General features: G+C 40.8%; 6 protein-coding genes across 12 annotated transcripts; 4 read left to right on the top strand and 2 right to left on the bottom strand.

The window, feature by feature from the left end:
- The first annotated feature begins 15,064 nt into the window (after positions 1-15,064).
- On the top strand, positions 15,065-29,302 carry LOC103713562 (uncharacterized). 4 transcript variants are annotated; one of them, XR_003386871.4, is made up of 7 exons: positions 15,106-15,757; positions 21,613-21,724; positions 21,846-22,017; positions 22,100-22,290; positions 26,423-26,547; positions 27,438-27,534; positions 28,836-29,302. XR_003386871.4 is itself a non-coding variant. In XM_008800538.6 (6 exons), the coding sequence occupies exons 1-5, from the start codon at positions 15,333-15,335 to the stop codon at positions 26,540-26,542; spliced, it is 1,020 nt and encodes a 339-aa protein (XP_008798760.1). In that variant the 5' UTR covers positions 15,065-15,332; the 3' UTR covers positions 26,543-26,547; positions 28,836-29,302. The 4 variants fall into 4 exon arrangements, 3 of the variants coding, with proteins under 3 accessions (XP_008798760.1, XP_008798761.1, XP_088572477.1); XM_008800538.6 differs by lacking the exon at positions 27,438-27,534 and having other exon boundaries at positions 15,065-15,757; XM_008800539.6 differs by lacking the exon at positions 27,438-27,534 and having other exon boundaries at positions 29,028-29,302.
- Positions 29,303-35,625: 6,323 nt separating this feature from the next.
- Positions 35,626-77,287, top strand: LOC103713563 (glycerophosphodiester phosphodiesterase GDPDL4-like). 3 transcript variants are annotated; one of them, XM_008800541.6, is made up of 9 exons: positions 35,626-36,055; positions 37,300-37,593; positions 38,686-38,798; positions 38,910-39,411; positions 53,571-53,609; positions 53,717-54,004; positions 59,962-60,101; positions 75,369-75,852; positions 76,749-77,287. In XM_008800541.6, exons 1-9 carry the CDS (start codon positions 35,911-35,913, stop codon positions 77,033-77,035), a joined length of 2,292 nt encoding a protein of 763 aa, XP_008798763.2. In that variant the 5' UTR covers positions 35,626-35,910; the 3' UTR covers positions 77,036-77,287. The 3 variants fall into 3 exon arrangements, with proteins under 3 accessions (XP_008798763.2, XP_088572474.2, XP_088572475.2); XM_088716349.2 differs by lacking the exon at positions 35,626-36,055 and adding an exon at positions 36,132-36,478; XM_088716348.2 differs by lacking the exon at positions 37,300-37,593 and having other exon boundaries at positions 35,637-36,055.
- LOC149768314 (uncharacterized) lies at positions 65,782-66,908 on the top strand. Its single transcript, XM_089929311.1, has 2 exons — positions 65,782-65,963; positions 66,045-66,908. Exons 1-2 carry the CDS (start codon positions 65,784-65,786, stop codon positions 66,906-66,908), a joined length of 1,044 nt encoding a protein of 347 aa, XP_089785437.1. The 5' UTR covers positions 65,782-65,783.
- Positions 77,288-78,146: 859 nt separating the features above from the next.
- Positions 78,147-114,031, bottom strand: LOC103713564 (E3 ubiquitin-protein ligase UPL5-like). The gene is made up of 4 exons (XM_008800543.6): positions 113,977-114,031; positions 91,785-93,877; positions 83,332-83,921; positions 78,147-78,810 (listed from the first exon to the last, which is right to left on the bottom strand). The coding sequence occupies exons 2-4, from the start codon at positions 93,562-93,564 to the stop codon at positions 78,547-78,549; spliced, it is 2,634 nt and encodes an 877-aa protein (XP_008798765.1). The 5' UTR covers positions 93,565-93,877; positions 113,977-114,031; the 3' UTR covers positions 78,147-78,546.
- A 12,826-nt stretch (positions 114,032-126,857) lies between these two features.
- Positions 126,858-130,671, top strand: LOC103713565 (exopolygalacturonase-like). The gene is made up of 4 exons (XM_008800544.3): positions 126,858-127,067; positions 127,646-127,963; positions 129,428-129,943; positions 130,435-130,671. The coding sequence occupies exons 1-4, from the start codon at positions 126,858-126,860 to the stop codon at positions 130,669-130,671; spliced, it is 1,281 nt and encodes a 426-aa protein (XP_008798766.1).
- Positions 130,672-136,540: 5,869 nt separating this feature from the next.
- On the bottom strand, positions 136,541-141,767 carry LOC120111064 (ADP/ATP translocase 1, mitochondrial-like). 2 transcript variants are annotated; one of them, XM_088716347.2, is made up of 5 exons: positions 141,576-141,719; positions 140,895-140,930; positions 138,889-139,415; positions 137,476-137,847; positions 136,541-137,132 (listed from the first exon to the last, which is right to left on the bottom strand). In XM_088716347.2, exons 3-5 carry the CDS (start codon positions 139,393-139,395, stop codon positions 136,836-136,838), a joined length of 1,176 nt encoding a protein of 391 aa, XP_088572473.1. In that variant the 5' UTR covers positions 139,396-139,415; positions 140,895-140,930; positions 141,576-141,719; the 3' UTR covers positions 136,541-136,835. The 2 variants fall into 2 exon arrangements, with proteins under 2 accessions (XP_088572473.1, XP_038983353.2); XM_039127425.3 differs by lacking the exon at positions 140,895-140,930 and having other exon boundaries at positions 141,574-141,767.
- Positions 141,768-144,179: the final 2,412 nt, after the last annotated feature.

Raw genomic sequence — 144,179 nt, 5'->3', positions numbered from 1 at the left:
TCAGCAAAGATCGGTTCCAAGGCTCTTAGGTTGCATCTTAATATTATTTGCTAGAGAGCAAAGAGTTTCTATTATTATCCTTACTGATAGCCATCTAAATATGTTAGTTATCTAATTTTATACTTCCTAACTAAGGAGTCACTCATAAAACACCTCATGCTCTTTTAACTTCTCTTTTCTTGGATTTGGGTGTTTTGTGGGGATGGATGGCATTGGCGAAGGGTAATTAAGCTTTAAATAGCTAGGTTCGAAAAGCCAGTGGACCTACCATGACCCCCAAGGCTTTGCATTCTTCAATTAGCTTCATAAACTTTCATTTCTCGAACAATCAAACCAACAGGAGCTTTGATGATGCCCACCATAGCTCAGCTAAGGCCATTTGTTTTTTTAGCACAGTCATCTCCTTATAATCAAGTCTCCTCTCAGTAGGCTACTAGATGAAATGTAGGAGTTTTCTTTCTTGACCCTCCCTCTTATTTGTAGATCTCCCTCCATTTATTAGTGATGAACCCATTATTGGGCATGTTGTTCACTAGATTATGTATTTCTCGTATCATTTGACTCTTCAGAGTCATCTTGAAGAAAATGAGAGAATATCTACGAACATTGGAGGATATCTACTACATAATGCACAGTTCCTATGGGTGTATAGATGGAGTTAAAAAAAAATTAAAAAAAAAAAAACTTGATCTTTTTTAGGAAGAAGAAAACTTCATCTTTGTGCAGCCCTTTACTTGACTCTCTCACTTTAAAATTTAAATATAAAAAAACTAAGAAGCCTTTTTTTTTCTGGGTGAAAAGAAGCAGATGGCTATTGACCTATGAATGTATAGTTAGTCCTTTGAAGCTAAACAAAGTATCATAGTGGCCAATGTAGATCCAACATTAATAATAGTCATAACCATCAAGTCTTAACCATATTCCTACAAGCAGCCACATTAGCTATCCTTCCAAGATCCAACCTTCATTTTTACTTAATGTCAAGAAGAACTGGCTTTAGCATATTCAATTGATTTCTTACATACCTTTGCAAATTTCGCTTCAGAGTATTACTGTCTGCAAATCTTTGGTTTTGGATCAAAAGGTCAAGCCTCGCTATAGAGTAATCCAGTTTTCCTTGCTGGGTTCATTTTAATTGCGGACACTAGATTATTATTAGTTTGATTCAAATTGATCTAACTGACAACCATTCTAGTGCCCATAAGCAAACTAATCCCCATAAAAAAATAAAAAAAAAATAAAAATGTTATGATACTAGAGCTGCATTAGATGACTAGAGGATTGCCTAGAAAAACATGGAGCTATAAGTTATGAGAATTTGATAAGAGGAAGCACAAAAATGGTTGTCATATGGCCTTGCATGGGTATAGATGGTCATGGTGCAACAAATTCTATATCCAATATCAAAGAGATTTAACAAGGTTCTCTATGTTAATGGATGTTGCTTTCCTAGAATGTTTCAAACAATATGGAGACCTCCCTTAACAACAATATTCAGAATTCCTCATGAATGTCTGACAACTGAACTATGTAACCATATGATAGCTTCTATTGACTTGAACTGATTTCTAATGGCTTTCTGAAGCTCTCCCGTAAATCAAAACCAACTTATACTTGCAAGAAAATATTTAACCAGTCAACTTAATATCCAAAAATGAAGAAATACATGAGGACAAACAAATATCTACACAAAATTTCAACACTCTTTATACCTTCCTGAAATATGTAAAAATCTATAAATAAAATAGTACAAAAAAGCATTGGAATGACCGGACCAAAGTCTATCAAACGTTCGGTTCTACATCCTTGGTAAAATAGACTCTTTGCACCCAAAAGGACTTGGCCGGGATGAAATTGGCCCCGTATTCTAGTTCCTAGCCCTGACAAGCACCTGCCTACAGGCCATCCAAAGCCAAAGTCCACCAAAAGAGAAGACATAGTTAAAAAACTTAAAATCGAGATTAGGGTTTTCTTTTGACAGTTTTTTGGGGGTTTGGGGCCGGATTGATGAAAAGAGGAGAAATTTGGAGAGCCAACTAGACCAAGAAAGTAACTTCACCATAGAGAAAAAAGGGAAAGAGAATATGAAAGAGGTCCAATTGGGGAAAATGCATTCATTAGGGTTAGGATAGGAACAAAACCTCCCTTGAGATCGGGGGCTGGAAGGTGCCCGTGAGCTTGGTGACAAACTAGCAGAGGACATCTATGAGGGCCTCAGCTAGATCTTCCGTCATAAGAGACCGCCTCAAGCTCAAGCTGGAGATAGGGGGCGTCTCGGTGCACTTCGAGACTTGTTATCTTTTGATTTTTTTTTGGATGTATTTCTATCCGATATATATAATACATTCGCTTTAGCAAAAAAAAAATAAAATAAAACATACATAGAAAATTACACAAACACCCCCATCAACTTAAAAGTAAATTTTACTCTTTACTCCTTGATTTTAAAATGTATCAAACTGGTGGCTAAAGTTTGGTAAGTGGTTCAAAATGGTTCATAGGATTCTATCATGCAATGGTCACATTGGTTTTGTGTCCATGAAATTCCAAATGGGGTTAGAGTTTGGCTTGGGTGGACTTACCTCATCTCCATGGAATCAGACCATTCAAGCTTGGTGCCTAACTCCTTTTCGAGCCACATCTCATGCACCTCTTTTTTTTTGATCTGATTCTGCCATTATGGAAGAATAGCCTCTCACAGGATGTCATGGACGATGGCAAACCTTCTCTCTCAACCGCACCTCTAATCGTCGATCTTCCTCCTTCAGCGCCCTCTTAATCTCTTTCTAAACACCTAAACACCTACCTCGCCACCCCATCACACTCACGTAATCGTCGCCTCCAAGTCCCAACGGTTCCTCCTCCATTCCATTAGAGCTAACCACACCAGTTGCGTGGCTGCCGGTCTTGCAAAAGATATACATAGTCATCCAGGAGGCACGAGTCTAGAAGGACATTTGGTCATGCAAGCGGTAAACAGACCGTCCATAAAGTTGCTGCACTTGCAGGGTCGGCTCGACCCTTAGGTGGTCGCCTAAGGGCCCGACCCAAAGGAAGGCCCACCCTAGGGCATAGGCTCAAAGAAGAGCTACAGTAAAATCTTAAATTCTCTTTGTTGCTACAGTGCTACAGCTACTTCCCATCGTAATCGCACTACAAGAGGCTACTTCCCGTCAAGGGAGACTTCCCATCGTACCAAAGGCACCAGAGGCTGCAAAGACGTGGAAAACAGTCTAAAAAGCGTGGGAAATTGTCTGAAAAGTAGAGGTTCCGTCGCACTATTGCAACCAAGAAAGAGAAACTCCATCGACTCTCTAGTCTTCTTCCTTGAGTTCCTTCGTTTATCCTTCAACGTATAAATCTTCTTCCTTCTCAGAGACTCAAAGCACCACTACTGCACTGCACCAGAAGCCAGGCGAAGAGGCAAAGAGCCTTTTCTGCTCGACTGCTTCTGTGCTTCAAATTGAGCGCGGAGCGAGCCGTCGAGGCTGAGCGGCGAGCTGCGGAGAGTGGCAACCCAAATGGGCCACTCGCCGGTGTGACCGTGCCGGCGAACTCCCTGGCCATGACGTCGAGGATCGAGCACTGCAGCACGAGCCACGGCGGTATCGCCCTCAGGCTCGAGCGGGTTGAAATCGGGTGGATTCGCAAACCTCCGCAACAAATGCGGGTATAAATTTTTCTCTTTTTCTCTTCTCTCTTTTTTGAATTTTAATCTATGATCTATATGCTTTGTTTGATCTTTTTTAATCCTGAGAATCTTGAAGTGTCTAGCTTTTCCTTTAAGTAGTATTTGGAGGTGGTTTTTGTTTCTTTGTTGGATTTGATGGGGGGGGCTTATTCTCTTGTAGCGTTTATTGGCTATAAGATTATGTGGAGATACTGATAATGTTATTGGTTTCTTGATGTACTGGATTGTCTGAATTTATGTTTTTTGTAGCTGTCCATGCTTTGTTGTATTATGAATTTCTAATCTGTTTTTCTCTTGTTACTCTTTTTTCAATATGTTTAAAGCTCTTATGTGGGCTTATATGATTAATTTTTACCTCTTCGAAATTTTGAATGCACAAGCATTTTTTGAAATTATCGCCACATATTTTTCAAGGTTCTCTTTCCATATGTGCTTCATGTTTGGTTATTTTTTGAGCCGAGCATTCTGTTCTTGCTTAGATAGGTTTATCGTTCCAAACTCATACATACATATACATACATACATACATACATACATACATATATATATATATATATATATATATATATATATATATATATATATATATATATATATATATATATATATCTCATTTGTTTTGTGCCAATGATACTAATGCTCTTCCTATTAAAGCAGGTCAATTAATACTTTATCAAATTTACTTTATGACATGTAACATTCTTACGTTGTTGTCATGTCTGTCCTTGGCTCTAGTGTGGCATATGAGCAGTTAATTTTCTGTGACATATTTCACCAGAAACAATCAAGATGGAGGGTGTAATGTCCAGGCCCAATACAGACCGGGCCCAATACTGTAGGGCCCAGTTTGAGGGTATTGGGCCAGGGTGAAGGGTTAGCAGGCCCAGAAAGAATAGGAATGCCATCTTCCCCGATGGCTGAAAAGACAGGACCACCAGATGGCCAAAGAAGAGACCCCCACAAGCATGCACAACCAGAGCCCGCCACCTCCTTCTCCTCCTCGGCAGCTGAACCCTGAGCTGGCCTGAAGGGAGGGGCAGGTGGTGGCTCCCGAAGCCCTGAGCAAGGAGAGGATGCCACCTCTCCTGGTGGGGTCAAATCACAAGCTTAGTTTTTATAGACCTAAGCCCTGCTAACCCTAATCTTGGATATACCCTCCTAAGCCTCTAACCCTCTGATATTCTGAACCAGAGAGCTAGATCCCGGAGCTGGAGGTGGAAGGTGCCCCGCAGCCCCAGGAGAGGAAGGAGGGACTGTGAACCGAGGTGATACCCCACCACTTCAACCGACCACAAAAGGTAAGGCTCTGTAAATAGGTCTTTGGGCAAGGACAGGGTGGAGGTACCCCTCTGTGGGGTATTCTCCCCTCTGTTTCACTGATGGAACAGAGGGGAGGAGACCGGCACAGTGAGGAGGAGACCGGCACGGGAGAGAGAGACAGATGGAGGACTGCAGGCCGGACCTACAGGCCGCGGGCCGGCCTGAGAACGGCCCGAACCCGAGCCCAACGCCACCCGGGCCGAGCCCAACCGGACTCGGCCTGCGGGTGACCGACCCCGGCTAGGGCCACCCTCGGGCAGAGGGGCAGCCAAGGGGGTCGCCGGGTCTGGCCGTACCGGCGACCGGCGCGGCCCCGAGGCCGCCAGCCTCCGCCCCCGCCCCTCCGCCGGCGAAGGGGTGGCGGTGCAACACCCAAGAAGGAACCCACAAAAAAAAAAAAAGGGGAAAAAGGGAGGGGATGAATACTCACCGCGGACCACGGCCTTGCCTCGCCGTGGTCGGAGCCGGTGAGGACCCCCGGAGGAGATCTGGCCTCGATCCCCCTCTCGGCTTTTCCCCTCTTCTCCGGCGTCACCTCAGAAAAGGGGAAAAAGGGGACCGGCCTTCCGCCGCCGCTGCCTCGAGAAGGGAGCACCGCTCCGGCCGGCGGATCGGAGGGCACTTCATCTCCCCAGCCGCCTGCGAAAGAGAGGGAGGAGCCGGGAGGCGGAAGGGAACCGGAGGAAGGGGGAGAGGGAGAGGCACGAGCGAAGAGGCCGAAGCCTCTGGAAGCCCCCAGAAGGAGCCCTTACGGGCTGCCTAACGGGTCGGATCCAAGTTCGGGTCCGAAACCCGTTAGGCCCAAATAGCCTGAATTGGTTTGGGTAAATCCAATAAAGGGTTGATCCAAGCCCAATCGAATGAAATGGGTCAAATTAAGCCTAAATAGCGTTGGGCCTGAACCTGACCGGGCCTGAACGAACCCAATTAAGCAAATTGGGCTAAATCTGGACCCAATTAAGCTCAATTGAGCTAGGGTCTGAACCCTATTCATGTCATGTTGATCCCAGCAGGCCCAATTAATCATAAATCAGGCCCAAACCCTCTTATTAAAAGCCCAAATTAAACCATGTGGACCCAAATCGACTTTAATTGAACCCTAAAGGCTTCAAATTAGGTGAATTAAGTTAGGCTAAAATCCTTGGTTAAGATCAAAGCAAGTTCATGGTAAAATAAAAGAAATTCTATAATAGATAGAGGTTAACGTGATTCTCATAATGTGGTTTAGGAATCAAAGATCTGTCATCGGGCTGACTTAAGGAATTGGATAACAAATTATTGTAAGTAACCTGTTCTAATCCTACGTTGGATCATGTCATTAATATTTTGTCTAAGTGTTATTCAAGTACATACTTCATGAATGTTATGTTATGAAAAGTAAGTAATCTGTCTTAATCCTATCGTAGATCTTGTTTTACGTTTTATAAGATGAACCAGTGTTTTTTTTATACAATTTGAATTGTATGCATGATTAGTGAAGAATGTAAGTAACCTGTCCTAATCCTGTTATGGATCATGTCATGTTATTAATGTTTTTCTAAGCATTTATTTTAAGTATATATGTTTCATGCATGATATGTTACAATGCATAAGTAACTTGCATGATCTCAGAAGCTATGGCTATGTATGCAACATGATGATACTGATAGTTTAATCATGCATGTAAGTTTATAAAGTCTTAGCTAGCCCAGAGGCACTATAATGGGCTCAAAGATGCTACTGAGAATGACTGAGCCGCCAGTGGCTGAATAGTAACTGAGCTGCCCCGCCAGTGGCTGAATAGTAACTGAGCTGCCCCACCAGTGGCTGAATAGTAACTGAGCTGCCCCGCCAGTGGCTGAATTGGAATTGGGCCTGCCCCGCCAGTGGCTGAATAGTAACTGAGCTTGCCCCGCCAGTGGCTGAATAGTAACTGAGCCTGCCCCGCCAGTGGCTGAATAGTAACTGTGCTGGCCCCGCCAGTGGTCGAGTCTGACTTCGCAGTAGCATCCGAGAGAAAAAGGACCACGGCATGCCGGGGGCATGGTTTTATATGCATATATTATGAAAATTTTGTGATTTGCACTACTACCTTGTTTAAATTGCATACTTATTATGCCAGGATGATTATTAGATAAACATGCATGTCAGCTTCTCAAAACCCTGATTTACATGTTTAGTCTACTGGTTGATCCGGTAGGATTATGCAGGATTACTTACTGAGCCGTGTAGCTCACATCTGTTTATGTTTCGTTTTCTTTCAGATCCTCACCAGTGATCGCCATCAGATATGTTTTTTTTTATTTTGTTACAGAGCTTCGTATTTTTGGAGAAGCTTATATACTTTTGTATATTTGAATAGCATAGAAGTTCTGTATTTTTGGGTTTCAAACTTGAAGGTTGTACTGCAAACTTTTAATATATATATAAGGATGAATCCTTTTTGGCTACCTGTTACCCCTGTATGAGGCTGCGTGCTACTGTGGGCGATAGTCGGCAATAGCACGGCCGTGTCACGGACTTGGATCCGGGGCGTGACATCTAGTGGTATCAGAGCCTTAGGTTAAACAATAGGATAACCATAAAATGCCTAAGGAAAGGGGTAGTTAAGAATGCCACCGTCATAGAAAATGTTATAATATGCTAGTTTATCATAACCTCACTTTAAAAAATTTTGACTGCTAGGCGATCATTAGGAAGACATGGACGACGACCGGAGACCACCCTCCCCGGAGCCTAGTGAGCAGTCGGTTCCCCCAGATACTCCACGATCTGCAGCAGGTCAGGCAGGCCTAGCCGGAGTGTACCAGCTTATGGCACAAGTGCTGCAACAGCAGCAGATGATGCAGCTGGCCGCTATGCCACCGGCAGGCACCTGCTATGAGAGGTTTCGCCGACTAAACCCTCCGACCTTTGAGGGTGGGCCTGACCCTATGGCAGCAGAAGCATGGATCCGGGAAATAGAGAAGATGTTCCGAGCCCTTCTTTTCCCCGATGAGGTGAAGGTCCAGATGGCGACCTCTATGCTGACAGGAAACGCCGAGTTCTGGTGGACGGCCATGGAGACAGCCTATGCCGTCGACGGACTTACATGGAGGGACTTCAAGAGGTTGTTTTACAACCAATATTTTCCGGATTCAGTCAACCAGTCTAAGCAGAATGAATTCTTGGCGCTGACCCAGACCGACCGGATGTCTGTTCTGGAGTATGCCAATAAATTCAACGAGCTGGGACGATTTTGCCCCCAGTTCATGGAGGAGGAGAGAAGTAAGGTAAACCGGTTTGAACAGGGATTGAGGTACGGGATTCGATCCCGAATATCCTCCCATCTGTTCTCAAGCTACAAGGATGTACTGGACCGAGCCTTGAAGGTTGAGGCTGACCTAATACGGTCCGGGAGGGAGAGAGAAGACATGAAGAGGACCCGATCGTCGGGAGCTCAGAGTAGTGGATCCGGGGGCAGCAAGGGGTCGGAGCCCAAGAAGAAACAGAACAGAAGCTGCCCCACCTGCGGTAGGAACCATGGCGGACCCTGCTTAATGAAGACCGGAGCTTGTTTCTCTTGCGGGCAGATAGGACACATCGCCCGCAACTGCCCGAGTCGAAAGAAGGACGAGCCCAGACACACTGCACCAGAGGACCAGAGATCAAGGGGTAACCCTCGAGTTTTCGCACTGACTCGACAGGAAGCCAGTGCTAGCGATCAGGTGGTGACAGGTACACTTCTGGTCAACTCGGTTCCTGCCCTCATTCTATTTGATTCTGGTTCTACGCATTCTTTCGTGTCAGTTAGCTTTTCCAGACAATTACATAGCACATCTGAGAAATTAGTGGAACCATGGCATGTTGCTACACCCCTTCAGAAAATCGCAATTGTTGACACTAAACATAGAGATTGCATAATTCAGATAGAGAAAAAAAAAAAAAAAAAAGAAGAGAGAATTAGAGACAAATCTTTTACAGCTTGACATGCAAGACTTTAATATTATCTTGGGCATGGACTAGGGTGGTATTTCGGATACCTGGGGAGCAAGAATTTTTCTTTCAGGGCGACATACCCCTTCAGGGTGCTCCCACATTGCACTTCATTTCCGCTTTGAAAGCTGGAAAGGCTCTGAAAAAGGGGTGTATGGCCTATCTGGCCTGTGTAAAGAATGCTCAGAAAGAGATCAAACTGGAAGATATTCCAGTAGTTAGAGAATATCCGGATGTTTTTCCGGAGGAATTACCGGGATTACCCCCAGACCGAGAGATCGAATTTGATATCGACCTCGCACCAGGAGAGGGGCCAGTCTCCAAGGCTCCTGATTAAGCAAAGGCTTCAGGCTGCCCAGAATAGACAGAAAAGATGGACTGACAGAGGAAGAAGGGCCTTGGAATTTTTGGAGGGGAACTTTGTCTTCCTGAAAATTTCTCCATCGAAGGGCATTACCCGATTCGGAAGACACGGCAAGCTAAGTCCTCGCTACATCGGCCCATTCGAGGTTCTTGCCAGGATAGGCAAGGTTGCCTACAAATTGGCCCTACCCCCGGAGCTATCAGGTGTACACAACGTCTTCCACATCTCCTTGTTACGGAGGTAGGTTTCGGATCCCAGCCATGTGGTGCCACATGAGCCTCTGCAATTAAATGAAGATTTAACCTATGAGGAGGCTCCCCTGCGCATCATAGACAGAAAAGAGCAAATCCTCCGAAGGCGCACCATTCCCTATGTTAAAGTCCAGTGGACCAACCACACTGAAAGGGAAGCTACCTGGGAATTGGAGGAGGAGATGCGACAACGCTACCCTCAGCTCTTCGAGGACCGAGGTATGTTCAATTTCGAGGACGAAATTTATTTAAGGGGGGAAGGATGTAATGTCCAGGCCCAATACAGACCGGGCCCAATACTGTAGGGCCCAGTTTGAGGGTATTGGGCCAGGGTGAAGGGTTAGCAGGCCCAGAAAGAATAGGAATGCCATCTTCCCCGATGGCTGAAAAGACAGGACCACCAGATGGCCAAAGAAGAGACCCCCACAAGCATGCACAACCAGAGCCCGCCACCTCCTTCTCCTCCTCGGCAGCTGAACCCTGAGCTGGCCTGAAGGGAGGGGCAGGTGGTGGCTCCCGAAGCCCTGAGCAAGGAGAGGATGCCACCTCTCCTGGTGGGGTCAAATCACAAGCTTAGTTTTTATAGACCTAAGCCCTGCTAACCCTAATCTTGGATATACCCTCCTAAGCCTCTAACCCTCTGATATTCTGAACCAGAGAGCTAGATCCCGGAGCTGGAGGTGGAAGGTGCCCCGCAGCCCCAGGAGAGGAAGGAGGGACTGTGAACCGAGGTGATACCCCACCACTTCAACCGACCACAAAAGGTAAGGCTCTGTAAATAGGTCTTTGGGCAAGGACAGGGTGGAGGTACCCCTCTGTGGGGTATTCTCCCCTCTGTTTCACTGATGGAACAGAGGGGAGGAGACCGGCACAGTGAGGAGGAGACCGGCACGGGAGAGAGAGACAGATGGAGGACTGCAGGCCGGACCTACAGGCCGCGGGCCGGCCTGAGAACGGCCCGAACCCGAGCCCAACGCCACCCGGGCCGAGCCCAACCGGACTCGGCCTGCGGGTGACCGACCCCGGCTAGGGCCACCCTCGGGCAGAGGGGCAGCCAAGGGGGTCGCCGGGTCTGGCCGTACCGGCGACCGGCGCGGCCCCGAGGCCGCCAGCCTCCGCCCCCGCCCCTCCGCCGGCGAAGGGGTGGCGGTGCAACACCCAAGAAGGAACCCACAAAAAAAAAAAAAAGGGGAAAAAGGGAGGGGATGAATACTCACCGCGGACCACGGCCTTGCCTCGCCGTGGTCGGAGCCGGTGAGGACCCCCGGAGGAGATCTGGCCTCGATCCCCCTCTCGGCTTTTCCCCTCTTCTCCGGCGTCACCTCAGAAAAGGGGGAAAAGGGGACCGGCCTTCCGCCGCCGCTGCCTCGAGAAGGGAGCACCGCTCCGGCCGGCGGATCGGAGGGCACTTCATCTCCCCAGCCGCCTGCGAAAGAGAGGGAGGAGCCGGGAGGCGGAAGGGAACCGGAGGAAGGGGGAGAGGGAGAGGCACGAGCGAAGAGGCCGAAGCCTCTGGAAGCCCCCAGAAGGAGCCCTTACGGGCTGCCTAACGGGTCGGATCCAAGTTCGGGTCCGAAACCCGTTAGGCCCAAATAGCCTGAATTGGTTTGGGTAAATCCAATAAAGGGTTGATCCAAGCCCAATCGAATGAAATGGGTCAAATTAAGCCTAAATAGCGTTGGGCCTGAACCTGACCGGGCCTGAACGAACCCAATTAAGCAAATTGGGCTAAATCTGGACCCAATTAAGCTCAATTGAGCTAGGGTCTGAACCCTATTCATGTCATGTTGATCCCAGCAGGCCCAATTAATCATAAATCAGGCCCAAACCCTCTTATTAAAAGCCCAAATTAAACCATGTGGACCCAAATCGACTTTAATTGAACCCTAAAGGCTTCAAATTAGGTGAATTAAGTTAGGCTAAAATCCTTGGTTAAGATCAAAGCAAGTTCATGGTAAAATAAACGAAATTCTATAATAGATAGAGGTTAACGTGATTCTCATAATGTGGTTTAGGAATCAAAGATCTGTCATCGGGCTGACTTAAGGAATTGGATAACAAATTATTGTAAGTAACCTGTTCTAATCCTACGTTGGATCATGTCATTAATATTTTGTCTAAGTGTTATTCAAGTACATACTTCATGAATGTTATGTTATGAAAAGTAAGTAATCTGTCTTAATCCTATCGTAGATCTTGTTTTACGTTTTATAAGATGAACCAGTGTTTTTTTTATACAATTTGAATTGTATGCATGATTAGTGAAGAATGTAAGTAACCTGTCCTAATCCTGTTATGGATCATGTCATGTTATTAATGTTTTTCTAAGCATTTATTTTAAGTATATATGTTTCATGCATGATATGTTACAATGCATAAGTAACTTGCATGATCTCAGAAGCTATGGCTATGTATGCAACATGATGATACTGATAGTTTAATCATGCATGTAAGTTTATAAAGTCTTAGCTAGCCCAGAGGCACTATAATGGGCTCAAAGATGCTACTGAGAATGACTGAGCCGCCAGTGGCTGAATAGTAACTGAGCTGCCCCGCCAGTGGCTGAATAGTAACTGAGCTGCCCCACCAGTGGCTGAATAGTAACTGAGCTGCCCCGCCAGTGGCTGAATTGGAATTGGGCCTGCCCCGCCAGTGGCTGAATAGTAACTGAGCTTGCCCCGCCAGTGGCTGAATAGTAACTGAGCCTGCCCCGCCAGTGGCTGAATAGTAACTGTGCTGGCCCCGCCAGTGGTCGAGTCTGACTTCGCAGTAGCATCCGAGAGAAAAAGGACCACGGCATGCCGGGGGCATGGTTTTATATGCATATATTATGAAAATTTTGTGATTTGCACTACTACCTTGTTTAAATTGCATACTTATTATGCCAGGATGATTATTAGATAAACATGCATGTCAGCTTCTCAAAACCCTGATTTACATGTTTAGTCTACTGGTTGATCCGGTAGGATTATGCAGGATTACTTACTGAGCCGTGTAGCTCACATCTGTTTATGTTTCGTTTTCTTTCAGATCCTCACCAGTGATCGCCATCAGATATGTTTTTTTTTATTTTGTTACAGAGCTTCGTATTTTTGGAGAAGCTTATATACTTTTGTATATTTGAATAGCATAGAAGTTCTGTATTTTTGGGTTTCAAACTTGAAGGTTGTACTGCAAACTTTTAATATATATATATAAGGATGAATCCTTTTTGGCTACCTGTTACCCCTGTATGAGGCTGCGTGCTACTGTGGGCGATAGTCGGCAATAGCACGGCCGTGTCACGGACTTGGATCCGGGGCGTGACAGAGGGAGTGTTTTTTCTGTGGCAAAGTAAGTCGATTTTTTGAAGACATTTGATATTTTTAATTTCCATCTGTTCTTGCTATGAACTTTTTTTAATGGTGTATCATATTCAATGTGCTATTTGCAGTGGCTTCATTGTGGATGCATCACTTCAAAGTTCTCATTTGATTTGCTTGACAATGGTGGAGTTCAGTGTATTGGCTGCCTGAAGAATTCAAAAGTTTCCTTCGTAAGATTTTATACAATATATGTAGTTTCATCTATATGCTTACATAATGTGTGCATACATACATTCGTATTCACTTAAGCGCTCAAAAAGTTTGATTAGCAATTTTACATTCCAAAAAGCTCGACGAATTATTTTTAAATAAATTTTTTAAAAAATTTATACTTAGTTAATTTTGGAAGCGGCATGGCCGTGAGAGAGGAGGTGGGCGTCATCTTCTCGGCTTGCCTCTTTTTTTTTTGGCTATTTTTCTTGATGGGAAAGAGGAGTCCATTTCCATATGTTACTTGGTGCCTCAGGGATCGATGGGGCAAAATTGTCCCCCAATTTAAAAATGATAATTAATTTATATCATATTTATTTAAATATTAATCAAAAAATAATTTTTAATTATTAGTATCCCTTCAATAAATCTTAGCAAAAATGGAAGTCTAGTCGATTGGCAAACATCCTTATTTTTTGAAAAAATAAATATGGTGATGTATTAACTCTCTCACTTTTACTCCAGTTTCATCTTTTATTCACTTTATTTATATTTTTCTCAAATCACAAATCGATCAAACTGTTTCAGATTCATCTGTATTTAAAGTTTAAATTTTAAATCACATTTATATCAAATATTTTCTATTTTGCATGGCATTTTTTTTTCTCATAGGTCTCCGCGACACACTTTATGTAATACTATTTTTTGTTAAAAATATTTATGTAGTTTGTCAAGGATGTAATTTAAAAAATTATTTTTATTTATCAAAAAAAGAAAAATGCTCCATCTGTCCAAAAATCTATCCAAAATTTTGTTCAACCCATGATTTTTTCTAAACCATCAGGGGCAAAGTGGGTATATTGGCTCCTAATAAACCACCTATCCATCATGTTGGGCACTAAAAAAAAAAATAGATTAACACTATTGTCAAAAATATTATTAGGTAAACATAGTAGTGTTTTTTTGAATAGCTACTCTTTGTTTTTTGGACTACTAGACGTATTAGGTAATTAGGGATTGGTGATGATACCACATGCGCTCTAGTTGTGCAACCAGCATTAGAACTACTACATTAGCAAAGTCGGTGATGTCTAACCTTTTAATTATTTATTTTAAAAGTAAAAACTAGGGTGGGCTGCAAAAGAGTTGGGCTGACTCGTGATCGACCCATCCTTGACTTAAGCTGATGCCCTGTAGATTGTAGTAAGTTCAAAAGTTGGACTCACTTAAAATCTTGTTCAAGTCGGTTATATTTTTCTACCTTATTTGACCTAACCAAACTCATATATCATCTAGTTCTCATTTAGATTAAAAAAAATAGGCCTGATCCAACCCAAACCTAATTCGACACGGTACAAAATCCTAAATCATATAGACCTCCTTCTCTCCCACTTTAAATATATTTTCTAATTTATTTAATGAACTTTCATTTAAACTAATTTCTCTTCTTTCATCCCAACAACCACATCTCATTTATCCATTCTCATTTAATTATATTTTTTCATTATTTATTTTGGTGGATTACTATTTATAATGCCTTTATATCAATATATATTTTAAACTTATAGATTGTAAACTTAATAATAATCAAACATTAGGATGAAATTAAAAGTTTTTGAATGAAAATTTAAATTTAAGTGGGTTCTCTTTAGTTTTATTATTTTACTAATTTTATATTAATTATCTATTATTATATTTCAACTACAAAAGAGATGCTACAATGTTTTTGATTGGGTCCAAGTTATACCTGTCCTCGACCACACTAGAATGACCCGCCGGCTCTAAAATCCTTTCCGTGGATCTAACCTAATTTGATTCAGCCAGCTAATAGATTGGGGCTAAATCTAAAATTATGATCCAGATTGTGTCAGGTTCAAGCATGCCTGTTTGGATTGGTTCTGTTTGCAGCTTTAAGCAAAATGGGATAGGTTAGGACAATATTGCAAATATGGGGAAACCTGGACCTTCCATGGAAAACATTAGAACCCCCTACCAAACCGATGATTTCTTGGCATCTCCAAGGGCATTTTCATTAATTTATTTACCCTGTTTATATAAAAGATCCAAGAGAGAGAAAGGAACGGAACGAGAGAGACAGAAAGGGGCTCGGGGCCGAAGGCGGGGAGGGAGACGGATTTGAGTTTGAGAGAGAGGGTCCGGAGGGAGAGGGATTTAAGATTCGTTTATACTCCTCCGTCCCCCGCTGTTAAATCGCCGCCGCATGCTGGCCGGTCGCCATGGTTTCCGACCAGGAGATCGCTAGCTGCGTCGAGTCCCTCCTCCGTCAGTCCGACCCCGCCACTGCCGTCGGCGCCAATCTTAGCTCCGTCGTCCGCCAGGTCGAGGCTAAGCTAGGGCTCGACCTCTCCCACAAGGCTGGCTTCATCCGCGACCAGATCGAGCTCCTCCTCGGCCCCCCTCGCCCCCCGCCCCCACCGCCGCCCAACCAACAACGCCACCTCCTCTACCCTCTCCAGCAGGGCCACACGCCCCCTGTCTCCTCCCCTTTCCCCCACCAGCCCGGGCTCGACTTCCAATACCCGCCTCCCCTCCCTGCCGCCGCGGTCGTTGCCGCCTACCATCTCCAGCAGCAGCTCCAGCAGCCGCCCCGGGCGGCCCCCACCACAGTCCGGCCTGCGGCTATGCCGGCCCCAAAGGAAAGGTGCCTCCTTTTTGCTCCTAATCCCTCCTTTTCCATTAGCTTGCTTTATCTTGCAGTAATCCTCTTTTCTGTGGATGGAAGTAGGTTTACTGTTTGAGTCTCTGATGGAAAGGTGTCTCCTTTACGCTTCTAACCGTGTAACTATTTGATGTGTTTTGCCTTGTTTTCTTTTCCGAAATCTTCTTTTCCAGGATGAAAATAGTTGGGTTTGTTCGTTGGGTCTACTGAGGTCTTGGTTTTCTTTTAATACGAGAATCATAATCTTCTGACTATATTCAACGTGATTTTGAGTTAATAAGCTCTTTTATTTATTTATTTATCTATCTATCTATGTTTGCGTGTCGCGGCTGTTTTGTGGGGCCTTTAATTCTTGCTTAGCTACTGAATAATATAGAAAGAACGAAATGAGATGAATAGGTTACTTTTGTAGTTTGTGATCAAGAAATTTTCTCCCAGTTTAGGATAGTGGAATTTTCTCTTAGTTATCCCATGAGGATCTGATTAATTAATGTTTTTTGGATTAAGTATTTTCATATAGAATGTTGGGTGAAGAGTTCAACTTGGTTGTGATGGAGGAAGGGTAGGAGGGAAGGAGAAATTCTTTAAGTACAGCTAGCAAGTTAATTTTTATGTCCAGGTGCACCACAAAGAGTAAAGTTTTGTCTGTTTTCTATGATCTATAGTTGCATCCTACCTTGCTATGATCATTATGTTTCGACCAATATTGCTTGTGAGGTGATACAAGTTACTCAACATCTACACAGAAGCTGATTGATGTCTATCAAGACTCAAAAACTGTCTTAGTTGGCTTGACATTTTTGATGTTTCATTCAATAAGATTAGGAAAAAAGGTAAAACATAGGAAGAAAGGAGAAAAAAGGGATTCTTATACTTTATTGTTTTAAATCTTTGGATATATGGTTTTTAATTTTTTAAGTTGTAACCCTGAAACTATCAAGACTTAAAAAAACAAGCTGTAACTATAAAAATAACTGTACATATGTAAAGCTGAATATAGATGTGAACCTAATAGAGAGGTTACTGTTGTACCAAGTGTGAAGTACCTTCATATGTTTATAATCTAGGAAGTGCGAAAATAAGATTGTTTTGGCATGTACTTTATTTAATTTTTCTAATCCATGTTAAAAGATTACGATACACCATTTGAAGGGGCTTGATCTCTTGATCTAATTTGCAGTCAATAAAACTTTCGATTTGATCGAGGAGAAGGAAGAATTTTCTTAATCTGCTCAACTCGAATCTCTCAAAAAAAATTTGAAAAAAAAAGATAAAAAAATTGATGAAAGTAGGGTTAAGATCCCCTTTTCTTCATTGATTATTCTAAAAATTAAGATACTTAACCTCTATTTATAATAGCAAAGTTCGTTCTGGCACAATTCATATCAAATTCCTCTTCTAGTTTGAATAGGACTAGCTTTTCAAAAATAGACATAACTAGTAGAAATAAACATGACAAAGCTAAAATTCTACCGAAAGTATATCTCAACTCTTACATCGACTTTGCTTTTTATTGCTCCACCTAATTATTCCTGGATTGGAAGATATGTTTGGTCAAAATATTTTCTAAAAAGAAAATTTTTGGTTTGATCGGCCAATTTAGAAGCCCAAATGATAGAATTTTGTCATAATTGCTAGCTATGCTTCCCCTTTAGAAGGTGGTACTATATCATAAATCTTGAAAGGTTATCCGATTTGAAAAAAAAAAAGATTATCTCAATTGGGCGTTATATGGTCAAGTTATGACCTTTAGAAATTTGGCACGTGATCCAATTGCCTAATATGGCTTGTCTCGCTCTTGGACCGTGTCCAACCCTACCCATTGTGGCCTTCTGAACTTACGATAGCACATGGTATGATGACAGGTAAGAAGAGTTCTAGGCCTCTAAGGCTCTCTCTTAAGTTCTTAATATAATGGTTACCATCATCCCAGATGCTAAGTATTACAAAGTATATTATAAATTACAAAGTACAAAAATAAGATCACAACGACATATGCCTCATCTAAATGCCTAGAAGATTTAAGCTCATATGTTGCAGATTCAAGCTCAAATATTTTGAATCCACCATTCTGGAGGGGCTTGATCTAATATGTCCATAGACCCGTTTTAACCTTCTCTATAAAATGTCTTTTGAAAAACATCCTGGCCTCTTGCATGACTAAAAATCCCCAAAAACTCTTGTATGCCTAAAAGGAAACTTTCTTTCTCTTGAAATTCTTTAGGCTATATTGTCCAATGCTTATAATTCTATAAAGAATTGCAAAATTTAGGTTTCATGTTAACAAATTGCTTATCAAATTTTGGACTGATCATCCATATATGCTGAATCTATTGGCTATATTTACTTTTGGAGATGGATTGAGCACGTTAGTACTTAAAGTTTCAGTAATCAAGATGCTGTTAGTTAGTTACAGGGCCTAGGAAGCATGTTTAGGTCATGGCTGCATTGCACTTAGGACCTTGATGGTTAGCCTTGCCATAGTTGTCTTGTTGGTGGTTATTTGTTTTCAAGGTTGATAAGAATATCCTAATTAATCTGCCCAATTGCATTCATGAGTTCCAATTTTAAGTTTTCTATGAGGACATGTGCGAGTGTGTTTAGTCTGGCATTGGTTGTGTGCTTGGTAGATTGTGGATACTTCTATGGGGACATGAAATCCAAAGAATACCTTCTAACTAGTCTTTTTGAGTGAGGTCCTGGACGTTACAAATGGTATTAGTTCAGACTCAATTTATGACCCATGTGTGATTAGGAGACACTAGCCTCATGAGGACACCAAGCTTAAGTGTCTGTGTGAGGACCGATGTAAGTGTATGTTTAGTCTCATATTGGTTATACACTAGGTAGATCTTGGGTACTTATACAAGTCAAAAAACCCAAACAATTCTGTTCGGCTCTTTTTTGGGTGAGGTCATGGTCATTACATTTCCTTTTATAAAATGACTATTATACAAGCATGTGCAATTGCACATTTAGAAACAAAAAGTTTTGGAGCTTATTAGCTATTTGAATGGTTTGGTAGTATGTAATTTGGAAAGAGACAAGATTAAAGAATGGGGCATTGTTTTTCTAGTTGCTCTAGTACGCCATTAAAGTTATACTTAGAGAAAAGCAATGACAATTTTGGTAGGCCATAGATAGAGCCATGATCCCAACTCTTTATAATATGATACATTGTTTTGTAGGAAGCGACCAACATTTGGGTCTCTACTCCCTCTCTCTCTTAGTCTCTATCTCTCCCCAAGTCGCCCCTCCCCTCTCTCTATCTCTCCCCCCGCTCCCTTTTCCAATATATGAGCTGATCATGGCCTCCTATTCAAAATATTTCAAGGTAGGTGTTCGTGTTTGTCCTAGGCTATGCTTATCTATCTCATTTAAGGAGAATGTTTTAAGTTTTAAAAAAAAATTCTTATAGATTCCATCTATTAACTTTGTGGTGAAAATATCTTTTACTTATTAATTGTGCAACTAACAAATCTCATTTGTAATTCCAGAAGCTCAAGTAAGAAACCTAATTAAATATCTCTCTCTCTCTCTCTCTCTCTCTCAAACACGCAAACACTTGCACACACTCATTGACGCACCTCAGTTGGTTTCAGTTACTATCTTGCTACCAATGAATTAATCATTGCTATCCATATATGAGAAAGAAAATCAGATTTTTATCCCCTTTCCTTTTCCATGACTGCACCTTTTTTTTTTAAAAAAAAATACTGTCTGTTAAGGAAATTAACTGAACAAGAGCCACTATCTTCATCTTTTCAAGATGACCTGTGATCGGAGCCCATATTTTAATTTCCAAATCTTTGCTCTGTCTTGCATCCTTTCCTTTAAATGTGAAGGGGGTGATATGTTTAGAAAACAAATATCCGTCGACTATTTAATGAAGATATATTAGAACAAAGAAATTTTTTATTTAGCAAATCAAATTCTTGTATTTCAATCATAATTTTTAATATTTAATTTTTTAGGCATACATACATGTGCTTGGGTGCTATTGGTTTGCTTATGATACCCATAATGTTTCAATGTAGGTAAATTGCTTGAGGATTTACTTTGTGTACTTGTATAAATTAATTTCTTAGTGACTTATAGAGGAAATGCTACAATGTTGTCACTATTGGGGATAAAACTGGCATCTCATTAATTGTATTTTTCAAGGAAGAAGGGGAGGAAAAAACAAAAATCTTGTTGTTTTCTGCATATGCTGATCACAAGTAGATAAGAAAATATTCACTAGCTCTTTATCAAAGTCAAGTTCTTTCTATTGCAAAAGCAAAAGATAACCAAAAGTTGCTAAATTTTTTGTTGGATTTCAAGGGAAGCTCATATAAAAAAGACACAAAATTTGCTTAATGCCAACCTATATTACAGGATGGGTTACCCAAATCAGGACGTAAAATCAACATCGAAATTACTAGGATATAAATTAAGAGCTCACATGCTTTGAGTTTGCTTAAACTAACATAATCCTTCAATTACTTAAAACTCACCTAAGGTATCCTAATCACATAGAAATTGTATTTAATGTAGAGTTTTATTTTGAGAAAGAATTCTACCTTTAGTGGATTAAAAAATATAAGCTACTTGTGGACTACAAATGCAACTCAGAAGTGTTGGACAGTCCATAGACCATAAGTAACTCAAAACACATTACTTGTGTATCAGAATTCAGTCCCCTTCTAATTTATCTTTACACCACGATTTTTGACTGAGTCTCTTATATGACACACATTCTCTATTAAGTTGCAAGAAATGATGATTAATAAATTAGTAATGTCATACTTGCTCGGGTTAACCATTATCAGGATTTTATTTTTATTACTTCCTTTTCTTTTAACTTATGGATGGTTAAATAAAATTAGTGACTAGGATCATGAAGAGAAGACTGACATCCATTGTTACTGTCTCATACCATTTGGCTAATGATATGCTGCTGATTTCTGCAATCTAAATCATGGCAGTTAAACTGGGTGTTTTTTTGATGGTAATTGTGCTTGAAAATAATAAACCATCCATATGACTGTGGCTGGATCTTTTTCTCTTGTTCATATACATGCATTTGTTTAGTCATGTGAAAAATAACTATATGGCAGTGTTTAAAGTATCAGTATGGCAATATCAATACATGTAGTGGTATCTTACCGCTATGGTACGCTGCCATACTGATACACAGTACACCTACTGGGGCAACTACAGTAGAATTGAGATACTATACTTGCATTGATATGGTATTATACCAAGGGGTCTATTGGCATCAGTGTCTCATTGATGCCTTCAATCCATAGTATCTAATATCTACCATTTCTTGCCCTCAGTTTGGTGAGTGAACCTCCATTAATTTCTATGGTAAAACCCCTCCATAGAGTGAGAGAAAGTAGTCGAGAATGAGGAAAGATAACCTGGAATCTCTAAGAAAAGGAACTGGTTCATATGTTATCCACCCTGAATTTATAGTTACGTCTATTCTTACGTACAAAGCAAGATAGAAGGTTTTGAATATACCTTCATTGCTTAGAAGAAATTCGAGTGTTATATTCCATATAGTAATTTCAAATTAGAATCAAATCTTAGAATGTAGGTCGCATATGATTTTCTACAGCAAATGAATTAAGGGAAGACCTGAATCTCTATTTCCTTGGTATCAATTTTACATTTTGATCTTTTGCAAATCAGCTTTACATTTTGATATTCTGCAAATGCAGGGGATAAGTCATATTGACTTGACACATTTTACCGACTTGCATTGGACTCCATGCTTTCTACACATTTTGATGTCTTCTTTATTTTATTGTATTTGAGCTGATTTTTGGCACTTAGTTGATTTATTGCAGCGCTTCTACTGGAGTTAAAAGAAGGGGGGGCCCAGGGGGTCTAAATAAACTGTGTGGTGTTTCACCTGAACTTCAGGCCATTGTTGGTGAGGCAACCATGCCAAGAACTGAGGTTCCATTTTCAACCATTTTTGCCTTGCGGCATTAAGTGCTTCTTTATCTCCTAGTTGCTATCCATAGGAACTTATTGTTTTTGTATATTTGGAAATACTGATCATGCTTATTTCACTCAGATTGTGAGGCAGCTATGGGCATATATCAGGAAAAACAATCTGCAAGATCCTAATAACAGGAGGAAGATCATCTGCAATGACGAACTTCGTCTAGTGTTTGAGACAGACTGTACCGACATGTTTAAGATGAACAAGCTGCTGGCTAAGCACATCATTCCACTTGAAACCACGAGTATGTTATCAGTTTTAAATGTACACTATATTTAAAGGCATGGTAGCAGGGTTGAAATTGGATCTACTTCTTATTCTTGCAGAGGCTGCAGAACCAGACTCTAAAAAATTAAAGACTGAAGATGTGGTTGCCGCAACTGAACCTGATGCTGGTCAATATCCTGTGGTTATTTCTGATGCATTGTTTAAATTTTTTGGTTCTGAAGAAAAAGAAATGCCTGAAATTGAAGCTTTTAGGCGTGTATGGGACTACATAAAGTCTAACCAGCTGGAGGTATCAATTATATGCAATGGCTATGCATTTTTTGGATATCATTTTAAATAACCGATATCATATTGATGTAGTCTCAGGGCTTCATCTTGGACGTAGTTTATGTTTTTTGTTGTTTCTGTGTTTTCCATCCAAATCCATATTTAGGCTGGAATTTTCAGTCGAGATATGTACTAGAACTGCCAAGCAAAAAAGGTTCGTCTAAGTGTGATAGGAAGCCTAACCCAACCCCAAACTAGCACATTTAATTGCTTGAGCCTTGGCCTTTTTTCAATGCCCACGACCATCACTCATTTCTAGGAACAAAGGAGGATGGATGATAGTCTTGGAAGTAGAATTGTGCATGTTGAATGTATGGAAGCAGGGGGGAGGATGTTAGAAAAGAAAAAAAAATATACAGCATAAATATGCAGAAATATGTAGAAACCGCACAAAAAAAATACTGTTTACATGAACAGTAACCCGACCTGGTTATTGTTTAGGGAACAGTAACTCGGCCTATAAAAAGAGAGGACAACAACTAAAAAAGAAGAAGCAAAAAATTCTAGAAAGGTGAGTGCCACTATGGGCGAAGCTTTGAGAGACCCTTTTTCTTCCACTTTCATCCTGCTTCTTACCTATTTGTTCTTGGAGCCACTTTCTTGGCCCCATCATCTTTTATCTTGATACCTTGGTGGAGCGCGGCCTGAAGATTTTCATTGAATTGGAGGGACCAAACTCGCAGAGGTAATTATCCGACTAGTTCTATCACCATGTTTTGCCTATCCCTCGTTTCTTCGTCCATCAATCATTAACTCCACCCATCATCATTACCATCGTTGCCATCTATCACATCCTTGGAACCCGAGTTTACTGGCAGTATTTTTTTTATTATTCTGTTGTGGTTATTTTCAGTTTGCTGCACTAGTTATATTTCATTGATTAGGCTTCATTAATAAAATATTCATTATGTTCTGTTTTGCGTTCACATACCTCTATGATGTTCTTTTGGGATGATGAGTATTTGCTGAAGTGTCTAATCAATCGCACCATAATTAATTATTATGAAATCAATTTACATCTGTAGTAATCGATTATAGGTTGCACCACATATGTTCTTCTCCAAAGAATGGTGACACACAAGGGTTTGCAATTATTTTTTTCAAACTGTGGTTAGCAGGCTTTGTTCCAAAGTAGGGACCTACTTTACTTTAACTACTTTAGAAGGTCTTTGCCTTCTTTCCTTTTTCAGTGCAGCTCCATATTAGTAAATAGTTGTAATCAGACTTATCTCCCTTATAAAAATGTTTGTTTTTTGATTCATGACCTTTCCTATTTTGTGTTCTCCATAAATTTTCATATGAAAACTTCTGCTTGCACTTGTGTGATTTTAGTTAGCCTCAATATGAGACAGTGAGTCCACCATCATAAAAATGAAAGAGAAGGAACAAGAGAGTTTGCAAAAATATTTTATAGGGAAGATTTGTTTCCTCAGATAAATATGCTGGAACTTTTGACCAGCCTCTTACTTGCCCTCCCCTCCCCCTCCCTTTTTTTCTCATTGGGTATTCTGATTGCATAGAATTTAAGTCATTTTTTAAGACCAAGAAAATTTGTTACAATCAGGACCACTTTTGGTAGCTGGTGAGTTTTAATTTATTTTTTTTGTTTTTTTCTTCTTTGGTTAAGAGGTGGGCCCCACATCAATGATTAGTGTAACTAAATTTAGGTACTGTTTGGCATCATTGATTTTTTCTGTTTTCAGGAATAGGAAAATGGAACTTCTGCTTCTGTTTTTTCAACTTTTTAAAAACATAAGCATGTTTAGTATAGTTATTTTTTAAAGAGAAAGCATAAATATGGCCGTGGTGGTGACAATGATGATAGTGGTAGTGGTGGCAGTAGTTTTATGGTTTGTGGGTTGGGGGGGGGGAGTGTGGCAAAGTAGCAGCGGTGATGGTAGCAGAGGTGGTGGAGGTGGCGACTATGGCATAGTGGAGGCAGCGTTAGCGATGTGGCAGAGGTGTGGTTGTGATGGCGACGAATGGTGGTAGAGGCGATGGTGATAGCGGTGATGGTTGCGATGGTGGTAGTGAAAAATATTGGTTCTTTTTGTTGAAAATATTGAAAGTAAGAAATTTCTTATTTTCATTTTTCTAGGAATAATGTAAATGACTTTTGATAAACTAAAAAATCAAACAATAACACCAAACATGTTTTTCGCCTCAAGTTTTTGTGTTCTTATTTTTAAAGTAGAAAATAATAAATAAAAGTGATCCCTTAAAAAAAGCCCTCAGTTTCTAATTTTTTACTAAGAACTGATTTGGCACTCATAGCTTTTTGAAACTAAGGACAGCTGTAAATCATTTCTTAATTTTAAACAAATATTTCTAGAATTGGATAAAATTTCTAATGTGTTCTTTTTCCTTCTTCTTTTGTGCTGGGTAGATTCCATGTATTTGATCAAACTTTTTTTGGATGTATGATTCACTCATTTGATGTTCCAGTCTAATAAGAAATCCACTCGTTTTGGATTTACATCAAGATTGGGATTATGTAATTTTGTTGTCATCCAGCTTAATGCCCTCTATTTTGCCACCAGCCTACTTGCAAGCTGTGGTCCTCTGTTCTGTAATGCCAATGTCACCATTTCATGTGTTTCTTAAATATATCTGCTGTTGTTTGAGGATTCTTATAGAGGCTGGACCATTTCTTTGATATTTTTATCTAGTCCTTTAAAGACTCGATCATGCCTTCAGCATTTACCATGTCATGTTCTTTGGCATATTCAGTCTGTACTCTTTAAGGCTACAAATTACACTATTGAAAACTTCCCTTTAGACATTCTTGGAGCAGACCTACTTTGCCATCGCTGTGTATCATGGAATATGTTCGATCATCTTCATTGGGGTTGTGCATTTTTAAGCATCTCTTATCATTTTCTGGACTCCATCCCTTCCCTGTGTTCAATTTGTACCGATGTTCCTTCTGTTCTTTCCTCCCTGTAAGCAAATGTATGTATATCTTTTGGTTGGTTCTCCTTGTTGCAAGTGCACTCCCTACTGCAAGTTTGATGGGCGATATTATGGAGTCCTTAGCTTTTACTTCTGCATGTGCTTCAGTGCCTCACGATTTTTATATAGTTTTGTTAACAAGGTTTCAAGTACTGATGCCTGTGGTGGGTGCTGGCCACTGTCCAGTATGGCACATGGCTTGCTGTTTTGGTACACATGCTCTGCTCTGCAGAGGTTAAAAAGGAAAAGATCTGATACCTTCTTGTCTAAAGTGAAAATATCTACATTACTTTATGTAGGCTGTTGCCTTGTATCTGAAAGTAGTTTAGACTTGATATTTTACTTTTTTTGACGTAATCTTCATGTTAACACTGTGACTTGGAATGTCTAGAACATTGCACCTTCCACTGGTTATCTTCCTCCTTCTGCTACAGACACCTTCTTGACAAAGACAACTACTATTTATAGATGGGAATCTACTTCCATTGTGCTTACAAAGTTGGACGAAAGCTTCGTGCTCAACACATTCATCTATAAATTCATCTGTTTTATTGGTACCAGTTGATGGCAATGCAATGATCACGTGTTTCAATTTCTTTTCCTATTGCTCTTATTGGTTTCATGAACGGTAAAATTGCAGTTCTGCAACTTGAATCACATCCTATTTTTGTCCATCTTTGATATGCAATTAGGGGAGGGGGGTGGAGATGGTAATCAGGCATCAATTTACAACTGCTGATCTTATATCATGATCTCGCATTTATAGTACTTGCAAGAGCTATCACGTATTCATGCAAAATGTGTTATTTTAAACCTGGGACCTCTCCCATATGGAGTGGGGTGCCCGGTAAGCTAAGTCTGGGTGGCACAGGGCTGATATATATTTCTAATGATGTATGTTTTTTTAGACACTATCTGCAAATGCAAATGTTCACATACAGAAATGCACATATATCAAATTCTGCAAGATATCTCCAGATATTATTCTATAAATTCTGGCTATAACGAGTCATCAAGATTTTTCTAATCCGAGTTTCTGTTTCCTTATTTATATTATTATTATTCAGAGTAATTTCAATCCTGCCCCTCTTGGAGTTGGTTTCTATCTTAACTTGGAGTGTGTTTGCTTTAACTTCTTGTAGGACTCAGAGAACACATTGATAGTGTGTGACCCTAAGCTTCAAGAACTTTTTGGATGTGAAAGCCTTCCGACATCTGGATTATCTGAGATGTTGGCCAGCCATGTAGTCAAACGGTCATGACACAGGTGAGATTAACTGGTTAGGCCATCTGTGCCTCCATGCATTATTTTTCTATTGCATCTTAATATGGCACTTCTTTCTCTAGATACATCATCATGTTCCTTGTGCTGCATTTGGGATAATCTTTGATGTGTTATGCAATTGCTATCTATTTTTGTCTTTTGGATTAATCAGTTGGAGGGCTGTTATGCTTCTAGGACAGTTTACTGTTATAATTTATTTAACTGCTCAAGCTTTCCATGGATCAGTGGTCCTTCGCAGGACCCCGGATTACCGGGAACATGACTGGGTAATGTGGTTTAAGCTTTCCATGGATCATTCTTGACATGTAGGAAAAGGCTTGGAGCCTCAGGCTGATTTTATGATGAAGGTTATGACAGTGAGATGATATGTGTACCATGTGAAAAGTTAACACAGATAATTCTGTGATTCTGCTTCATTGCTGAAGGAGTGTTTTTTTTAATATATATATATATATATATATATATGGGATGCCATGATATGCACGAGTCATTATCTTCTGCATATGATCGACTAGGACACTTGTTCTGGCACAAATTCAGTGTCTACATTCTTTAATTTGGCTACCTGATATCTTGAGATGTCATTATGGATATGCATATGTACATATGTACATACACAGATACTTTGTCGAGTATCCGCCTGAGATGATGTCTTTTTAGGTCAATTCTGGATGTACAATTCAATTTTGGTAGTCATTTTCCATTTCAGTTGGAAAATGCAGTAGGATGTTTGGGTTGAGACTAGAAAGCATACATCAAAATTCAGTGTGCAATTTGCATGAGAATAGATAGATTGTTTAATATTGTTTAAATGCAGGTGAAAATTGAATTCCTCTATGTGCTTAACAGAAACTGGTGTTACCTTGTTGCAGGATAAGGTGTCAAAAATGTTGAAGACCAGGATAATACAAATTATGCATTCATTTTCCAACTTAAAGAACTCCTGTTTGTGAACTGATGGCTGACCTGGTAGGCTGTCTTTTAATCCAGTTAGGCAGGATCGTAGTTCAAGTCATGCGCAGAACCATGTAGCTGATCCTAAATTTATTGTGTTTATCTAGAGATACCTGTTTTGGTTCTGAATAAAGAGAGTACATGAAAACAAGTCGACTACAGTAGAAATGAGAAATGCTAAGATGGATGTGGTAAAAATAGAAAGAATAATAAAAACTGAATATATTAGAGGGGCTGTAGGAGTTATATGAAAAGAATAAAGTGATGGGAAATCAATTGAGGTTGTATGGCTATGTACAGCAATCTGAGGAGGCTATACTAAGAAGAGATACTTTAGTTTGTATTGAATGTTGTAAGAAATGGAGGGGAGTATTTAAAGTAACATGGATGGAAATTGAGGACATATATGAAGAACTTGGAATAACATCAGAGATTTTTCTAAATAATATTACCTGGTGAATGAGAATTTATAAAGTTGACCCCAAGTAGTTGGGAAAAGGTTAGATTGTTATGGTTGTGGATCCGAGAGGTATCTGATTTGATGGTTTACTCGCTACAGGTTTAGTTCAGAATTCAAAACCTGTTTTTTCTAATTAATTAAATATGCTTGGAATAATATGAGAATGTTCCTTTTTATTGATCCACACATTTCGATATCACATTTTGATAAAATGTTATAGCAATAACAAGGTTCGCATCAATTGCTAAAGAGATAAACAATAACATGACAAGTAATATTTTAAATGAGATCTCGAAAGAGAAGACAGAGGTAATGACCTCATGGAATTTATGGAATAGAAGCTTCTGTTAGAACTTCTTAATTTGCTCCTTTTTCTTTTTCAAATTATACCGACAATAATCCATCTGGTTTGTTTTGTACCAGTTCACAATACGCTCTTGATTTATTGAAGTTGGTAAATGTGGTTATGCAATTGACTTCTGTAGTGCAACTCTTGTGTCTTCCCTCAGACAATATCAGTTTTTTGGTCATATGGCTTGCTTGTGCCAGTTTAAGATGTTTCCATATGCAATACTCTGCAGGACCGTCGACTAGATTCAGGCGATTTAACTTTCAGAAAATCGCTTTAAGTCGGTTAGTTTGTAAGAATAGAACAGATGACTATTTTTGTAATTTAATTCTCAAGCTTCTTTTGCCGTTGCTACATGAGGGCGATGATTGGCACGATCTGTATATTCATTGTGAAATGGATTCTATAGCCTATGATTTATTCTTTTTTACCCAAACTGATCATTTTTCTGTTAAAATGACCAAGACCAGAAGAAATCATTGGCTGCCTTTTCTCCTTTGCTTGCAGATGTGCAGCTTCGGTAGCGTCAAGTTCCTCTAACAGTACAGTATAGAAAACTTGATGAAGAAAAAACCGTTTTGTTCTGTGCTTGATTGCTTGTATGTTTTATGTTAGAAACAGTAGACTATACTGGGGGCAATCTGTAATTACTTTTAGGTCAGTGGTGTTGAAAATGATGATAGTTGGTGTATTGTTCAGGGATTCTATCAATGTCAGTCTTCAGGTTCCCGTACTTTCACAAACTCTGTAAAGGAAAAGATTTGAAGCAAAGTTGATCCCGGATAGCGACTTGAGTGTCTTTGCCCTCTTGATGTCAACTTTTGTTGCAACTGATTGATGCACAACCACTGTGTATATCTGTGTGTAACGTGGACGACTCAGAAATATTCCCATTACAGCCAAGTATAAATCTGTCATCTGGCTGTTTTGTAAAGCATACATCGCTTTTTCTTTGATAGCATGTAACTTCGTTATATCTACGTTTCCCACCTTCCTGACAGAATAAAAGAAAACTTAAAATCTCATATAATATCATGTCCGTGGCATGCACAGTGTGGTATGATACATGAAGAGTTCAGGAAGCCCAAGGTAATGGATATTATTTCCACACTTCAATATTTGATTCTTTTTTTTTATTAAACAAAACTATTTTCTTTTTGACCAGTTGAAATAAATGCCACAAATTCTTTAGCATCTACAATTACTTGGAATTCTAGTAAAGATAAAACGTCAAAAGCATTCTGAATTGGAAGCAACCAAATGTATCTTGATTGTAAGTTACGACTCCATTCCAGTGGCAAAGAAAAAACATCTAAAACACTGAAATTTAAGCACTCTTGCTTAAAGAGAGTCTCTCTCTAAAAGATTAAGCAAGAGTCTCTCTCTAAAAGAAATAAGATGGTTAATTCCATGAATTTTTTTTTATGAGGTATAACTTGCAAGTTTTATAATCAATTATGGATTTATTTTTCTTTTTCGTTTGCAAGTATTGAATGTAAGAGCTCTCATGTCAAGAACGTGGGCTTTTCTTGGCAACACCGTGGGGACCTCTTTCTTCCTGTCGGGCCGCCTCCACAGCACCCCTCACCATTTTCTCGTGTGATCCATCCATCACCTTTGTAAATTTATTGCAGTAGTTATGACGGGTGAAATGATTGCACTCAGTGGTGGATCAAAATAAACTAAGGCTTGTTTGGTTTGCGGAAAGCATTTTTTTTTAGGAATATGATTTCTGAAAAGCAAATTTTTTTGAAAGAGTATGCCTGAAAAAGTACTTTTGGCATATTTGGTTGACAATAGAAAAGTAATATATTTCCGGAGTGCTTATGTTTAGTCGACCATCCATTTTTCTGGAAAGGTTATGTGTAATTTCTATTATATCCTTAATAAAAATTAGTTCTTTAATGCCTCTTTAATGCTGAAGGGCTTTTTTGAAAAAAAAATAAAAATGGAGTGATTTACGTCTCAGGGAAAAGTAACTTTTCCATATTTCTCATGGAAAAGACTTTTCCATGAAACGAGAAAATCATATTCCTATGAAAATACAATTTTTTCTTCTTTTTTCCTTTGAAAACTCAAACCAAACAAAAGGCATCTCATTACTTTTTCGTTGACCACATTTTTCCCTCTTTTTTTTCTGCAAACCAAACGAGCCCTAACGGAGGTGTCGTTTGGGAGAGCTGTTGGCAGTAGAGCTTTTAAAAGTAGAACTTTTAGAAATTGAACTTTTATAAAAAGTTATTTGTTATTTGGTAATTATATTTTTAAAATGTTGTGTAGCTTTAACATGTGTTTGATAAACAAAATAGAAAATTATATTAGTATGACAAAATCGTCATAAAAAACATTATATAGTATTATACAACAGTGCATAATAAAATATAATATGTATTAATATGTAAATATATGATATAGTATAATATTAATGTATTGTAATATAATATTATTATAATACAGTAATATAATATCATATACTATAGCATAATAATTTAATATAATATTAAATTATTTAACATAACATATCAATGTATTATGATATAATGTAATATAATATTATATTTATAGAATGATACAATAATAAAGATATAAAATATTATAATTATTAGCATAAATTAATTTTCCATCCTTTCTATGATTGTTGGATAATATAACATAATATTAAATTATTTAACATAACATATTAATGTATTATGATATAATATAATATAATATTTATAGTATAATACAATAATAAAGGAATAAAATATTATAATTATATCATATAATATATTTTGTGTAATTATTCTATTTTATTATGGATATTTTGGTCCAAAAAGAAAAAAAATATTATGATTCAAAAACAGATGTCGGATAATTTCTAAAAGTGCTTTTTCAGAGAAGCTCCAAAATGGAGCTTCTGAAAAGCTAAAACAACTTTCTAAAAATTTTATCAAATATCTCTATTTTATCTAAAAGTATTTTTGAAGGACGAGAAAGTGTTTTTTGTCCCTCCAAAACTCCCACAAATGGGGTCGTAAGTCGTGTGTCTTCGTTTGGAGTGGTTTCCGTATAAACAATCTATTTAATTAGTAATCTTGCCATAAAAAGAAAGAACAATTTTTATTTATTATGTGGAGTACGGATCCTGTATGGTTTATGGGCCGCGCTATGCAGTCTTTGATGGCTGCCATTAGAAAATAAATATCAAATAAGACGGTCCACGAACACATATCATGTATGAACATGGTGCGTGCTATTTGATAGTCGTCAATCTTTCGATGACTGCTATCAAGGGCCGCACATCTGTGGTTGTATTTTGTAACATCCTATACGGTTAGTTACCAACAAAAATCCTATAGTCAAGGGTCACAACAATTTTGTCTCTAATCCTTGGCAGTCATCCAAGGATTAGATACTTGGTAGATGCATATAACCCAAGGATAAAATTGTCCAGATGTTGACGCGATGGTGGTGGTACACACCGATTGTGGTGACAGGAGAGAAGGTGGCGGTAGATATCGATGTTAGTGACAGGAATGATGGTGGCGGCAATGGCGATGGTGGTGATATATATATCTTTTAAAATATACAAAATTATATAAATATTTTCAAAAATTTGCTATTTACATGTATACCTAATAAAATACTTATTTTTTACACATATCCTTTTTTTTCTTTCTTTTATATATATACACCCATATCATACCGTTAAAAAATAAATGATTTAAATTTGAAATGATTGAAACACCTTTATATGTAGATGCATAAAAAGAAAACTTTATAAAGATATACATGCAAATACCAACTTTGTAAGGATATTCATGCAATTATACATATTTAGGAGGGTATACACTTTAAAAAATCTAATAAAAAATGATCAAAATTCAGTAAAAATAATTCAGTGGTCCTTAATAAAATAAAGAAGGCAAAAAAATATTAATATTATCACGTTACATTATTTCATATTAATATCAACTCTAATAGAATGAATCATGTTGCTTTTAAATTTAATGAATTTTTTGAATATATGCTTTTCTAAATATCAGAAATTGCATGTATACCTCCGTAAAGTTGTTATTTGCATGTATACTCTTATAACTTTCTTTTGTATACCTATTCATAAGGGTATTTCAGTTATTTTTATTTTTAGGCCGTTTAAAAAGAATATACATATAAATAGTAATTTTATAAAAATATTTATATAATTTATACATGCAAAAAAATTTAAAAAAAATGGTGAGATCCATTCGCGGCTCTAGCAGCTTAGCTATGAATTGGAAACAACTAGGTTCAGATTTTTTTCCTGAACCGCCTGCACCCCATAGCCCAGCTAGAACTATTTGAGAAGGGGCCCACCACCTTATCATTTAAGATAATATTTTTCTTCTTTAGAAACTTTCCAACAGAGTCATGGAGGAAACAAGAAAGTCACATGCATGAGACCCGTTACACTTTTAAGTCCTTTACCAATAATTTACCAAAAAAAAAAAAAAACTTTGCTGATAGAATCCAACAGCAACGCAACACAGGCCCCAATCGACCCCAGAAATGAACCCCACCTCATTGGGCGACTGATCCTCTATAAAGTTGCGATTGGGCTTCTTTTTGGGTTGTTTTTCGTGTCTGGAAAAGTATTTTTTTGTTGCAAGGACCTGCCAAAGTTCTTCACTCTGCTTTTTACTTTTTTTTTACCCTTCTTTTTATCTATCGCTTCCACGCCACCTTTGAATGACGTCGCTTCGCTTGTCGGACGCCGGCAATGTACTCAGCCGCGTGTGCCCACGATCATCTCGCCAACGGCGTTGGAGAGCGACGTGAACCACAAAAAAAAATACATAAAAAGGGTGACGTGGGACAACGGAGAAGGACCCACAAGGGAGGGAAGTGAGCTGCCGATACGTGGGAACCTTCGCCGGACTGGGGCCCACTCTAATGTGACGCCGGCGAGTCTTCCGCCGCATGGCACGTTCCGAGGCTTCCATTCTTGGTCATCTCAAGAGACTCCAAATGAAGCTCCAAACGTCCCCCTACATAGGTGGGATGTATATAATATATGCCCAAGCTTTTTGAGAGGGTGAATTGCATTCCTGCTTCATTTTAAAAGGGAAACGAACGAACTCGAACTAATCTATCGTGGTCCAGGATGGCCGCTCGTTTAGGCCACGGGTTGCATCAATAATCACTTTAAAATCTATGCGGATAAATACAAGAATTTAAAGTGCTTCAAGAGCTCAGCAACACGCAATGAACAACGTCATGAAATCAATCATTTCTTTTCTCTCTCTCAAGATTTTGACGTAAAATTTATTCTGCAAGCTTTTTCTAGCCGAACAAATAGATAATTTAATCTTCGTTTTAAAGTAGGGATGGATATACTAAAATCTTCGATCTTTGCCGAGGAGAAGGAAAAGGAAAGATTAGGTGAGTTTTCATTACTCGGTCAATTGATGAACATCATGTCCATGTCACCCATCTTTCCCACCTACTCCAAGTGAAAAATAGGAAGTGCTTGGCGTTATTGTAAAGTCCAGCATCGGGAGGGATACGGGTCAAGAAACCTGCATTAAGCGACTGAAAATGTAGTTTGATTGAGTAGGCATCCGTTCTAACCCTAATAACACTCTTATTGGTTTAAATTCTTTAATGCCTCATTTTAGTCAAGGATCAAAAATTATAGAAAGCTACACTTAAATGTATACAATACTATACTGATGTAACTAGCATTGCAAATTGTCACTATCAAAAACATATATTCTTTGATCAAATTTGTTTATCTATATTTATATTTATGTGAGTGTGCGAAAGTCATTAAATTTTTCTATTGCCTATATTTCAACAACGACATTTAAAATAAACCAATGTCTTATATTCTACGATGTTCAACATTTTCTTTTCAGCTTCTATCACATTTTAAAGAGATAGAAACAATAATGAATTATCTACCAAAAAAACGAGTTTGCATTTTTAAGACATATAACTGAAAAAAGAATCATAACAAATGAAGGCAAACCAAAACGCATTGCTGATTGGACAATGTTATACATATCAATCCATCTGAAACCGATATGCTACCAAAAAGAAAGGAAAGAAACTGAATCCTATACCCTGATTTTCCAAATGTCCAATCGTACATGCCGATGCAAAATGGCTAATAAGTATCAAGCAACTAAATACATATGTAGAAATTTTAAGCTCAACCTTGTACAAGATTTATTTAACATATCTACAATCATCACTTATCGAGTCATCAATACCATCCAAAGCTGTTCCAACTTTCTATGATTAGCTTAGATTGACAAACTTCATAGTTCTTGCTTGCAGTTGATCTAATGTTAACATCTTTATTATTTTGCTTTCTTTTTATTTTTTTAAAAAAAATAGACCCAAGGCTCATATTAAAGATACTTGTCATTGATGAATCCAACACCTAGAAATCAGACATGTATACCATCGACCGCTCTCATTAATGATGTTGGATTGTTGGCTAACAAGTAAATTATAAAATAGCAGAAAATCTAAAAATATCTAATTCTTTTAAGTAAGTAAAGTAGAAAATAAATATTTAATATATAAAAATTAAAGATCAAAATAACAAGTAAAGGAACAATATTAAATTATATGGAATAATGCAATGCAAGAACTAGTCCAGACTGGATCTAAATAAATAAGATTTTTACTACTAACAGAGTTCATCAATCTTGTAATTTTAAAAAAAATAAATGCAAGATGATTAATTATTTAATGTGCATCATCTGGCTATGTAGTGTGTACTAAATGCTAGATGTGTATCGAATAAATTTACAGTATATATCAGAAAGTCGACGAGTACGTATCACCGATCATGTAGCATATATTAGTGAATATGATATTCTGAAAACTGTATATTAATTTACTTAAAAATTATATATTGAGTTGTTAGATGACTAATTTGCTAAGTGTACATTATTTGACCGTGTATCATATAATGATGAACACCATATTCTAAAAATTGCGCATCGATTTACTTAAATATGTATACTGGTTTGCTAAATAACTAATTTATCTGATATGTATTACTTGACCATATAATATATGCTAGATTTTTTTTTATTTTTTTAATTATAGAATTGGCTACTCTATTAGTAGAAAAAACTTATGAATTTTGGGTTTCGATGGGCACAATATTCTTTTCCCTTATGGCCGCCCAATATGATTTTTGTTGAGAGATTATGACCCCAATCCGCTGTTTATTACATCCCTCGTCCCCCGGTTATCGTCAACTCCCTCTTTTATTTCCTCCAATAAACAAATCACCCAGTAATCTAGAAGGCGGTAATAATAAATAAGCAAACGCCAGTTTCAGCGCAGCATCTCCGCTGGAACCCAACCCTACCACCTTCTCCCCTCTCTCCCTCTCTCTGCTCCCCCACCCCACCCTCTGTTTTTTTTTTGCATTCTTATAAGCTCGCCTCAAAAGATCTTTCTTTGCCCCTCGTTTCAGTGATCGCACCTCAAAAATCCGTCTTTCTTTCCTGCCTCTCTTCTTGCGAACCGAGCTCAAAGATCCTTCTTTTGGCATCTGATTCGGTAGAGGTGGGATCTTGGCGCTTGAAGAGCTGAGGCAATGTGGGGAAGGAGATTCGTGGGGCAGCTCTCCTCCTCCTCCTCCTCCTCTTGCCTTGCTGCTTTCCTCGTGTTACTGCTTGCACTGGATCATCCAGGTCTGGTCACCACCCAGACCCCCAAGAGCGCTTGGCAAACCTTGACTGGTGCTCGTCTCTCCCCTCCCCCTCTCTCTTCTTTTATTTTTTCTTCTTCTTTTGTTTCTTGGGTGGGACTTTTAGTTTGATTTGGACAAGTGGACGCACAGAAAAAAAAAAGTTTTTTCTACCAAAACACACAGAGGGAGCGAGCGAGCGAGCGAGCGAGAGAGAGAGAGAGATTTTTTCGAAACTTTTTTCTTTTAACCTGCTTAGATTACTATATGTTCATAGGTTACGAGAGATCATGGAGTTTATATATGTATGTGATGTGGGTTTTCGCAGAAAAGATTGAGCAAGAAATGAAGAAATGAGCTGTAGGGTTTGCGAGCAAAGATGTGGAGTGGGCATGTGTAAAGTGAAAGTTGTTGGCATGCATTGTCTATGAGAGATTGATTTCCTTGAAGCTGATGGGAGGTTTCGGCTACATATGTGAGAACCGCTGGTTTTGAAGAGTTTTTCTCATTTGGATTTTAGAGATAGCATGTTTTTCTTCCGCCTATTATTTTGTATTTTTCTTTTCTAATTATTTTGCCCGCGGAAGCACCAAGTAATGATATAGAAATTTGAGGACTGGTCAAAAGATTAATGTTTATAAGTTCCATCTTTTTCCAATTATGAAAAATCACAGGGATGACCTGTTATGTAGATGTCCTTGATAAGCCCGCTGTTTGCAAGATCATGGTGAGGAATCGAGGAAAAAAAGCTTTAAATGGTTTAGTAATTTTTGAGAAAACTAATGGTTTAATAACTAAACGTAACTTTTAGTAATTCAATGATCACATTTGAATAAAACTATTTTTGGTAATTGTGCACCTCCAGAGTTTTATTTGATAAGATGCTTATCTTAAGATATACAATGCAAATTAAGATTAAATGGATTAATTTGCTAGCCCAATATGATTTTACTAGTATTTTTATAGCTTTGAGAACGGCTAAAATATACTGTTAGAAAGAAAACAATAGTGAATAACTGTTATGGCATTTTTTATGCATCCTTGAGTTGTAGCGCAGCTAAAATTTTCCTATCCAATCAGCGACCAGGTTTTTCTGTTCCATAACTTAAGTTCTGCTCTCCTAATCTGATGGCATTATTTATACCGGCTTTGCCCTTACTCTGCAGGCTTTGATGAAATTTCACTTACCTGCATTGATTTTTTAATAAATTGAATTTTGTTATCTCTTTAGTGGTTGAACTATAATTGTTTTTTTGTTTTATGGAAGTCTAATGTATCCACTTTTCCATTATGCAGGAAATGCCCCGGTAGTAATAGCCAAAGGTGGTTTTTCGGGGATATTTCCTGACTCTAGTGACCTTGCCTACAAACTTACATATCTTGTCGGTTCTTCTGATACAATCTCATGGTGTGATGTGCGGTTGACAAAAGATGGTGTTGGCATCTGTCTACCAGAACTTACAATTAATAATGGTACAAACATTCAGATGGTTTATCCGCAGGGGAAAAAGAATTACGTTGTTAATGGAGTTCCTACATCAGGGTGGTTTTCCGTGGACTATAGTATTAATGACTTATCACAAGTTTTATGTAAGTTAAAACTGCTGAAAAGCTATTCGTTTGCTCCTATACCATTTAAAAATTGAAAAAGGATGGGAAAGCTCATGTATTATTATGGATGCTACCCGCTGCCCACAGAATCAAAAATAAAAGGGAAAAAAAATCACTTGGTAGCTTTTTTCCCTGATTCAGAATGCCAACATATCTATCTATTTGCAGGAACAACTTCTCAGAGTTATAGATGCACACGTCCATCAGTTTACCCTAGACATGGTGGTTTGACAGTGCTTTCTGTCAATGCACAATGCCTTACTCTCGATGCTAACTCATGCAAATCAATAAGTTAATTAGTTGGAAATAACTTAATGGTATGTAACATTGCCAAAGCCAATTGTGCTGCACTAGAAAAATAGCTTGGTGTTGAAATGTTCAAACCCATGTTAAGGCATTTTAGGCTGAAGTAAGGTATTTATCATATGATATTCTTTTTCCCTTAAACACCTTAGGCTATAAGGTATTCCCTAATGGTAAGTACTGTTTGTATCTGATTTATCCAGTCCTTTGTGGGCCTGCATGAATCCTCATAAACCATGAACTGGCAGCTTCTGTACAATGGTTTGCACTGCTGCATCATGCCTGTAAGTTGCCAGCATGGCTTGTCCTCTTTTCTGTTGCAATATGACAGTATGTCCTTTGGGGATGGGCACATATATAGGCAGTTGTCGTGCAGAGCAGATGCATAGCCTTTAATTATAGCAAGACACAAGCCTACTTGTACTGGGCTGTCTTGGATCCTGCATTGGGTTGGTGGGTGTAGGTTTGTGCATCAAAGCGAATTATGTGCATAGACTCATGTGAAGAAGTTTGAAACTGCAAATTTGGTAAATTTGATTTATCTCATCCTTTCTGTGTATCTTAGTGCTACACTTCATATGAACTTCCTATTTGGTATATAAGAGAAATTTGGAAATGTGAATTTATTAGCTATTACCTGTGTTAGATTTGTCTTGCTTTAAAGTCCAGCAAACTGAGCAGCTAAATCTTTTGGAAGTTACCAGAATTTTTGTCTGCATGTTTGAACTTGTTTGGCTAATATTCTGACAGTTTTTACAACCTAAGCAGTAACACAAGAAGTTCTTTCTCGAACTGATAAATTCGATGCTAGCTCGTTTATCCTTACTGTTGAAGATGTCCAGAAACAAGCTAAGCCACCAGCCCTTTGGTTGAATATACAGGTATCCTGTGGGTAATGTTGTTTGCATTATGTTCTGTAGCCCTCTTTCTTAATGTGATCGCTTAAAGTTTCTTGCTAATTAAAAATATATTTGTTGCCTCTTATTTTGCAGCATGATATGTTCTACACGCAGCATAATTTGAGTATGAGAAGCTATCTTCTTTCTCTAGCAAAACGTGTTATTCTGAACTATGTCTCGTCGGCAGAAGTGGTTTTTCTTAGCAGCGTAGCACGAACATTCAAAGGAACCAAAACAAAGTTCATTTTCCGTTTTATTGATGAAGCTGCCATTGAACCTTCTACAAACCAGACATATGGTTCACTACTAAAAAATCTCACCTTTATCAAGACATTTGCCTCCGGAATTCTCGTTCCCAAGCAATATATTTACCCTGTAACATCTGATTTCTATCTACAGCCTCACACCTCTTTTGTCCTGGATGCCCATAAAGAAGGACTGGAAGTATTTGCATCGAGCTTTGCAAATGATGCAATAATTAGCTATAATTACAGTTATGATCCATTAGCTGAATATCTTTCTTTCGTTGACAATGGGATCTTCTCTGTTGATGGTGTGCTGACAGACTTCCCGAAAACTGCATCGGAGGCCATTGGTGATGTTTCTCTTTACATGCATAAGATTCATAGTCTTGCTCCAATCAGCATTCTTTTATCTAAATGGTTTTAATGGAAAATTAGATTCCTGACCCTCTAAATGCTTTTTTACATAGCAAGATAATAGAAAAAAGGACATTGTGATTACACCTTTTAGTGGCTAATGCTATCTTTAGGACTGCCTACAAATGACTCTCGATTTCTCACATTTTTTGCTCTGTGATATTATTGGATGTTTCTCATGTCTACCAAATGTTACCTTAGTTATGATGTGTTTTTTATTTTAGCAGAGTATGGAAATAGTTTCATTCAAAGGTATGTAGTTTATTTTAAACTATCATGGTATCTTAATTTATTTTACTTGTTATGATCTAAACATAGTTACCAAGATGTTCCTCCTAAAGTCAGAAACATGCGCTGAAGAACTATTTTATCCTGTTATAAACTTTATTTCTCATGTAAGAAAAGTCATATTAATTTCATAAAACAATACGACATTAGCCAAATATCAATTTTCACGGGAAACAAGCTTCTGTGACCATTGATTTCCTTTTGATTGAAAAAATAATAGTTTTTCATACTTTTCCTAGCATAAGAGAATTTACACTCTAAGCAAATTTGAGAAATAGATTCTTGTAAGTTTGAAAATTTATCTATTGATTATAATAATGTGTTACTAGCACATTCAAGCAACAGACCTCCTGCACAAAAGACACTTGGCAGTTTGGTTTCTTTATTTATATTAGCGCGATTTTAGGGATCATGTAATAACCTATATCAATCTGTAATATTTTTTTTTCTTAGCGTGATGTTGTATCAATGTGTTATTTTGTTAGTGTGATTTTAGGAATCATGTAACAACCTGTATTAGCGCGTAATATTTTTCTTTATTAGCATGATCCTTTTTCAGCTTATGTTATTTTTCTTTGTTGGCATGATCTGGTTAGAGTGATTTGAGGGATCACATAACAACTTGTATTAGCTCTTAATATTTTTCTTTGTTAGCGTGATCCTGTACCAGCATGTATTATTTTTCTTGAATAGAGTCTATGCACTAGTATATATAATCTCTGAGATCTATATCGAATGTGATGGAACAAAAATATAAAATTCTCTCTTTTGTTTTCCACTTTTTCTGTAAATATTTTAACTTGATATGGGAGCCATCGATGACCTAATCTGCCGACGCCATCAATTCCACCTTTATTGTGATTGTTGTTGACGTGTTTAGAAGACTTAAAGACCTCCGTTGTCAATCTATCGATCTCTATATTTTGGTAAATCAACACCTAAAGATCCTCTATTTTTCGATGGATTTGTAGATCCACTGTTTTCCTGCAGGTCCTCTGTTTCTTAGTGAATCAACACTCGAAGATCCCATGTTTCCAAGTAGATCTGCAGATCCTGTTTCTTGGTAGATTAACATCCAAAGATTCTTTATTTGTTGATGGATCCGTAGCTCCTCTCCACCATCCTTTCCCTCAGTTTTAGATCTTTCATCGTCTCTCCTCACTGTCGCTTGGCCTCTCTCCATCTTCGGTTTCACTAGCTGCCTCAGGCTCCTTCACAACCTAGTTTGAGGCATCTTCCTCCTCTTCTATGGTGCTTTCGTCTACAAGGATTGTTGACCTTCGGCTGCCTTCTCTCGAAGTGCCAGCCCTCACTCCAATGCCACCTTTTGTGTATCTTCTTCCTGCCACATCATCTAAAGCAGCCACAATAACCAACATGTCATTTTGCCACAGTAGCATAGATAAGACGAGTCATTCAGCTACATCATCGTTGACCAGTCATGATAGTCTACGATGTCATCATCTGTCCGGCCACAAAGCTTGCCGCATTAGCCATTTTGCCATGTCACGGCAATGTGAGGGCCATGTTAGCTATTAAGCAGATAACAATCCACATCATCAAATATGTCTATCAGCCACATCAATTTATGATGTCATCAGATACGACAACTAGCCATGTTAGCAGACATAGCAGTCAGACACATCGGTAGACACCAGTTAGCCACATCAGCCACATTAGCGGACACGTCATTTAGCTACATTAGCATTGCCAAACACATTAGTCTGCTGTGTCAGCTCCCTGATTTGCCATATCAGTTTTTAAATAGTTTAATCAGCTCTTGTTCTGCCATGTTAGATTCTGTGATATCACATTAGCTTGGCACATCAATATGCCATTTCGGTTTTTGAGCTGCCAAGTCAGCTTTTGATCTGTCACATCAACTTTTGAGCTGTTATGTTAGCTCTGGATCTGCCATGTCGGATTTTGTGTTGAAATATCAACTTTATACATTAGTCTGTCATATCGGCTTCTGAGTTGTTATGTTAGCTCCTGATTTGCCATGTTAGCTTCTGATTTGTCGCTTCATCCTCCGAGCTGCCACATCAGCTCCTAATCTACCACCATGTCAGCTTCTGAGCCACTATATCAGCTCCTAGTCTATCACGTCAACTTCTAAACTGCTAATTTAGCTCATGATCTGCCACGTTAGCTTCTAGATACTTCTATGATCTGGTTTCTAAACTCAAGTTGGCACTTGCAGTACCACCTTGAGTTTGAGGGTGGCTGTTAGCATGATTTTAGGGATCATGTAATGACTTGTATCGCCCCGTAATGTTTTTTTTTTGTTAGCGTGATCCTGTAGTAACATGTATTATTTTTCTTTGTTAGCACGATCTTGTTAGAGTGATTTTAAGAATCACATAACAACCTATATTAGTCTATAATATTTTTCTTTGTTAGCATGATTCTGTATCAGTCTGTATTATTTTTCTTGCATAAAGTCTGTACAATAGTATATATAACCTCTAAGATGTATCGAATATGATGGAACAAAAATATAAAGTCCTTGCTCTTCCTCTCTCTTATTTTCCTTTTCTTCTATAAATATTTTAACAATTTATTTTAATATTTATGTACTGATAAATTTATGGATCTAGTGGGGTTATCATGCATGTGAGCTTATATTTTGGAAGGCCGTGTGATCTTATCAACTTAAAAGAGGAAGGCTGGAGAAAAGTTTTCCCAAATATGAGAGGGATCTTGTACGGTTTTAGTAGGGAACGATATAAGGTATACATACATGCAATATGCATTCATGTACATGTTTACGTGCTATAATAAGCAGTGTCTTTCATTCCACCTAGAATAGGTACAAGCGTTCAACTTAAGCTGCCTATCAATTTGGCTACTAAAGCTAGATGTGGTTTTTCCCACATACATAAATTGAGATCAAGTATCTTTCAGTCATCCCCCTCCCATAAAAAAAAAAGAAAAAAGAAAATGGTGAAGTTGATGCAGAATTACATGTATTGTGATTAGCAATCAAGGTTTGCTAGATTTTGAAAGGCTTGTACAAACATTAGACATTACAAAACAATCAGATAATGAAGCTTGGGTTTAGAATGCTGATAATATGAAGGAATGCTTATAATATGAAGTACCTTTCTGAAGAGGGTTGCGATTTTTTTTTGAATTGTTATTGATGAGGAGAAAAGAAATTCTTTATGAATGATAGTGTCACGCCCCAAATCCGGCTCGTGACACAGCCATGCTATTGCAAGCCTTTGCCCACAATAGCATGAAGCCACATTAACAATTTTCTTGTATGAAGCAAGATAAAGTCTGATCAAATTTATTCACTAATCATAAGGAAGCAGGTACAGAGCATCTAAATCATATACTTGAGTTTGCAATATTACAACCCAAACTTATTAACATATCTACTTCTATGAATTCCTGTAACTATGCTTCATCTCCATTTTCATGTACTCTATCCCGCTCCTAGCAGCCTTATTTATCTGTAAGAAAATAAATGGAAGGATGTGAGTGTGAGATACTGGGCTGAAGCCGGTAGCCCTAGCCGACTTCAGCCCAACGCCCCTTTTGGAAGGGGCAGAGCAGGGGATCGCAGACGCGATCCCCTCCATCTTTTTCGGGCGTAGAGACGTCGCGGGCATTCTGTGGCTGCATCGCGGCCGTCCCGCATCCACCCTGCCGCCGCACGAGCGGCCGCTGATTTTGCCTCTGCCGCGATTCCTGCCATGGAGAGCCATTGAAATGGGATGATAAAACCCCCATTCTCTCCTCTTTATGAGATCACCCAAGCCCTCTCCCTCTCCTTTGTCTCCTCTTCCTCTCCCTTCTTCTCCTCCCTCTCCTCTTGCTTTCCAAGTGGCTGGCGTGCCGCTCGACCAAGCACCACCACTGATTCCTATTTCCTTAATTTCTCCTGTTTCGAGATCTAGTTTTGCCGTTGGAAACCCCACCGCCGTTGCCACTGCTAACAGCCGGACCGAGCCACCTGCGGCCGGGATCTGCCGCCTCCGTCGACCGCCGGTAAGCCTCTTCTTCTTGCTATTCATTCTATTGCCAAATAGCTTTGATTCTTCCCTTTGTTTTGGCCCCAAACCAAGACCACTTCTGTCTCTTTCTCAACGCCGGCCACCGCAGCAGCCGCCGGCCGCCACTGTGACCGGCTGGCCATCCACCGGGGGATGGCCTCCGCCATCCAGGCCGGCCACCCCGCCGGCTCTCTTCCTCCCCTGCCCCTTCTCCTGTCCGTGGGGGTTTGGGGAAGAAGGCCCCATCGTGGGCCGAACTGGGCCAAGCTTGGGCCTTGTTCGCTGTGGGCCCAACTTGGGCCCAATTCAGTTGTGTTGGGCCAGATGGGCCGTACCCATTGTGGGCCCAACTTTGGCCCAATTCAGCCTTGTTGGTCCTATTTGGACCGTACCTTTTGTGGGCCCAACTTGGGCCCAGTTCAGATCCGAAATCCGAAATCCAGTTCATACCCGAAACTCGAAATCCGAAATTCAGTTCAGATCTGTAACCTGAAATCCGAAACTCGAAATCCGAAATCCGAATTTGTTTGGCCAATAAAATGGGGTTTTGCAGTTAAGCCCTTGACAGTATATTATTTCCTTCTACAATCTAGATTTGATCCCTCTGAGAAAGTTGTATTATATAAAGGTCCTCAAATATATTATTTAGTCCATTCACTCAAGTTTTATTATAAAACAGTACCCTGTAACTAAGTATTAGTCCCTGCAATGAATTTTATTGCATAAATAATCCATCTAGAGGCCAACTTTGGGGGCCCTATTGGGTCGGGTCTATGCGGGCCCATTGGGCCGTGTCTGATATGGGCCCTATCGGGCCATGCCATAGAGATGGGCACTGGGCCGGGCCGCCCACGGCCCGGCACGGCACGGCACGAAGCGGGCCGTGCCTGGCACGGCCCGCCAGCTACAGTGCCGGGCCGTGCCTGGCACGGCCCCTTTGATAGGGCCGTGCTGGGCTAGAGGTTCCTGGCCAGCGGGCCGTGCCAGGCACGGCCCGCTTCGGGCCTGGGCCGGCACGGCCCGGTCTAGGCCCGCGGGCCAGCACGGCACGGCCCATAAGGGCCTGGGCCGGGCTGGCACGCGAGCCTGGCACGGTCCGGGCCTGGGCCCGGCTCGGCCCGATAAAATTTTTTTAATAAATTAATAAATATTGAACACTAAGAAATCTTGATTTATGAATATAAAGCCACCTTAATGGTGGGGGGTTTGGCATAGACCCCTACCAGTTTATTAATTTAAATCAAAATGGTACATGAAGGGAGGTTTGGACCTTGGTCTGACCTCTAGATTCTAGAATACAATAAGAAACTAAGAAAGGGCCGAGGTTTGGACCTTGGTCTGACCTCCAGAATACAATAAAAATGTACAATTATAAAAAATTAAGAAATCTTACTAATCATCAGTGATTCAGTGAATCAGTATTCAGTCTTCAGTCTTCAGTCTTCAGTCTTCAGTCTTCAGTAGTGTTTGTATCATCATCATCAGAGGATGTTGTATTATGTCCACCTTTATCTTGAAGTCTTGCCTCAGCATCCAGCCAATCCTTGAAGCAGAGAAGCATCTCCACTGTTTCGCCCGTCATCCTACTTCTCTTTTCGTCAAGAACACGCCGACCTGCACTAAAAGCGGATTCCGATGCTACCGTGGACATCGGCACAGCTAAAATATCGCGTGCAATTGCAGACATAACAGGATATTGATTTCTAACACTCTTCCACCAAGATAATACATCTAGATTCTCTATTTGATTTTCATCATATGCAGACTGAAGATCATTTCGTAAATAAAATTCTAGTTCACTACTTAAAGATGAAGAAGATGAAGAGGAACTTGAAGCATGTGTGTGTCTTCTCTGTGCAATGAATGAAAAAATAGATGACGAACGAGAACTACTAGAAGGAGGAATAGAGGTTTGTATTTGTGTTCTAGATCCACGAATTTTTTCATCATATATAGCATAAATATCATAAAGAAGTTGTCTTACCTCATCTTTAGCAGATTCAGCATCTTGATTCATATTTTCAGCGTATGCATCAAGTAAAATTAGCACGCCATTTAATTTAACTCTAGGATCAAATACAGCAGCTAAGTTATGCATAGGACATATCCTGTCCCAATACTCATTCCATTTAGATTCCATTAGGTGAATAATAGGCATTAAAACATCATCATATCTATGTTCTGCAAATTTTTGACTAATTATATATGCTTGTTGTAAAAATGAACATGAAGTAGGGTAATAAATACCAGAAAGAACATTGGTAGCATTATAAAAACTAAGCAAAAAATCTTCCAAAATTTTTCCTTTATTCCAATCAGTTTCAGTCAATGTAAATCCTAATCCACGATCATTAATATATGCACTTAATAAATTTTTATATGGGTATGCATCATGTATCATGCTATATGTGGAGTTCCAACGAGTAATTACATCAAGTTTAAATTTTTTAAAACGTTTACCATGATTTATGCATAATTTCTTAAATTCTTGAAGTCTTGATCTAGAAGCATGAATAAAAGAAACTGCATTTCTAATTTTTGAAATCACATATTGAATCATGCCCATGCCAGCTTGAACAGAAAGATTTAAGATATGACATGCACATCTAATATGCAGTAAATTTCCATCTAATATGGGATGCAATGAGTCATTTAATAATACAACAGCAGAATTATTATTAGATGCATTATCAAAAGTAATAGACATAATTTTATCATTAATATTATATGAACATGCAGTTTGATAAATTATATTTGAAATTTGTTGCCCAGAATGTGGAAAATCAAAAGCACGAAAAGCAAGAATACGTTTATTTAATTGCCAATCATTATCAATATAATGAGCAGTAATGGCAATAAAACAATTACTACCTACAGATGCTGACCAAATATCAGAAGTTAATGAAATTTTTACATTTAAAGTAGAAAGTGTTTCAATTAAATTTTGTTTCATTGCTAAAAAATTGGTCATAGCTACTCTTCTAAATGTACGCCTACTAGTTCTTTTGTAAGCAGGTTGTAGGTTTAATTGAACATATTCTTCAAAATTAAAAGATTCACATAAACTAAAAGGTAATTCATCCTTAACTATCCATTTTACAAGTGCTTTTCTTTTATTTTCATGATTATATGCAAAATTACCTACAAGTAATCCCCCTTGTATATTAAGGCTACTTTGAGTTTGAGCATGAGAATCATGCATCCTATGACTCTCTTGATGTCTTTTTAAATGCCCTGTTCCCCCACTACTACTACAACTATAAAGTTTGGCACATTTTTTACATTTAGCTTTACAGACTCCCTCAACCATAACTCTATCAAATTCATTCCATACAGTACTAGTCCTCTTACGAGAAGAGGTTTGACCTTCACTCGGTTCACCAGTTCTAGAGGAACTAGGAACAGGGGGTTGGGGATTAGTTTCTTCTCCCTCAGAAACAGGAATGCCAAACTGACTTTCCTCAAAAGATGACATATCTATGATTAATTCAAAAAATAAAAACTAACCGCAAGGAGGAATTGAGTAGAGGGTCGGAGGGCAGAGGCAGAGCCGAGATTCCGAGCTTCCTCTTGTGCTCTCAACAGAAGCGACCTTCTCTTCTCAACAGGAACCTCCTCTTGTGTAGCACTTGAACAAACTAAAAATTAAATTGCTAGAAGAGCACTTTAGAGGAGAGAAATAATAGCAGTAGAGAAGGAGAGAATGAGAGGTTTGGTGTGGTGAGAATGAGGGAGGAATGGGCTATTTATAGAAGCCCCAAAATTTTTTTTCCCAAAATACCTCTCCATTCAGCCGTTATTGGACTGTTGGGAGGGGTAAAATCGACTTTTTCCGAAAATAGCCGTTGGAAACGGCTATTTTCCCTCCCCCTCTCCAGACGGGCCGTGCCAGGCACGGCCCGTCTGGAGCCGTTACGGGCCGTGCCAGGCACGGCCCGTTTAGAGACGTTGCGGGCCGTGCCTGGCACGGCCCGTTTGCGCCCGTTACGGGCCGTGCCTGGCACGGCCCGTTTGCGCCCGTTACGGGCCGTGCCTGGCACGGCCCGTGCCGTGCCGTGCCCGGCCCGTGCCGTGCCGTGCCCGGCCCGTGCCGTGCCGTGCCCGGCCCGGCCCACCAATAGAGGGGCCGGGGGCCGGGCCGGGCTGGCCTTCCGTGCCTCACGGGCCGTGCCAGGCACGGCCCGCTTAGAATTTGGGCCCGGGGGGCCTGGGCCGGGCCGGCCCGGCACGGCCCGTTGCCCAACTCTACATGCCCATTATGGGCCAACTCTGGGCCCTGTTGGGCCGTGTCCAATAATATTGATTTTGGTTTTGCTTAGCTCTAAAATTAACAAAGAAATTAATTAAATTTAAACAGGTGAACCTAATCTACTTACCTAAAGTAGGAGTTAAGCGAGAAGAGGTAAGTAACTTAATGCTTCAAAGTGCATTTTTCTAAAATAATTATTAGTGGATTGAATTTCGAAATATGTTTTGTATTTAGTAAAATGGGTCTGGCATGTTAAATTTCATTTGAAAATTTTGTTATATGCTCTGAAATCCATAAACTATGATTGGGCAATTTATGAAATCTGTTTTTATATATATGCATTCTCAGCATGGCTATGATCTGTTCTGTTCTGGCCCCGCCAATGAGGATTATACGTTGAACCTGTCGACTTGTAATTTGTGAGGAACCGGTTTCGACACCGCGCCACTGGTGATTAGAATAGTGGATTTGGACACCAGCTGCTATCGGTAGGTAAATATAGTAGATTTGGCACTTTTGTGCAACACCGGCTGCCATCGGTGGATAAAAATAGTGAATTTGGCATTTTGTGCAATCCATGCTACTAGGTTATATGGCCGTAGCCTATTATGTTGAGATTATGATATCAGAGTTTTTGTAAAAATGATAATAAGTTTTGAGAAAAAAAGAAAAACGACGTTATTTGTGATTTATTCGCAGTCATTATTTTGTATTTTAATTTGATATGCTTTGCCCCCACTATGGGGTATTTTGTTGTTTACTGGGCTAGTGTAATCCATTATCCTGTTTTCTCTATTTTTCAGATCCAGAGACTTGATCGCATAGGATTGGGGAGTGCGCTAGACTTTTCGATTATTCCTTCGGTTATTAGCATTTTAGCTAGATTAGCTTGGACATTTGAATTATGTTGGCATATGCTATTTTGAAGTTTTGTAAGGCTGCTTTTGAACAACTTAAATAATTATGTCATCTTGAAATATTTGTGATTGCTTTGATATGATTTGCTGCCTTGCACGCCTGTGCGGCCCGCCGCGCGGTGCCTGCCGCGCTCCGGGCTCGGGGCATGACAATGAGCTATACGGCTCAGTAAGTAACCATGTACAATCTTACCAGATCAAGTATCATGTTCCTCATGCCAGTGCATTAATTTAGGAAATTAACAGTTATAACAAAATAGGCATTTCATATAGCATATATTTAAATCAGTCAAAGCAATGCATGTCCAATCATGCAAGTTCATAAATATGGATGTGCATCATAAAACCTTCCCATTATTCTATGTTTTGAAATCCGTACTCTCAGATGATAGTGCAGCTATGGTCACTATTATTATGCGTGATGGCCATATGCCGAGCTCTGGCGAGGGCCGTATGTCGAGTTCTGGCGAGGGCCATATGCCGAGCTACTATAACCCGCTGACGAGGGCCGTATGCCCAGCTACTATAATCCCGCTGGCGAGGGCCCGTACATAGCAATCTGAGAGTTCATAAACCATATCATGCTTTTCATAAATCTTACTTCATAAGTAGATTGAAAGATGAATAATAGCATCATAATGTATAAAGTTCATGATCATGCTGCAAACTTCAGTTTCTTTCATGCAACTTTCTATATCATCATAAATCCAGTGTACACAATATAGTAAACATGATGAATGCCATTTAGTCAAAATCATGCATCACTTGCTACATATGCTTGATCTGAATTTTTAAGAAACACAATTAGTAATATACAACTTCGTATTCAAATAGTTTCATGTATTTGAAAGCAATAAGATTGTGTCAGGGTCACTTACCTCAGTTCGCTCACCAATTTCTAGGTTTAGATGACAATTCTTCAACACCTAGCATTACACAACAATCTCATTATTTGTTACTTGCTCATTTAATTTCGTATTAATTTATTTAACTTCTATTCTATTTCTTCTACTATTTTTCCACTTCTAATTATTATATTTATTTCTATATAATCACATCCTTTCCTTAATTCAAATTCTTTAATATTCTTTTAATTTTTAATAACTTACAACCCATCCAAAGGACTCATATTTCATTTTCAGGCCCATAGCCCAATTATAAACTAATCCTTTATTCAGGCCCATGGCCTGATTAATTTCTGATTCAATTATTGGGATTATTTTTATTCAGGCCCATGGCCCGATTCAGTTACTGGGCTTCTTTTTATTCAGGCCCATGGCTACTGGATAAGGTCTAATCCACTTTCTAGTTCAGGTTTGATCCAATTTTTGTTTCAGGCCTGATTCAACTTCTGGTTCAGGTCTGATCCAATTTCTGGTTCAGGACCTAACCCAATTTCTGGTTCAGGTCTCATCAATTTTTTGGTTCAGGTCTGACCCAATTTCTGGTTCAGGCATGATTCAACTTCTGGTTCAGGTCTGACCCAATTTTTAGTTCCGGTCTAATCAAATTTCTGGTTCAGATCTGACCCCAATTTCTGGTTCATGTCTGACCCAATTTCTGGTTCATGCCCATTTACAAGGTTAATTTTCTTTTTAGCCCAGTAACATAGGCAATAGGTTTACAATTAGGCTCGTGGCCCAATTACAGACTAGAAATGGCACTGCCTATGTTTTGTTCTAATCTATAAGGCACTGCTTAGTTTCAGTTAATTTTAGGAAAGACCCTGGCTCGGCCCAAATCCAAATTTGAGCCCAACGTAACGCAACCCTTTAGTCTGGGCTCCTTTAAATCCATTGTCAGATCTTGGCCCATATAGCCCATATTTGGTTTAACTTATTTATCAGATCTTGGGCCCATTTGGCCCAGATCCAATTGAACCCATCTTATTAGGTATTGGGCCCAATTAGCCCAAACACATTTTTTTTCTTCTTTTCTTTCTTTTCTTTTTTTTTTCGTTTTCTTTTCTTTTTCTTTTCTTTTCTTCTTCTCTTCTCTTCTTTTCTTCCTCTTCCTTCCCGAAGCTTCCCTCTTCCTCTTTCTTTCTCTTTCTTATCTTCTCCTCCCGTTTTTCTTTCTTCCTCATTTCTTCTCTCTCTCCTCTCTTCTCCTCCCTCTGCCCTCTTCTCCCGCAAGGTAAGGAGCCTTCCCCCTTCTCTCCCACCACACAAGGGAGGAGGGTGATCTTCGTCGGAGTGCTTAGGAGAGCGGCGACCGACCCTATCTTCTTCCTGTGGAGGAGAGAGAGAACTCAGGAGAACGGCGGCCGGCCCCAGCCGACCCTCTCTTCTTGCCGTGGAGGAGAGAGAGAGAGCTCGGAAGGGGCCGGCCGGGGTGGCACATGGTGAGTTTCCCTTTCTTCTTTTATTTTTCCTTTATTTTGTTTTCCATTTTGTTTTTGTTTCATAGTTAGGCTGGATCTAATTTAAGAGAGCATGAATGATGAAGGAAGAAAAAGATCAAAGACTTACCTAGCTCTGAGGAGATGTTGCAGCTTCTCTCTCCGGCGGCACCAGCTACATGAAGCCCTATTCCTGGAGGAAGGAGGAAGATGCACCGTGAGGGAGGAGATAGAATTGAAAATTGCTTTCTTCCTTTTCTTTTATAAGATGATTTTGAAATGTCGTGGCTCATTCACTGCCGCGATGCTCGCGGCGGTTGGGCAGGATCCGCGACCGCTCAAGAGGCCGCGGAGTTGCCACGGCGTCTCCGCGCTCGTAACGCACGAGCCTAGCCGGCTTCGGCCCTTTTGGGGCCTATTCTCAGAGATGGGATCAAGGCTCCATGCAATTCATATACATGTCCTGTCAACACTAGAACTTTGGAAAGAATAGTAGAAAAAATCGACTTGCAACCTAAGCAGCAGGAGATTAGGCAGACTAACCTAGACTAATATGCAAGGAGGGTGGTGTTATAATTCATCTCGAATGCACATAATATATTAGGCAGTTTCTATACTTGAAATTGTTTAAATTCAGAAAATATAATTGATGCTATTAACTTATGCTGTTAGATATCTATAATGTATGGTTCTCGTTTGAGTCACTTGTTTGGAGAGAAACAAAAGATAGATTAGAAGAAAGATGGATATTTGGAACTGTTTGCATGAAGCTTTCTTCGCCGCCTAGGGATGGGCTTGCCATAAAGCTTGTTTGACAAGTCAATGACAAGATGGGTAGATAGATGTAAGCATGCCACCGATGTTAATACAACCGAAAAAGGGGTGATCGAAGGGAGGATATGAGAGTTGCATGGGTTCAGGTATCTTGACCTTCAAGAATTTTTGTCACTTTCATACCACCATTAGAGGAATTGGGATAGATTGTAGCCTAGGCTATAGTAGGATAATTCTAAGTTAACACTACTTCTAAGGTATGGGAAAGTAAAGGATAAAGTAAAGCTATGATAAAATAAGATTCATTGATGTAGATGTCGAAGAGTTTTTTTTGTATACAGAATACAATTCTACTTATTTATACTAAATATAATTATTGCCTACTCTCAATAATAGTCACATCTCGCCTCTAAATTTGGAGATTCTAGTAACTGACGTCAGTTATTGTCTACTACATGTTCGTTAGCACGGATGCTCTGCACGAACTGTCAGACCGAAAATCATGTCTTATCGTACTTGGCTTATCCAAACATGGATTACATTGGCTATCTTTGCTTCGGCCTATACTTTGGTCTTTTGCACTTGGAAATATCTTTGAGACCGATTTGGTCGCCGCAATCTATTCCTTTTTTCTGTCATGCAACTTCATACATCTTGTATTGTGGTTGATTATAGCCTAGTCTTAATCTTTCAGCCTGCTTATCAGCACCATGGCCGAATTCTGCCTATTCGGCCTAGACCTCCACAGTTAAGTGGGATTTATCATAGCTGAATTCTATCCAACCCATTAAGGGCCACGTGACTTCCGTCTGCTTTTACTCCCGCTAACCTTGCCCACATGGCTTTTACTCATGGTCTTCAGCTAGGTTGTTAAGATAGTGTGTAAACAGAAAGCTTTTGGTTTCATCTATTTCAAACTTGTTTTCTTTTCTTTTTTTTTTTTTTTTTTTTTTTTTTTGCTTAAAAAAAGGGGAAGGGGGGAGGAAGGGACAAGCCCCACCCCCGCGTAGCAGCCCCGACCACTGGGCCCCCACCCCGCCAGGAGAATGTTCGATGCGGGTAGACCGAGTCGTGTGTTGGGCACTCCGACCTATTTTACTCATACCCTCCCCACCCGTGGGCCGGCTCAGTTTTATCCGACCCGACCCTCTGTGTGAGTACGTCACACCTGGCACCACCCAGGCTACCAGCCGACCAGTAGCGCTTCCAGACCCCGTGTCCAGGCGTGGGGCATCCGGTCCCCGAATTTAATCGACGCCCGCGCGTTTCGAACCTGGAACCACTTGGTTGGAAGCAAACGCCCCGTTCCAACTGGGCTACCACCTTGGTGGTAACTTGTTTTCTTTTACTTCCTCATCTTCTTATCTAGTTGCTTTGATGTCAGTCTGTAGGCATAAACTTTTGGCGTTGATATAATTGTAAGTGATTTATACTTTGTGATTAATGATGTGATCTCTACAATATGTGTTCTAATTAAAGTAGATCTTATTTCTAATGTCAAAACATTTCATTATACTTGCAGGTTGCTTTTCTCATATACAAGCAAATAACTCCGAACATGGTAGGTCAAATTTTGTTTATTTCCATGACTTACCATCTATTTTCCAGGACTTTCTAGCACTGTTTGCTTCAATATTGCTATATTCCTACACTTAATATGTGCTTCAGGAAAGCCGCTAGTTATCTCACACAATGGAGCTAGTGGGACCTACCCTGACTGTACTGATTTGGCTTATCAACAAGCTGTTAAAGATGGTGTGGATTTTATTGATTGTCCTGTTCAAATGACACAAGATGGCACTCTTGTATGCATGAGCTCTTTAAACCTCATTGATGTTACTACAGTGACAACATCACCCTTCAGTTCTCGTTTTTCTGTTATCCCAGAAATTCAGGGTGTTCCTGGAATTTTTGCCTTTAATTTGACATGGGAAGAGATTTCAAAGAACTTGAAATGTAAGTTGATGCTTTCCTTTCTGCCTGCTGATTATATGCTAAAACTCCTAGCAGTTCCTGTGGAAAAAGTGTGATGATATGGCTAGAATAGAAATATATGAAGAAGAATACTTCACTGTTGCTGGATTATCTCATAAACTAGCAAGATTAGACTTTGGTGCTGCATTGTTTAGTTTCCCTAGGAAAATGCAAATAACCTCACCTAGTATGTTCACTTTTCTTCTCTGTCTCTCTATCTTTTTTGTTTTCCCTAGAAAACTTTGCAAGTCCAGTCCTAATAACTTAACGACAGCAAAGAGGCTCTTTGTAAATTTTTTGTGTTTGCCACATTTGTGTCAACAATTTCATAACTTGGAAGGGTAATAAGCATGACATCTGTCTGATCTAGTTTCTCTGGCTCATAAGCAATGTACTTTTATACTAATAAGCAAACTTTCCAAGATGTCCTTCTGTCCAAAGTGGACATTCAACAATATCTGCGGTTAGAAGGGAAACAAGGATCTTCCAAAAAGGCAATCTAGGAAAGCAAGCAAGAAAGAAACTACAAAACAAAAAAAAAAATGTATTTCAGGCTTCAAATAAAGCTCTGACAGTGATGAGCTGAGAGTTTCTTGAATGTCATTTTATATAGATAGACTCTGCCCCCCTTAGATGCACTCAAATATCACCAACGAATTTATATGCCAAAATGGGGAGTATTTATCAAATCTTTGTCAATTTATGGAGCACAACTGTCCGTCAAATGCTCTTGGTTGAACGAACCTTGAATGCTTCACATGCATAAACATCCTCATCAAGACTTATACCATCAGTTGTGAAAATAGTATTACATATAGAGCTAGAGATGCGCAAAAAACCGGCCACATTGCGAACCTGACCGAACTGGTTGCTTCATTTCGGTTTAAGTCAATTCTTTTTGTGGTTGGTTCGGTTTCGGTTTGAAAAATTTTCAAAGCAAAAAAATCGGTTTGCTTTTGTTTTGGATTTTAAAGAAAATCAACCCAAACTCAAAAAAATGACCTACATATATATATTTTTTAAAAAATATTATTAGGCGAGAATACCAAGTGAAGCCCATACAAGTGTAAGCCCAATGACATTATGTGTTATGAAATTTGACGGTTTATGGTTCAGGGTATGTTATAACCTGATCTAACCCGAATCGAATATGGTATCTTCTCAGTTCAGTTTCCTTTGGTTTTTATAAACCGTTGGTTCTGTTATGGTTTTAGTGGTTTCAGTTTTAAGAAACTGACGTAAAGCAATTTGGTTTCTAATCTACCCTCAAACAAACTGACTTGACCTCTGCACACCCCTATATAAAACCAGGTGCATGTGGTTTGCCACTATAATTGAACTAGTTTGCCGTGGCTAACAAGATCATTACTGTGATTTATGCATATATGAATCAAAACAACACAACCAAGCAAGGTCCGTCGAATCGGTACTAGGATCCGTACCGATCGGCAGACAAGTAGGTACGTTACCGGTTCGGTACCGTACCGATAGTACGCTTGGCCATGCTGGTTTCGAACCGGCACGCCCAATTTTTTTAAAGTTTGTCAAGTTTAATTAATTGGTAATTAATTTCTTTTTCAACTTTTTGAATGATTTTAAGTATAATTTAATGTTTTTTTTGATTTTATGATCTCAGTTTAATCTATGTGATGCATCTTGTTATTTAAGGTGATACAAAACATAAAATGATTAGTGAGATGTTGCATGTAATAGGAAGCAACATGAAATATCCTAAAATCAATTAATGAGGTAGAAAATATAAAATATTACAATCAATTACATATATTTAAAGTACAACATACATATCAATCTCTAAAATTTTGAGTGGCGATATCTCTAATAGATATCTAGTCATTAACATAGTCAGGAGGCACATCAGCTCACTTCTCCAACCAAGCGGCTTATAGTAAGGAACGCGCTTTGGGTTATAAGCACTTTCAGATCTCTCGTTGAAGCTCTGATTCTGAGAAATATCCTCTGGTTAATAATATGGTTGTAGAGGGGTCCATCTGAATATGCCGGCAGCAAAATTCAATCCGAAAGATCCTTCAGGCTGCGTAGGATAGTAGCCACCAAAAGACGATGTATTAGATGCACTATATCCATATCTGTATCCTTATGGATCATAGGATGCCTGTGGATGCGAGTAATAGGATTTGGATAGCTAGCTGTTTAAGATTTTTTGCGGACAAACCAAAATAAATCCACCATTTAACTGCAAAAATATTAAAAAAAATTATATATAACATACTATTGTATTAGTAACCATCTAACGCCAGGTAATAGTTATCGTTGATGTGCAATATATCTGGATTCATATTTTTTTTACTTACGACAACTGCCGAGACTCTAAAATTGTCAATGCTCTCTCTAAATATTTTGGCCTATGAAAAAGAACCATGTTGTAATATGTTAATAATTAAAGATACCAGTTAACTTACATTTGTTACTTAAATTAACTTACCTCTTCTAGACATAGAGCCTCGACTTTTGGATTAGGCTCTATCTTGTAAATCATATTACGCAGAGCGGCCAGAAGTTCGTCATCTATATCAATTTCAGGTACGGTATATTGAAACTTCGGCTTTAGGTAGGATGCTGCAGATAGAGTTCGTAATTGTCTTACTAAAATTGTACAAATACAGAAGCAATTTAATTTTCAATGTTCTTGTTTACTTGATAGATGTAAGTCTATTTATTTGGTAATCCCACTGTTGCTAAATGATGTCATACGCCTGGGCATACGTTGGATCTGCCTTCTTGATCTAAATCTTTGCCCTCTCATCATATGATATAAGAAGCCCATCTGGGGGTACCTTTTGCTGTTCACGGCCCAAAACACTTTGTACAATGGTTTGATAGCCTTTACTATCTTCTCGGCCCGCTGCCATAATGTCCGCCTCGTCACCAAGTCTTCGATAGTGCTCCCTTTAGTGTCGGCCCTTGCAATTCTATTATTTTGCTACTTGGGATTGACAAATATCTGACATAGGACTGCTTTTCTCTTATAGAGGCTATCAAGATTTCTTCCCCTACATACCTCCTCACAGTGATAAGATGCATGTATGGTTATATATATATATATATGGTGATGTTTGGGCTGTCTCCATTGTTTACTGCACCGTATGAATTTTCGCAACCTCTATCACCATGAGGTCGACACAATGTGCAACACATGTGGTCCAAAAAATATGTGGCCGCCGCTCCATCAAGATCTTTCCGACGGCCTTATATTGTGGCCCATTATCGGTGATGATCTGCATGACATTCTTCTCTTCTACCTGATTAATCACTTTTTTCATTAATTTGAAATTGTACATGGCGTCGTGCATCTGATTGGAAGCATCAACCGACTTATGGAAGAAAGTCTTCGTATTACAATATCAAGAAGTTAATGCTCCACCTGATAGGACTGGTCCAACCATCATACATCACCGTCAGTTTATTTATAGGCCACTTGTTCTTGTACGAGGCAATCCACTTTTCTAGCTCATCATTATTGTCAAGAAGCTTACCGTAAATGTCCTTCGATTTCAGAGGATCTACATCGAGACCGGCAGTCTGTATGGAGAAAATGGTAGACCTATAGTAGGTATTCTTTGCCACATTTGCTGGGATGTGGCTGAAGTGGAACCAGAATCCAATAGCTCACCACATATCCTGCTTATCCTTCTTTAGCATTATGTCGACCCTCTACTGCTTCGAATCCTTGCTGGGAAAAACATGTGGATCTAAATAATGAATGGTGGCTCTTGGTAGAATCTCTTTGGAAAATTTCTTTCTGCTATCAAAAGCCCATAGCATAGATTTAATACGGCCATCGCCTTCATTGACCGCCTCCTTATTGAGGTCTTCTTGAACTCTGAATCTGCCCTGCTGCTTGCAGAACCGAAGGCCGACTTATAGTATGAGGGCCTAAATCAAGCCCTATACTTGGCCACATCATTTTTCTGCCACTGATTATCCAGGCTTGCCTGTATGGCAGCATGGATCTGTGCCTCCTCGTCATCTAGAGCGGATGCCTCCTCTGACTTCCTGGAGTGATAGGAAGGTGGCTGTCGCTCGGTAGTCCACCTTCGTCTTTTTTTTGGAAATTCTCTTCTTCGCTGCTTTGAAATCAGCGAAGTACTTTATTCTGAACCTTCTATGGATATTTCCGGCACATAGATACATCGGGGCAACCACCAGCTAAGTGCTGCTTCAACCTGGTTACCCCTTCTTCCTTGAACTTTGTGTTGCACCAATTGCACATTCAGTGGTGCCGATCCGAGAGCATTTGCCCATGATCTCAACTAATGTTACGCTCTGACTCCTTTCTTTATTGATGGTTCCATTCCTGTAGGTTTATCAAGTACGTCAGTTTATCAATTATTTAAAAATCGCAAAATTTTGTTACGATGAAGATTATTTTTATTTTAGAAAATACATCTGATTTATCTAATACATAGTACTACTTTTTCATATTATTTATTTATTTATATATTTTTAATTATTTTTCAAAGACTGCTTATTTTTTGAATTTTTTCAAATTTGGGCCTAAGCCACTATGCACATGATCGCATCAAAACTTGAATAAATGGACACCAAATTTAGTTGGAGAGTAGCTTGCATGACTCTAAATTTTGGCATGATCTTCACTTATTTTGCAAATTTCAAAATATTTTTTAGCGTCCAAAAAAAGAGAGAAAAGGAGATAGGGAAGAGGAAGCATACCTTATTTAGGGTTGGATCCTCCTTTCAATTCAGTGTATTTTTTGCCGTGGGATATGTTGGGAAGGCCTAAGAAACTTCTTGGGCCTTCCCAATCATCTTTTAAAGCAAAAGTAAGAGAGGGGGGAGGGGGTCTGGTTTGGAACCGGTCCGACTCAGTGCGAACCAGACGGTTTGCACCGGTTCCACATAAAATCAGCTGGTTTGGACCGAGTCTGGGCAGTTTGTGACCGGATCCGGCCGATTTCTATTGGTTTGGAACTGATTCTGGCTGGTTCGGAGCCGATTGTATAAAAAAAAGAGGTGAACCGATCCGGTCCTCCAATGTGTCGGCTTGGTACGGGCCGAACCAAGCAGTTCGGCCCGGTGCTTAGTTCGGCCCGGTTCGGCGGATCTTGCAACCAAAAATATGAAAGCACATTTTTTTTATTTGTTTCACCTACTCCATGACGAAATTGATGTGCTAGAATAGTCCAAGAGCGATTTCCATCAATTACCTGTAAAAGGAGAGGACCAGAATACAGAAGTCTCGAGACTGCTAATGTCAGTCCTAGTTGTGTCTGGTCTCAACATGAGTTGCCAAAGGCACATTCCAGGCTGCCCTTGAACCCTTGAATTTGATGACAAACAAGGCATACCATACCGTTTTCAGCCTTGCTGGCTAAAATATCAGCCAACAGAAAGAGATGATAGCTAGAATACCTTCTGCCCTAACCTTGGGAATCTCCCAAGGTTCAAACCAAGAACCTCCATTTGGAGGAGGCCTGGGCTGTGCCCAGTTAGACACAAATCTCAATGTAGTTAAGGGCTTCCAGTGTTCAACCAGACAAAAGAATTCAGAAGAGTAAAAAAACACTATCTTCATGAGATGGAAGCAGTTCTTCATGATGTAGAATTTATATTTTTCTACTGGATGTCTTAATTAGTGCATGTCAAAGTTTGCTAGCATTAAAATTCCAAGAACAGCTTTCAATAGTTATTCTTGAAAGTATTATCTTTTCAACTTATCACCTACTAAGTATTTAACTTATGGTTCAAGGCTGGTCTTGTTGCTCCCTGAATCTCATTATTCTCAAGGACTTTGTTTGTTTATTGCCTTGTATATGGAAATTGCATAATTTTCATTTATATAGAGATCTTTTATAACATGCAATAAAATGATATATAAACCATTCTTTCCCCTTTTAAAGAACATTTCAGTAACAACTTTTTTTCTCTGTCTATTGTAGCTACAATATCAAGCCCCGACGTGGATTACCAATTGTATCGAAACCCTCGATATAAAAATGCAGGAAATTTCATGAAGTTATCAGATTTTTTGGATTTTGCGAAGGACAAAGCTTTATCTGGAGTTTTGATCAGCATTGAGGTAATAATATCTGCGTGCTATTTCATGCTCAAAATTGATGAAGTATACCTAAATGCTGCTGGTTATGGCTGGCTGTATCAAATTTGCTTTCTATTTACTGCGTTTGTGCCGGGGATTTTTTTTGTTTGACCATGGTCAAAACTTTTCGACCTGCACTTTAAAGGGGCTGGGCATGTGTCAGGGCTTTGAGCTGGTTCAGGTCATGAGGCTAGAGTTTTATTTGGGCCAAGACAGCAGGGTTTAAGCTCAATCATCACCCTGATGTAAGGATTTTTAGAATGGTGGGTCTCCTTTTAATACTAGTTCACCTCATATTTGAGTCCCCAAAAGTTGTAAGAGTTGGGTGAGGCAAACTAGGTTGTGCTGGTTTAGGGTTTGGTCATGCAGAATGGAGTAGGTTATGGGTTAATCAGGTCTGGTTGGTGAGGACTTGTGTGAGCGTGTGTTTAGTTGCGCATCGGTTTTTCGCCGGGGAGATATTGGGTACTTATAGAGGACTGGAGTACCTAAGTAATACCTTCCAGCTAGCTTTTGGGTGAGGTATTGGGTTGTTACAATTGGGTCACGGGGGTCGACCTAGTGGGTTTTGCTTTAAAGGGTTCTAACATGACGTGTTGGGCCAGGTCGAGTATGGGTCAAGATTTTATATGTCATTATTTTAATTGACCTGACTAGAAAGTGACCCAACTGGTCTATTACCGCCTTCTCATCAAACTATCTTTTTTATTATTTTATTTTATTTATGTTTTATTTTATTACAATAATGCTGGCTCCAACAAATTTCTGTGAAACCCAATTTTTGTAGACAATTGTATTCACTCGGTGTGGCCATCAAAATTTCAGAAGCTGAGATCTATGCATAATTACATTAATACTGATTTCCGCTAAGTCTATATAGAAGAATAACAGAACAATTTCATCAGAGACATCGGTAACTTATGAACCAACATAATGCAAACTTCCAAGCTCTCAGCTTCTGTCTGACCATTCTTCTTTTAGATACTCCCTTGTGCTACACTATACACCTTGGTCCAGGTCTTAGAGAGAAAACAATAGAAGGGAACCAGGAAAAAGGGTGTGCATTTTCAATTAATATAATTAGTTTAAGCTAGGAAGCATGGATATTTTAAATTGTATGCCATGTTTGTATTGGATACATATTAGATACTGATACTTGTTTCTAGGATACATGCTGGATACTTACTTTAAGTACCATATTTTCGAAATCTAAAATAGGTTTCAGATTCTTCATGGATATAATCATAGGGTATTTCCTAGATACACCTGGGGTGCTTATCTCCTTCATGTCTCTAGGGACGAGGGAGAGAGCCTTATGTTCTTTCTTTTTTTTTAAAAAAAAATAATGTTAACCTTTTAATAATAAATGATTTATTTTCAAGGTATGCAATGTTGATATTATTATACGAGTTATGGTCTATTAATTTGAAACATATTAAAGTTTGTGGATGTCAATACTACATATAAAGTATGACTACGTCATTTTGATGACTAACTAATGCTTTATAAAATTTTCGCATGCATGCAAAAATATATATACATATTTGTTGACGTATCCTATTCATATCATATCCTATTTATGTCATATCCTATTCATATCATATCCTACGTTTAAAAGACTTGTTGTATCGACTATCTGTACATGTCGTATATGTATCTGTATCCATGCTTCATGGGTTTACTGAAAAGATTGGATGACCTCCTGTCAATCTACTTCCTCTCACATGCATGGCACATGTCCAGCATATGACATTTTTATTACAAATACTGGTCTATGTGTACATGTCCTTACATAAATACAGATATATGAACTGCACATATGCATCTATATGTATCTTTATATGTTTATGTATATATCCTTGTAGCATGCATTATGTCAAAATGATGTTGATATATTTGCATTTGTGGTTCAAGATTGTGCAAATCCATTAACAGTATCATAAAGATGGCCCCATTTTAGCATATGACATGTTGCTTCATCTGATTTAACCTCTGCTCCACAAAGCAAGCATATAATTTGCAGTGCCCCACTTAAGGGTCTCACGAGTGGGTAGCATAAGGAACACAAACAGTGCTTTTTTTCTTGTCTGATCCTCATGAAATTATTGTTGGTGCAAATAGGTTAACCATATACCTAATCTGACCATTTGCCAACCTACGACCAGACCCCATTTCTATTAGTCCTTAAAATCATAATTCTGTTTTGTCATTTGTCAGCCACGAAAAGGCAGAATTCTTGTAATATAGTGCCTGTTGCTAAAGAGTTCAGCTGTGTAGGACTTGAACCTTTCTTCAGGTATGTAGGCCAAGCATTTGACCAGGTCTAGCATGTAGTCTACGGTCAAAGCCTTTGGCCTCTCATGGATGTGCATCTAAGTGATCAGATTTGGAGTTCTGCAGGAAAAGAGATCAAACTTGCTATAATAACTAAATATTTAACTTGACTGTTAAGACTTGAATGAACATATTAGGGTTTTTTTGCATGTAAACCTTCCAGAAAGTTCTTATTTGCTTTATTTACCACTTTTGAAGTGAAAGTACTCCCTTGAAAGTCTAAACATTTACATATATACCCCTTTTGTTGTGATAGAAATATGCCCCCTTTGAAATTAAAAATTTGTAACATAGGCCCTAATAATTGGGTGACATCAAACAGAAAGTAACATTACGATATTATACAACCCTCATAATTGCTTCTATCAGTCAAAGAATGAAAAATACACACGTATATCTGATGCAAGCTGGTGGCCTAGTGCAAGCTTCAAAGTTACCCAGAAGAAAAATAATGTAAGTGATGCAAGGAAAATAAAACTAAGCCTAGAATTTTCAAAAAAATATTTTTTAATTTTAAAGAGCTTATATCAATTTCCAAACTGTGAGGTAAAGGAAGTAGGTGGATAAACTAAACTAAGAGAAAGGGATAACTAGCAGATTCTTCCCTTACTATCAAGAGGGTCTTGTGAGGACTTCACCAACTGACACCTTCAAGACACTCCGCGATGGAGGACTCCATCAACTAGCTACTTCGCCAATCTCCATAATCCACCAGGGTCATGCAGAATCCACCACATAGATAACACCAGAGCGCACCCAGTAAAAGAGATGATTTATTAATTTTTCAAGGATCGAAACTGAGTACATGGATGGTGTTGCTGGGGGTTCAAATCAAGAACGATTGGCACAGCGGTGTGAACGGGGTTCCCTTGGAATTGCTTCGGTTGCGCTCCGCCTTCCGCCGGGAAACCTGCAAGCAAGCCTCACACCACCACCGGGGTAGTGGGGGCCCTCCGACGATCAAGTTAGGAAAGATCGAAGGAGGAGAGGTAGCAGGTAAGATGATACTCTGGAAGATCTTGCTTACCCTCCCCCTTCCCCCCAGCCGCATATATATCAGGCCGGGGGGTTTTTTTGGGGATTGGTCATCGTGTGGCGCGATGGGGTTGCCACTGACATGGTCGTTACAGGGCGTCGTGGGGCAGCGCTGGGTACGGCTATGTCAGGGCGTAGTGGAGCTCCGCTTTGTACGGCTGTTACAGGGGATCGTGGAACAGCGCCGGATACGGCCGTTGCAGGGAGTAGTGGAGCAGGGGGCCGCGGCGTGCCTCAGGGGAACAGTCTGTTGTTGTCAGAGATTGCCGACTCGGGGTCGGATCGCTGGATCAAGGGGCAGCCGACTCGGGGTCGGGCTGCGGAGCCGAAGATATCCGACTCGGGGTCGGATCGCTGGATCAAGGGGCAGCCGACTCGGGGTCGGGCTGCGGAGCCGAAGATATCCGACCCGAGGTCGGATTGCTGGATCAAGGGGCAGCCGACTCGGGGTCGGGCTGCGGAGCCGAAGATATCCGACCCGAGGTCGGATTGCTGGATCAAGGGGCAGCCGTAGTCTTCCTGGGCGCGCGTGCCGGTCACGTGGGGCATGGTGGCTAAGTTCCTCCGTAACAGTAGCCCCCCACTTCCGAGCCTGGAACCAGGAGGGGAACGGGTGAAGGGAGTGACGCTTCGAGATTGCCGCCATCCCTCAGAAAGGCGCGCGCGCTTCGAGCTCCCCGCCTTCTTTATGGCGTATGGCGGTTGTCGCTGATCTGGCGGTCTGCGGATTTCGGCGGACATCCTTAATGGCGTCGATTCGCCTTTGGGGCGCGAACGAACCTTCGGCAGCCAGGCGTCCTCTGGCGTCACCGAGGCGTCACCCGCCTTTCCGCCTATTTAATCGGGGGCCCTCCCCTGTCCGCCTTTCTCTTCACAGGCATCCTCGAGTTTCTCCCTTGTGCTGCTGCCGTTGCCGTCGGACTGTTCGTTCGCTCCTCCTTTGACGCTCTCGGAGCCGTTCTTCCTTCCCTTCCGGTGAGTTGCCCCACTCTACAATTTAGGGCCCTCCGTACTTTCTCCTTTCGTATTAGTGTACCCCAGTCGTTCCGGTCCCTTCTCCCCTCTTGACTCCGTCCTGACCGTAGATTCACTGGCCGTTAGGGATGGACGAAGTAAGAGCAGACCGCATTCAGTCGGAGCTGGTCCCCGAAGACCTAGATAGGTTCGTGGCCCGGTACCACCTTCCCGAAACCTGCAACGTTACGCTCCCGGGGCCCGAGGAGAGGATGTCCCATCCTCCTCCAGGGAAGGTCGCCATCAATGAGGACATCCTTCGGGCTGGGTTCCGCTTTCCCCTCTCGGACTTAGTCGTGCAGGTGCTTCGAGGTTTAAGAGTGGCGCTGACGCAACTGGTGCCGAACTCATGGCGTACCCTGACGGCCTTCCAGGTTCTCTGCCGCATGCACGAGGTTCCCGCCACCCTGAACGTCTTTTGGAAATGCTATGGCCTGAACGGCCACCCCCGGGACAGAGGGTGGTGGTGCTTTGCGGCGCGGCGAGGGTGCGGCCTCGTCAAGGAGGCTCCTTCCTCCATTCATGGCTGGAAGGAGCGTTTCTTTTTCATCGACGTAGATCCCTCTTGGGAAATCGGGACAACCTGGGAGACGCCGATGAAGTCCCCGATCGGCCTATCGAGGTTGTCGAGGGAGGAGTCCGATGGCGTCGCCGTCTTGAGGGGGTTGGTTGCCGAGGGCCGGCTCCCCCCGGTGGCTAGCCTTATTTCCGAGGATGCCTTGGTGAACGTCGGTCTGAGCTCGGTCCCCGCCGACCGTGAGCCCGCCACCACTTCTTTTTTAGCTCTTTTCTCCTCTTTCCTTTCTTCTTTCCATCGGTTTCTCAGTTTCTAACCATCTCGTCCTTTTTGCAGAAATCGACGACGTCATGCAGTCGGACAAGGCAATGGCTGTTAGTAGGGCGTCCCTACTGGAAGCGGTCCGGAGGAAGAAACGGACTCCTCCGAGCGGGGTCCCACCGGCGAAGAAGCCCCGCCAGCAGGCGACTCCGACGCCGACAGACGGGTCTGGGCCCACCGATCAGGGGGACGCCGCGGGCTCGGACCGACAGTTGACGCCGTATCAGCCCTCCGGTGATGAGACTATCGTTTTTCCGGAGGTGTCATCCGGGCGCGCCCGAGGCGGCCGGGTCGGACGCAGTCGGTCCCCAGCCCGACCTTCGACTCGGTCGGCTTCGGATGATACGAGGAGGGGCGCGCCGAGGCCCCGGCCGAGCGGGACCCTGTCGATCTCTGGCGCGGCCCCTGCGCCGCGCACGGTCGGCATGACTCTCTCCCAAGCGATGGGTAAGGGTAAGGCTGCAGAACCACCGTCCGGCTCCGGGGCGAAGTCGGGGTCGGCCTTCACTTTCGCCGGTGCCCGAAACCTCGTCGAGACGGTGCTGCTGGAGAGGGACCGTAGGCAGGTCCGGCAGATGAGCATCCCTGAAGTCGGAGCTGCCAGCTGCGTCTGTCTCATGTCGGTGAGTGTTCTTTTGGTCGCTTTCGTCGTTTATAGGCTCTGTTGGTCCCCGTCTGACGCTCTCATTTTTCCTATCTCTTAGCTCGCCCAGTACATGATCCGCCTGGAGGAGAGCCACGAGGAACAGGCGAGGCTTCTGGCGAGGACCGAGAGCCGACTGAAAGCTGTAGAGGAGGGAGGCCAGGCTGCGGCGGGGAGGACGACCAGGGACCTCGAAACGAGGCTCCAGGTGGCCGAAGAGCGGGCACTCGGCTTCGCCGTCCTCGAGAGGCAACTGTTGGATGCTCAGGAGCAACTCAAGGTTGCCTCGGGTCTCGAAAGCGAGATCAGGAAGGCGGAGGAGCGGGCCGAAAAGCAGTCCCGGAAGGCTGCCGACTTCCGGGAGAGGTGGGAGAAGGCCCAGCAGTCGGCCGACAACGCCCGCAACCGAACCCGATCTCTTGAAGCCAAGCTGGCCGAATTGGAGTCGGCCTTGGAGGGGACTCGTGCGAGCAACCAGGAGCTTCATTCGCGCCTGGAGGAGGCTGAGGCTGCTCGCGTCGCTGCCGAGGCGAGGCACATGGAGGCTCGGGCCGATCTGCTGAGGGTCTCCTCCGAGGCGGACGACCGGATTGTGGCGAAGGTCATGGAAGCGAAAGCTCAGATTACGGAGCGAGCGGAGGCGGCGCTGGCCGAGAAGAGCGCGGGAATCGGGCGTCAGGCGGTACAGGCCTATCGTCAGTCCGCCGAGTTCATCCGTGACATGTCGGACGCGGGGTCCGACTCCTTTGCCTTAGGCTTCGATGAAGGCCTGGCAAGGGTGTCCGCTAAATACCCCGGAATTGACCTGAGTGGGGTCTCCCTCCTCGACTCCCCTCCGATGCCATTGCCTGCCGATTCTCCAACCGTCTCCCTACCCTTCGCGGACGTGCTCGCCGTTCCCGACCCAGGGGTTCCTCCAAGCTAACTCTCTGTACTTTTCTTTGTTCTTTTCTTTGTATGTTGGCGTTTTGCCATGTTGTATGGGTCTCGGCCCTGATGCAACGAAAGTTAATGCAAACAAAGTGTTTCCTCATTTCACTTTCGTCCTTCCTCTTTTTAACTCTTGGTAGCGTCTCGCCGACTCCTGACTCTTGAAGTTCCTCCGGCGCTAGGCCAGGCATCCGAGGGTTAGGCCTCAGGGAATTCTTCCGGCGCTAGGCCAGGCGTCCGAGGGTTAGGCCTCAGGAAATTCTTCCGGCGCTAGGCCAGGCATCCGAGGGTTAGGCCTCAGGAAATTCTTCCGGCGCTAGGCCAGGCATCCGAGGGTTAGGCCTCAGGAAATTCTTCCGCTGGTCGGCCAAGGCTGGCGCAAGCCGAGGCGACCGGTCGGGGCTTCAGGCTAGTCTGCTCCCGGGATGATCATCGGGTTAGCCTGGCATCCGAGGGCCGAGCCTCGGGGAATTCCGCTCGTTGGTCGGCCAAGGCTGGCGCAAGCCGAGGCGACCGGTCGGGGCTTCAGGCTAGTCTGCTCCCGGGATGATCATCGGGTTAGCCTGGCATCCGAGGGCCGAGCCTCGGGGAATTCCGCTCGTTGGTCGGCCAAGGCTGGCGCAAGCCGAGGCGACCGGTCGGGGCTTCAGGCTAGTCTGCTCCCGGGATGATCATCGGGTTAGCCTGGCATCCGAGGGCCGAGCCTCGGGAAATTCCGCTCGTTGGTCGGCCAAGGCTGGCGCAAGCCGAGGCGACCGGTCGGGGCTTCAGGCTCGTTGGCCACGCGCCTGTCACTTGCCGCTCGACGGGGTTTTTCCGTGGCCAGCTGCGATCGTGTTTCTCCTCCTCTCGAAGCGTCGCCTGGGGAACACCAGAAGGCCATTAAATGCTAATTGAGGCGTTACCTGAAAAATCGGACCGGCCAGTTGCTGCTTGCGAGGAGTGCCAGTTAAGCGGCCGCGATACGCGCGTTCTTCGAGGCGGATGCGGCCTGAAAATAGGGGCGGAGCCTCCTGGTCGCGGTCAGCAGCGCGAAGGCGATCTTTTCAGCCTTCGTATACCGCGCCTCGGCATCCCGTAGGACCCGGCTGATGTAGTACACGGGCTTCTGGAGCTTTGCCTCTTCCCGAACCAGCACCGCACTGACCGCGGTTGGGGAGACCGCCAGATAGAGGTAGAGCATCTCCCCTTCTTGCGGCTTGGACAGCAGGGGAGGAGACGCCAGGTATTTCTTGAGCTGGTCGAATGCTGCTTGACATTCGGCCGTCCAGAGGAAGTCTTTCGGGCGTTTTAACACCTTGAAGAATGGTTGGCAGCGTTCGGCCGATTTTGCCACAAATCGTCCGAGCGCGGCGACCCTTCCAGCGAGCTCCTGAACCTCCTTCACTTTGGTCGGAGGGGACATACCTTGGATGGCCTTGATTTTGTCCGGGTTGGCTTCGATACCCCGCTGGTTGACAATGAAACCGAGGAACCTCCCGGCCGAAGCGCCAAAGGCGCACTTCGCTGGGTTCAGCTTCATGCGAAACTTCCGCAAGGTGGTGAAAGTCTCCTCCAGATCCACGATGTGCTGGTCTGCCTGGCGGCTCTTCACCAGCATATCGTCCACGTACACCTCCATGTTCCGGCCGATTTGCTCTTTGAAGATTTTGTTGACGAGGCGCTGGTAAGTGGCGCCAGCATTCTTCAGACCGAAGGGCATTACCTTGTAGCAGTACAGCCCCCGGTCTGTTATAAAGGCAGTTTTCTTCTCGTCCTGTGGGGCCATCATTATCTGGTTGTAACCGGAGAAGGCGTCCATGAAAGACAGCAGCTGATGTCCGGAAGTCGCGTCGACCAGTTGGTCTATCCGCGGAAGCGGAAAGCTATCCTTAGGGCACGCCTTGTTCAGGTCAGTATAGTCGACGCACATCCTCCACTTCCCGCTCGCCTTCCGGACAAGTACGACATTTGCCAGCCACTCGGGGTAACTCACCTCCCTTATGAATCCTGCCTCCAAGAGTTTGTCTACCTCCTGGTCGACCACCCGGATCCGATCCGGGGCACAGTGTCTCTTCTTCTGCTTCACTGGCCGGTGGGTCGGGTCGACGTTGAGGGCGTGAGAGATGACCTCCGGGTCGATCCCAGGTACATCGGCCGCCGACCAGGCAAATACATCGGCATTGGCTCGGAGGAATTCCACCAACCGGGCCCGAGCTCCCGGGTCGAGATTGGCGCCGACCCGGACCGCCCGGTCCCGGCGGCCTTCCTCGAGGGGAACTTCGACCACACCCTCGGCCGGCTCCCCCTGCCGCAAGGCCACCTCGTCTCTGGCATCAAGGGACTCGACGCTTAGGGCTTCTGCGGGCTTCTTCCCTTTGAGGGTCGCTAAGAAACATTGCCGTGCGGTCGGTTGGTCACCTCGGACCTCCCCGATCCCGACCGTCGTGGGGAACCGCATGAGCAAGTGGTACGTGGAGACCACCGCACGAAGGGCGTTCAGCCCGGGTCGTCCGAGGATAGCGTTGTAAGCCGAGGGAACACGGACGACCAAGAACCCGAGTCGCACCGTGGCTTCTGCGGGTGCGACGCCCGCAGTCACAGGCAGCTCAACGACACCTTCCACCGGGATAGCGTCACCGGTGAATCCTATGAGGGGGGTGGACATTTTGTGCAACAATTGTCTGGACAAGCCCAGCTTTTGGAAGGCCTCGTAAAACAAGATATCAGCTGAGCTTCCACTATCCACAAGAACACGCCTTACATCATAGTTTGCCATGGTGAGGGAGATCACCATGGCGTCATCGTGGGGGGTCTGAACCCCCTTTACATCCTCATCACAAAAAGTGATTACATTGCCGACCCTTTGCCTCTTTGCGACGGCCGCCCCTGACGCCTCCGTCGAGCCCCCTGCGTTCCTCACGGGCCGGGGGCAGCCCCCAGTGATAGTGTGGATCACGCCCGCAACGGGTCGATTCTGCTCCCGAGGCCCCGGAGGAGCCGGGTCGGCCGGACGCGGGTCTGCGGGGGGACGTCGGTCGCTCACATATCGACCGAGACGCCCCCGGCGGATGAGAGCCTCGATCTCGTCCCGAAGCTGGAAGCAGTCTTCTGTGTCGTGGCCGTGGTCTCGGTGGTACTCACAGTACGCCCGGGAGGGCCTCTTCCCAGGGATCTTCCGCATCTGTCTCGGGGCCGGGAGGTCCTCCCGCCCCTTGATCTCCATAAGGATCTTGGCCCGGGGAGTCAGGAGAGGGGTGTACCGGTTGAAACGTCGGGGCGGAGAACGAGGGCGTGGGGCGCCGTGGTTCTTCGCCGGCGACGGGCTTCTGCGCCGACGCTGGGGCGTCGGGCTCCTCCTCTGGCGTGCCTCTTTCCGCCTTTTCTTCCCAAGCTTTGGAGGGATCTCGGCGGCCTCCTTGCTCCGGTGGGCGGCCGCCTCCTCGGCGTCCGCATACTGGTTCGCCCGGGACAACAGCTCTGGGAAGCTCCGCGGCAGGCGTTTGTCCAGGAAGAAAGTGAGTCTGCCCTTCCGGAAGCCACGCTTCAGGGCTGAAAGAACTACCTCCTGACTCAGGCTCCGGACCTCCAGTGTAGTCCTGTTGAAGCGGGTAAGATAATCCCGCAGGCTTTCTCCCTCGTTTTGCCGGACATCAAAGAGGGAGTCGGAGACCAGTCGCCGCCGGCTACTGACGGCGAAATGAGTGACGAAGAGGCGAGTGAACTGGTCGAAGGACCGGATTGAGTCAGCCTCCAGCCCGGCGAACCACGCCCTCGCCGGGCCACGGAGGGTTGCCGGGAAAGCCTTGCAGAGAAGGGGATCTGATGCTCCGTGGAGGAGCATAAGGGTCCTGAAACTCTCGACGTGATCCCGCGGGTCCGCCGCCCCGTCATAGGGCTCGATCGCCGGCATTTTGAACCCTGGCGGATTCGGGGTCCGCAGGATCCTCGAGGCAAGCGCCGGCTGGGAGGAGATCTCTAAGTCGGCGAAGGGATCTTTGGAATGGCCCTTCAGGACCTGGAGTTGTCGGTGGAGATCGTCCACCTGCCGGTCCAGGGAGCGCGACCGGTGGGTGGGAGACAAGGAGCGGCGAGAGGGGGACCGACTGGAGCGCGGGTTCCTCGAGGACTGGGGGGTCTGGGAACGCGCCCGGGCCCGCCTCTCGGACCCCGCGCAGCTCCGGTGGGAAGGTCCCGGCAGAATGGAGCGTGCTCGAGAATCCTCCTTGCGCCGGCGCTCCTCCCCATGGGAGAGGAAGGAGCGCGGGTTGAGGAGGACAGGCGAACGCTCAGGCAGCGGCGGCTCCTGAGCCCGCTGCGGCGCCCGGGACATCGCACCCTGCAGATTCTGCACCGCCTCCGCGAGGGTGCGAACCTGCTGGGTTAGCTGGTCGAACTGGGCGGCTTCGACCGTCTGAACGGGCGGTGGGGAGGTGGAGTGTTGCTGAGAGTGTGTTGGAGATGCAGCGGCCTTCCGGCCAGAGGCGCGAGAGGCCCCGCGACCGGAAGCATTGGAAGCTCCACGACCACCTCGCCGTGCCATTACGATCGCTCTGAGATCCAGGGCCCTCCTTCTAGCGCCAACTGTTGCTGGGGGTTCAAACCAAGAACGATTGGCACAGCGGTGTGAACGGGGTTCCCTTGGAATTGCTTCGGTTGCGCTCCGCCTTCCGCCGGGAAACCTGCAAGCAAGCCTCGCACCACCACCGGGGTAGTGGGGGCCCTCCGACGATCAAGTTAGGGAAGATCGAAGGAGAAGGAGAGGTAGCAGGTAAGATGATACTCTGGAAGATCTTGCTTACCCTCCCCCTTCCCCCCAGCCGCATATATATCAGGCCGGGGGGTTTTTTTGGGGATTGGTCATCGTGTGGCGCGATGGGGTTGCCACTGACATGGTCGTTACAGGGCGTCGTGGGGCAGCGCTGGGTACGGCTATGTTAGGGCGTAGTGGAGCTCCGCTTTGTACGGCTGTTACAGGGGATCGTGGAACAGCGCCGGATACGGCCGTTGCAGGGAGTAGTGGAGCAGGGGGCCGCGGCGTGCCTCAGGGGAACAGTCTGTTGTTGTCAGAGATTGCCGACTCGGGGTCGGATTGCTGGATCAAGGGGCAGCCGACTCGGGGTCGGGCTGCGGAGCCGAAGATATCCGACTCGGGGTCGGATCGCTGGATCAAGGGGCAGCCGACTCGGGGTCGGGCTGCGGAGCCGAAGATATCCGACCCGAGGTCGGATTGCTGGATCAAGGGGCAGCCGACTCGGGGTCGGGCTGCGGAGCCGAAGATATCCGACCCGAGGTCGGATTGCTGGATCAAGGGGCAGCCGTAGTCTTCCTGGGCGCGCGTGCCGGTCACGTGGGGCATGGTGGCTAAGTTCCCCCGTAACAGATGGTATTTGTACGAATGGGTTTCTAAGACCCACAAAAATCCTATCTCCACATGGATATAGTTTTCCTAATAAATAATAACAAAAATAGCTTTTTAGATCTTGTAGGACTTGTCAACCAATTAATAAGTGTTTCCAGAAGAGAAAAGTATGAAAGTTGACCAGAAATTTAGAGAAAAAATGTCCTTAATTTGACATGGCCGTAGGGTGGTATTTTCGTAATTAAGTTGAACTTCATTAGCATTGCATCAATATGACAAGTCTTTGGTGCGAACACCAGTCCTCGATCTTCGATCCGATACGTGTATAGCTGCAGATGCAAGAGAGCAGCCCACCCGGTGACACTTTGGCTGGATGATACATTATGAGAGAGCTGATTTGTGAGGTATTTGGGTCTTTTCGTCTGTAGGGGTATTTTGCGGATTTGCTCGCCATGTTGCCTATATAAAGGTTAGTAGGGCTTGTTAACATTTTGATCATGAATGAAAGAATTTTTCCTCTTAATTGTTTTTGTTGGTGGATTCCAACACCCCATTGGTGGATTCCGCGGGTTACTTCTGGTTTGAATATTGTGCTGCATCAGTCTTTAATAAAATGGCTATAAATTTCTTGTCTGAGCTTCAATTGAGGTGATTCAAGATACGTTGGAAAGTTAACCAGTATCGAACATCTTGGAAGTGGTCTGAGCTTGAAATTTAACTTGTAGTGATTGTGGTGATGCCATCTTTGGAACTGATTTTGTTGGACTGCAACTTGACCTACTATTGACTTATTTGCAAAATCTAAGCTCATTGGACACTTACGAGTCCAGTGTCACCTTGCATATTTCCTTCGTCAAGCCTTAGAGAGGTCTGGTGGCCTCCTGGGGGACTTGTGGCAATGAAGTGTGCAGGCTTAGCCCTCAAGTTTATACCAGCACAGTTTCCTTTGCACCCATGTCTCTCTCTCTCTCTCTCTCTCTCCCCGGTTTGATGATGTTTGCCCATGTTTACCCACCTTTTGAGGCCTTTGATCATGGAATTTGCTGTAAGAATAACCATAGGGCCTGCATTTCCAATCTGCGTAAGTATCATGGCAAGAATTTCAAACATGGCCTTCTGTTTTTTTACAAAATTGTATAATAATGGTACCTAATGGCGATGTTGAGTTATTTCTCTAACCTAGCCAGAGTGTTAGAATTTTAAAAATCATCAGGATATGATAGGAAGGGTATATCATGCAGGCTGGAGATGTTTGACTTTATGATCTTATGACCTTGGTTCCTTGAACATCAAACCCCATAACCAAATACCTTAATCGAGGGTTTAAATATGCCAAATACCACCAAAGATCCAGAAAACATTAGGGATGCATCGAGAATCATGCTAGAACAGGGGTTGAAGTCATAACCACACCACCTCAAGGCCCATGAGGGACCTCCTGGCCTCTCTAAGGCTAGATACTTGATCCACAAGTGTCTAATGATCATAATTTTTGTACAATTATGCAATTGTAGGTTAAGTCTCAGGGTCAAAAGTAATCCGATGTACATCAGTCCAGAATATCACTTCACCCTAATCATCATAGAATGAATTTCAAGCTCAAACCACCTCCATTACATCTAGAATTGATTAAGTTTTCCAGCACCACTTGAATCGTGTCAATCAGAACTCATATGTGGAAGTTGTGGGCAACATACTGAGGCACCATCAGTGTAGTCCAGGACCAGGAACTGATGGTAAGGGTAAAACCATCCAATATTTGGATGGCAGTCTGTATGCTGTCCAATTTATTCTGATGGTTAGAAGTTCCCAAAGTCGCCACAGTTCGAGTGCAGGTCAAAGTTGAAGGTATCTGACGGTAATTAGTGTATCGTTAGATTAAAATCAGATGGTAGTAAGTCTGCTATCAGATCTATTTTGCTTCTATAAGTGTCCATACGATGAGGTTACTCGTTCTAGTGTTCTTAGGACTTCTGTTTTTGAGTTTTCTTGAACTCTCTGAACACCCGTTCGGCCCCTATCTATTTAAGATGCCCCAGAGCTTATAAATTTTCCCTATGTACCCCTTTTTTGCACATCATTGAAGTTTGCTTTCTCTGGAGTGCATATTAACTCATGTTTGCTCTTAAAGGTTTTTCTTGTATGGAGGATTTTGTGCAAGTCCTGGTGGATTCTGGGGATCGGCGGTGAGGGTAGTTAAAGTCCTTGGTGCCGGTAGAGCCCTCTTGGTAGTGAGGCGGTGAGCTACTGGTTATCCATGGATAGTTTTTAGTTTCCCTTAGCCTTTAAATTTTAAAATTTACTTCTGCTCTCTTAGTTCTAGGTTTAGTTAAAATCTTCCTTAGGATTATTGTTCTTCACTTTGAATAGATTGTCCTTCCACTGTTTCACTCTGAAGCTAACTTCAGGCCTTCCCTTCTGCATCAGTATAGAATACAAATTTCAGATTTTTGGATGGGTATACATGCACCTTTAACTTTCTAAAGGATAAATAAGCAAATAAGAAATTTTGAGGGATATATATTTGTCAATAAATCATTGTTAGAATCAGTTTTTTGAAAGGTGAAATTTACCATGATGTGAATGAGTTCCATGGGCAAGCTAACAAATGATACCTGCTTTGGTCATGCTCTCTCAAAGAGCCCCACAGAGCACTAGGCAAAAAATCCTAGGTTTATTTTAAATTTCAGGTATTTGGAAAGTGTGATTCATCAGGACATGGCATCTGAAGAATCTCATGAGCAAGCTGATGATGAGGGATATTTGATCATGCTCTCTCAGAGAGCCACATAAAGTACTCGATAAAAATCTTCTCGCATCCCCAGCCCCCAAACTAATTGTCTAGATTACACACGATTATATTTTTACAGATACTTTCCATCTATGTTTAGGAAATTTCCTGGAAACTGAAATTCCATACAGATGGTAATCGTGTTGTTAATATCTTTTAAATTCAGCAATTCTCATCTCATCAGTACTGGCTTTATCCAAGCATTAAAAATCTATCTTTATGAAAAAATTTGGAGACTTCCGACTGTTTTCTGTAATGATCTTCACATAGTGCATTCGAGGCTTATGTATCATTTTTGATCTCTGTTGATTTCATTTCCACAGAATGCCGCATTTCTTGCGGAGAAACTTGGATATAGTGTCACAGATGGTGTTATCAAGGCATTAAAAGATTCAGGTTATGACAATCAGACAGTTCAGGAAGTTATGATTCAGTCCTCTAATAGCTCAGTTCTGGTCAAATTCAGGCAGCAAACGAAATATCAGCTTGTCTACATGATCGATGAATCAATTAGTGATGCCGCACCTTCCTCAATAGCGGACATTAAGCAGTTTGCTCATTCGGTGGCAGTAAGCAAGCAATCCATATTTCCTGAAAGCCTGAAGTTTGTTATAGGGCAAACTGAACTTGTGAAGAAGTTGAAATCTGCTGGCCTGAATGTGTATGTATATCTGCTAAGGAATGAGTTTGTATCTCAACCATGGGACTTCCTCTCGGATCCAACAGCAGAGATCAATCAGTATGTTCAGGATGCTGGTGTTGATGGTATCATTACTGATTTCCCAGGGACAGCTACAGCATATAAAAGTGAGTATTGTATGTTCACTCTGTCTTCTCTCTCTCTCTACCCCTTTTTTTTTTTTAGGGGGGGGGGGGGATTTCTACCCTTATCTGCAATTATACTTATGGTTGTACTTGTAAGAGAGAGTTAAAAATATCAGTCTAATTTTGCTACTAATGTAAGGGCTAAAAAGGCTTGCACCCATTTAGATCAGAAATTCTGTCATTAACTTAAAACCCTTATACAGGATGCTGTCGGTATGATCCCTACTTGCTCACAAATTACAATGTTAATTTGTAGGCTTTTGGGATTAAAACTATTTTGCACACGGACCTCCCAAAAATTCTAGATGGTCTCACTTCTATACAATTTAATGCAATCTATTTCCAAAATTGAGTTGTATGTAGAATGTAATAATTTGATATTCAGTTATGTAAATATATGGCAGCAATATATCTAGCAGTCTCCTTAAATGCATTACATATGCCTTGGCTTCGTGATATCCAATTGTATGCAAATATATTTAGAGGTTTTGGCATATAGTCTTCTCCATGATTGGATAATTGCAGTTTATATTTATTTACACTGATCTCTGTGATTACCATGCTTCTACCCGCAAAAGCTTATTACTATGATTGAATTCCAATGCAGCCATCATGAGGCTACGTGCATATTACCTATTTACTTTAATTAGAACATTATTTGAATATAAGGGTCCTCAGTCCTCGCAGCCCAATGAGCTCCCTCTTAGGTGTTGATTGCCTTAAAAAAAACCAGACGGTTGTTGGATGACATACTATGATAGCACTAACATGGATTTTGAAAGAGTGCAACTGACTAATAATTCTTTTGCATCAATGTTTCATATTGTGCTTGCTGTTTCATTTCTCGCTGAACCAACTGGTGCCTTATATTTGTGCAGGAAATGCTTGTTCAAAATTGGGTGATAAAGCACCAAAATATATGGTTCCAGTTCATGTCGGTGACCTGCTGGGGCTCATGGCTCCTGAGTCACTGCCCCCTGCACTAGCCCCGATGCCGGTCCTGGAAGTTTCTGATGTGGCGGAGCCACCTCTGCCACCTGCTTCGCGTGGTACTGGAGGGAATGCAGGGTCGCCTGCTTCACAGCCTTCAGGTGGGCCACCAAGATCTGTTGTTGCCTCAGTTACGTATTTGGCCATGCTCTCTGGATTTCTTCTGCTTATTTGAGATGAAATGGACGGCTATTTTGACTGCAGCATCTAGGGATTTATTACATTTTGACTACAGCATCTAGGGACTTATGAATCACAGATCAAACTATGGGTCCGGTTATTTTAGTTCTTGACTGCAATTCTTTTTTCCTTTTGGCATTTTTCAATTACCCTTTGCTGGTTCATCCTTATGTTCATTCTACTCCTTAGAACACCAAGGCTCCCTATATCGTGCGAACATGAAGTGAATGTATATTCTTTTCACAAATTTATGGTTTTATGAGTGGCTTTATAGGTATTGTCTGGATATACGATTCACCTTTTTCTTTTTTGTTTTGAGGCAACAATTCACCATGTTGGATACGAATATATGAATGCTTTCGCAAGGTCGAGCATGTATACCTTGTGCTGTTGAAACGATCACACCAGATTCTCTTACTTACAGCTGCCCCCATCGAGGTTGATGATTTGACATTGGAGCTTCCACATGTATGATAGAAGCAGCCTGATGGCAGACATTACCAACAGAGAGGAAAACATCTATGAGTGGAGATACTTACTAAGCAGGCTTAGCTTCAGCTTGTGAGTCACAGCCTGTGAGTGGGGAGTGATTAAAGCTAAATCGACTCATCATACGCAAAGTGAGAGACAAGAATGAGGGCAGTTGTTAATAACAAGGCCGTACGTACCCTGATGAGGCCTGTGGTTTCTGATTCCTTTGGGCATGCCCGCTACAGAAAGGTAAGCCTGCTGGTAGCACTTGCTAGCGATTGCAGCAGAAAGGAGACACAAATTACCTCGTCAGGGGGTGGGTCCGTACTCTGAAGATCGCATAAGGAAAACGAAAGACGGCCGTCATAGCTCTGGCTCCGCATTTATATGACGCATCAATTGAATGTCAGCGGAACCAAGCATCCAGAGGTTACAACTGAATATAATAACATAATAGTGGAAGTAGATCCGATTTATATTATGCGGATAACTCGCTGTTTTTGGGTCAGGCCAATAACTCCAATATCCTCACCGTCAGCGATCATAATTTTTGTGCTCTGAAATCTGAAGATATTAGTCTAATATACATGATTGGTTGCTTGCATTATGAACATCACATTAAGCGCTAACAGCAATTCATCAATATCCAATAAATTTCATCTGTACAACTCCTGAGTAACATGGAATAAAGTTTACATCATTAACAGAATGAGAAATGCTAGTCCTTTTCCCTCAAATTTGCTGTCAGTATTGAGAGTATTTTGACCCCCAAACCCCCAACAACCCAACACCACCGCCACAACAACATAGAGATCCCCTTTACCTTCATCTTTTTTTACTTCCTATGGAGAATTCTTTCTATCTACTGCTAAAACTGTAAATAGGTCTAAAAAAAAAAAGAACAGAAAATTCTTATTTTCTATAAAGATAACTGATATGGAAGATATAGCAATTGCTTACATAATCCGATGATGAACATAATTTTGTGATCATATATCTGTACAGACATCACAGATTCCCTTTGTCGTCCATCGGCTACCAGAAACCAAACCCACAGCTCACATGTTCTTGAGTAATCAGCCGGAGCGGGTCTTGCATGCTGGATTTGGATTTATATGCAGGGAGGCACAGGCGGAAGAAGCATGTGTGCGACGTGGGAAGAGAGTCTTGGGAAGTCAAAGACCTATAAATATACAGTTTAGAACCCAAGCCACGAAAACCATCAATAGGCAAGTATTTCACTGATGTCCAGAAGAAAAGAAGTATCCTCCGCTGCTCCTCAGACATCTCTTCAACAATCTGCAGGATGTCCAAATTAGTCATTGGTAATCTTATTTGGTGAAGGGCATGCAAAGATCCCAAACATTCAGGAACACAACAATTTACATCATAATGCCTGGCAAATCATGCATTTAGGGTGATACATAAACTGCATCAGTCACCAAAGCCAAGATTTCGAGATCCCAGGTGATTTAAAGAGCCTCTAATAGAGAATAAATTAAGTCATAGTATTCGAAAGGAAATGACAAACCTTACGCACCTGTCCACACACCATAACCATCTCCAGGCAGGAAGGGAAAACAAAGACCTTTCCAGGTCCTTTTTTCTCCTCCTGCAGGGATCAGGCCCCATGACCCCTATGCACCCCCTCCCCCCTTTTTTTCTTAATAAAGCAGATGGGTCACACATGCCTAGTATGAATACATCCCATAAGTCAAAAAAATAAAATATCGCTCAATGCGGTCGGAACAACTGAAGAGTTGGTCTAAAGAACCCCTCCAGAGTGCTTTACCACAAACGAGGTGACCCATCTCATCGGATCTTTCTAGGCCCATCGCATCGAATCTTGAGGGATTCACCCAAACAAGCTCTTAATTGTTTCTCCAACATTTTGTGCTTAGTTTCTGCAACTTCTATGGCTGCTTCAATAATACTAATTTTTCACCATCCTATCTAGTTCTTCCATGCATCTATCTCAACATGCTTTAAACTCACTATTCCCCTATATTCTGAGCCGCACAAAATTCTAGGACAATAATAGCCTTATTGTCATTTTATAAACTGCTTTTTCTGAACCATTCGACACACTAAAAACTAGAACCATATACAAGAAATCTGGCTCAGTTCGATGGTCATCTGACACCAAGTAATTCATCTCATACCAGTAGTAGAAGTACCTAACTATTAAATCATATGTTTAACCAAAAAAATGAAGACAAGAAAAGAAAATCAGTACCTCTCTAGAGCTCGAATATACCAATTTAGAAGCTGTAGTCTCAAAACAAACCATCACCAAAGAGCAAATGGTTGTAGAACCACGTATACCATTAAATGTTACTAAGATAACGTATCATAAAAACTCTTAGGACAATATATCAAAACATGTTCATGTCCCACGTACTTGATGGTATCATCCTCAATGGCAAAAGGTGCATGAGCCCTTCCTAAAACCATTAACTCTCTGATAATACATTCTCTGCAGCATTCCACAGCCCTTGAAAGCTTATACACATGCCTTCTTGTTGGCAATATATTTCCCAAATTTAAAGCCTTGCAAGGATTTGGTCATTTATCCAATTGGTCATTGCGAAAACTTGAGTCCATTTTAGCAACTTTAATGGTACGAATTTCAGGCTAACTCCAATTTGTAACTGCCCAAATTGGGCTACTAGCAACAAGCTCTTCTGATTCTTGACACCTCCGCCGTTCCTCTCCGTCATGATGCCAAAACATATTAATTATTTTGAAGCCTCCACTCATGGATAGAACAACTGCAAGCAAGGACTTTGAAACAACATTTCCTTTCTCTTCTACAGCCTTTGACCTCTTTTAAAGCATCTCATAAACATGTTATTGGCAACCTAACGGGAAGTTACATATATCCTGAAGGTTTGCAAGATACTAGTTTGAGCAAGTGATTCTATTGGTTGAAGATCCAGAGATCTGTATTTAGGCATTGCGGAAAAATCCACAAATCATTTCACGATCAAATGCCAAGTAGCACAAAAGGTACCTCCCAAAAATAGGATAACACTATAACTCAGCAAGCAAACAGCTAAAGACAAACCTTTAGATAGAAAGAATTACATGTATATATGGAACTACCTTCATCCAAGTTCAATAAAAATCACCTTAAAAATTCTATCAAAATAAGAAGGTTAACTTTTCAGCCCAAGGACAAGTCCAAATTATGATTGAGTTAAAATAGCATTTTAAATGCTAAAAAAATTCTCAAATCTTAAAAGCTCATAAAATTTATTATATCCAATCATTTCCAGGATTTAAGAGTCCCAGTAAAAAGGGCTTATAATTTGCTCACAAAGATTTTCATACAATATGACGTATTATACATGCCTTCATCTTTTCAATCTTAGTCTTGAAAAATTTTCTCATCCAAAATTTTATGAATGATTATTGTCTATTTTATTAAGGACCGTATAAGAGAAAAAATACTAATCCATCGTTAGCTTAAATGACACACTGCTAAATACTGAACATGCATGCTTGCCTTCTTTTCAAATGTATCACCATATGTAGCCTGAAATTATTGCTCCAATACATGAAACAACTCTAAACAACACCAGATATAAGTGTAAAGGGCCCCAATTGAAAAATAGAGACAAAAAATGACTGTCCTCATCGATGTCAAGGTGTTTTTGCAGCTCTGCCACTAAAGTGCCAGCTTGTGCCAATTGTTGGCAAGGAATGAGGCACAGCAGAAGGTGCTAAGTCTGCTCTTGCCTGGCACAAGCACAACATGCAATACCTAAAACGTTGGAGGAACAACTTGAAATCATAGAAATATGAACATTTTAGTTTCTGAATTAATAGCTCCATTGTTATAAGGTTGTTTAGGCCCAAAAGAAAAGATATTGGAGGAAGATTATCAGTGAACAATATCTTTTTCGAGTTGAGTATTTGATTAAGGGTCCAAACCAAATTATCCATAAGGAAAACCAAAACCCATAATTGAACTCAATTACCTCATTCGGTTTATATTTGGACCTTGCTTGGATCTGACCCCCTGTCTAACCTATTCAGACCCCTGGTTACAACCACTACTTTACTTCCCAAACCCACCAAAGGGGAATGAAAAATCGCAGCCCTTATTCCTGTAATAATGAAAGTGAAGGCTCCATGTCAGAGGGGGTCTGTCATTTAAGGATATCAGATTTATTGAAACATTAGATCTAAAAGGCCAAATGCAAGCCCGATCCGACTCCCCCCAACCCCCAACAGAAAAAGAAAAGGAAAAGAAAATAGCATACAAATGCAAACATAACGGGAAAATAGGAAAAGAAATAAATGGTTTTAATCATTTAAGTCCAATCCTTTCCAGATACACAATTCGTGTTTGAACATGAATTCTCTATTCCTAAGAACATATCCGCAACTTCTGTAAACCCACTATTCCTCTATGTACCATGCTCTGTACACTTTTCCACCAACCAAAAAGTTGTGACTATTTCTAAGTTAATAGACATTTTGAATTTGTCAATGTCTTGCTGAAACAGAAATCTGTGGAAGCCTGTGAAAGTCACTAAAATCCTCCACACCCATGTCTGCTAAAAGTTAGTTTTTCACTTGCAACCACCCTCCAAGCATCTCTAGAAATTTGTAAAAGTTGCTAGTGTACTCTCACATCTTATCCAAGATTTACATGGATAAGCATACAGTGATGGGTCAAGAATGTGAATTTGTGTATAAAACACACATAGTTTTAATATATGAGATCTAAAATTCCTAAACGTAATATGACTAGCAAGCACACTACATCTGAAAAATGTCAAAGCCAGAAACAGTACGTCAAAACAACTTGTCATAGAGTATTTAATATATATACACAATCTGCATATAGATTGACTTGAAATATGTTAATGATTATGTTTTTGGTTAAAAATGTCAGGTTTGACATCAGGTAACTAGATAGAACGACAAGTTGTCCCACTACCTATATTCACACATACTGGATCTTGAAATGTCCAATGCAAATCTGCATTATGCAGTGCACACTTCATAACCAACATGAGGACATCATATCTCAGTTCTTATAAATTGTGCATGCCACTTGTCAAAAGTCTTGGATGCAACATATACTACACTATCCAGCTTGTGGAGATAATACAGACACCATATGTAAGTTGTCTTCAGTTCTATGACATTAATACCAATGTCTAAATGGTATAAATCAAACATGAACTATCAAGAAGGATTCTTAATAACACCTATTAGGATGATAAACAAAGACCTCCAAATGACTGTGTTTTGTAGTTGAGAGAGAGATCGATGCAGCAAACTCTATTTTAAATCTATAACTTCAATGCAACATTTCCAGCATTTACTGTGCATTCCTGTATTTTTCATAATAATAGCAATCAGTTTGTCTAAAATATATCCAGATGACAAGGAAGCATCACATGCCAAGAATTCAAGAGCTCACTAAGACTATAGAGATGGCAGCCATTTATCTAAGAAAGAGTAAAGAATATAATCATGCTGGGAACGGTCCACAACATAACTTCCTTTGAGATACAACATGATATCATGGTGTCAATCATGGCTAAGTGATAATCAAGGTTAAAATGAATTGTTCCAGAATTTCATTTTTCTAACTACTGCAGAAATCACAAAAAGCAAAAATTCTATGGTAGATTAGAAAAGAGTTAAATACATTTCCTAAGTCCCAGTACCACTAGACAAAGTCAATACTAGAGAGATGATAAATTATTCATCTAGAACAAAGAACTAGTTGTGCACATAAGAGGTTCATATAAAAATTAAAAAAAACACTGGCTATACTTAAACATAATATGTACATACCTTCCAGAACCAACAAATCTGACGATCTTTTGCCTTGTAGCCATTATACTCGGTATGTGCTTTCCATTCCTTCACATTAATGACGCTATCACTTCCGCCTATCAATCGATCAAAATCTTGGAGGTCCAAACTTTGAAAGAAAAACTTATGGTGCTTTGAATTGGAAAGGATATCAGCAAAACCTTGAGCAAAATGAGTTACTTGTTCAGAGATAGATGTAACAAAATGATGTTGAATCAGGAGGTTGACATACTCATCTCTATTCTTGCTATTTACAACAATATCCTTTCCCATAGGACAGAGTTCAATAGTCCTTTGAGAACCAAGTTCATTGATTTCTCTGACAAATGTTAACCCCAAAGCATCTGAATTGATAAGGTCAGCATCCATATCTAGAATCTGTTTACAACTAATATACAAGCATGGGTCTGCATTCTTTATATCTTCAAGGGTAACTGATTTCCCAGCTAGTTGTAAGAAAAATACACGATCAAACACAATGCCTACTTGCACTTTATGCATCAAGGCTAATGCAATCACCCGTCCAGTGAAGCTGAAATATTTGAGGTGCAAAGGATCCACAGCAGATGCTGCATCACAAATAAATATATTCCTTTAAGCCCATGATTAAAGTCATCTAAATGAAAAGGCAAACTGAAGCACAAAAGTATTCCTTAATAATGATGAGTACAAAGCATAAAAAATTAAATAAGAACTATCATGAAACTAACTCATAAGATGACAACTAAGGATAAGACATATTGATTTGAAACCTTTTGGAGTTCCCTCTCGAACTTTGGTTTTGCTTCCCTGGTGGCAGTTTTGGTTTAGTCTGACATTCGATGGGAGGGCGAGGGGATGGGTTTAGAGGCCTCCCCTATATAAGGAGGGGATCTCTCCTTCTCCAAGCCAAGCTAGGAGGCCTCTCTTTTTGAGACGAGAACCATGAGTGGGTTCTCATAAAATATTTCCTGTGGACCAATAATCATATATATTCAGTTCCACAGGCTAGAAGATTAGACCAGGCATATACTAATATGATTGTACACCAGGAAATGTCAAGAGCTTTTAGTGCTTGATCATAGTAGTCAAAGAGGTCATTGCAACAGATTAGTAGGCCTACAACTTAGAGAAAAATTTTGTTTGAAGCAAAAGAGGCAAGCTAGCTCTTGAGCATGCCTCTCAAAGATTCTAGTACACTTCCTGAGATGGAAACCTATTAGAGAGAAATTATGGTTGAAGCAAAAGAGGCACGCTAGCACTCGAGAATGCCTCTTCAAGATTCTAGTACACTTCCCGAGATGGACGACACACTAAGAGACCAAAATGTAACAACACATGAACTAGCGAAGGGAAGAAAAACTATGCCAAAATTGTCCTGTTTCAAGTGACAAAAGTCTATAATTGTGGGAAATATGTATCAAAACCAAGGTCCGCCGAATCGGTACCAGGACCCATTCGGCGGGCAAGTCGGTATGGTACTGGTTTTGTACTGCCCAATTTTTTTTTAAAGTTTTCAAGTTTGATTAATTGGTAATCAATTTTTTTTCAACTTTTTCAATAATTTTAAGTATAATTTGATGTTTTTTGATGTTTTTATGATCCGAGTATAACCTATATGATGCATCTTGTTGTTTTAAAATAATACATAACATAAAATAATTAGTGAGATATTGCATGCTACAAGAATCCAATGAAATATCTTAAAATCATCCATAGATCTACAACATATCATAAAATCAAGCAAAAATAAAAAAATTTGGCATGATCTCCCCTTATTTGCAAATTCCAAGGTATTTTTTGGCGCCCAAAAAAAAGAGAGAAAATGAAATAGGGGAGAGGAAACAAACTTTATTTAGAGTTGGATCCTCCTTCGATCGTGTTGAATCAGCATATTTTTTGCCGTGGGGAAGGAGTGTTCGGATAGGTTGGGAAGGCCTGAGAAACTTCTCAACCCTTCCCAATCAGCCTTTAAAACAAAAGAAAGAGAAGAGGGAGGGGGAAGGAGGGCTAGTTCGAAACCGGTCTGACTCGGTGGGAATCAGACGGTTTGCACGGTTCCGCATAGAACCAATTGGTTCGACCGAGTCCAGACGGTTCGCGACCAGTTCCAGCCAATTCCTATCGGTTTGGAACCGTTTTAACTGGTTCGGAGCCGGTTCCCAAAAAAGAGGCGAACCGACCCAGTCCCCCACCAGATCGGCTCAGTACGGGTGGAACGGTTCGGCCTAGTTTGGCGGACTTGATCAAAACCACTCAGTAATGACAAGTAATTGTAGAGGACAAGCAAGAGGATGAGGTTTCTTACAGGCTAAGGAGACTACAATTCTAAAACTTACTATTGTTAGAAACAAGCTACTCAAGACATTTACTTCTTACTATAAAAAACCAAATCCACTCAGCTACAAGCATATCAAGATTGATGACATTCTTCAACCTTTCGCATCAAGGCCAAGGGGCCATACTACTTGATGGGGTGCGAGTTACAAACTTGCTATTTCGCAAACATATTCTATTTCTTGTCTACATCAAGAAAGCGACATAACAGTGCAATCAGATGTCCATTGGGACCGGAGAGCTAATGGTTAGGCAGATTTGATGCAACAAGTGCGAATTAAAATGATCCACATTATACTTGGATGACATAGACATCTGAAAGAAAGGTGTACAATGAATGCTAGAGACCATTCTACACTATTGGACACCAAATCACAAACATGATGTACCAAAAGAAAGATCCAAGTGAAAGTGGTTCTCTCAACTGATATGGACCAAGTCATGTGTAATACTCTAGCATCAAAGTCAAGAAAGACCATCTCTTTATTTCCCTTTTCGTACAGATTGGTTATATGCTAGACTTACTTAGAAACCTACAATGAAGGAGAGAAGAGGAAATTGGAAATAGATAAAAAAGGAGAAAGAAGTTAAAAAAAGAACAAACACAAAAAAATGGAGCAAAGAGGGAGGAAAAGACGCCAGGTGAGGGAAAAAAGGAGTAGCTGGCATCTTCCAAATGGCCATTTCCTTCACTCTCATAACTGGTCTGCTGAATTATTTTTTTCTTTTTTATTTTCTCTTTCGGAATCTATTTGGGCTTTATCTCCAAAAGCTATTTCAGCAGTCTTGTAGTGTCTTAAAAAGGAGTGTTAAAGGTGCAACTGGATTTTGCAAAAAAGCAATAGATGCTTTAGTTTATCTTCATCAACCAAGTTCTCTTTTCTTTTTGTTGTTTCCATTCTTCTTTCTTTTTTGACAAATTGAAGTGTTCCTATATAATCAAAATTTTAGCCAAATAACTGAAGATTTCAGATTCCATCGTAGAAAAAATCTAGACATAAGTTAGAAATTCAGAGATAGGCACATCAGGGTTCCAACATGATCAGATGCCAGCTCCTTGGAACTGCCATAACTGAGAGAGCACCAAGGTAAGCTATCTTGGTATCGAGCCCCATACAGCCCTCACTATATCAGCACGCTTGCTATGGGGGCCAGTTCGGCGTAACGTGTACCGATACTGAATCAGTATGGTACAGTATGCTTCGTACTATCTGGTTTGGTACCGTATGACGTACGATGGCTAGAACAACTACATTACCCCAATTTCCAGCCAACCCAACAAGTAGAAATGAGATCAAGCCGAATTGGAGCCAACATGACTTTGACATCGCAAATTATCTAACCAAATATTTCATATAGCTGTACTTTATCATATAAGCAACCTTCTGAGTCGGGATCCTCTGCAGTGCATATTTTGTATCGCAGAGATTTGTACACCACTTGAAGGCTGCCGATGGAGAAATACTGGACACCTCGACCTCGAGCTTGACCGACCTCCCTATCCTCGGACATAAACCGAGGTGAACGACTTTGGCTCCCATCGAGGAGATGCCAACAGCGGAGAACAATCGGCACATGTTGACAAGGACTGACAGCCCCAATAACCAATAGTCCAGATAGTCCATGATCATGGCAGCCTCACGTCCCGCATTAGACATGCACCGCACTCTACACACACGGACTGATCCCTGCGCGGCCGTACCACCAACCGCTGTCCGGCGTTATTGCATGTTATGTCGGCCCAGATAACGACAACGCTGGCTCTCCTATATAAGGCGAACAACCTGAAAAATCTGAGGGACGCAATATGCTATCCTTCTCACAGAGCCCTCACTCTGCTAAAATCTTTTTCTTCCATACAGTTGTCTCGTTGTTCTGACCTAGGCATCGAAGGATCCTCCGCCAAAAATTATCTGGCAAGTGGATTTTCCTGTAGGCCACCCAGCGAAGCAGTCCAGCACCCAACACCTCAACCAACTTACTAAGCCCGTCTCCAATTGACCTCAGAGCCGTCCGAGCTGCGCTCCTATCTTGGTCCGGATAAGGTGGCAAAAGCTGCCATGTCATTTGATCGCGAAGATAGACAACTGTCAAATATTCAAAGGCAACACGCCGTGTATGGCATGCAACTTGATAGGATCCATCGTCGTCATCAATGATCGACAAGTTCTTCCCCGAGAAAAGCCGTTGGGCTTGGGCTCGACATGCCTCGAAGCCCTTCGCAAATGCATCAGCCGCAATATTTAGGGCCTCCTCTCGAAACTCCTCCGAGGTGCAATACTTTTTGACCACTTCTGCAACCTTCGCCTCGGCATAAAGAGCCTGCTCGCTAGCCTTGGCAGCTTAACGGTTCACCTCGTTAGCCCGTTGTTCAGCCTCTCGGGCCCTCTGCTCGGCCTGGGCCAGCTTCACAGAAAGATCCGTTGCACTATGATCGGCAGCTTTGAGGGCCTTCTTGGTCGTAGACAGTTGGATCTCCTTTGCCTCCATCTGGGTCCGCACAGCCGAAGCACGGGCTTCCACCAACTTGGACTCATTCTCGACCGACTTGGCCTTCGCCTCAGCCACCTTGGTCTTCATCTCGAGCAGCTCGGCCCACTCTACGACCGCTTTCAATTTTCTCTCGAGTGTCGAAATACGCTTCGTGAACCTCTCGGCCAGCCGCTCAGCTCGGCCCACTCTACGACCGCTTTCAATTTTCTCTCGAGTGTCGAAATACGCTTCATGAACCTCTCGGCCAGCCGCTCTGTCTCACTGACCACATGGGCATGCTGAAAAGGGAAACAAGAATCAGTAACCAAAGTGAAGAACCATGCAAAGGTTCGTAGGTCAGAGACCTACCCAGATGACCGTGGTGTAAGCACCATTGAAGAACCCATCAAGGCCCCCAGAGCACATGGCCTTCGTGTCAGCCGGGAGTTGCATGGCCTCGACCAACTCCTTTGCCACCCCGGGGTTTGTCAGAGCCGAATCTAACTCTCGAGCAAACCACCACAGAGAGTAAAATCCAAAAATGTGGCCCGAGGCAAAAGGGCGCTCATGGCGAACGGATGAGTTCGGAGCCGACCATGCCGGGCCGCGAACCTCGAGAGCTAGAGCCTCGGGGAAAACCTCGACGGCAGCAGTTGAGGAGGATTCCCTCCTTGGTCTTTTCTTTTGAGGGGTCCCAATCTCCGCAACGATCAAGGTAGTAGCAGCCCAAGAGGATTCCCCCTCGGTTTTTTCTTATGAGGGCCCCCGACCTCTGCGTAACCTCTGCGACGGCAACCAAAGAAGACTCTGCCCTCTGCTTTAATTTTTGGGGAGCCTCATCTTTTTCGACCGTGGCCAGCCTCTTCTTCGCCTTCCTTTTCTTGCAAATCTGCGAGAGATCGAACTTTCATGATAGAAAGAACTACAAAACCGAAGACAGTCAAAAAAGAATACAACAAGGTGATAAAGGAAGAGCTCAAGAGGAGCTTACCCAGGGGGTCGGTCGGGCTCAGACCGACGTAAATAAGGGTCTCCTCGAATAGCATCTCCTGCAAGGCGGGAGCCTTGGATTGGGATCCCAAAAGCTTGTCCAAGGCCCTTTGATCATCACACCTGACAACCTTGGGGGTCGATTCAGGTCGGTCCGAGGCGCCCTCCACGCGGTTTCAAACCTTCACGGCTGCTCAGAGCGGACAAAAAAAACCTCCCTTTCCACCCATGAAAAGGAGGAGCACCTCGAATCAATTGGCAATCTTTCTTAGAAGAAAAATACAACCAGTCGTTGTCTCGGGAATGCTTTACAAAGGGAAGCACCCTTGAAAAAGGGAAGTCGAGGCCCGAATGTCCCAGAGAAGATAAAGGGACAGAAAGCCGACAAGGACCTGCTAGGAGTTCGGCACTAGTTGGGTCAGAACCAAGCTATAGGCCCTCCTCAGCTGAACAAAGAAAGGATAGAGAGGCAGCCTTAGCCCGACCCTTAGAGTTTCCTTATACAATCCAAGCAAAGGAGGAGGTCGAGTAACTCGGTCATTGGGACCGACGAGCTCAAAGACAAACTCGGCAATAATAAAATGTCGGGCTTGAACAAAGTCCATCTCCTCTTGTGTAAGGACGGACGCCTCCTGATCCGGGCCCGATTGGGCTCCAGACTCAACTAAAGGTAATGACTGCCGAGCCTAGGAAGGATGGCCCGACAACCAACTCCCCTCTTGGATGCTACCCTCACAGTCGTCCATAGTAGGGGAGATAAAGAAGGGTGAAAAGACAAAAGAACGAGAAGAAGACAAAAAAGGACGAAGAGGCAAAGAAGAAGGCAACAGGAGGGCCCAGAGGCTAAGGAGCAAAAATCCATCGGAAACAGAGAAGTGCGAAGGACGCCGGAGCTGGAAGTGAAGGGCTTCACCGGAGCACCAGCCGGGGGCCTAGACGTTCGAGCACTCGAGCGAAGGGACGAATGAAGCAAAAGGCAGATTGTGAAGGTTAGGAACGTCCTTATAAAGGAGCACGGACGGCCCCAATCGAAGCGTCGGTCCAACTGTCCGAGTAGATCGAGCCACGTGTCACCTAGGGGATGGCAGGGGCGAATCGCCGGATCACTGCATTAATGGAGTCTCGGGGTCGCCCCGCAATGATGATGTCTTGAGATGGCTCGGATTTGGCGACGCTTTGAGGAGACTAAGAGGCATGCTAAAGGCCCTTGACGAAGATATCGCTCTCCATTGCAGTAATCGCTCAACTTCCATCGCTCGAACTAGAGCATTGTTCGGCCTCGGAAGTGGGGGATAAGTGATGGAAAAAATACTGAACACCTCAACCTCGGGCCTGACCAACCTTCCCATCCTCGTACATAAACCGAGATGAACGACTTCAGCACCAATTGAGTCGCCAACCACGGAGAACAATCAATATGCGTCAACAAGAGCTGACAGCCTTAACATCCTACAGTCCTGACAATCCATGATCATGGTAGCTCCACGTCCCACGTCAGACTTGCATTGACTCTGCCCACATGGACCGACCCCTACATTGCGGCTGTACCACCAGTCGTTGTCTGGCGTTATTGCACATCATGTCAATCAAAGTAATAATAAAGCTAGCTCCCTTATATAAGAAAAACAACCCGGAGGACATGAGGGATGCAATACGCTATCTTTCTTACAGAGCTCTCTACTAAAATCTCTTTTTCATATTGTTATCTCGTTGTTCTGACTTAGGCATCGGAGGATCTCCCGTCAGAAATCCTCCAGCAAGTGGACTTCTTGCAGGCCACCCAGCGGAGGAGTCCAACACCCAATGCCTCAACCAGTCAGCTTAGCCTATCTCTAGCCAACCTCAGGGTCGTCCGAGCTGTGCTCTTACCTCAGTCCAGTTACGGCGGCAACAACTGCCACATCATTTGATCTGGAGATAGACAATTGTCAAATATTCAAAGGCGATACGACATGTATGGCATGCAACTTGATAGGATCCATCAAGCCTTGTTTGACAGTTATCCATCTCACGGTTAGATGATGCGGTGGCCATCAAAGATTATACAGCTCTTTGCGATGCAAAACATGCACCGCAGAGGATCCGAACTTGCAACTTGTTAACTTCTATCAAACCTCCCGGACTAAAATTAATGCATCTGTTCTAGATTTTGAGAATATTTATTCATTAGAATAATTCTACCTAAATCACTTCTAAAAGAAATCATTATTACATAATTGGTAGATTGATGATCAACAACCCTCAACGCTTTGAAAGACTAGGTGGCAAATGGGTACCAAGAGGCTGCATAACACCTAGGTGCTAGGTTTGTGCCTAGTGGATGCTTAGATGCCCATTCAATCCAAAAATAAAATAACTTCAAGAATCTAATAGATGTAAGGAGATATCTTAGAAAGGAAATAACAATTCAAGAAGTAGAAATCCAATATCAAAGAAGATGTAGCAAGTTGATTGGCAGTACCAACCAAGTGATGTTCAATACTGATTCATGAATGAATCCCATTCTCAATACCCAAACATGATGCGAAAACATTATTGCAGAGCCCAAGTTAGCAGGTCTTCTAAAATTGTGACAGCACTAAATGCTGTTGCCAATATGAGAACACAGCACACTAATATGGAAATAAAGGAGTGCACGAGAGGCATGAACTAACCAGGATTTGGAAAGAATCGTCGACGATCATTGGGGCATGGCAAGAATAGGACATTCTGTGGATTGAAAATTGCTTGGCATAATAAACAAAACCACTCTCTCAGAACACCAGGGCCTGTAGCCTCCTCGTTCTTGAATTCCAGGAAAAGCCCGCCATGCAGTGCCATGGGATCTGCTTGGTTGATGTACTCGAAAGATTCAGCCAGCAACTGCGACCTGTCAATAAGCATTTCATGCAGATCGTCCTCATCCTTCCATTCAGGGAGCAGCATCAGCACCAAATTCCTCCTCGCCTCAAAATCAGTCACATCCTTATACTTGAGAAACCAGCGAAGCTTATCGCTCCTCTTAGCATGTTTAAGCAGAAAGTTCACTGGAACTCGCCGCACCAAAAGAAGCGCATGGAGCAATTGCTGGGCATCCTCAAACATCTTGGCAAAGACATTTGCTATGGACAGAACAGCGACGATGTCGGGCCACATGGTCAGAAAGGACTCGCACTTCTCCAGCCCTTCCTGGTTTATACAGTCCTCCACCCTCTTCAGGCCCTGGTCGACCATCTTCAGGAGCTCTATGAACAGATGATGCAGCGAACCAATCCAATCCTCGTACTCCGGGTGCTTGCTGTTATACAAATGCCTCGCAATCGGCCCTTCCATGCCCATCCAGTCCTGGATCGCCCAGCGCATGGCAGCTAGGAAATTGGAGAGATCGTCGAGACCAGGCTGCTCGTTGAGCATGAAACCCGACAGCTCCGAGAGAACCAACTTAGTGAGCTCGCTGATGAAACCAAGCAGATCGAGGATTATATCGAGGGGCTTCATATGGGTCAAGTACCTCGCGCCCCCTGCTGCCTCCAGAAGCGAGGCCAGCGCGCTTCGGCACTGGGTGTACTGCGGGTCCTTCTTGCCGACCGTTCCGGAGAGGATCTTGCAGAACTTGAGAACGATCGGGGCGCACTGCACATGGATGTCCTCCGGGAGGAAGTCGGGGTTGGGATGGAGGAAGATCTTGATGGCGTTGGTGGCGACGAGGCGGTTGTCGTGGACCGGAGAGAGGTAAAGCTTGACGAGCGCGGAGGGGGCGCCGGACAAGGTGAAAACCTCGAGGTGGGCGGCCGCCTCCTCGCGGTTGGATTCGAAGATGTTGCAGGTGAGGACGAGGAAGCGCTTGATGAGGCCCTCGACGTTGGTCCTGGTGCCGTGGACGCGGTCGTTGCCGATGGAGTCGAGAGAGCAGATGGAGGCGATGAGGTCGTCAGCGATCTGCCAGGCCCTGGGGTACTTGGTGCTGCGGAGGCGGCCGGTGAGCTGGAGGCTGGCATCGTTCTCGACGGCGCAGGCGGCGAGGGTGGCCTCGCCCTGGAGCTGGCGGCCGCGGTACAGAAGACGCTGCTCCGAGGTGGGGATGCCGGTGATGGATTGGAGCTGGTCGATCACGGAGTCGACAGTGTCGTCCGGGCGGGCGTGGATCACGACCGTGTTCCGGGACATCAACCGAACGAAGAAATGAAGGGTCGAGGAGGAGGAAGAGGAAGGGTAAGGCCTAAGCTGAGAGGGATGATCGTCTCCGGCGGCGCAGGATGAGGAGGAGGAGCCGAGCTTGTGCATCTTTAGTAGGGGGAAGGAATCCTGGTCTTCGTCGGAGTCGGAGTCCGCGGCGGCGGCGGATGGGGAGGAGAGGGGAGCATAGTCGTCCAGCTTGCGCTTGCGGTGCTGGTCGAAGCGCTGGCGGAGGCGGGCGATGGCGGCGTAGAGCTCGCCGGAGCCGATGGAGGACATCGCCGGAAGGGACGCGATCACGGCGACGGAGGGAGGAGCCCTAAAATTTCATGCCGACAGAAATGGCAAGGACGGGGAGAGGAAGAGAAATTTTAGGGATTCTTTTCATTTCATTTGGGTACACAGAGATATATATATATATATATATATATAGAGAGAGAGAGAGAGAGAGAGAGAGAGAGAGAGAGAGAGAGGTGTCGCGGGAGGGGGGCTTCCGCCGTGCTGCCGCGGGGGCGGAGAAAAACAGGGTTCGTCTGAGAGCTCCCTTAGCGTCCGATCAACGCGTGGCGCTGCGTTGTGTGCTGCGTGAATACTGGCACGTGGAATGTACATGATGGTAAAAAAAAGCTGTCAGATTTTCTGATCTGATAGAAGATTATTTTAATATTTTTTCCAAAAATTCTACTTCATAATTAATTTTACAATAAAAAATTAGTTTTTTATTTTTTATTTTTACCATCGGACATAAGTGACTCCGACCCAACACAATTTCTTGTTCAAATTCTAATTTTGAATTCAGACCCAACCTAATATTTCTATTGAGTTAGATCGGATCGGATCCACCACTACATTTTTTCGGATCATTCGAGTCAAATCGGATCTACGTATAATTCAGACCCAATCAAAAAAAATTATAGATCTGCTTCAGATCCGAGTCTAGAACCGAGTCTGTCATGAAATTCAAAAGTTGAATTTTTAGTATTTTAAAATAAAAATTTAATAATTAGTAAGCTTTGCAGTTTTATGTGCTCTTTTGACATTCATTTGTACCGTACATATGGAAAATTGAGTTTTTTTGCCTCATGCATTGAATTTTTTTTATTTGATCGGTTAATGACTGCATTCCCTGGATTGTTTTACATGGCTGAGGTACCGATGCCATAAAATTTCAAGAAACAACAATAGTAATACTAAATATTTGTGGCATTTTTAAGAAAATGAAGTCGTGATACACGAAAGTTTCTTTATTTTTTGGGTCAATCTCTAGCCTTCAGGTTAAGTAATATGTTTGGTTTGGTCTGGCAACTTTGTGGGCTCGTTTTTTGAAGAAATCTCACTTATTTGGACGTAGAACTTTACTTGCCTTTTGTCTACAATTTGCCTTCCGTCTACAGTAAATGAACTTATTTATTTTTTTCTTTGATAGTTAGAATGCTTCTTCTGTCGGAAAAACAGAAATAAACCTTGTCTCCATAGTGCAGGCCTTGGTCCATTCTGTCTCTATATAAATCTTCTTGTTTAGACAATCTGCACAAGAGATTTAGTTTACAATCTAACAATTCTCAGGCAATCTTACTAGGTTGATAACCATTGAATGTTTTTGACTCTGGAGACATGAACCCTATGTAATTTCTAGCTCTTCTTGGCGCAGCCTTATACAGTTCTCTTTTTGCCTTCTCTTGGTTCCATACTATTTTGGCTCTATATTATTTTAGGTCCTACAGATCTTTCTCTCTTAGGTGGTTCTATTAAAAATTTCAAATAAGTTGGATTAGGTCAGATCTGAATTCAGCAAATCCAAATCCGACCTGAAAAATAGAACATGTCTAATTTTAGGATCCGACCAGACCCCACGAGTCCTCCAAAACAGATCGGATCGGATCAGGTCATGGGTCAACCCGACCTTTTGCCAGCCTTAATAACCATATTACCCTCTCTAAAACTATTTCAGACATTTTTCCTAAATATGCAGCTAAAATATTTATGGTGTTAATGTTTATGCTCAAATAGACTGAAAGCAAGTTTCGTGAGATATGAGAGGCTGTTACAGAAAAGAGCTGCCGTGTTTGGTGATATTGAGGTGGGGATCATAGGCAAGGACGACATTTTATGTAGAGAATAAGGAGCTAGGTTAAACAATGAGCCACCACTAGAGAGAAAGTTGGGAAGGAAGGTGGCCATGTTTACAAAGGAGCCAAAGTGGTGGAAGTGGAAAAGGGAGAGGCAAGTAGTGTTCTTATGGCTCGAGACTCAATAGAGGTAGATCGATAATGTGGGGCAAAAATATAAGATGATCAAAGTAGGAGGAGAAGAGATGGAAATTATGGTAAGTTTTATATGAGACTGATATGCATATATCGCCTATACTGATGCACGAATTGCGCATTTATAATATATAGGGATGCATATATATATATATATATATATATATATATATATATATATATATATATATATATATATATATATATATATATTGCATGTACCTTTCTGTTTTGCTCACCCTCTACTTACCAAAATAGATTAATACAAGTACCCATAGCATTAAGTTTTTCTTGGCTCCATGTACATTTAGTTAGCCCTAGGCATCGGATTCCAAGGCTTTTAAGAGGAGCTAGGGTTCAGGGAGTTGGAGTTGTCTAAGGTGGAGGAATTATGTGGTATTACAAGGTGAAGGCCTAGTCATGACATAGCATCCTCGTTGGATCCCCAGTCATCCATAAGAGGATGGAGATAGTAGCTGCTCCAGCTGACATTGCCACGGGAAAGAAGAAGAGAATGGAGTGTGGGATAGATGATAAGGAGATATGTTTTATCAAAGCACAAAAAAAAAAAAAAATTGATTGATACGGACTTCATTTTGTCAGTATTGAGTTAGCTCAGAAGCAAATTGCTTGCAGTAACTAAAATTTACACACAAATTTCATTTGTGGAGATTGAACTAGCTCCGGCTAAATGGCTGGGATAGATATTCCTTCTGAATGTTCATATATTTTATTTTCTGCTGCTCATGGATGTATGTATTCTAGATTGATATAATAAAATCTATTTTACCGGGGGGGTAAAAAACTAGCTAGCAAGGCACTCTATTTGGCAACTTAGAAACTTCATAGGTTGCTATTGCCTTAAATGGAAAAAAAGCCGGGTAAGAACATGGGTGAATATATCCTGCCCCAAAATGGGAACAGGATAAACATTTCCCATGTCCAACCTCCATGCAAGACTATTGAACTGAGTGATGATCGACGCATGACCCGTCCCAAGTCGCTTGTTAATTGGGCCAAGCCAAGAGTCAGCAAAGGCAAGACCAATTATCAGAAATGATCCAGACCCAGTCAGAAGCCACATGTGTTAATGGAGCAAGGGTGGAGGGGAATCGCCATCTTGGATTCCCTGAGGGACTTATTAGTTTATTAATAAAATATTTAATTAAAAATTTTGAGATTTTAAAATTTTATATTGGATATTTATCCAAACATAAATCTAGTTAAATATAAAATTTATCTTAGACTCTCAAATAACTTGTTTTCTAAATATATACTTCTCTTTCCTCCTGTAAAATTCTAGGGAAATTTTATGAACACGTCTCTAATTGTTTCTTACTTAATATCGATGCTTTCTCTTCTCACAAGACATCCGAACGAATGCTTCGCAAATGGACTCTTATCTCTTCATGGGACTTCGAAAATGAAGAGATGCATTCCCATGAAAAGATGCATATGATCTGATGGTGATCCTAAGAGACACAATCCTTGATGAATGGATGGATTATGTAAAGAAATGGATTAACGAAAGGATGTTTTAGTATCTAATCATACTCACCCTTTCATATCCATACATAGAAAAGAGATTGTACTTTTCATCCATTAGAATAACATCCCCACAACATCCCCTTTCCATCTGAATAATACGAAAATTAAAGAAGAGAATTGAGAGCACTAAGTGAGTGAACTCAAATGCACAGATTAAGCATTTGAGAAGAGAATTGTGCTTATATATAAAAGAATTGAGAGAGATTGCTTCAATCAAATTTGCTGATTTTCAATGTATCTAAATCTCGCTAGCAGTAGTAGCGAGTGCTCATCATGTCTCTAATGTAGCCCTGGACCCACCTAATTACAGTTGCCAAGTCTCCTTCCAGATGGATGCGCTCTATCCCAATCTGACCCGCGCATGGGTGATCCCTTCCCAAGCAGCTCTGAGCTCGGCTTCAAGAATAGAAATATCATAGAGTCGGCTCCCCCCTGCTGCGATTAGTCTGGAATCAGCATCTCTAATCACAAACCCGTACCTCCTCGACCTTCATCATCAAGCATACTCCCATCGAAGTTCACCTCGAGAAAACTCAGAAATGGAGGCTCCCAGAAGACGAGAATTATCCGAGTCGCTCCTAAAGCTGAGTGGGCCCCTCTAGATGTCCCTTGCAATCTCAAATCCTTCGACAGTCTAAGCCTAAGTAAACTCGTTTGCATGAATAATCATTCTAACGACCACGACCCTCAAACTTTGCCTCTATCTCTCAAAAATTCTAGCATTCCTGTCCAACCAAGTATGATAAACAACATAGGTAGCATTGACTCCCCCAGAGCCAATGATCGGTCTATTGATGGACTCCTTCAGGTAAGCAAGAAAAGTTGTAACTATGATTGGAGACTGCAAGAAACCCCAGTTGCCAGCCAGCTGTCGCACTTGGGCCGCTCTAGGATCGGAGACTGAATAACACGCGCTCAATGGTCTCCTCTTCGTCATGACACCAGTCACAAGTAGAGTGGAGCCTCACACCTCATCTACTCAGAACCCTCTTGGTTCGGTGGCAGCCCCACGCTACCTTTCATAAAAATAAAGCGACCCGAGGGTGAACATGGAGCCTCCAAAGCCAGCCGCCATCCATCAACCGAAGTGCCTCAACTCAATACAGCTACAAGCTTTGGTTCTTGATATGACCCAAAAAGTAATCAATCTTGATGACAAATTCCAACCTCCTAAGTGAAAATCTTTTGCCTTTATCATTAAAACATAAAAGATATTTGTCAACTATGAATGATTTAATTATTTCACTTCAAATAAAAAAAATAGAGAAAAGAATAAATTGTCCAATGATTTTCAATATAAGGTAAATTTGTCGGGAGACAAAAATAAAAAATTTAGAAAAGAAAAATATAATAAACTTAAGCCTCAATCAAAAGTTAACAAAAATAAAAATACAAGTAAAAGATGTTATATTTGTGGTAAACCCGAGCACTTTGCAAGAAATTACCGCTATCAGATGACTAAGCTCCTCAAGAGTTAGAAAGATCAGAACAGCCTACAGACAAATATGGTGGCCGCCGGATCCAATACACTTGAAGCCAATGAAAATTTGGTTTCAATAACTAAACCTTGAGATAAATTTGGCACATCAGTCCACTGATTGGTGGATTGATATTGGTGCCGATGTATATGTTTGTGTTGATAAATTCCTATTCTCCACTTATTAGGTCTCCGATGGAAACACCATGAAGATGGGGAATTCTATTGCTGCAAATGTTAGAGGTGAAGGAAGAGTAAATTTGATATTAACGTCTCACAAGACTCTTGCTCTTTACAACGTGCAGCATGTACTAAAAGTTAGAAAGAATCTCATTAGAAAGAATCTCATTAGTAGTTCTTTGCTCATAAGGAATAGCTATAAAACAATCTTTGAGTCAAATAAAGTAGTTGTAAGCAAAAATAGTAATTTTATTGGAAAGAGTTATGTATTTGATGGTCTATTCAAATTAAATGTCACAAAAGTTGAAAGCAATCAAATTAGTTATTCTTTTTTTATAATATTATATTTTTTAATTTGTGTCATGGACCATGGTAGACTTGATCATGTAAACTATAATACTATTAGGAGAATGAAGAATTTAAATTTAGTTCCTAAATATGATATAAATGCAAATGAAAAATGTGAGATATGTGTATAATCTAAGGAACCAAGAAAACCATTTAAAACAGTATATAGAGAAATTGAACTTTTAGAATTAACACATAGTGATGTTTGTGACTTAAACATTTTAACTAGAAATAGAAAAAGATACTTTATTGCTTACATAGATGATTTCTCTAAATATTGTTATGTGTTTCTTATTAGAACAAAAGATGAAGCTTTAAATAAATTTATGATTTATGAGAGTGAAGTTGAAAATCAACTTAATAAGAAAATTAAAATTCTTAGATTAGATAGAGGAGAAGAATGTACCTTAAATGAGCTTAATAGTTTTTGAAATCAATGTTATTGTCCAGGAAATTATACCACCTTATTTACCCCAATCTAATGAAGTAGCTGAAAGAAAAAATATAACTTTAATTGATATGGTTAATTTACTATTACTAATTCTGGCGTATCTTTTATTTTGTGGAGGGAAGCTCTTCTATCTGGATATTATATTCTTAGTAGAATTCTCCATAAAGTGTCTAACCTTATACCTTATAAAACGAGAAAAGATAGAAAACTTAATTTAAATTATCTTAAATTGAGGGTGCTTAGCCAAGGTTCAAATTCCCAAAACTAAGAAGAGAAAATTAGATCCTAAAACCATAGGTGGAGTATTTATAGGATATTTTCAAAATAGTCCTGTTTATAGAACTATGATCCTAAAATCAGAAATTCATAGAATTGATGTAAATACTGTAATGGAGTCCATAAATATATTTTCTTTGAAAATATTATGCCTTTTAAAGATAAAGTTAATAAATCTTTTAATTTTTCTAACCTACCTTTCTGGTAGCAATTCTAATATAGATGATATTAGTGAAAATACTAATTCTTCATATTTAGAAGAACCTATTAAAAGAAAAAGAAAAAGAATTGAAAAGAATTATGAAAATAATTTTTACATCTATTTGGTAGAAAATGATTCTAAGTGTTATAGTGATGCAGTTAATTTAGTAGACTCTATATTTTGAAAAGAAGCTATTAACAATAAAATAGAATCTTTAATAAATAATGGAACTTGGGTTTTTGTTGATCTACTTGAAGGATGCAAACCTATCAGCTATAAATGGATATTTAGAAACAAATTAAGGACAGATGGATCGGTAAGTAAGTTTAAAGCAAGATTAGTTACTAAAGGTTTTACCCAAAGAAAAGGTTTTGATTATTTTGATACCTATTCGCCAGTTACTAAAATTACATCTATTAGGAGTTTAATTGCTTTAGCTTCTATTTTTAAACTTGAATTTCACCAAATGGATGTCAAAACAGCATTCCTTAATGGTGATCTTAAAGAAAAAATCTATATAAAATAACCAGAAGGCTTTATAGTGTCTAGACAAGAACATAAAGTGTATAAACTACTTAAATCCTTGTGTGGGCTAAAACAAGCACCAAAACAGTGGCATGAGAAGTTTGATCCAATAGTTCAACCTTATGGCTTCTCTATAAGTGGGGCTGATAAATATGTCTATACTAAGGTAAATTATGGTTCATATGTTATTATCCTTCTCCATGTTGATGATATTTTAACTTTTGGAGCCAACATAAAAATCATTAATGATAGTAAATCTTTCTTATCTAGTAATTTTGATATGAAGGATCTAGGTTCAGTTGATGTAATCTTAAGAATTAAATTGATAAGATCACCACAAAGTTTTAGACAATCATACGCTATAGAGAAAATGTTAAAAAAAATTGATAAGTTTAATTATAAACACTTGAGTAGACCTCATGACAATAGTGTAAAATTGAGTAAAAATAGGGGTAAGCGAATGGCACAATTAAAGTACTCACAAATTATTGGTTCATGGATGTATGTTATGAATTTGCATTAGACCAGATATTGCTCATGTTGTATGAACACTTAATAGATTTACTAGTTCTCCTAATGCACAATACTGGAAAGCACTTGATAGAGTGCCTAGATATTTAAAAAGCACTTTATTTTATAATATTCATTATATTGGTTATCCCATTATATTAGAAGGATACAGTAATGCAAATTGAATAGCTGATTCAAAGAACTCAAAGTCCACTACTGGATATGTATTTACACTCGGTAGAGATGCTATAGCTTGGAAATCAGTCAAGCAAACTTGTATCTCAAGATCCCCTATGGAAGGTAAGATGATTGCATTTAATAGTACTGGTCAACATGTAGAATAGTTTAAAAGTCTATCAACAAATATTCCTCTTATGCAAAAGCCAATTCTTGTTGTATCCATACATTGTGATAATCAAGCGGCTATAGCTAAAGCTAAACAAAAATACTCCAATGAACCTAAGAGGCACATACGCTTGAGACTAAAGATATTAAGGTACCCCAAAAAATATGGAGTAATAGTATTGAACTATATAAGATCTGCTAAGAGTATTGTAGATCCACTAACTAACGAACTTACGAGAAGGCAAGTTATAGAATTAACGAAGAAAATGGGACTGAAATCCACTAATTGATCATCCAACAATGGCAACCCAACCTTACTGACTAGAGATCCCAAAAAAAGGTTCAATAAGTACTAACAAGTTATTTTAGGATGATAGAAGGACTATTTAATTCGGATATAATTATTTGATAGTCCCATTCTGGTAAAAGCGCTTTTTATTACAACGGTATGAGGAAGGATAATTATCCTTAATAGGTCCATAGCTAATTGTGTTGCGTGTCCATCCGTTGCAAACATCCTTGAAGGACTCACCTACATGAGTATAGTTGTGGGGCTGCAACCTATGGGATGGGCTATCTCCTGAGCACTCATGAAACCAAAATACTAAAGCAAGGTCGAAAAGTGTTAACCTGAATAGGTCCGACAAAAGCAAAGATTCAAACCCACAAGGTACATTTACCTATTGCATAGTATTCTTAATTCAGATGCATTTTGTATGTGTTATATGATTTTCAAAATTTTGAATCATGTGGGGGATTGTTGGTTTATTAAAAAATATTTAATTCAAAATTTTTAGATTTTAGAATTTCACATGGGATATTTATCCAAACATTGATAGGTCCCAACCAGAGATGGAGTCGAACGGAAGAAGAGAAAGAATTGGTAGATTACAGTGGTGAAAGCGAACCATTGTACATTCAAATGAAATAACTCTCTTTGGGTGAGAGAAAACCCATGCAAGGTAAATGCTCTACTTCATGTCCCCCAATCCCAAGATAGTTCACTCCATTAAATACTTCCTCCCCGTCCCCATGAGAGATCCGGGCCATCACTTATCAACTCCTCGCCATCACTCATCCACTCCCTCGTCCACGCCCCCCCGTGCTTCGGAATCCATCTCCTCTCCTCGTCCCACGTCCACGACGTCGTGCCAAACCTGCATACATGGCGTCAAACCGCTTTCCACGTTCACGGCTTTGTGCCAAGTCTGCGTGCATGGCTTCTGTTCCCAGTTCCGAGTGTCTCCTGCTTTCTCCGTCATCGCGGCAACCAAACTATTCTTCCTCCTGCTCCCATCTTCCTTTCCACGTGCTTGCCTCATCGCTGAACTACCCTCTGCTCCCCACGGTTCTGACGTGGCAGCTGTTGTGCATGGGATATGGTTTAGAGACATCAGATAGCGTAGGTTCGGCTTTCGGGCTCATCAGGGTCGAAGCACCCATCATCCCTCCCTCCTTCAGCCAAAATCTTGTCCATAAGGTTTGCTTTCCAACGATAATCTTTGATGGCTGCTGGCTCCATTGCCATGATGGTCGACTTCGCCCCTGCTGGGTCCTTCTACATCCTCCACGCGATATGCTTCTATCAGACAGGTTTGTGGAGTCTTGCACGGATGCCCTGGAGTGAACTTCTCGTTGCATTTGAAGCAGAGTCCTCATTCCCGTTGTTGCTGCATATCCTCCCATGATATGTGTCGGATCGGTGTTGGAGCGGAAAGCTGCAATGCAGGAGTAGACGGGTTCAGAAGTCCACCGCTATGGGCTGCTTTTCGTTTTTCCTCCAGCCTCTCCTCCCACATTCGAGCAATTGTAATTGCTTCTCACAAGAAATGGGATCGTCTCATGCGTACCTCCTTCGCGATCTCTTTCTTGAGTCCTCCAACGAAAGTGCCAAGGAGCGCGTCCTGTATCCAGCCCCGGACTCGGTTAGCAAACTTCTCAAACTCCTATTGTTCCTCCCTCACCGAGCTTTGTTGTTGAATATGGAAAAGCTTTTTGTTGAAGTTTACATACTCGTTGGGGCCGAACCGGGCTAACAATTCTTGCTCGAACACCTTCCAAGTAATGAGTGCTCCTTCATCGTGGTATGTCTGTCGTAACCACTGCCACCAGTGGCTGGCTTCCTCATCCAGATAGAATGAGGCGGTGGTTATCTGTCGATTGGCCAAGACTCCTTGGCTTTCGAAATACTACTCAGCACGATCCAGCCAAACAATGGGATCATCCTCGATGAACCGTGGAAAGTCCATTCTTGGATGACGTTGGCCCCCAAGAACTCCTCCAGTCGCCCGAGTCCTACCCCCTGGTGCAGTTGGTAGTCGTGACGGCTGCTCGAACGACGGTTGTGGCTGCACGGTGATCTGGAGATGTTGGATAGCCTCCAAGACCTTCGTGAGCCGCCCATCCACCCATTTCTCCAAGCCACGCAACTCCTCCTGTAGGGTGCTTAGCTCAGCTTTCATTCGCTCGATCCTCTCCTTGTTCATCATGGCTCTAATACCAGTTGATAGATCCCAACCAGAGATAGAGTCGAACGAAAGAAGAAAAAGAATTGGTAAACTACAGCAGTGAAAGCGAACCACTGTACATTCAAATGAAATAACTCTCTTTGGGTGAGAGAAAACCCATGCAAGGTAAATGCTCTACTTTACGTCCCCCAATCCCAAGAGAGTTCACTCCATTAAATACTTCTTCCCCCTCCCCATGAGAGACCCGGGCCATCACTTATCAACTCCTCGCCATCACTCATCCACTCCCTCGTCCATGCCCCCCCATGCTTCAGAATACATCTCCTCTCCTCGTCTCACGTCCATGACGTCGTGCGGAACCTGCGTGCATGGCGTCGAACCGCTTCCCACGTCCACGGCTTTGTGCCAAGTCTACGTGCATTGCTTCCGCTCCCAGTTTCGAGCATCTTCTACTTCCTCCTTGTCACGGCAACCGAATTATTCTTCCTTCCGCTCCCATCGCGACCCTCTTCCTTTCCACGTGCTTGCCTCGTCGCCGAACTGCCCTCCGCTCCCCACGGTTCCGACGTGGTGGCTGTCGTGCATAGGATATGGTTCAGAGACATCAAATAGCATGGGTTCAGCTTCCAGGCTCGTCAGGGTCTGGAGCATCCATCAAACATAAACCTAGTTAAATATAAAAACTTATCTTAGACTCCCAAAAAACTTAATTTTCCTAATAGATAAGATTTAGTTTTTTATCTTTATTTCTCTTTCCTCACTTAAAATTTTATGAGAATTCTAAGAATACATCACTAATTGTTTCTCACAAGATATCCCAAATGGATGCTTCGCAAATAGACACTTATCTCTTCAGGAGACTTCTGTAAATGAAGAGATGGATCCTCACGAAAAGATGCATCTGATCTAATGGTGATCCCAAGAGACAACCTTTGATGAATGGATAGATTGTGTGAAGAGATGCACTCAGCGAAAAGATGCTTAAGCATCTAATTTATACTCATCATTTCACATTTCACCCTTTCACATTTATAAATAGGATAGGGATCGTACTTTCTATCCATCATAATAACATCTCCTTCTATCTAAATAATACCAAAAATTAGAGAAGAGAAGTGAAAATACTAAGTGAGTGAACTCAAATATACCTATTAAGCATTTGAAAAGAAGATTGTGTCCACATATAAGAAAATTGAAATAGATTGATTTGATCATATTTGCTAATTTTTAATGCATTTGGATCTAGTTAGTTCGGATTTGAATTTGATTCTCTTTTTTCAGAGTACACTTCAAGAAGAACACGAAATAATTTGTTGTATCTTGGAAGTAAACCACTATCAACTATTTGCATCTGGGCAGAATGAATTCTTCTTTAAAAGAAGTGCTTTTCATAACGTGCCTCGAACCAGATAACATTAAAACTTAATTTAGTTATTTAGTATGTGCAAAAAACAATTAATTAAATACTAAAGATAAAACAATAAAATTGGGTAAAAAAATTATAACGTTTTAGCTAATAGATTGTCCAACAGTACAAACAAGAGGCAATTACATATGTCAACTATAAATTCTTGAGATCGCAATTCAATGATTTCCATGTTTCCTTCTCTAGCCAAGATACCACCCTTTGAAAACCTTTAAGTCTTATTTAGCTTCAGACGCCTACAGCCAATAAAATGTTATCCACAGCCACATGGTTCCAATCGGCAAGCCAGGATTCACAATCCCCCTTCTTCCTTCGGAGATGGTGGAAAAGAAAGAGAATTTAAAAAGAACTAAAAGAATATATTGATTAAGAGAAGCCACCAGATAGTCTTTATCTCCCTACTCCCCTGTGACCACAAAATATAAAGGAATATGATTGAAGGCACGGGCAAATCGGCAAGTTGTTATTGGGATTTGTTTTTACTTAAAAAAATCACGCTACTGTTCAAAAATATGGTGAGATTGGAAGGCCTCCCCCGACCATGACTTTGTATTGTCCAAGTCCTGATCTATAGCGCATGCCACTATCCACATACTTTCTATGTCTGGAAAATTACACCAAACAAATTGCCACATAAAACATAACACTCATGTCTTTTAAAAGCTGATTATTGACTTACTCCAAAAAAAAGCTGATTATTTTTATATTTAAAAAGAGTAAAATATTTTAAGCCCTCCCCTTTTTCTTGTAGATCCATATCCATTGATAGAACCTCCGTAAAATCTATAACGAAAGGGGCATCAAGGATTCTATAAGTGTTTTCATGCACGAATGCCAAACAAAATGAATGGAAACTTATAGGTTTTCTCGATAAATCCATCTTTTACTAAAACAAAAACTCATGTTTTTCAGGCTAACCATACCCCAAAACATTCTAATATATATGTAAACAACCATCCACCAAAGATAATACCTAGAGAACGTACAAGCTGGTACTATACATATATATGATCTTGCTTCCAATTATATATTTTCCCAAAGCCATCAACCATCTTAGGCAGGATACTAAACAAAAATAGCGTAGCGCATGCCGTCACGTACCATGAGTTCGTTCATGTCAGAGACCACGCCAAGCTCAGGCCCGTCATCGGTCCGACCCATCATGCAGGGGACGAGTTCCAGCGCTTTCCGCACGATTTCGAGCATGGTTGAAAGGCTATACCGACCCCCGTGACCGTGGCCCTGGTCGACTCCCTCGAGGGAGCTCTCATCGGCGACGCGAGCACTCGTTTTCAGCCCAAGCAGGCTTTGGCTCACGGCGGACAGGAATCGGCACATGGTGGCCAGGGTTGGAGGGCTTGGAGGGGGGCGCGGTTGCGGTTGAGGCGGCCTCCTCACCACCTTTCTGATTTTTTCTTTTCTTTGTGAGTTGGTGATGGCATAGTGGAGGTGGTGGGGGACTGTTTTATTGGCCCGAAGGAGTTGGAATTAGGATGAAAAACAGCTTAAATGCTTTGCTCGTGCTCGTGCTCGTGCATGTGGGGTCCTGTTCATCTACCGGACCAGGCATTGATATGGTAAGATCTTATTATGGTGCAATGTAGGGCCCACGTTAGAGATACCATTATATTTGCCGTGGATATTTTAGATGTATCCATACGTCAATTTACAGACCTGCATGAAATCTCTTCTTTACAGATCTGCATGAGATCTCTTAAATGTTTCTGAGACAACGATTTTTTATCAACAAAAAAAAAAAAGGACTCATATCTATAGAAGTCCAATTAAATTGTGTTCCGCTAATGAACCACTAAAATAATTAAAGAGCGACTATTTTGGTCAAAAAAATCTAAAAAAAAGCAGCTCTAAATCAATTGCATAATGCACTTAAGTTAATTCAAGAAAAGATACTATCATACAAAATAGTCTATAGGCTCGAGAATGGTTAAGTAATGAAGGATACGTGTTTAAAATGTGATATTCTATATGATTTGCATCTTAGCTATCACGACAAATATATCCCTCCAAAAAACAAGCAAGCAAGAAAGCAAGCTCGTTCTTGACTCTTGCCTTACGGGCTCGTTTGGTTCGCGGAAAGCATTTTCCCTCATAAGCATATGATTCCTGTGAACCAAATTCCTAAAAAAAAGATGCCTAGAAAAGTACTTTTGGCATGTTTGGTTGACCATGTGAAAGTGACAAATTTCCAAAGTGCTTATGTTTGGTTGGCCATCCACTTTTTTGGAAATGTTATGTATAATTCCTGTTATGCCCTTAATAAAAATTAGATCTTTAATGCCTCTTTAATGTCTCTTTAATGCTTCTTTAATGCTGAAGGACCTTTTTGAAAAAAAATAAAAATAAAATGATTCTCGTCTCATGGAAAACTAACTTTTTCATGTTTCTCATGGAAAAGACTTTCTCATGAAATGTAGGAATCATATTTCCATGAGAATACAATTTTCTTATCTCTCTTCTTTGAAAACTCCAACCAAACAAGAGGCATCTCATTACTTTCTCATTGACCACACTTTTCCCCCTTCTTTTCCCACGAACCAAACGAGCCGTAGGCACTATTGGCCCTCACTTGGATCCTTGAACTAGCAAAACCTAAGCTCTATAAATTCTAGAAGAGTTTGGTTGGAAGCCTAGGCTCAAGGCTAGATGGCCTAAGGGGTACGGATGGTTCGCCTCCCTCAGAGGTCAAATTATTAGACGGACAAGGTCGAGGGGACTGTTCCAATAATCGCTGGCCCCATTACCCCCTTCTATTTAAACAATTCAAGATCAAATGAGTATCTACCGTCCACGTGTACAGGGGCTTAGCTAGTAGTGCGGCGGATAAAGGGAAAAATGGAGGGATGAGCGGGATCATATTTGTGTTACTTCAGGACGGAAAAGTTTTGCAATTCTATTATGCGGGTGACAGATCTACTTACGGATTTGTCGTTGACCAAGTGGCCGTGAATAGGCCCCACGCAGAGCGAACCGATGTTTCCAAGGACAAGGTTGCGAGGGAAGGAGAGGAAAGAAACATGTGGTTCCAAGGCCTGCACGCCGTCTTGGAGAAGTACGATTGACCGCCAAAGGAGAAAGCATCTTTCGTTATCAACTTTCCATCTGCCACCCGAAAAAAAAAAAACACGCACAACCTTTCTATCTGATTCTGGTTTTTAATTTTCAACATCTTGAGAATATGGTATGGACGTCCCGCAAAGACTCAAAATCATGCCACTTTAAAGAGATGCGCGTGATCATATTAGGAAGTAGAGATGCCAGTGGGTCGAGCAAACTTGAATCCACCCTGTCTTTGTAACTGACTTGAGACTCTGATCCATGCAAAAGTTTGCGTTACTTTGATGTGAGTTCCAAATAAGAGCAAACACTCAATTAAGTTGGGATTGGGCTTGTCTAAATTCTTTTGGAATCAAATTGAGCCAGCTATCAGTGGAATGAGTCAAAAACATGAATCCAAATCCTGATGCCGACGGTGATCAAATTAATGTTAGGTAAGAGTAGGAACTAGTTCCATACCTTCTGCACCTCTAGGTAAAAAAGGATTTCAAAAAACTTATGCTGCAATGAGGATATATTTCGTCTTACAATTTTTCTTGCCCTCTTTCTACCAAGAAATGCTAAATAAACCCAATCTACAAATCATCCACTCATGCACCCATTGGCTGCACAAATTCTAATATTTAAAAAACAGAATGAAGAAAATGTCATCCCTCACAGTTTTATGTGTATGTATATATTGAGAACATGGTGAAATAGTCAACTAAATCATAATTACATATAGCACTCTAAACACAAGCGAGAAACAACAAGAAATGGTTTATGATTGATAGAAAAATAAGAATTTTCACTAGTTACAGAAGTTATTCATGATGCATTAAAGTTGCAAGATGGCTACCTTCAATCATACACGCATCCCAAGATGCAGAAATCTTAGGCACGCCAAACTAATTAAACCTTGCCAAGGACATCAACATGAACCGCATATAGTTGAAAGTCTTTTTTTTCTTTTTGATGATAAGGGAGGCTACACGCCATCCGGTTTTATTTATCACAGAAAGAGAAATATGTACTAAGTAGTATATGCACGGAGAAATGGTAGCAGTAGGTCATAAGTAATTCATGTTTTGTTTGTGAGCAATTCGTGAGTCTTGGTCGTTCACATGTTTAATTGTTCATCCGAGAATGATTAATGAATTTTCTTTGCTGCAACCCAAAGAATATTGTAACCGCGAGTAGTGCCCAACTAATGTACTCTCTACTTTTTCAAGTTCATTGCTTTGCTATCCTTTTCCACCATTTCCTCGATTCCTATTCCCTGTTCACTAAAGTTACCATCCTTTTGGAGTTTATTGGACAAAGTTTCTCCTACCAAGTTGAATATAGGTTCCCGTTCGTTGATATATAATAGGCTCAACCAGGTACTCTTTTCCTAAAGTTAACCCCACTCCCAATTTCATGAGAGCTAGTTGTTACAATACCAACTCTGAACAAATTTAGGAGGAAAAATTCAGCACCTAGAGGAACACAAATATAATAATTTAATAGCTCTGATTAAAAAATCTCAAGAAAAGTAGAAAGCAACCGGCACCATTTTTCTTCCATTTACTTAGAATCATGCTTTCAATTCGTTCAAAACAACCCCAACTCAAGAGAGTACGTTAAGAATGAGATGGTCATCTTTGCAACTTTGGGCTGGTGGGTTGAGGGTCATTTCAGTCCCTGGGAACTATAAATTTCCAGTGAAGTAGCACAGTAGATGACACATGGATGTTTGCTCATTTGGTGCACTATATGAGGCTTGTATTCGTATCCCTTGTCTGTGTCTCTATAATAATTTAAATTTTATATAGAAGTTCTAGAGAAATCGGGCTTATAATTAATCAATAATGTATGCCATGCAGAACCGACGCGAGTAGTAAATATTAGGCTCGTGTTAGGAGACTAATTGTATGACCACAAAATTCCGGTAATCCAGCTTTAATAACTTAATGTTAATCTAAGCAACCAAGCGAATCAGGTCAGGTCATCAAATTGGATATCCAATCATAAAGAAAATCTCAATTTGCATATATTTTTGGTGATTTGTCATATACTACATGTAGTCCTCTCTAATACCCCAAAACTGCCCCAATACGTGAAGGGTTTGGGTCGTATCTTTCGCATCTTCTTTCACAAATCTACCGTTGGATTATATAGTGCACATATCTCAAAGCACTCAAATCTCTTCCAGCTGCCTTGAAGTGGCTATTGCACCTAATGGTTGGCATTGCAAAAGAAGGTGAATCATTCTTTTGTGTGAAAGGTACAACCCAAACCCAAACCGGAGATAAAGTTGGATTGAAGTCTGGGTCTTAACGACCACCAAAAGACATCACCACCAGGCTGAGCCAACACCTTCATTGAATTAAAAAAATAGAAGAAAAAAAACAGAAGGAAAAACAGGTATGGATGGAATGGCTAAGGCATGTTCTGCTCCAAATAAATATTCAAGATACTTACTACTTCCTACTTATAGAGCTATGAGAAACGACTAGAGAAGAATGGGGAAAAAAGGTTTTTAGCCGTAAGTTCCGTCCACAATCTCCTCAGGGCTCCATCTTTGCTGCTCATTTTGCTTGTGTGGCAGATAAACGCATGTATGTTGCAACAATAAGGTATAGATTTTTTTATAAAAAAAGAAAGTTAAGAGACCAATAGTAAAAGCTTAAACAAGTTTCCCATTGTTTTCACTAACATATTTATGACTTATCTTTTAAAGCAAAATGGAGAATAAAATCATCTCACATTTTATTGATAAATGAAATGAGAATGGAGAAAGAAGGAGAGAGGACGAAGAAGGGAGAGAGAAGACCCAAAGCAACAACTTCTACACAACCTTCCTAAACCAATTAGAAAATCTGCACAAGGCCACCAAGAGATATTTCTCAAAAAAGAAAATACAATTAAAAAAAACCACCAGGAAATATATCCCAGTCTGGTCCTATCACACCTCACCCCTAGGTAAACAAATAGACTTAGGATTGTTTAGTAATTCGGGAGGATTTGGGTTGAATTTTTCTGTTGGATTCATGGACTAGGAAGTTTATTTGAGCATGACCTATGCTAACCCAACACTTTCCAACCCGTGGTAAAAAGAAAAAAAAAGACCTCCATGAATCTTTTTTCCTTCTGAGCTTACGGGAGCTCTTAGAAAATGTAGGCTAGGCAGGCCAATAGGCATCATTCTTGCAGGAATATCCAAACATGCCCTTAAACTTTTCCAACACTATTTCTCCAATCAAATATCAACGAGTTAAGATTTCCCAGCACCATCATAGCTAAATACTCCTTTTGTAGTAAAATTCAAGTATTTCTCTCCAACCAAACCACTCAACAGATTGCAGCAATAGCATTATCCCATTCAGCTCTAATATTTGAGGCTGCTCTTCTTTCTCTTGCCACAAAGACACATATTTCAAATGCATCCATTTCATCCAAATAAAACATTTTAGAAAAGATGATCTACCATTTCTTATTAAAAGTCTGTCAGGATTAGTATTAACTTTCACAAAAGGTCAATAATTTGCTTGAACCAAGGTACGGCGAACCAGTACTGATCGGCGTACTGGTGAAAACCGATACCAAACCAGTTTAGACAGTTTCTGCGCACGGGCGCGCACCCGCAAAGTTCCCAGCGCGCTCGCGTACGCGGGCGAGTTTCGCTTCCCCCGCGCGCGGGCACGCTTCCTCGTTTACCCGCGCGGGCGCCTTTGTAGGTGCGCTGCCCAAAGCGGGGGACGCATTGCCCAAATCACGGTCGCGTTTCTCCATGCGCGGGTGCCTTTGCAGGCACGTTTTTCCATGAGTAGGCGTGCGGGTACGCAAGCATACTGCCTCGCGCGCCCGCGTATCGGCGCAAACCAGTCCGATTCGCACCAATAACAGGTTTGTACCTTTGCGCACCGGTGCGCACCGGTACACAACTGGTACCGCTCGGTTTCGACCCTTTCGGAGCCGGAACTATTTTTCACGGTTGTACCAAACCGGTCCGGTACGGGTCGAACCAGCCGGTACGGGCCGATTCAGCATACCATGGCTTGAACATGTGTGAAGATTCTGCAAATACCATTAAATGGTTCACTTACCTTGGCATGCCTCTTTGTAACAAAGAGGTTCCAAAGAAGTGTTGGCATTGAAAATGGAATCTAGATTGATTTCATGGAAGGAAAATTTCTATCTTTGGGAGGGTGTTTCACTTAAAGTAAATGCTGTGTTGCCTACCTTACCAACCTACTTAATATTTGTGTTCAAACTAGCAGTATGGGCGAGGAAAGGATTGATAAATTACGAAGATCTTTCTTATGGAAAGAGAGCGAGAAGGTCAGCGGGTTTCATTCTCTAGTGAGCTGGCCGAATGTATAGATATAAAGAAAAAAGGAGGATTGGGGATCAAGGACATTAGAAATCTGAATAGCTCTTTCTTAGCTAAATAGGCTCGGAAATAGTTGAAACCTGGGTTGACTGAGAGATAGAAAGACTTGATCCAATCAACATACCACCGTAAAAAGAGGCTGGGTATAAGAACAAGACATCCCACTCGGAATCAATCTTATCTATGGAGGGATAGCTCAAAGGATTTTCTTCCATTTTGGACTTGTACAGAATTCGGATTGCGTAATGGCAACAACATAAGGTTTTGGGAGGATACTTGATAGGATGAGATACTGCTCCTCTCTTCTCATAGAACCCTACCTAAAAGCAGTGAAACAAACATTTCGGTGGGCCTCACAGAGGAGCTGGAGAAAGAGCGACTGGAAGATTGAGTTTGATGGGCCTCTATGAAAGCGAGGAATTAGAAGAGCTCCTTATTCATCTCGCTCCGATTCAACGTTTTAGAGTCGCAGATATATCGGTGTGGAAACTCTTTAACTTTTGTTTTAAAAAAAAATCCGTTAGTTCCTCTATTATTATTATCTTAACAATGGAGGACTTCTATATCCCTTCTATATCAGATGCCTCGGAGAAGGTGAAAGTGTTCATGTGATGAAAAATAGGATTCAAACTAAATATGGCAAACTAAATACATGCTCCAAGATGTACTAACCGTACCGGCTCATAAATATGGCAAATCTTGAAAGACAATAAGCAGAATATTTGGTTGTGATTCAAATAATTCGGTCGCCCACCGTAACTCGCCCAAATCAAGCATGAGAAGCAACAAAAGAGAGAGAGAGAGAGAGAGAGAGAGAGAGAGAGAGAGAGAGAGAGATTGAAGAATCTCGGAAAATAACACAAAAAGATTAATGTTTATCAAAAATACCTTGATATCCTCCGAAACTCATTCACATTCAAAACGATCTGAACTAACCAACAAGAGAAACGGCACCAAAAACATGAGAAATAAATAAAACTAGCAAAGGATCAAAGATCTTAGAGAGATAAATGAAAAGTTCAATTCTAACCGAAGGAATTCCACATTCCCTGTAATTCATCCAAAAACAAACGGTCTAGGCTAAAGAACCAAAGAGTAAACCCTAAAACAAGAAAGAAAAATCAAGAAAAATCAAGAACATGTTCCTCGGAAGCGCCATTATCGAGCTCATAAAGAGAGAAGAAAGAGTATCCCAAGAAAGACGGGAAAAAAAAGATGGCGAAAGATAGTGGAGGCACTTACCAAGAGGCTTCTCTTTCTCTTTCGCTTGCTCATTGTCTCGCTCCCTCGGCTGCGGTTACCGAAATCAGAGCCATGGAAGGGTCCTATTTAGAGAGGCGATGAAGTCGGTGGGTCTTTCGGATCCGTGTAATCCCAGCTGCCCATCGGACGACGCGTGTATCGCATCGCGCGTATAACGTTCATTTTGCTGCCGTTAGGAACTCTTTGTTTTTTTTTTTTTTTTTTAAAACAAATATTTCATATAATACATATATGAATACACTCAATCAAGCTAGAAAATAAAACATCACAGAGTGCTCAGGCAGCTCTCCCTCTCTATTAATGGATAAATATAATCTCCTCCGTCTGCTCATGGAGTCACGTACAGTGAATCACTTTAGCTGGGTGTAACGTTGTATACCAGCGGACGCAATTTCATCCTCTCCACGCCATGTACAAGTTGCCAAACCCCAAATTTTTGAAGGACAACTAACTTTTATTTTTACATTAAAATAATAAAATATATTTATTTTTAAATTATTTATAGCTATTTTTACTTAATATTATTCTTCCTCCTCTCTCTCATTTTCTTGTAATTCTAGTTCAAGCACCCATTCCAATTCAAATATCCCGATCCGTATAAAGATTAATCAGATGGGTTTAAATATCTGACAATTTTATTATTTATTGATGAGATTGGAAATTTTTGGATTAATTAGAATTGAGATAGATCCAGATAGTCGATTTTTTGTAGGCATCCTATCCATCGTCATTTCAAATTCTTAGATAGGTACCATACTAATGGATTGGGCATTGGCTGGGTATACCTATCCCGTGAACCAAAATTTGATTGTGCCTGGATTTTAGCATGGACTATGAAAATTTTGGAATATTGGGATAAAGTTCATTGCATGATTTTCTTTGTTAATTTTAATTGCACGTCTATTATCTTATGCTTGGAGAGTATATTGTGGTCTAAAAATGTTGAAAGGTCGAGGCAGTAATTGGTCAAAAAATTATATTCAGTGTAATATGATAAAAGTAAAACTTTCATTTCCACATATTTCCATTCATCCATATGTCACATGTGAGAAAATACTGGTCATCATTCCTATTGTTTTATGTGCAGACACCTGTGTTAGTTGATGCATTAACGGTTAACCACATCACATGGCTCTTTTTAAAAAGAAGAGAGCAGCGTATTCCTTCTGTAATTAATGCATGGAGTCATGACTCAGTGAAATTTAGGCTGATAAGGGCTCCTCATCTGCTCATAGAGCATCTCCCTTGGTGTTTTTCACCTAAAAGCTCCAACTTTCGAGTTTTCTCAAAGTTAACTTCAACGGATGTGTCCTGCAGAGCGGCAGGAGGGGAGGTGCGGGCTTTGTTGTTAGGAGCCCGGACTCTAGAGTGATCGCAGCTGGGCGTTGCCATTTGTTTGACACCTCCGTGCCAGGAGCGGAGTTAAGAACAGCCTGGTCTGGATTGTGCTACGTACGACATGTCTTGCAGGGGAGAGAAATTCTTCTGGAGGGCGATTCTGCGACAGTCATTGGATGGATTCTGCAGATTTCGGAGGGGGGCGGCGATTACCACCACTTTTGAAAGATATTCGGACCATGGTTTATGGTGAGATGATGCTTCAGGCGAAGCATGTGTTTAGAGAGGCCAATGGGGCCGCAAATTGAGTGGCTTCTTTTGTTGTCAACCACTTCGGGGACCACTTCTGGATGGAAGAGGCGGAGTTGCCTAGTATTCTCCGCGATATTTTGCTTTTTGACTTTCTTGGTTGCATCCTACACGTTATGTATGATACTTCCGTTTTTAGTGCAAAAAAAAAAAAAGAAGAAGAAGATGACCACCAGAATGGATCAAGGAATAAAGGCTTTGCTCTTAATTTATGATAACTGACTAAGCCGAACTCCAGCAAGCCTGCACTCTAATATCATGTTAACTTACCACTAGATCCTAAAAACTTAAGTTAAATATACTTTACAAAGATTAGGAACTTGATCATCAACATTTATTGTCTGATCCCGGCAGGAAATCCTGATATGGATGGAATTCCTTGAATGATTTAATCTATGATTTACTGATTATATGGATACTTATGTTAAACAATGAACTATTTGCTGATTAGAGAGAACCCTGCTGATTGAAAGCCAAAATCTGCGAATTAAGGGGCTCGAAGTACATGTGAAATTTAACGCACAATTGACCTTTAAACTGTCCAATGCAAAAACTGACCGTTGATTACATATTGAGCTATGTGACGCATCGGCAAGTTTGCCCATCCGAAGTGCATGCGACAAGTTCTGCTTCTCCAATTCGCGGTCAAAGGAACATATGCAGAATCTGAAGCTAATCCTGCATGCTTTTGAACAATTGGCTTGGTTAAGGATAAACTTCAGCAAGACAAGTGCGATAGGATTGGGTTTGTTTCTACATCAATCTTCAACCAGATCAAACGACTGGGGTTTCCTTCCAGATAAGATTGAGAAAAAAGTTATCAAGCTGGAAAAGCAGAGTCCAGTCACTTGGCCGTTGTTTTTTTTTTTTTGGATACATCGGCAGCTCATACTAGTCTCGCTTGAGTATTGCTATCAAAGTCAAGAGACAAAATACTTCACAGAAGTGAAGAAATAAATACAAAGCGGGTCTAGAGAATCTTTCCAGAATGGTGAGCAGCAAAAGAGGCGACCCAATCAGCAATTCGATTCGCCTCTCGGAACATATGCATAACCTGGAAGGTATTGCACTCTCTCAGCAGCCTCCGCATGTCAGCTAGAAGCAGGTGATCGAACACCCTTGACCTCTCATGTAGAATCCACTCAATCTGCTCTACTGAGTCATCCTCCAGGATGATGCGCCCCGTCTCTAGAACTCATCTTGCGTAGGAGACCCCTCTCATGCGGTTCTACATTTCGCTCCAGGATCTGAAGTCTCGAAGGTGCGCCGCCCTCCTGTTGCTACCAACTTGGACTCATGGTCCCTAATCACAAAGGCAACACCAATACAACATCCGCCAGCTGGCAAACTACTATCAAAGTTTACCTTAGGTGGCCAGGGGGTGAGGGATCCTAGGATTTGAGGACATACCTAGGCGCTAAGTAATTTCGTTCTTAAGACTCTTTCCATTTAGTGGATGACTGTCCTTCAAGTTCCCATGAACGTCATCCGAAAGACGGCCGGACAAACTTTGTCGATCATATCTATGGGGATACCAAGGCCATCGTAAAGGTGTTAAATGTCTTGCAAGTTGGCATCAGTTCTGTCGGCCGAAAAAACTGGGAGGTCTCGGCATCTTAAATTTATCCTTGTTCAACACAGTATTGCTTCTTAAGTCCCCATAGCAGACTTTACAGCGACATCCAACTGGCACTCAAAGTTCAGGAAACCAAGGAGTTCTGCTGCCATTAGAGAGTTGCAAAGGTTAAGATCCCAAATCAGCAACGTTCAACTATCTCTGGGTTACGATGCTAGATGGTGGAAATCGCACCGACTCACACCTTCAATGTTGAACGTTGTCACTCCTTCCTTTCACACGATGGGATGACATCCTTCCTCATCAACGTTATTTGGAGAATTTCAGATTCCAGACAACATCTTTCATATAATACCCAGCGCAGCTAATAAGAAATGGATCTAGCTCATTTGATCGCCCGGATATAAGAGTTGAAGTAGGAGATGAAAAAAAAAAAAAGGATAGAGCCTTGTTCGACTTAGAGAAGACCAAAAAAAAACAAAAGGATAGAGCCAATAGAAGATGAAAAAAAAAATGAAGTCTTGTCCTACTTAAAGTAGGAGACATACTCCTCCATCCTAATTTCCTATGAGAGCTACCTCCTCCATCCTAATTTTCTACCCTCTTGCTAGACCACCGTTGGTTCTTTCTTCTTCTTCTCTTGACTTCCGACGGTCTTGCCTTATGGAGCTCATCGGAGATTTTAGTTGAACGCTTGTCTCAGTCTTTGGTTCTAAGAGGAATTGTGGAATTGTCGAAATTATTTAGACTTGTAGTTTGATTTCACTTACAAGGTGAGTAATATAATTCTTTTTTTAGATTCTAAGAGAGATTGTTGGGTGGCTAATCTGCATTTCTATAGGTGGCCTACCATGCTCGACCCGGAGAGCTGGAGGGCCGCACTGTAGGTGACCTGATTCTTCCAGGTGAGCGATGCTGGGATGAGGCCCTGGTTCGACGGATCTTTGGTGAGCAGGTGGCCAAGCAGGTTTCGGCAATGCCGCTACTGATAGGTGCAATGGAGGATAGGAGGGTGTGGGGCTGGACGGGTAGGCTGTGTTAGCAATATATCGCCTAAATAAACAAATAAATCTAATAATTGCAATTAATAGAAAATCTTAAATGGAATAATATATATACTTTATTCAGGATCAAAATAAATCTATTTTATCACCAAAAAAAATCTATCTAGCACAAAATAAATCTATTCATTTAATAAATTTAAGTTATAAAATCGCAAATCCTACACATCTTCTAATATTAAATTAAAAATAAAAGTCAAAGAAAATAGCCTGATTGAAGACAGGTCGAAGCGCGTAGACGCTGTCTTAAAGAAGTGTTTGCCTCCATGTACGGATCTTCCGGCAATCCTCCTCAAAGATACGACAACCCTAAACCTCTTCTTCGGTACATCTCGGAAGAAGCCAAATCGAACCCGATCGGACTTGCAGATCCAGCGAAGAATGAAATAAAAAAATAAAATAAACTGAATATCATTGCAAAAATAAAAATCAGAAGTGGCTAATAGGAAAATCTTTTCTTCAGAATTTTTCTAATATTTTTTCTCTAATTTTTTGTATTTTGAATAGGATGAATTGAGGGGTATATATAGGGGTATTGGTCAGGAGCTTTTTGGTCATTTTTGCGGACACATCCGCTGCGTCCACGCCTTCTGCGGTAATTATGCGGAGAAAAACCGCAGCAGGCGCCCGCTGGCCATTGCGCACGCGGCTCGAGAATTGCTACGTGTGCATTTAATTTTTTCAACAATCCCCCATAAAAATTAATTTTTTTAAATAATTTTTAAATCAAAATAAAATGTTGGATATCTTATATTATGTAATAGGTGTAGGTATCTTTCAGTTTGAACCTTCACTTAGTGACAATTGATTACATCAATGGAACCAAGGTGGTCTTAACTTTAAACCTCAGTCCATGGCTCATATTAAATCAATAGCACACATAATATAGCCCGATCTGGGTTCTAAGCGGGTTGCGTTAATATGGCCATACGCAGGTATCTTTCATGTACTTTTTAGAGAATCGCCCATTTTCCATAATCGTGGCCTCATGACTGCTCATATAGGTGAGTCCTAATAAGGAAGCTAGCAAGGAAGCTCCTGCCTCTTGGATCTCGGACTCATTAAAAGTTATACAAACAAACTTATCCTATTGCTTGCTTTTATGAGCACAGCGCCATAGGGATGAGAAAAACATAAAATAGTGCTCTATTTAGTCACACTCTGGTTTGTTTCTACCCATTGAACCTTTTAAGGTTGGGTTCCCACCATGGTGATTTATCTTTATGGGCTAAGCCCCATCCCCCTCAACGACTCTAGAACTATTGTTCTAGATATACCTTTTGTAAACTGATCAGCCAAATTATTTTCTGATTTTACAAAATTCAAAGCAATAACGTTATTTTTTAATTTATATCTTAATAATTTATGACGCACTTTTAAGTGCATGTTCATTTTTACATTGGCATTTTCTTGGTTGCACTTATCTATTGTAGATTTACAGTCACAATGTAAGGAGATAGTTGGTAAAGGTGACTCATCTACAGGAAGGTCTATTAGTAGATTTCTGAGCCACTCAGCCTCAGTGCTAGTGGTATCTAAAGCTATCAGTTCAGACTCCATGGTACTCCTAGATATCAAAGTTTATTTGGTGGATTTCCATGACACAGCAGCACCTCTTATAAGAAAGATATATCCTGTGGTGGATTTAACATCTAAGGTATCGCTGATCCAGTTGGCATCACTATAGCCTTCTAGAACAGCAGAAAATCCACTAAAGTGCAAACTATAGGACTTAGTATCCTTAAGATCCCTAAAAATTATCGCTAATGCTGTCCAGTGATCTCTATTTGGATTTCCAGTATATCAAGGCCAGGAGTTCCTAAGTGCTTCTTAAGGTGTGCAGAGGGATCAAAAGGAGTAGAGATAGGCTGACAATCGGTATAATTAAATTTATTGAGAATCTTGTCACTATAATGACTTTGGGATAACTTAATACTACTTGCACTTCTAATTATTTTGGTATTTAAAATTAAATCAGCTTGTCCGAAGTCTTTCATATCAAACTTATGACTTAAGAATTGCTTTACTTCATCAACTATTTGAAAATCTGTCTCAAAGATCAGTATATCGTCTACATAAAGGCACAAGATCACAAGTTTATTTCCAACTCTCTTATGGTATACATATTTGTCTGTACTATTGATTTCAAATCCAAATATCAGTATAATTTTATCAAATTCCAAGTGCTATTGCTTGGGTGATTGTTTAAGACCATAGAGAGATCTGATTAATCTGCAAACTTTATTTTCTTGGCCTGGGATTATAAATCCCTCTGGCTAATCCATATAAATTTCTTCATTTAAGTCTCCATTTAGAAAAGCTGTTTTCACATCCATCTGATGAATCACTAATTTATGGATAGAGGATAATGCTATCAGGACCCTAATAATAGTAATCCTAGCTACATGTGTATAAACATAAAAAAAATCTACCCTAGGTTTCTGGGTAAAATTCTTGGCAACTAATCTAGCCTTAAATTTATCTATAGACCCATTAGGCCTAAGTTTCTTCTTAAAGATCCATTTGCACCCTATAGTTTTACAGCTAGAAGGAAGATCAGTCAGTTCCCAAGTATGATTTTGGATAATTGACTGCATCTCATTGTCCACAGCTTCTCTCCAAAAAGGTGAATTCAAGGATTTCATTGCATCCTCAAAAGCAGTTGGAGAGTCCGTTATAAGAAAGGTATAAAAGTCATCTCCAAATATTTTATCTACCCTGGCTCTCTTACTTCTCTTAGGTTCTGCTTCTTCTTCTATTTCACTTGTCCTTATTCTACTAGAGTTGCTAGCTATACCACTATCTACTCTAGTCCTAAGTGGAAAGGTGTCTTCAAAATATGTTGCATCTCTGGCTTCTATGATAGTATTGTTACTAATATCACTTTCTTCTGAATTAATCACCAAAAATCTATTGGCATTACTATTGGCTGCATATCCTATAAATATGGCATCCACTGTTTTAGGCCCTATTTTCTTTCTCTTAAAATCGGGTATTTTCACTTTTGCCAAGCACCCCCACACTTTCAAATAGCTAAGATTAGGTTTTTTATGTTTCCAAACTTCATATGAGTTAGATCATTATTTTTGGAGGAAATCCTATTGAGGATATAAAAGCTTTCCCCCACAAATTCTCTGGTACTCCTAAGCTTATAAGCATTGAGTTAACCATATCCATTAAAGTCATATTCTTCTTTTCTGCTATTCCATTTGATTGGGGAGAATAGGAAGTAGTCACTTCATGAATGATTCAATGATCTTTACAAAATTGAGTTATCTCATTCGATGTATATTCACCTCCCCAATCCGATCTAAGGATTTTAGTTTTCTTTTCTTTTGGTTTTCAGCTTCGATCTTAAAAATCTTAAATTTACTGAGCACCCTATCCTTGGTTTTAATTAGGTAGATGTAGAATTTGGACATATCATCTATAAAGGTCACAAAGTATCTGTTACCTCTTCTAGAGATTCTACCAGAGTCACAAACATCACTATGGATCAACTCTAATAGATCTGAATCTCTATTAACAGATTTAAAAGGTTTCCTAGGGAGTTTGTCTTCTACACAAATTTTACATTTCTCATGGTTCTTAAGATCACTTTTTGGTATTAAATTTAGATTCATTAGTTGTTTAATTGTATTATAATTTACATGACCTAATCTACCATGCCAAATAGAAGGATGTTCAATATTCATAATCAAAGAATTTTTATTTATTGAAGAAACTATTACATTCAACTTAAACAATCCTTCACTTAGAAATTCTTTTCCAATAAACATTACATCATAAAAAATTACAATTTTATTGGACTCAAAAACAAGACGATAGCTTTGCTAGACAAGCAAGAAACCATTAATTAGGTTTTTTCTAATGACCGGAACATATTGGACGCCGTGCAGGGGACAGAACTTTTTTAGAAGTAAGCTTTAAATCTACACGTCCCACTCCTAGCATACGCGCCTCCGAGCTATTTGCCATGATCACAGCTCCTCCACTTGAGATATGGTAAGAAGAAAACCAGGAGCGATTCGAACAAATGTGAATACCAGCTCCGGTATAATCCACCAATCAAGTGCTTGTAAAGTCATGTTAACTTTAGGAGTGAAGGAAACAGACCTGAAACAAGTCTCAGAAGAGCCAGCGCCGGAAGTCACTATGTTGACTTGAGCACTGGTTATGTGTGGACCTTTCTTCTTGGATTGAAGAGGTGCAGTTTTCTTATAAAAGCACTAGAGAGCCAAATGGTTGGTCCAACCACACACATAACAGAAACGAATACCACCTTCCTCTTTCTTCTTCTTTTGCTCCTGGGATTGGATTGGTCTCTGTTGCGGGATTTTCACCCCGGCAACAGCCTTAGTCCCAACCGAGCCGAGCAGAAAGAGACCGCGTCCCCCACGAGGTATTGTCCGCTTTGGGCGCTCCGGTCCGCGCGTCCAGCGCTGACGAAGGAAGACGTTTCCGGCCCGCGCGTCCAGCGCTGACGGGGGGATTGCCCTCACGGTTTTGTCCCACAAAAGGGCCCTCGTGAGGAAAAGGCTTCGCCCTCCTCATTATAAGGCACGGAACCTTTCCGCTCTAGCCGATGTGGGACTAAATTCAAGGCCCCCTCCCCCCCCACAACATAGCCCCCCTAGCGGGAAGGTTCCGGCCAGGTTTTACCCCAACGGGCCCCCACAGTCCTGGAGGGTAGTCAATGGAGAGAGGAGGCTGGCCCTTCCTCTAGCGCCATCTGTTGCGGGATTTTCACCCCGGCAACAGCCTTAGTCCCAACCGAGCTGAGCAGAAAGAGACCGCGTCCCCCACGAGGTATTGTCCGCTTTGGGCGCTCCGGTCCGCGCGTCCAGCGCTGACGGAGGGAGACGTTTCCGGCCCGCGCGTCCAGCGCTGACGGGGGGATTGCCCTCACGGTTTTGTCCCACAAAAGGGCCCTCGTGAGGAAAAGGCTTCGCCCTCCTCATTATAAGGCACGGAACCTTTCCGCTCTAGCCGATGTGGGACTAAATTCAAGGCCCCCTCCCCCCCCCACAACAGTCTCCTATTGTGGTGGTTAAGGTTTCTAGGGTGGTGGGTTTTCTTTTTGTAATGCTTATTTTTGAAGGGTTGGTTCTTATTTTTTCTAGGCGAGGCCTCTACATTATAAGCATCATTCTTGTTCCTAGTAGAGGTTTTACTCCTGAGCCTGTGCTGCTCTTCAATCCTAATGGAGTTCAAAATTTAGGTTAGGGTGAGACCATCTTGGGTTGGACCGTTATCAACTTTAGTAGTGCTCTCACCTGTGGCTGAGATCAGCCTTAATGTGGTGAGCCAGAACCGCATTTGATTCTGCCACCTTCTAAAGTTATGGCTATCAAATTTTTCAGGTTTGGCACTAAGGTGGTCACTAATGTTAGAGGCCATAGGTTCAAGGTTACAGAAAAGAGATAGAAACCTGAATGAAGACAAAAAATTTATGTCAAAAAATTGCACTAAAATTTGTATTGAATTTTGAATGTCTAATTGATATATCCAAAAATAATAGCCATATCAACTTCAGATCGGTGGTGGAGCACTAGGCTCACTTAAGTATCAGCCTTTCTTATGTATATATGCCTTTTTGACAAGCTTTTCTTTGACACTATTAGTTAATGAATATAATCACTAGAAATCACATAAATTTAACTTTTACAAAAGCCTAAGTATAAACTTAAATTTGTTATTTTAGATTAATCAATTTCTAAATTTTCTGTTTGAATTTTTTGAATTAGTAAATTAATTATTATAATTGAGATCTAAAATGTCAATTCAATGAATTATATGATTTATTATCTTATTAGAATAATTGATTACTAATTTTGTGGTAGCAAATCAATTATTGTAATTGAGATCTAAAATGTCAATTCAATGAATCATATGATTTATCACCTTATTAGAATAATTGATTGAGATTTTATAAGTCAATTCAATGAATTAATTATTATATATTAACTAATTTGCGAATTTTTTGTTTGAATGGGATTTGAAAATGACTCCTTGAGGAGTCCAAATGGAGGTATGATAAACCCCTTGGAGGTTAAACAAATTATTACCTTTTTAGAATGATTTACTAAATTATATATTACTAACAAAAAAATAAACCAAACACTTTTGGATTGTTAGCAGTATATCTCCTAAATAAACAAATAAATCTAATAATTGCAATTAATAGAAAATCTTAAACAGAATAATATATATATATTATTTGGGATCAAAAAAAATCTATTTTATTACAAAAGAAATCTATTCTAGCACGAAATAAATCTATTCATTTAATAAATTCAAATCATAAAATTGCAAATCCTACAGATCCACTAATATTAAATTACAAATAAAAATTAGAAAAAATAGCCTGATTGAAGATAGGTCGAAGCACGTAAACGCTATACGGATCTTCCGGCAATCCTCTTCAAAGATACGCCGACCCTAAACTTTTTCTTTGGTATGTCTCGGAAGAAGCCAAATCAAACCCGATCGCACTTGCAGATCCAACGAAGAACGAAATAAAAAGAATAAAATAAACTAAATATAATTACAAAAATAAAAATCAGAAGTGGCTAAGAGGAAAAACTTTCCTCCATAATTTTTTTAATATTTGTTTCTCTAATTTTTCGTATCCCGAATAGGATGAAATTGAGGGGTATATATAGGGGTATTGGTCAAGGGCTTTTGGTCATTTTTGCATACGCGTCCGTGGTAATTATGCAGAGAAAAACCGCATGCGCATTTAATTTTTCCAACAGGCCAAAGGTGAGAACCAGAGATCTATTGGTGCTGGTTAGGAGGGAGTCGACACGGTAGTTTGAGGCAGGATAGATTTGGCAGATGCATACTCACCCCCGAGTGGCCTTGTTTGTGTGGAAGGTGACTGGGAGATGCCTGCTGACTAGAGGAGTACTATCCGACACAAAGTTGGTATTTCCCCAGAGTGTGGGACTTGCCCAAAGAAGGAGGAGTCCATCTTCCACGTTCTTTTTGGATGTCCGAGTGTGGTTCAGATTTGGGAGTGCGCAGCAGTTTCTTCCAGTTTGACACGGAGGTGGATGTCGACAGAGGATTTTCTGACTTTCTTGCAAGTCTCCTCCCGGAGGCCGAATAATGTGAAGTAGGGGACAAGGGCAGCTTGTCTGGCTTATAATTGTTGGTTGGATAGGAATGCCCCAGTGTTTGAGGACTGAGGCATGCATCTGAGGCTGGTGGCAGACCGAGCTCTTACCCATGCGGCGGAGGTCCTTGGCATTGCTGCTGCATCGTCCCTTGGGTTGATTGGAGAATCTAGGGCTCTCGTTCCACTTTTGTAGTGCCCAGGACCATATCCATATCTTGGGAGCCCCCACCACTAACCTTCTTAAGGTGAACTTCGACAGCGGTATTAGCGAGATTAGGGGCAGCGGAGGTGCAGGGTTCGTCATCAAAGATCAGGAGGCCCGATCGGTGGTGGGCGGGGCGGAGGCCAGAGCGGCATGGGAGGATGTCTTCTACGCGAGGCGTGTATTGGGGGTGGAATGGATTATCCTTGAGGGGGACTCGGCCACGATGATCGACTGGATCCGAGATCCGAGCAGTGACGCCTGCCGGTTGTGATTGATTCATGATATCTACCGACTTTTAGGCAGGTGTTCCTCCCACCGGACCACTCATGCCTACAAAGAGGCTAACAGTGCGGCTGACTGGGTGGCATCCTTCGCAGCTCATCACTCCAAGGGTTTCACTTGGGACAACCTATCCTTGATTTCATTATCTTTGTATTCTCTTATCCGTTTTGATCTTATGGGCTGCATCCACATCCGTTGTGTATGAGCCGCTGCTGTGCCAAAAAAAATTTAAAAAAAAAAAATGAAGCCCTACCACTCTTATAGAAAGTAAGGCCGCATGCAGCGTGGGGTATTAAATTTGCATGGACGCGGGAATCTAAGGCACATTTGCTTTGGCCTAACTTGCCTTGAGATGAATGAGACGCAGCCACTTCTAAATGACCAAAACAACTCCTATCCCTCTGCTATATATGACCAAAACAACTCTTCTAAATGGAGTCTGATGAGTGAGATCTCTATAGTTTTTGAATGATTTTTTTTTCCCCTCACATGTATGCATGCTTCGTTAAAGAATGCAACAGCCTAATCGCACTTCCTACCATTATCTTAATTAGGAATGGGAGCCATTGGGTGTGGTTAATCGGTGAGGGTTTGCACAGGTGGTCCAAGCTCGAGGGAACCCCGTTCTTAGCGGAGGTGAAGGTTGGCTGAGCAAGGGAACATGGTTGACCGTAGTTGGAGGAGGGCAAGCCATTGCAATGACCGAGTCGATTAGCTGCGAGCACCTCACGGACAGTTGAGACATTTTAGACCACTAAAAGGAAGGCAAGGTGCATGAGAAGAAGCATCCTAAGTTTAGATGTTTAGGTATTGATCATACATGAGCTTTGCAAGACAAGAATGCCCTCCCTCCCCTAAAGGCAAGGAGGGTTGTCAAGGCCTTGGACACTCCTCCTCGGCGATTATAAATCTTGGGCAAGAGAGCTCGAAAGCAGAGGAGAGAGGGAGGAATAAGCCTGGGCTCAAATGGAGCTCAGAAGGGCCTGCTTGCCGTCGGCATTGCTGCTGCTCATCTTTGTCTCAATTGTAGCGCAGACCGATGGCAAGAAATCTGCAAAAGGAATTAAACTCGTCGGTGCAATCGCTCCGAGCAAAAATTTCCAAAACAAGCGTACCACTGCTTTCAATGTGATGAATTTTGGTGCGGCTGCCGACGGGAAATCCGACTCTTCTGCGGTAAGCAAGCTCAAGTCAAGTTTCTCTTATATGTTCATATGACCCCCCTTTTTTTTTATGATTAAGAAGGTGGTGGAGACCACGCCAACATGGATGTAGAAACTTAGCAAACCATGCCACCAGCTAGTACCGTATATATGCGCATATGATAAATTTAAAGAAGCAATTCTCATATGATGTTCTAACCGGGGCAACGTACGGTTGCACCTTTTTTTTTCCATTTAAATGTATATTTTGGATTTGAATCTTGCTAGAAAGTGTTTTCCGTCGCTGTTTTATTTATTTATTTGTTGCTGTACGTTGCCGATACTGCTGTTGTTATGTAGGATAGTAACATGGATTGACAATGAAAGTTCCGCATCAAATTTTACTCTGCAATGGCATTGTTGCCATGGGAGTGCTCCTACGGAGACAAAAAGTATATGCCACCTATTTGTGTGCATTACAATGCTCCGCTTGTTTGGTTGTAATCATTAACAACTTGCTGATCCAATTCCTTAGTCGGATTGTCATCTTGGGTACGTCGAAAGCAAATTCTTTGAGCTTGACTTAGACTCAATTGGATCCCTTTTTTGTAGGCTTTTCTTAAAGCATGGGAAGCAGCATGTCCCCTAGAAGGAAGAAAAAGGATTTATATTCCAGGAGGCGAGTACTTGGTTAACCCAATAAAGTTTGAGGGACCATGCAATGGCATCATGGAGGTGCAGCTCTCCGGAGTGGTGAAAGCGCAGCCCGATATAAATGTTTTCAATCGTGAAGGTCACAAGGAGTGGATCACCTTTGATCACGTCGATAGGTTGTTGATAACGGGTTCTGGAACATTTGATGGCCAAGGATCCTACGCGTGGCAGCACAACACATGCTCCAAAAAGAAAGACTGCAGCCTCCTTCCTGGTGTAAGTTTGCTTGTAAACGAGGACATCATCTCTTCTTCTTCATTCTTCTTTTGTATTTTATGTCAACAATAGCCATTCTTGATGAGAGGTTTTAGACAATACAAATTAAGAAATATAATTATGAGAAAAAGTGAAGGTCGTAGGTAATTATTATTATTAGTACATTCGGACATCCATCCAATTAAGGATCCATGCACCAAAAAAATAAGCCCTCACTTCTTTTACTTATTCTTGGTGGAGGAATAAGAACAAGCTTTCTTTGAAGAAAAAAAAAAAAAAAAGGGAATCTTTGTTTCAAAGAAGGGTTGTAACAATCTAAAACCTCACTCAAAATGACTAATCGAAAGGTATATATCATTTGAATTTCTTGGCCTATATAAATATTCAAGATCTATCCAATACATAGCTGATATGGGACTAAACACACGTCCGTACGGATTTTCACATACTTCCTCTATTTAAACCCTAGTGTCCTTGTCAGGTTAAAGTTCCAAATCTATTCAAATTTAATCATAAGCAGCATGATCGACTCATGGTTAATCCCAATGAGTTAGTGTTGTAATATCCCCTAGTCTACATGGGTTATAGGTCAGTCTATTCTAATACTATTTGGTACCAACCCAGAATTTTACCTAAAAGACTAGCTGGAAGGTATTATTTAGGTTCCTTGAACTTGTACAAGTATTCAAGATCTACTTAGTGTATAGCTAATGTGGAATTAATATGGATCCTCATAGAGGCATTAGTGAAATAATTTGTAGTAGAACTTGTAAGGTTAAATATAATAAACTTTGAATTATACAAAATAAGAAATATTTTACAAGAAAGATGTAGAGAATTATTTTTGGTTATTTTTCCTTAAAAAAAAGGACATCAAGTAGCTTCATTGATAGGCATGACCAAACAAATCATTTTAGTTGTTGCATTTGCAAGTCGAATATCCTCAATATACTGCATTGCATATCTAGCTTAGACCGCACAAGATTTAATCTTCTCAAAATCAAGTTGCAATTTTGTGAACTAATTTTCAGTACAATTTGTAAGCTTATTACATCATAATCTTCAAAAGATATATAATGAGAAAGCTTATGCAAGAAAGACAACTCAGAAAAAAAAAAATCTTTCTGACAATTTTCTTAAAATATTATTATTGGGACACGAAGGAATTTCACTGATGCGCATTAGTGGACAAGAGTTGCAATTGCAAGCTAAACTACCTGATTTTCGGAACCGGATATACAACTTACGTAGCCTAAAATATTCTTTTTTTAAAAAAAAAATCTTTTTTGAAATAGAACTTCATATTAATTACGACATCAGTTTGTAACTTAAACGTGAGAAAGGATAAATAAGTTTCTTCTGATCAACGCTTGATAAAATTAGATTCTTTTTATTATCACTTGGATATGTGACTGACCATAAGATTTGATGGGTGTTTCTCGCCTTCCCCCGCCCAAATCAAAGAATCTGAGACTAAACTTCGTCACCAAAACCACCGTCCGCGGCATATCCCTAGTCAACAGCAAGTCCTTCCAGATGACCATCTTCGGATCCAACAACGTTAGGATCCAACACATCAAGATCGTCGCACCAAGAGACGCCCCCAACACCGACGGAATCCACATCGGTAACTCGACAAATGTCAGGATCACAGATTCCGAGATCGGCACCGGCGATGACTGCGTCTCCGTCGGCCCAGGAAGCAGGCGAATCCTTGTCTCCGGGGTGTTCTGCGGCCCTGGCCATGGCATCAGCATCGGGAGCCTCGGCCGATACCTAAATGAGCCAGATGTAAGTGGGGTGACCGTGAAGAACTGCACCCTCACGGGAACCACGAACGGTCTCAGGGTCAAGACATGGCAGAAGTCCAACAGGAGCCGTGCTTCAGATTTCCATTTCGAAGACATAGTGATGAGGGGCGTCCAAAACCCCATCATCGTCGACCAAGAGTACTGCCCGGTTGGCAACTGTGTCAAAGGGGTAAGAGCTAGCTCTCTTCTCTTAGTTTTGTTGGCGCACCGCAGATACACACAAAACTTACACCGCCTTGATAGAAAAAGAAGCAACTTGAACCTGCAAGGGAATATGCAAAAGAAATTATCATTAACATTGATATTAAATTGTGATCTATAGTTTTAGATTCAGATTTTAACTATATCGTGAGTTCCCCATGTATCAGGATCTAGATAATTACGGGTGGTAAGCCAATATTTGTATATGAAGTCGACAACAACCAGAACCAAGAAGCTTCTTAAAAATCATAACTCTACCAAAAAAATGCTGAACTAGATTTGCATATATAGTTCGGAATGATATCGAGGAGGGGAAAAGAAATTAATTTTCTTGAAGACTTCAAGTTCACACATCTAGTGTTAGAAGACAACTATCCTGGTCTCCTAAGCTTATGCAACTTTTTATGCATATTTTTCTACGGAAAAAAAAAATGCACATCTGTTTATTCTTTCCTGCAGGCTCCGTCGTTGGTTGAGATCAGCAACGTCACATTCCGAAACATCAGAGGCACCTCGGCTTCAAGGATGGCAGTGCATCTCTTCTGCAGCAAAGCTGTGAGCTGTAAAAACCTTGTACTCCAAGATATAGACCTGAAGTTCATGGATCCCAATTCCCCTTCATTAGCTCAATGTTACTATGTCCAAGGTACGGCCCTAGGTTATATGAATCCTCCCGCTTGCTTGTCGCTATTATGAGGACTCTCTCTTGTCTTCTCCAAGATGTTTGGCCGGATTTCCTGTCTCCATGTAATGGCTAGAGGTCTCGTGGGTGCTCACCCTTGCACTTGGACTTCGCTTGAAAGGAATTTTTCTCCCTCTTCAAAATCGTTCTTCTCGATGGATTCTGAGATTGCTTTTCAGTCTCTCATTCCTTCTTTATAGAATGGTGAATCTTTCTGTGTGAGTTTTTGTCATTAAAAAAAAAAAAAAAAACTCACAAACTGATGATCTAATAGTACCGTTTGTTTGGTGTATAAAAACAAAACCTGCGGGCTAAATAAGTTGTGCGGATAAATAAGAGAGTGCATCTCAGTAGCAGTCACTGGTTAAACATGAGGTGTACTGCTGGGATTGAGAAGAGGAAAATCGTCTCTATGGTGCTCAATAAGGGAACTGAACAAATCTCTAAGCTTAAATTGACATTAAAAGGTTATTTCTGGTTATTTGCAGCCCACCAATAGGAAGTCTTGCCATTTCCTGTGCCAATGGTATTTCTTTTGGTGCTGAAAAAAAAAAGATGAATTATAATCACAAGCTTAGACATGGAAAAAATACTCAACAAGCCAACACAAGTACAACTCACAAGCATTTGTGATAAAGCAAAAGGTGCCGAATGCAAAGAGATCCAAGAAAATGCATCACTTAGCTTGAATATCAAACATAAAAGTAGAGCGTGGATGCCAACTAGCTAAGTTGGTAATGTAATTACAAAAAAAAAAAAAGTTTTAGTATATAAAACCAACAGAAGGATAAGTCACACATGAAACAGTTGCAGCGAGCTGGAGACAAAATCTTTTGTCTTCTTTCTCATTTATTATAACCGTTGATGTCCTCTCCAGGATGACAAAGATGGTGGCGAAAGAAGGTTCATAAGTCTAGCAAAAAAAAGAAGGTTCATCATGGTATTGCCGTATTGGGCAAAGAAGAAACATCCCTGGAGTTTCAAATCTCCATTTTGTGATGACACGTACGCTGTAGTTTTGTAAAACAAGAAAAACATATTATCAATCATCACATCTCCGTTGCTTTTACTAATCTGTTGCTGTTCTAGCGTATCAGAAGTAGCAGTGTTAGAGATGATCTCAGCCTCTTAGCATTCAAGAGCAATTTTTCTTCTTAGGTATTTAGTTTTTTTAGTTAAATTACACAGCTAGTTAGACGTGCTGACAATTAGCTACAGACACCGCAGAAATCTAAATGACGCACTGAAAACAAGAACACGTATAACAAGAAATCATAGAATTCGCTGCATTATTTTAGTAGTAAATATAAGAAAAAGATACTTTACTTCACATTTATAATAAATTGCTACATTGTAACTCACCTTCTTCATAAAATTGGCAAAATTATTTTAGTAATATTTTAAAAAATACCAAAAAATAACACTTTGTTCCATATTTACGATAAATTGCCAGATATGGCCGAACTGGGCTAGGCCATGCTCGTATCCGAATCCAGCCCGAAATTTTTTTTTTTGGCTTTGAGCCGCCCTTAGGCTAGAAAGTTGTTGGATAATCCAGGCTTGAGCCCGGGCCCGAGCCCGACCTAAACCCGATTGGGCCGGCCTGAATTATCCGTTTGGAACAAAATAAATCTGACCCGAACTTGAATGATATAATATAAGTAAATAAGCTAGCTAAAAATTGGTCTCTCTCCTATAACACAAGTAAATTATATATGATACATTATTCTCAGCTAAACTCATTTTAATTTATCTTTTACTTCTTTATTATTTTTTTAAATAAAAATATAAAAAATAAATTGATTTGGGCTTGAATTTGGGCTCCATTTCGGGCTTTGTTCGGGCTCGGCCTCAGGCTAGCCGAGAACATACCTAAGCCTAGCCAGAAAAATAAATGGGTACCAAACTCGGTCTAAACTCTTTCCGACCTAGCCTGTAGCCCGACCTAAAATTGGCCCGGCCTGATGTGCCTCAAGCCGGTCTGAGCGTATTTCCAGCCCTATTGCCAGATATTAGTTTGTTGCTCGTCTTTATCATAGAATTCATGACCCATTATGTTAGTAGCACTTTTAAAAAATACCAAAAAAAAAAATTTATCATGTATCTATGATTAATTAGCTGGTATTAGTTTATACCTTATTTTTATTTTTCTTACCCCATAAGGCAAAAACACTCTCTGAAGTTATGATTTTCTAACACAAAATTAAAATACTAACTAAGAGTATATACTGATGCCGAGTTTAATTTGATTCCTAAAAAAGGTACATGAGATTGATCTGGCATAGTATCGATCTACCTAGATTTTGTATTAAAAAATATTGATTATTTAAATAATATATAATATAAATCATTAGTTGTAATGTTGTTTATCTCCTTGAAAAAATAATACAATTTTATCAAAGATCAAGATGGACAATTCTATGAAAAGAATTTATTTGGCCGGCCCTACTCATTTCAATTAAAGTTGAGTTGTTTTAAAATGTCTAAAATAGGAGGTTATACATCTTGTATTGATTATTTATGCATCATCATTATTTATACATCTTGGTCTGTTCTCATTTCTAACGACATGAACATAGTAGCACCTCATGAGCCACTAATTCTGTGAAAATGTGAAGAAAGAAGAGATAATAAGCACCTAGTAAATAATAAGCACCTTAATTCGATAATTCATATAATAATGTAAATAAATATTTTTTGCCAAAAAGAAGCATATAAACAAAATTATCTATTTAAAATATAAATCCAGAATATCCAGTACTACTCAAATATTCATATTTTTGTTCGTAAGTTCGATTGACAATATCATGTTCAACTCAACAGCCTTCAACTACGACCACATTATCCCTGTGGTTGAGCCTATATCCATAATACCACACTTAATTCCTATAGAGTAGGTTCATAGTATAGTATTTAACCCTTGTGAAGTAAGTACATGATATCGCACTCAAATCCTGCAGAGTAGGTATATAGTATCGCACTTAACCCCTATAAAGTAGGTCCATAACTATGCTTACTCTTGCTGAGTAGGTCCATAGTAATCAAATTCTAGAATAGCTAAAATTCTAATACGTAGTAGAGCTCTTTTTACATAATAACATATATACTATAATTCAATCAAAATATGCAAGTTCATATAAGATCAAAAAACTAACGTAATAAAATTCTATAAAATATATTAAATTACATGTTTATTTTCTGTTCAAAACACGATTTCGTAAAATTCATAAATCATGGATAAATTGATTTACAATTTATTTGATGCCAAAAATAATATTATTTAAATAAAAAATTAGAAAAAATAGATCATTACTTACCTTACGAGATTAACTAATAGATAAACCTAACTAATTATGAGAGTCTCCTTTACAACCTAATATCCATACAGATATTTTTTATCAAAATATATCTATGATAAATTTAAAAATAAAATCCTAAGTCTTGACACCCTTGCATAGAATCAAATCTAGTAATTAGAAAATATAGTCATGGAAATCAGGGATTATAGTAGAAAAGTATCAATAAAAGGTGGAGAAAGGACAGGGCCAGCCAGGCAGCAGCATCCAATGGCCTGAGTCGATCCATTATAGATAGTCAAACTAGTCAAATCACGGAACAAGAGTCAGGTTAGGGTGCAGAGAACACAATAGGGATTGATAATGATGGCATCTGTTCACACCATATCGTTGCTCGGGCTGACACATGAGAGATATGTGCCTAATTGATCACATGGTGGGATGAGAACATGTATAAGAGGTTTCAGGAGAATATCCCAATAGAGAAAGGGGTAGAACGGAAGAGAAGAAAGATGGGTTTAGGGTGCTTCATGCCTCGTTTCAGTGAGGATCGGCCGTAGCCACAATAACAGTGGAGGAAAGTGGCCATAACTCGAACAAAACATGAAAAGAAGAATAAGAAGGAAGGAGGTTTGTGGCGGGGTAATAGAGGACGGTGATGGAGGTCTTATAGCTAACGAGATTCCTCCACCCGGTCGGAATTTTAGGCGGCGGAATCTACTTTCTTCTCCGACTACGATTCAAACAGGGGCTCTGCCCCAATGCAAATATGGAGCAGGCCTTTGGGTCATGTTCTAGTTGCAAGGTCGGGCTAGGATAATTTTCAATTAGGCTGGTCAGTGGATCAGGCTGAGTTGGGTTTGGTTAACCAATAGGCCGAACCTAAGATTGTTATATTACATTTCAAGAATAATTAAAAAAAATCATATCCCATGTATTGCATGAAATCGATATAAATAGCACCGGTATTAATAATAGAAGAGGTTTAGCTTGTGTAGAGTTCTATTCACTATATAGACACTAATAATGATATTGATATGAATGCACCAACCATCATTAAAAATTATTACTTACAATGCAACAAATATTGATAATACTGGTGTGAATGTACTTAACTATCATTTTAATTTCATTGCTTAATATACAGTGGAAATTTAGCTATTCAAGCTTCATATTTATTATAATTTATTATATTGTTATATTGGATTTCAAAAATAGTTGGAAAAAAGAGAAAAAAATTATGCCTCACGTGTTGCACATGATCAATATTAATAATAATGGTATTAATGATGGAAGTTTTTGTATGGAGGCTTCGCTTGTATAGAGTTTAGTTCGCTAATATCAATGATAATGGTACTAATGTAGCCGATTATCATTAAAGTTCGTTATATTCTCTCTCTCTCTCTCTCTCTCTCTCTCTCTCTCTCTCACACACACATATATTTGTATGTGTATGTATGGATGGATGTTCTTTTAAAGTAGATAATTCATGAATTTTTACCCATGCTACAGTTAGAAAGTAATAATAATATTTAATATAAAAAAAATTAACACTATATATTATACATTTTATTTAAATAATTTTAATTTTTAATATATTTTTAATATAATTTAGTTTGGATCAATGATTCAAAATTTGGGTCAAATCAGTCTCCATGCAGGTTTACTACTTATATCTTATACCATTACCTGATTATGGTTATGGTGCATTACCTGCGATCTTGATAGTAGATTTCATACCATGATTATGTCATTTATTTAATTTTTGTTATCGAATTCCACTGGATCTGATTTATACCTATCCAAATAACATTAAATTATACTTGTATTTACTAAAAAAAATATGAATATAACTAATATTCAATTTATATCTATTTTTATTTAAAATAAATATAGATATATCTAATATTCAACATATATCTATTAAAAAATATAAATATACCAATATTTCCAAATGAGAAGGAAAGTTGCATTCTTTCTTTTTTTTTTTTTTTTTGCTAAAACAAAAAGGAAAAGGGGATGAGGAGAATCTCACCCGCGTAGCAACCTCCGCTGGCCTCCTTCGCTGGAGAATGTTCAATGCGGGTGGACAAATTTTACTCATACCCTCTTTGATCCGTAGAAAATCCACGTATGAGTACATCACACCAGTACCACCTAAGTATCCGGCAGACCAAATAGCGACTCCACCGAACAAACCAGACGGAAGGCACCCAGTCTCCACATTTAATCGACGCCCGCACGTTTCGAACCTAGGCCACTTTAATGGAATCAAAACTCCGTTCCCACCGTGCTACTACTTCGTTGGTAAGAGTTGCATTCTTTACCGACAAGGAGAAGACATGAAATTGACCGTGAAATAAGTTGGTCATGTCTAGGAGTAAGACTTCCAAACCTTAATAAAGATAACAATTAACTCTCCCAAAGTTGAATGCCGTATCATGCCTACAAACGTAAGACTGAGATCTACTGTTTAACAAACAATTCGGGAATTCTTGGTTCCAAATGGATACAACAGGAAAAATAGTCGATAAACTTCCTGTTCACATGCGGCAAGAACAAACCATATTACACAAAGAAGGGAACAGCAGGAACAAATTACTGGCATCTGCATTGATGTCATCTTAAATTTGAGATACTATCATAAGAATACAAAGTTCAAAACTTCTGACGCTCCACGTTCAGCGGGCAAACCCACCACTATAACAATGATAATTAAGGTTTCGGAGCACATCACTCCAAAAATTGAGGGAGAATTCCCAGCTGCAGAAAAAAATTATTAAAATGGCAGATAAAACCGAACCGGATGGAAGGCATACGAACTCTCAAATAGAAATATTAGTTTTGTTTTCATCGCCATCTAAGGAAAAGGTATCTCCAACTTAAGCACCACCAGAACCGTACTTCTTCCCCAAAACGATCAGCTGCAGCTTGTCATAGCCAGCAAGCACACCGGCCCCAGCAACTGCACGGAGAATGTTGGCACCTGCACCCTTGAAAAGGGATTTTGGCCCCTCATTCTTCAGAATCTGGGAGAATGCATCCAGGGAGCTCTTGTACTTCACTGCTTCTCCAGAGGTCATCATCATTCTTCTGCGAACAGTATCGATGGGGTAGGAAGCAAGTCCAGCACCATTTGTAATCACCCAACCCAGGGCAAAGCTAGCAAAGAAACTATCCTGTAATCATCCAAAGTAAAACAAGCTGAAGAGCCACCATGCAATTTTATCAACAGGTGAATAAGACTGAAAACACCCAGACATATCACACGAGTAATCTATGTTGAAACTTCAGAAGCGTCGAGGAACCCAACAATATGGCAACTGATGAATACAGAATACTAAGAAGAGCTCGTATAAGGTGTAAGCATATTTAGATCCTCAGGCAAGTACAACAATATTACACATGCAATTTGAGCATGAAGAGATAGCCAACAGTTAAATATCGACCACTTACTGATGTCCATAGGATGAATTATCATTCAAGTTACTAAATATTGATTCATATTGTAAAATGTCATACCTGCAATTTTCCAGTAAGAACAACTGGCTTCAAAGAGTCATACATTCCGAAGTACAGACCCCGGTAAACTATAATTCCAACACATGAGATATTGAATCCACGGTAGAGGCCAGCTATGCCATCAGACTTCAATGTCTTCCGGTAGACATCAACGAGGCCATTGAATTGTCTTTCACCACCTTTTTTGGCTGCTTTTGCATCATTTGCCAAACGGGTACGGGCATAGTCCAATGAGTAGACAAATAGCAGAGAAGAAGCACCAGCTGCACCACCAGAAGCAAGGTTGCCACCAAACCATTTCCAGTATCCATCTTTATCTTTCTTAAAATTGAACATCCTCTTGAAGTAATCCTTGAAAGCAAAGTTCAAGGCCTGCAAGTGATAACAGGTAAGGAAATTAGCATATTTGAAGGAAAGAATCATTTAAACATCCAGTACAAATAAAGTCAGTGTTCTTGATTCAAATCAAAGAAGTTGGTCACATGCTTTAATTTCTAGGGAATAAGACAACAGATACATCTGCTGTGAGTGAGGATGGTGCTCAAGTACAAGCACACAGAGAATGAATTACAATCAACAACAGATGATAGCAGAAGTTGAAAAAACACAGTAAGATGCTAAAATACTACCATAAGGAAAATCTATGAATCTGAAAGCCAAGGAAATATTTTGGCCTTGATGTTGTACAGCCATATTGTGTCCTCACCAAATTCATCAAACAACAGGAAAAGGGAATATATAAGCAGTCCAAGAAGAATAGGCAAAAAATGTATAAAGAATATATTTTTAAAATCGGTTATAGAGAAATCAATGGGCAAAAAAATATGAATATAAGGCCTACCTAGGCCTAACATGTAGGGCACAATCTGGCCAGTCAAAAAGGAGTGTTGTAATTGCAAGCAACCAAATTATCCTTTTCTTCCCCTCCTAACTACAAACACCTTCCATCATATGCTTTCATTCTTTCTACTTAGAAAAGGTACGAAATGCATAAGTCAAAACTCAAAAATTAGCATTCAGTGATGTAAACCAAAAAAAATTAGGGAAGGCGTCTGGTTTTTCAAAAGCTCAGCTAATTACCTACAGAAGGATCAAGAAAATGGTGCATGCTCCCCAAAATCTTTCAAGAATTATGCCATGAAGATAAAATTTATCTAGCAACCAGCGGGGATTTTAAAGTTCAGATGGAACACTCTAGTTGAGGATCCAACCAGGTCATTCGACACCCTGGTTCTGAGAAGCAAGTCAAAAGGAAACTAAATCCACGAGTTGCAATTTAAGAACTTCATAAGCAAACAGATGCAATCAATTCCAACTACTTCTTGACTATCTTGCAAAATTAAATAAATTGGGTAAGGTTGCAACAATAAACTTTAAGTATGAAGTGATTTAGAGGTAGGTAACAAAACTGACCTGAGTTGGGAAGTAACGGATCACATTTGCAGCATTCCCTCTCCACAAAGAGATAATACCTTCATCCTTAATAGTTCGGCGGAAACAGTCCGCGATACCCTTGTAGGGCTCGGAAAGCCGACCTGCCTTGATCATCTCATCCTGGTTCTGGATAAGAAGTTTCACACGCTCAATAGGTGCAGCAGCAGTTTTGGAAACTGCAGCTGAGACTCCACCCATAAGGAAATCAATTGCAAAGCTGGCAAAACCTTTTTCTGAAGGCGCATGGGCAAAGACAGGTGACACAGATGACACCATGGAGAGATCACAGGTAGCTTTGCATGCAGGCATAAATGGAGTTTGCAGCGCATTGTTGACAAAGCTTGCAGATGCAAAGTGCCTCTCATACAGAGAAGGCGTACTGAAGTTGTAACTGCGGACCTGCATATCTTGTGCAAAGCTGGGACTAAGATGAAACTGGCTGGCAACCTTTTGGATTACAGTTGGGTGGTTAACTTGATCAGCCATGGTTTGTAGTAAAGAAAAACCTAGAAGCAATGTACAGCATTCAGATAAGTAGCTAATTTTAACACAAGAAACATATTGTTAATTTAGAAGATACAATTTTTGTAAAAAAAAAATTAAATATTAAATATTGCTCAAAGAAAACTAAAAACATTTAGCTTAGCAATTTACCATGCTAAGTGCTCCCTCTACAATATTATTAGAAACGGGAAAAGTATAATTCAGAATTTTATGAAATAAAAACAGCAATTTGGAGAATGCATGTCCATGATTTTTTAAAACAAAGCTGATGATTATGCTAGACAAGCATATGTTTTAGAGCCTCCTTTTCACATGGGTTGTTGCTTGTGCATATTACTAAATTATCAGTTAAAGCACCTAATGTTGTGTCATTAAGTACATTATATTATGAACAAACACTAAGCAAATATCACTGAGAATCCATGGTAAATAAAGATGTATTGAATCCTATCAATGCAATTCAAGAATGTTAAGCAATCCCACTTGTTTGGTCCCCACATATGTAGTTACAAACAAAAGATGACATTCTTTACAGTCCATTTTTTTAATCCAAAAATTAAGAGGACTGCCTGCTTTTAAACTGCCCTATTGTCATATCCACTTATGTTTGTTCTCCCCAGTTCTCCAGGCAAGCTGATTAAATCATCTTTTGACATAAATTCGCACAATGATCAGCAGATACATCAAACTAAGATCTGTGGTTGATTTCAAAAATGATTAGGAGATAAGGCTAATACAGCTTATACCTATACACATAATGATTAGGCAAGCATGAAACAGAACACGAATGGCTAATACTACCCAAACATCAACAGAAGCATTAACAAACTGTAACAAACAGCAACATAATAATAGAAATTTCCTGAACTCTTTTCCTATAAACTAAAGCAAAATTCCCAGCCTGGAAATTTCCAGCAGGCAAATGTGAAGATTACATTGTATGGTTGGGTTCCCCATTAAAGCAGACCATATCCCCTTAAGCAGATCAAAAAATAGACGATTTTGGGTTATAAAAATATATACACTAAAATCCCACATATGATTCCTAGTTATGTCAACAATGATACAAAATATTATAATGAAATCTCAGGCACCTTTCTCTTATGTGCTCGTAGGAAGGTCAAAGAAAATGCGGATTTCACTTTGACTGAAGTTTACCTACCCATATGGAGGTAAACACTTGGAAAATATTCGCACAACACAACTCGATGCAGTTCACAATAACTGTCATTGCCCCTCATGCAATCTAACAAGATAACTAGGTCCTCTATAATCAATGTCCAAGGGAAAAAAACAATCATTATCTGAAATCCAATATCCCAAATCAAAACCTAAAATCCCAAATCAAGCCAATGAGGCCCTAAATTTCTTCCATTGTGTTTCTGCCCTCCTTTTAACTTTCAATAACAGGCAAACACTGACCAAATATTAAACAAAAATACTTAAAGTATAACCAGAAATGACGGCTTGAGTATACAAACCACTTAAAAATCCACGCTGATGGTTACGATGTACCCCAAAAATAAGACAAGATCAAAAGCAGCTTAGAGCAGAAAACAAATGATAAAATAATTTAAGAAACAAAATTCCTTCCCTGGATCAAGGAAAACAACGAAAAGACCAATATATGAACAGACAAAATTTCGTCTATATCCATTTGGAACGATATAAATATCATCTATACCTTGACCAATAAGGATGATGAGCATCATCAGGAACATTGAGAAGACTTGTACGGGACAATAACTAACAGATCAAGACCCCCAGAATCGTATGTAATAACCGGAGATCCAGAACATATATATAAATTAAACAAAAATATATAATCTTCCCTGACTTTTTTTATAAATGAGAAAACAATGTCGAAAATTAAAACATTCAGGAAAAATGAATTAAGTACATGGCGATCCTACAGACAACTAGAAACGAAAAGTCGCTCCAGATCTTGGATTAAAAAAAACAAAGAAAAACGATCAAAAATCTAAATCACGACAAGATATTGAGATCAATCGAACCTGCTTGGAATCTGAAACTGGTTCAAGAAGAAATCGGAAACCAGATCTAGAAAAAAAAACCATAGACCATTCAACCGAATAAAACGACCAGAGATCGAGAGATCTAGCAACAGAAATCTTACGGAAACGAAAACTAATGGCTTACCCTTCGGAAACGATACAAACGAAGGCTCCCTCTCTCTCTCTCTCTGACTCCTCCCCTGAATCTCTAGGAGCTCTCTCGGCGCCTCCCGTTTATAGGGAAAGGAAGCCAATGGTGGAGACGGCGAGAGACGCGGAGAGGGGGCTTGTAGTGGGGCATCCTAGGGTTTTTATGTCAAAACTCAAAAGGGTCGCCCTACCGCAAATCATACGACAACACACACATCGACATAATCTTCGTGACGAAACTGCAGTAAGGCAGTGAAGGGCCGTCTAAAGTGTGTGGGCTCCATTACCTCTAGAATATTTGTGAAGTTGTTAGTCATTCTAGTGCATGTCAACGAGGAAATGCAAGATTTTGGCAACTGCATGAGGCTGCAGCCCAAGTTCACAAGCAACGGTTCTGGTAGCCGAATGCTGGAGGACTTGAGTTACAATACATTTCTGTGCAGGTTGATTACTTGCTTGGGAAACAGGCTTACTCTGGCAAAACAGATTTTGAGGTATGCTAGAAACCATGACAAATTTTAGTAGTCTTGACTTAGCAGCTCCACAAATTTTGCATCTTTTGTTTGCAAAAAAATATTTTTTGGCCCTTCAAAAATACTTTTAGATAAAATAAAGGTGTTTGATAAAATTTTCGAAAAACTGTTTTAGCTTTTCCAGAAAGCTAAAGACAGTTTTTTGGAAAAAGCTTCATTTTGAAGCTTTTTCCAAAAGCACTTTTAAGCTCGGTTGAAAAACTGTTTTTTTGACCAAAATATTCATGATAAAATATAACAATTACACAAAATATCTTTTTAATAATTGTTTAACTAATTTTATCACCTAGCTAGAAAATTTGTTATATTATGAAAAATTAATTTACACTAATAGTTATAATATTTTATATCTTTATTATTGTATTATACTATAAATATAGTATTATATTACATTATATCATAATACATTGATATGTTATATTAAATAATTTAATATAATATTAAATTATTATACTAAAGTATATAATATTATATTAGTAATATTATATTACATTATAGTAATATTATACTATATCATATATTTATGTATTAATGCATATTATATTTTATTATGCTCCGTTGTATAATACTGTGCAATGTTCTTTATGGTCATCTTATCATACCAAAAATATTTTTTTAGTTTATTTACCAAATATATATTAAAGTGGCACAGCACTTTAGAAATATATTTACCAAAAAGTAAACAACTTTTTATAAAAGCTCTATTTCAGGAAACTCTACTTTCAAAGCTCTACTTCTAAAAGCTCTACTACCAACAGCTCTCGTAAACGGAGCTTTAGTAGTCTTTATCAATACTTGGTTGGGCATCTTTTGATACTCACATGAGACTAAAATTTATCTATGGAGTTCAATGAGAAATTCATCATTAGTTGCTCCATCTTTAAGATGATAGCTTTAGGAATTATGGAATAAGTCATCAAATAGTCTAGTAGTGCGCACAACATTGATTTGATCAGGGTGATCCTACCCATCATAAATAGAGCCCTCCACTTCTAGCCCTCCAATCTTCCTTGCATGCTTTGAGTTAATGCTCCGTGGTCCGATTTACCATGCCTCCTTCAAATGATTGGCACCCCAAGATATAGCCACGTGCTGGTATATTCTGATACTCTCACAGTGCCTTAATTTGTTTGCCTCATACCAAGATTAACCTTCGAGCTGAGCTTCAATGAAGATTTCTGCAACTTGACCCTATGGCCAAACATCAAGTAATACCTCATGACAATTTCCTTCAGCACTATTGTTTTTGCCTCTGTGGAATGAACCGCCAGCATACAATCATCTACAAACAAAAGATGCAAAATATGTGGGGCTGCTAGGTCAAGCTAGTAAGCTGTTAATACATGGTTGGAGATTACAATCCTCGACATACGCAACAAGGCATCATCATGTATAATAAAAAGGTACGGAGAAAGAGAGCACCCTTACCGAAAAACCATAGAGAGCTCGAGAATTCTGCAAGGGATCCATTGATCAGCAACACAAATGGGAGCCTTTAAATGGAACCACACGCCTAGCCAATCCAATCATCCTGGAATCTCATCTACCTTAAAGAGTGGAAAAAGAAGTCCCACTGAACTCAGTCATAGGTTCTTTCCACATCCAAGTTTATAACCATGAGACTATGCCAGATGGAGGCCTTGATGAGGTCGCTCATGATCTCTTAAGCAAGAAGAATGTTATCTGAAATGCTTCTAACCCTTATGAAAGCTCCTTGTTCAAGACAAATCGGTAATTTCAACACCGGTTGCATCCTGTCGACAATGATTTTGCTATAATTTTATAGAGAGTGGTGCACAAGTTAAATAGGCCTAAAATAAAATGGCTCTACCACATCTCACCTCTTGGGTAGAAGATTATAATGAAGTTCTCATCTTCTTGATGGTAAAAATTGCTTAACCACTAAGAAAGATATTCTTTCCGATGATCGGCCAATACCTCTTTAAGGAAAAAAGTGAAAAATTATCAAATCCCAATGCTTTATCCCTCAGCATAGATCATAGAGCCTCATCCACCTCAGTATCAAAAGCCCGTTGCAGAAGCATCCCAATTTTCTCTGCAATCACAA

This window comes from Phoenix dactylifera, chromosome 2, assembly GCF_051530095.1.
Source record: "Phoenix dactylifera cultivar Ajwa chromosome 2, Ajwa_hap1_PhDact_Kaust_v1.1, whole genome shotgun sequence".
NCBI classification, from domain to species: Eukaryota; Viridiplantae; Streptophyta; class Magnoliopsida; order Arecales; family Arecaceae; genus Phoenix; species Phoenix dactylifera.
This window is presented reverse-complemented; position numbering and strand designations above follow the sequence as displayed.

Bases quoted from the DNA above. Each gene is read 5' to 3' on its own strand.
- LOC120111064 (XM_039127425.3), bottom strand. From the start codon at position 139,395: ATGGCTGATCAAGTTAACCACCCAACTGTAATCCAAAAGGTTGCCAGC. The intron at 137,848-138,888 runs GTCAGTTTTGTT...TATCACTTGCAG, and splicing joins TCCGTTACTTCCCAACTCAG to GCCTTGAACTTTGCTTTCAA. The intron at 137,133-137,475 runs GTATGACATTTT...GGATGATTACAG, and splicing joins TTCTTACTGGAAAATTGCAG to GATAGTTTCTTTGCTAGCTT.
- LOC149768314 (XM_089929311.1), top strand. From the start codon at position 65,784: ATGGGTAAGGGTAAGGCTGCAGAACCACCGTCCGGCTCCGGGGCGAAG. The intron at 65,964-66,044 runs GTGAGTGTTCTT...CCTATCTCTTAG, and splicing joins GCTGCGTCTGTCTCATGTCG to CTCGCCCAGTACATGATCCG.
- LOC103713565 (XM_008800544.3), top strand. From the start codon at position 126,858: ATGGAGCTCAGAAGGGCCTGCTTGCCGTCGGCATTGCTGCTGCTCATC. The intron at 127,068-127,645 runs GTAAGCAAGCTC...CCTTTTTTGTAG, and splicing joins GGAAATCCGACTCTTCTGCG to GCTTTTCTTAAAGCATGGGA. The intron at 129,944-130,434 runs GTAAGAGCTAGC...TCTTTCCTGCAG, and splicing joins TTGGCAACTGTGTCAAAGGG to GCTCCGTCGTTGGTTGAGAT.
- LOC103713563 (XM_008800541.6), top strand. From the start codon at position 35,911: ATGTGGGGAAGGAGATTCGTGGGGCAGCTCTCCTCCTCCTCCTCCTCC. The intron at 39,412-53,570 runs GTGATGTTTCTC...TTATACTTGCAG, and splicing joins AACTGCATCGGAGGCCATTG to GTTGCTTTTCTCATATACAA. The intron at 60,102-75,368 runs GTAATAATATCT...TCATTTCCACAG, and splicing joins GAGTTTTGATCAGCATTGAG to AATGCCGCATTTCTTGCGGA.
- LOC103713562 (XM_008800538.6), top strand. From the start codon at position 15,333: ATGGTTTCCGACCAGGAGATCGCTAGCTGCGTCGAGTCCCTCCTCCGT. The intron at 15,758-21,612 runs GTGCCTCCTTTT...GATTTATTGCAG, and splicing joins ATGCCGGCCCCAAAGGAAAG to CGCTTCTACTGGAGTTAAAA. The intron at 22,018-22,099 runs GTATGTTATCAG...TTATTCTTGCAG, and splicing joins CATTCCACTTGAAACCACGA to AGGCTGCAGAACCAGACTCT.
- LOC103713564 (XM_008800543.6), bottom strand. From the start codon at position 93,564: ATGTCCTCCATCGGCTCCGGCGAGCTCTACGCCGCCATCGCCCGCCTC. The intron at 83,922-91,784 runs GTTAGTTCATGC...TTTGTGATGCAG, and splicing joins ACGATTCTTTCCAAATCCTG to CATCTGCTGTGGATCCTTTG. The intron at 78,811-83,331 runs GTATGTACATAT...GACATCCTGCAG, and splicing joins AGATTTGTTGGTTCTGGAAG to ATTGTTGAAGAGATGTCTGA.